The 121896-nt window shown below is 47.4% G+C and overlaps 1 protein-coding gene across 2 annotated transcripts; it reads left to right on the top strand.

The window, feature by feature from the left end:
• The first annotated feature begins 206 nt into the window (after nucleotides 1-206).
• CCDC186 (coiled-coil domain containing 186) lies at nucleotides 207-63455 on the top strand. 2 transcript variants are annotated; one of them, XM_088456087.1, is made up of 16 exons: nucleotides 207-399; nucleotides 9685-10314; nucleotides 16880-17006; nucleotides 24123-24251; nucleotides 24850-25062; nucleotides 26002-26121; nucleotides 28250-28354; nucleotides 35673-35771; nucleotides 36378-36464; nucleotides 38417-38559; nucleotides 41174-41429; nucleotides 41771-41960; nucleotides 44958-45038; nucleotides 46611-46821; nucleotides 52268-52487; nucleotides 56720-63455. In XM_088456087.1, the coding sequence occupies exons 1-16, from the start codon at nucleotides 368-370 to the stop codon at nucleotides 56798-56800; spliced, it is 2724 nt and encodes a 907-aa protein (XP_088312213.1). In that variant the 5' UTR covers nucleotides 207-367; the 3' UTR covers nucleotides 56801-63455. The 2 variants fall into 2 exon arrangements, with proteins under 2 accessions (XP_088312213.1, XP_088312211.1); XM_088456085.1 differs by having other exon boundaries at nucleotides 207-411.
• Nucleotides 63456-121896: the final 58441 nt, after the last annotated feature.

The following is a 121896-nucleotide window of genomic DNA, read 5'->3' as shown; positions in this document are numbered from 1 at the left end:
CTTTAGATGGTAATGAGTTGAATGTCATCACATGCATAATAACAAATAATAAATTATTGCTCCTCTATGATGATCTGAGCTCCTCCCACACTGGCAACGCGCAGAGGCTCCGCCCCCTTGGGAAGATTAGAGCCGAGTGCCGGCTCTGCCCAGCAGCAACAGGGCTCACCCGCAGTGACAGCGCCCCGGCCCCGCCCACATTTAGTCACCTTGCTCTGTAGCCGGAGGTGCGCTCTCCGACGTCAGTCACAGGCGCGGCGCTGATTGGTGGGATAACCTGTAGGTGCTGACGACACGGCGGCCATCTTTGTTGATGTGTCAGTGAGACGGACGTACAGATGGATGTACAGTAACGGGGAGACCCCGAATGCAGACCCCTGGGGGTGACCGCCGGCTGATGTGCGTCTCTCGGTAACATGGATGTCTGTGACCGGCGCAGCCAGTGTGTGACGGGGGAGATTAGGTGGCAGCCCTTGAGTGTAGATTCAGGACGTGGAAGTGGGGCAGCCTGTGACTGGGCAACAGAAGGTGCGATGTAACGGGGTGGCAGAGGGTTATGGGGTGATAGGCTGTGACCGGGAGGTAGATGGTGTGGGATGACAGGCTGTGAAGTGGTTAGATCCCCTTCAGTTTTGCTGTGACCCGGGGAGGGTGGATGATATGGGGTGATGATCTGTGACCAGGGGGATAGATTTGTGGGGTGACTGGCTGTGACCCAGGGTGCTAGATGGTGTGGGGTACTGGGCTGGGACTTGGGTAGATGGTATGGGCTGACGGCTTGGGGGATAGATGGTGTGGGGTGCTGGACTGGGGTAGATGGTATGGGGGATAGATGTGACGGGCTGGAACCTGGGGCTAGAAGGTGTGGGGTGACGGGCTGGGACTGGGGGTAGAAGGTGTGGGGTGACGGGCTAGGAATTAGGGGGTAGATGGTGTGGGGTTATGGACTGGGGGTAGATGGTGTGGGGTGACGGATTGGGGGTAGATGGTGTGGGGTGACGGACTGTGACCAGGGGAACAAGGGTTTGAAGTGATTGGCTATTCCCGGGGGCAGTAGATGTGTAGTGATGGGCTGTGACTGGGGACAGAGGGTATGCCGTGACAGCTGTGATTGGGAATAATGGGTGTGGGGTGACTGGCTGTGACTGGGGGACAAAGAATTGGGGGGGGGATGCAGGATGTAAGTCAGGGACAGAAGTTGGGGGAGGATGGACAGTTGCTTGTAAGGGGCGGCGGACAGAGGACAATTGAAGGAGGTGAGGCAGATGGAGGGACAGGCTGTGAGTGGAAGTCAGCGGATGGAGGGATTGGAGGTGAGGCAGATGGAGGGACAGGCTGTGAATGGAGGTCAGCGGATGGAGGGACTGGATGTGAGCGGAGGTCAGCGGATGGAGGGACTGGATGTGAGCGGAGGTCAGCGGATGGAGGGACTGGATGTGAGCGGAGGTCAGCGGATGGAGGGACTGGATGTGAGCGGAGGTCAGCGGATGGAGGGACTGGATGTGAGCGGAGGTCAGCGGATGGAGGGACTGGATGTGAGCGGAGGTCAGCGGATGGAGGGACTGGATGTGAGCGGAGGTCAGCGGATGGAGGGACTGGATGTGAGTGGAGGTCAGTAGATTTGGGGCAGGCTGTGCATAAATGAGTAATAGGTAACAGTGACATGCCTTTAGGAGAGGGGGAGTGACAGTTTCTGAGTGTAAAGAAGATGAGCCTGTGAGTGATATGTGAAGGGGGCTGATGGAGACAGTCTGCGTGGGTTTGGGGCACAAGATGGGTGTTAGCAGGTGGGAGTGTCTCCGGGATAGACAGAGTCTCAGGTTTCTGAAACAGCATTTATAATGCAGTGTGTTAAGTGTGTTTTTTGTACTTGCCTGTACCTAGTACTGTATAAATATACTGAGGAAATCTCAGCGGTTTTATTCGGTAGCAGCCCCCCAAATCTTATGCGGCCTCACATAGCATTATTGACGCGGCGTCTTTGTACAATTGACAGAAATTCGGTTTAAATCTGGGGAACCAAATCTGCTGATTATTTCTATATCATGAACTGACTTATGACCTGCGTAATAACTGCATAGTGTTCTGTCAATGTCTACAGAAGTGTCAGACAGTAAACCATATGAGCTTACGATCTAAGGGAAGTGTGTGTGACGAGACCGGTAAAGCGTGTACTAGCTGAAAGCAACAGTCGGCAATAAAGTCAGTGAAAAAGTGGAAATACAGTTGTTGTGAATAAAAGGACTGATCTGTGATAATATAATAATTGCAGATTATTGGAGATGTATGTCCCGTGTTTATGTACATTATGTGCTATGTCTTGTGTGTAAATGGCTCCATTCTATAATCTTGGATACCCTCATTGTCCCATGGATGAAGCACAGGTCCCCCAAGGCTTTATGAAACCACATAGTGCTGGCCTCTCCAGTCCTAGCATGCTGGGTTCACGTCTGCTCCTAATACAAGTCCTCTTTTGTATGGAGAGAATGGGAACTACTTGCTGTCTTAGCATATTTCCACAGGGCAGTTTTGTAGGACATTCGGACGCTTTTCACAAATTCTACAATGGCATATTGTTTTCTGTTTGGATAATTATATGGAAGTGGTTATTGTTATTTGTACTTATTACAGCGTTCCGGTCTATAGCTATGTCTATGGCTGGAGACAATCATGTAGAAAAGGTAGAATATCGAATGATGTAGCCAGGGGGTCATTATCCAGGGGAGTTGGGTGAACATTTCTAGATTTGTTGAATTGACACGGGTGTCCAAAGCACCCCTCGCAGTTTACGTTTTTCGCACCACTTAGCTGGTGCACAGGTGTATTCTTAAGTCACATTTTAAACAATCCACAGGTGGTCTGGAAACATGAACTTTTTGGGGTCTATGAGGATTGAATCGTCCACCCCTGCTCCTAGAGCTGAATACACGAGTGTGATTAGATATATCTAGAACAGTGTTGGCTAACCTTGACACTCCAGCTGTTGTGGAACTATATATCCCAGCATGCCCTGCCACAGTTTTAGCATGCCCTAATAGCAAAACTGTAGCAGTGCATGCTGGGTTATGTAGTTCCATAACAGCTGGAGTGTCAAGGTTAGCCGACACTGATCTAGAAGGATAGTCAGTAGATAGACACCCGAAGGTAGACAGTTAATAGGTCTATAGGGTTAACAGGTAAATAGTTGACAGGGGCAAAAGGTCGCAAATAGTTGACACAGAATAGGTTGACATTGGGTTTTTTGTTATTGTAACCCTAACCGTCCCCTTCCACAGCCTAACCCTCCACCAAGTTCCTAACCAAAAGCTTCCATCCAATACCTAACACTAACCGTCCGCTTCCACTGCCTAACTCTAACCCTCCGCCAAGTGCCTAACCCTAACCTTCCATGTAATACCTAACAGTAACCGTCCCCTTCCGCTGCCTAACTCTAAAAATCATGAAAAGCATGAGTCGACCTTTTGACCCTGTTGACCTATTCACTGACGACCTTCTGGTGTCTATCTGTTGACTGTCTATCTAGTTCAGGGATGGGGAGCCTCAGGCCCTGGGGCTGTATAAGACCCTCGGAATCATTTGGTCTGGCCCTCTGAGCTTTTTTCTGCTAGCGTCATCTGGCTAGCAGCGTGCCCAGAATGGCACCCTGCAGCCAGTATCTATGCAGCAGTGCCGCCTATAGCGTTCTTAGAATGCTTCAGATGGTCACACCGCTGCCCTTACAGCTTCCCGGGTGATCACCAAGATGCTCCGGGCATTGCTGTAATCAACGGTGATTGTGGACCCGCCCCTTGTGACATCATACGGAGAGGGGGCGTGGTCTGCACCAGGCCCGCAAATAATGTTTAATATATCTAAATGGACCTCGGCAGAAAAAAGGTTCCGCACCCCTGATCTAGTTACTGTCTATCTTCCATCCAGATAGTGAAAGCACCTAGTAAATGTGAGATCCCTTTAACACAAGCCATAAATGTAATGTACAGACTGCATACACAGAGGATCTTCTCTTCCTCAAATGTATATTACCTGCTCCAGTTTGTACAAGGCCGACATAGGTCACCTAGTGTCCCGATATAGGGACGTGCCCGTAAACGACAATACTCATGTGGATTGTGCCCAGTAAAGAAGGCAATATTGTTTCCTTGTGAAATACAGAAGATTTGGAGTCTCAGGGAATTGGAGTTAGCGTTTGCAGCAATGAGAGACTGTTTCTAATCCCTCAAGCATTGGTATTGCTGCATTCATTTACCCTACCACACCCCTACATTAAAGTGAGTTTTTCCTGCACCTGTTGTTCAGCACTTGTGAAGTTATGGCCAATTTTTTGTTTTTGTTTTGCCAAAACTGCTTAAACTTTTGTCATCATTGTAAAGTGTAATATTCCCTCTGCTGTAGAGGTACACGTGTGCTTGGGATCATTGTTACCTTGCGTAACTATTATTAAGCTTCAGCTTATGGACAGAGGGCCTGATTCAGACCCGCTCGCGAGCGCTGAGCGCTCGCAAGCGGGTCGACGGTGCCCTAGTGCGCATGCGCACGACGGAGGGAGCTCCGTCGTGCACATGCGCGAGACCCGGGGAGCGATGGGGAAGCCGTCGCTCCAGGTCTCGCACCAAAGGGGGCATGCTGTCGATGTTGATTGACAGCACGCCCCCTTTGGTGGGCGTGCGGGGGGCGTGGCTGCCAGACGGAGGCGTTCCCATGGGAACGCCTACCGTCTGGGTCCGGCCCCACTGACATCACTAGATGTCAGTGGGAGTGATTTTGGCTCTGATAGAGCCAAAATCACTCCAGGGTTTGCGGTCACCGAGACCTTACCGCAGGGTCTCGTCGCAAGCCCGATGGTCATCATGGACGCTCACATAAGCTGTGGGTGGTAACCCACAGCTATGCGAGCGTCCAAGAGGCCGCTCCAAGTTTAGATAGGAGGGCCCTGATTCAGAGCGAGCGCTCTGGTCAGAGCGTCCGGCTTTGAATCAGGCCCAGAGATCCAGACATGTCCTGTTCATGTTATCGGTTACTGTGTAATGTCCGGTTTGCGAGGCCTCGGGTTGGAGCTGATACTCCCGCCAACGTGCTGCACAGCATCAGCTCCCATTGTGTATGCAGACAGCCTGTAATTACCCGTTGTACGCAAATACCAGCTACATCCATGGAGAGATTCCAAAAATGACAGCCACAAGTTCAACACGCCCCCCCCCCACCCCCACCCCCAGCAATTTACTGTCCTCTTATACTGACTCCTCCACAGGCCTTTCTAGCTGCTATAGAGTCACCTAGGGCTGTGAGTGAGCACTCTCTTGTGTTTATACTAGCACCCTGCACCTGTCACACCCCGTGCAGTTCCTCTTTCCTGCCTGGGGTGTCGCTCTCTGCTCTGGTGCTTCTAGCACACTCTGGTCTGTATCTCAGCAGTTTGCATCAGCTAAGCGATATTACAGGCAGGAAAAAGAAACTGCAGGAGTTGTGATCCTAGATGTTCTCAGCAGCAATGACAGCATCAGGAAGTAGTACCTCTGTTGGGCTAGTCAGGGCCATCTTCTAAATGGGATGCGGTCATAATACCAAACGCAGGGATTCCGGCGCTTAGAATGCCAGTGCTGGAATTTCTGACACCTATCAGAATCCCTGTGCCGGTATCCTGTCGGTAAGTATTAGGGTTAAGGGGAGGTTTAGGGTTTGGACTAGGCACTAGGGGGAAGATTAGAGGTAGGCACTAAGGCGGGAGGATTACTACAGGGGAGGTTATATTTAGGCTCGGGTTAGGGGTAGGGGGAGGCTTAGAATACTGACCGACAAGTCTCCCGTACCCAACCCCTTCTAAATATATTGACACAGAATATCTCTTCAATGTTTCCACGTCACAGTAAAAGCACTTACAGCTGACAGGGGCAGCTCCAGCAGGACAGGAACCTGATGCAGTGACTTGTGGGTAAGGTGGCATTTTATGGCAGTGTCGCGTCAACTCTCCAGTACGACCCATTCTGCTGCTAATGGGAGACTATGGAGGTTGCAGGCCTGTACGCTTGATGTTATGCACCTGTAGGCATTGGGTGTGGCTGAAATGGCCAAACACACTTATCAGAAAGGTTATTATCCACATACTTTTGGCGACGTATTGTATACGTGTGACAGTGACATCTTTTGATACAAGTTATCATCTGTTAAACAGGGATTGAATCCCCAGGTCAGTTGGTTTTATACAATCCTGTCTGTGCTTGTTCTAGATCTGGAAGTGGCCGGTGTGACAAGCTAGATTTCACTATATTAATAATTTGCACGTGGAACATACAATGATATATTTTTGCTTTTCAATTTAGGTTTTTTTTAGGTTATTTTAAGAAGTATTTCCCCGATTCGGTCTCTGTACAGAGGGCTCTTGGGTGTATTTATTTTCATATCAGCATCGTTGGAGATTATCATATTTCCGAGCAGTTAACACTGAAGACTATACAGCAAGTTTAAGGTCTTAAGCATAATTGTTTTTGCACTTGTATCCAGGTCACAGCAGAGATCTTTTGGGAGCTTCTCTGATCCCTGGCAGCAGTTGATAATTTGCACTCTCGCTCCTCCCTCCAGCTCTGCATTGAGGTCAGGGAGAGCCAGCGGCCTCAGTAACGAGCGGTAGATCTGAGCTAGGGGCACTGTGTGCGTACACTGTATGTATAATGTACAGCAGCACACTAGGCTTAGGGGAAGCAGTGAGGAGTGGTAGGTCTGAGCTAGGGGCGCTGTGTGCGTACACTGTATGTATAATGTACAGCAGCACACTAGGCTTAGGGGAAGCAGTGAGGAGTGGTAGGTCTGAGCTAGGGGCGCTGTGTGCGTACACTGTATGTATAATGTACAGCAGCACACTAGGCTTAGGGGAAGCAGTGAGGAGTGGTAGGTCTGAGCTAGGGGCACTGTGTGCGTACACTGTATGTATAATGTACAGCAGCACACTAGGCTTAGGGGAAGCAGTGAGGAGTGGTAGATCTGAGCTAGGGGCACTGTGTGCGTACACTGTATGTATAATGTACAGCAGCACACTAGGCTTAGGGGAAGCAGTGAGGAGTGGTAGGTCTGAGCTAGGGGCGCTGTGTGCGTACACTGTATGTATAATGTACAGCAGCACACTAGGCTTAGGGGAAGCAGTGAGGAGTGGTAGGTCTGAGCTAGGGGCACTGTGTGCGTACACTGTATGTATAATGTACAGCAGCACACTAGGCTTAGGGGAAGCAGTGAGGAGTGGTAGGTCTGAGCTAGGGGCACTGTGTGCGTACACTGTATGTATAATGTACAGCAGCACACTAGGCTTAGGGGAAGCAGTGAGGAGTGGTAGATCTGAGCTAGGGGCACTGTGTGCGTACACTGTATGTATAATGTACAGCAGCACACTAGGCTTAGGGGAAGCAGTGAGGAGTGGTAGGTCTGAGCTAGGGGCGCTGTGTGCGTACACTGTATGTATAATGTACAGCAGCACACTAGGCTTAGGGGAAGCAGTGAGGAGTGGTAGGTCTGAGCTAGGGGCGCTGTGTGCGTACACTGTATGTATAATGTACAGCAGCACACTAGTCTTAGGGGAAGCAGTGAGGAGTGGTAGGTCTGAGCTAGGGGCGCTGTGTGCGTACACTGTATGTATAATGTACAGCAGCACACTAGGCTTAGGGGAAGCAGTGAGGAGTGGTAGATCTGAGCTAGGGGCGCTGTGTGCGTACACTGTATGTATAATGTACAGCACCACACTAGGCTTAGGGGAAGCAGCGAGGCCCCAGTCTTGTAACTGTTGTTATAACCCTTTACCAGGGCCATGAGCAACAACCGTTCTTATGTCAAAAATACTGTGTAATTGTGCAATTACTCGCTTCCAAGAGCCTGTAATCCTTGTGGTTTTCTGGGAACGGTCGCACATACATGACAGTCGTTTCATTGATACTAGCATCAGATGCCCCCTTATAGTCTGGACACAGATACTTTTTGACAAATTGGGTATTAATCTGCCTGCGTGTAGCTGCCTTTAATGAAATCTTATCCTCTGAACCCTTAGATCAGGGGTCTTCAACCTTGGCCCTCCAGCTGCTGTGGAACTACACATCCCAGCATGCACTGCCACCTTTTTTGATATAACAGCATGCTAAAACTATGGCAGTGCATGCTGGGATGTGTAGTTCCACAGCAGCTGGAGGGCCAAGGTTGAAGACCCCTGCCTTAGATAGTATGTCAGCTGAGACCTGACTGCTGCGCAAGGATCCTGCGGAGACGCAGTGAGACCAGCGAGAGAAAACATTAACCTGGCATGTCAGCCGTGTAACGCCGGTTACAGGACACTTCCATTATATTTAAAGACCAATGAGTTTTCCTTCCAGCGTCGCGCCTTGTCGTCTTCCAAATGTGCTGCGATCAGTAGGGTGGTTTGACTGGTTTTCATTATTTACCAGAGAAAATACAAAGGGTAATTATCGTTACATGAAACCAGGCGCACTTCTTTAGGACATGTTATTTATAAAAACAAAAATGAAACAAAAACACCACTCGTTAATGTCCCTATGGTTACAAAATGGATGACCATGTATTTAAAATAACAGTACATGCATTTTATTGAAAGGTTTTCTAAGTGTACGTCCTAATAGTCCCATATCCCATACCTCCTGCACCCACCAAAATAATTGGTAGCAATATATTTTTATTTAATTCCATTTGACTATCCAGCACTGATTGGGGGGTGCACAGACCAGCACATGTTGTCAGTGGCTGTGATCTATCACGGCTACAAATAGGATATTACAGTGTATTAAACAGGCAGGCGCTTCATAGACACCCAGGTGTGTAGCCCCCTTACACTGCCCGGCACTTAGGGTCTGGTATATCAGCGCTGTGATTGACATTTAACATTATAATCAAAATAAAAGGAAGTTTTTTTACTAACTGGCGCTATTAGGATCCGGTAATTCAGCAAATCGCCCCCCTGATGGGTACAACAGAACAGATTGATGAGCCTACTTTCTGTGGGCATTGCTTGGGGTTGTCAAAGCCCCCCCCTCAATCCACACCTTCCTCCATGAACTACTCACTCGGCTATCCCTGCCCTAACCCCAATCTCGTTTCCCCCAGAGATCTTCAGGGACCCCACCAAATTAACGTATCTACCAAATGACAATTACAAATTTGTTGAACCTCCCTCATAGACCTCTTCTTGGCGGTTTCTTTGTATTTGGGATGACCTGTGTATATTCCCATATTATTAGATGTCACCAATGATGTCAGACAGATGGTAATCTTGTGTCCTATGAAAACCTCCGACCGTCTCTGTGGGGGTCTCCCCGATTCCCCGGTGTGCTGCTGTCTGTACACTTCACCTTTTGCATCTACCACTATTCCTGCGGGGAGCTGTCGTTGATGATGATGCTCTGTTTATATTTTGTCCCTCAAAAATTACTGTGACTGCGATTTATATTATGTCACTGTAGTCAAAGCATCTTTATTTAGCTGCTGTCTGCAGAGCCGGATGTGCTCTGATTGTCTTTGTGTTCAATGTCCCATAGATGTATCCCTCTGATCAGAGTAATTACCCCATAACATGACTATAGAGCCTGCATGGGGCCGGCTGTAGGAATCTGGGGCAGGGCTGATTACTCAGTGCTTCCATTGTGGCTGTGAGATGATCCGTGCTCTCCCTTGATTAACAGTTTTTCTTTTTCCCCATAGAGCTGCCTATTCTTCAGGTATGGAAGATCCTGGTGACCATTCTCAGGACAGCTCGCCCCATCCAGATGACCAGCCCGTCGCCCCAGCTTGTGATGGACATAACACTGAAACGCAGGAAGAATCTGGACTTGTCTCTGAAAGTACAGAGAAACACCAAGAACATCAATCCCCTCCGGTGTCAGTCTTGGTCGATGGAAACCCGTTACCGGAGGAGACCTGTGAAATTCAGGAGCCACCCCAGCTTGGTCCACAGGTCGACAGTGAGACCGGTGACTTGGGAGGTCCAGATTCGGCGCATATAGCGGCTACGTCTCAGGCATCAGACCCTGATAAATGTGATACTGTGACCCCTGAAGACTCCCCCACCCAGGATACTCCAGATGTGGAGGACAATCTGTATGAAGACCTGGACTCCAGGAGCCACTTTGACACAATAGGCACCAAAGATCTTCTCTCTAAGATTCACATTACGCTGTCGCAGGAGACTTTACTGGAGGAGATAGAGACGGAACTGAGCTCGGCAGAAACGGACTACAAGCTGCAGAATGGGATGAGTAAGGGGCTGGCTCTTAGTGTGCTGGAGCAGTGTGTCCAGGACAAGTATCTCAAACAGGAAAACACCATTAGAAGGTAAATCTGATGCATCTGTACCTATATATTGTTGCAGTCTCTCTGTTCCTTGTCTCGTTTCTGTACGTGGGATGGAGGAAGAAATATACAGTATTTATTCTATCTTTCTGCTATTATAGCTCTGAAAGAAATAAAAGTAGAGACTGCGTGAAGCTAATAAGTAATTTGCTGCTGTTTCCTATTACTGTCAGATTGTATAGTGCCCAGCCTACTTGCCATAATGTAAGCCTATACATTTCATACATTAGTTCTAAATCATTTACACAGATATACCCATCAGCCACCGTCTTCTGCCTCCTCAATGCTCTGTACATTGGCTGATTTCCATGCATTTACCTATGTGATGGCCAGGCTACTGAAACAAGCCGCATTACCCTGGTAATATGCAAAATGCTTACTGTAATATGTTGCTGGAGTCACTGCACCCCCTTCCCCAAACCCCCATAAGTTGAGGTCACTTTTATTTACTATAATACAAAATACAAATTGTGGTTAATAGCAGACGCAGCTTCGTATTTCTGGTTGCTGGTACGGGCAGAATAAGAATAATGCAGAGCACAGGAGCCCCTCTGGAGTGACGTTATATATATCTTTCTCCTATTAGAACCTGTTTCCTGTACTTTCCTCAGTCTTATTCAACCAGCACACAACCTGCGTTGTCCTCGGGGGCCGTGTTGTGCACTAATCAGAGTGGGGACAATTAGCAGTGTGCTCATAATATACTGGTTTATTCTGTCCTAGTAGGAAATAAATGGCACCAGTTTTGATTTTAGTGTATGATTGTCTGTCTTGTATTTTTGTCGGGGTATAGAATTGTTTCTCTTTTATTGAGACATTACTAAACTGTTCATAGTAAATGACTACATGCCCGACTCAAAAGTGACTTTTAGCAAGCCTGGCTACACACTTGGCCGATATCGGCACTGCAAATCGTGCATATCGGCTAGTGTGTACGCACTATTTTGCATTCCCGCGAGTCGTATGCGTCTTCCAGACAGTCGTGCTGCACGGACGATTGGAAGATATCGCATGCGTTTAGGTGCCAATCGTGTTATGTGTACGGCCAACCAGACGACCAGACGATACGTCTGTCTGATTTGGCCAATTTTGACGTCATATGTTGCCGGTGATCGTCATAGTGCGTTCCTGGAGCAGCAATAAATTGTATACGATCAAACAATATAATATATAATTCGGTCGTATGCGATAATGAACAGTGTCAATATCGTATGTTCTGGCCTCAAGGGAAACTGGAAGTAAAATCGTTCCAATTACAAGTCGCTCAGGTGTGTACCCACCCTAAGTGTAATGTTGGGTCATAAATTGCAGCGTTGAGCAGGAAAATGTGAAGCCGGTCTGGTTGTGTGTTTTTGTATCAAGAACAAGGTCAGTCACTCTGGAGCGGTGGAATGTGTCTCGGGGAAAGACCTCATACATCTACAATAGAGATATTTCCAGTTGCACCTGTAACAGTAAAGGGAAAAGGCAATCTGTGCAAACCTTCAATGCTGAACATTAATATGCAGCGTCTTTTATTGAAGACCACATGTGGACAGCGTACGTGGTGCACTGTAGGGTAGTGTTCATTCTAGCACCCTGCACCTGTCACTAGTTCCTCTTTCCTGTCTGGGGTGTCACTCTCTGCATCTGGTGCTTCTAGCACACTCAGCTGATGCAACAAACTATGGACAGGTGTGTGATAGAAGCACCAGCAGCAGAGAGCGGCAGGAAAGCGGTACTGCACGGGGTGTGACAGGTGCAGGGTGCTAGAATGAACACTACTGTAGGGATTATCTCATCCCTTGCTGACTGTAATCGCCCAGGAGGATATTTGTGCCGTGTTCCCTTTGGTGCATTTTGCTAATTCCAGGGAATCCTAATGTACACTAATGGTGCGTACACACTGGGTGATTAAAGTGGACGACTGAACGATAACGATATCGTTATCGTTCAGTCGTCCACTTTATCGTCCATTTTTAACACAAAAAAGATGAACGATGACGACGACGCGCGTTCCCGCGGGTCGTTCGTCATCATCGTTCATCGCGCTGACATGCAGGCCAACCTGACGACCTCGTCAGGTTGCTGCATGTCAGGGAATGGGTGAGAGAGCCCGGCGCTGAACGATATCGTTAATGATATCGTTCAGCGGCTGTGCTCAATGTCATGATCGACATTGAGCACAGCCTGCCGAGGACACACTACACGATATCGCTCAGGGAGCATATCGTCTAGTGTGTATGCACCTTTAGCCTGGTTCAGAGATTGACGCTGTAGTAATGTTGACATCAGTGATCGCGCTGAGCGGAAAAAAAAATGTGGGTCCCATGGACCCCCCCTCACTTTAAAAAAATTGGGGTCTTCACAGTTTCCGGGTCCCATCACATATTTTGGGGGATGAGGGCAGGCAACAGTTGGGACAGTGCTGCTGGCAGGTTGGTGTAGAGGGGGTTAAGGGCAAAAAGCAGTTGAGGTAGAGCTGTAGGTATAGACAGGGTAAAGGCAGGCAGTGCCACGGATAGGGAGGGGTAAGCGCAGACCACCATTGTGACAGTGCAAGTGTAGAAAGCAGCTTGCGCAGAACTGGTGGGCGAGGAGGGGGTAAGGGTAGATGGCAGTTAGGGCAGTATAGGGCGTGTTTTGCGATCACGGATTACACTATGTAGTTACATTTTACTTTTTGTTTTCACACTTCTGCCAAATTATATAAGTTTACTTGTATGGCGCATGATGAGGTATTATGATTTTAAACACCAACATATTCTAGCACTGTACTATCAAGCTGTATACTAAAGACCCTCTTCTCATGGAGCACTCTATACATAAACATTGCATAGACTACAAGCTGCATGCTAAAGACCCTCTACTCATGGAGCACTCTATACATAAACATTGCACAGGATACAAGCTGCATGCTAAAGACCCTCTACTCATGGAGCACTCTATACATAAACATTGCACAGGCTACAAGCTGCATGCTAAACATCCTCTACTCATGGAGCACTCTATACATAAACATTGCACAGGCTACAAGCTGCATGCTAAAGGCCCTCTACTCATGGAGCACTCTATACATAAACATTGCACAGGCTACAAGCTGCGTGCTAAATACCCTCTACTCATGGAGCACTCTATACATAAACATTGCACAGGCTACAAGCTGCATGCTAAACACCCTCTACTCATGGAGCACTCTATACATAAACATTGCACAGGCTACAAGCTGCATGCTAAAGACCTTCTACTCATGGAGCACTCTATACATAAACATTGCACAGGCTACAAGCTGCATGCTAAACATCCTCTACTCATGGAGCACTATATACATAAACATTGCACAGGCTACAAGCTGCATGCTGAAGACCTTCTACTCATGGAGCACTCTATACATAAACATTGCACAGGCTACAAGCTGCATGCTAAACACCCTCTACTCATGGAGCACTCTATACATAAACATTGCACAGGCTACAAGCTGCGTGCTAAATACCCTCTACTCATGGAGCACTCTATACATAAACATTGCACAGGCTACAAGCTGCATGCTAAACACCCTCTACTCATGGAGCACTCTATACATAAACATTGCACAGGCTACAAGCTGCATGCTAAAGACCTCCTACTCATGGAGCACTCTATACATAAACATTGCACAGGCTACAAGCTGCATGCTAAACACCCTCTACTCATGGAGCACTCTATACATAAACATTGCACAGGCTACAAGCTGCATGCTAAACATCCTCTACTCATGGAGCACTCTATACATAAACATTGCACAGGCTACAAGCTGCATGCTAAAGACCCTTTACTCATGGAGCACTCTATACATAAACATTGCACAGGCTACAAGCTGCATGCTAAAGACCCTCTACTCATGGAGCACTCTATACATAAACATTGCACAGGCTACAAGCTGCATGCTAAACACCATCTACTCATGGAGCACTCTATACATAAACATTGCACAGGCTACAAGCTGCATGCTAAACACCCTCTACTCATGGAGCACTCTATACATAAACATTGCACAGGCTACAAGCTGCATGCTAAAGACCCTCTACTCATGGAGCACCCTATACATAAACATTGCACAGGCTACAAGCTGTGTGCTAAAGGCCCTCTACTCATGGAGCACTCTATACATAAACATTGCACAGGCTACAAGCTGCATGCTAAACATCCTCTACTCATGGAGCACTCTATACATAAACATTGCACAGGCTACAAGCTGCATGCTAAAGACCCTTTACTCATGGAGCACTCTATACATAAACATTGCACAGGCTACAAGCTGCATGCTAAACACCCTCTACTCATGGAGCACTCTATACATAAACATTGCACAGGCTACAAGCTGCATGCTAAAGACCCTCTACTCATGGAGCACCCTATGCATAAACATTGCACAGGCTACAAGCTGCATGCTAAACACCCTCTACTCATGGAGCACTCTATACATAAACATTGCACAGGCTACAAGCTGCATGCTAAAGACCCTCTACTCATGGAGCACCCTATGCATAAACATTGCACAGGCTACAAGCTGTGTGCTAAAGGCCCTCTACTCATGGAGCACTCTATACATAAACATTGCACAGGCTACAAGCTGCATGCTAAACATCCTCTACTCATGGAGCACTCTATACATAAACATTGCACAGGCTACAAGCTGCATGCTAAAGACCCTTTACTCATGGAGCACTCTATACATAAACATTGCACAGGCTACAAGCTGCATGCTAAAGACCCTCTACTCATGGAGCACTCTATACATAAACATTACACAGGCTACAAGCTGCATGCTAAATACCTTCTACTCATGGAGCACTCTATACATAAACATTGCACAGGCTACAAGCTGCATGCTAAATACCTTCTACTCATGGAGCACCCTATACATGAACATTGCACAGGCAACAAGCTGCGTGCTAAAGACTCTCTTCTCATGGAGCACCCTATACATGAACATTGCACAGGCTACAAGCTGCATGCTAAAGACCCTCTATCTCATGGAGCACTCTATACATAAACATTGCACAGGTTACAAGCTAACGGGCGGGGCCTCAGACAGACCAATTAAAAATGACACCTGTCTCCAACCCCGTAACTCCTTCAGCAGCACCTGGAGGGAGCCTCCACTAGATCCGTCCGACCCTGATTCTACTCCCTGGCCACGAATGGCACCACCAGACAGTGCTCCCTCCCCCCAACCCCCCCCCACCACTTGACTGAAGCCCCTGATTCTACTCCCTGGCCACGAATGGTACCACCAGGCAGTGCTCCAAATCCCCCTCCCCCCCCCCCCCTCGACTGCAGCCCCATGCTGGCCAAGGGGTAGATACACTCCTGGCAGGACACATACCTGCTGAGCCATCGCTTTGTAATGCTGCGGTGTATGAGCCGGGCTCCCTGTAGTCACTGCGCTGCCGGCTGTCCAGCAATGAGTGGCTGCTTGCAGACGCCACTCTGAGTCTGACCTGGGACGGGGAACGCGGGGTGGAGACGCTGCCTCGCTGCTGTTCCCGGGCAGTGGGCGATGCTTGACAGTCCCAGGTTGGAGCGTGGTGGGCTGACCGGTGTTGACAGGTCAGACTTAACTGCTGTAACCAGAGATTGGAAGAGGAGACGCTGCGATGATTGGCTGCTGCACACAGCACAGCCCAACGCAGCGCATCCTGCAGGACCCGCTCAGTTGTCCGCAGCTGCCTGTAGCGCGTATTGTGCGATCACTGGACATAGGCTAATGCAGTAGGAGGGGTCTGAGGAGAAAACACGCCTCCTGCCAGCATCGCAGATCCGAGCGCTGGGTCCTAAGGAGCAGCATCAGACCACCTGCGACACCATCGGCCATCTGAGTAACCCTGAGGTCACAACGATTGGCCCTCGCACCTTAGTAGCTGAGGACAGGAAGTCTGTGTATGAAGATGCTGACCTCTTCATACACAGACTTCCTCGGCACTCCTAAAAAGTGGGGGCGACATGACTCCGTTTTCTGGAAGGGAGGCCGGCACTGCTACGACGCAGGACCCGCTCTGCACATCGGATTTGAGTACATCTCTGGATGAGGCCCCCCTCTCTCTCTGCACCACAACAATGTATAATATTAAATACAATCTGGTGGTAACGGGTAGGAGTCATCCCCTCAGTTGGGGGCTGCCCGCTCAATGAACCCTAGTAGAAGAGGGAGACAGTGAGATCTTCATTCTAGCACCCTGCACCTGTCACTGTCCGTGCAGTTCCTCTTTCCTACCTGGGGTGTCTCTAATCTGTTCTGGTGCTTCTAGCACACTCAGCTGATGTAACAAACTGCTGAGATACAAACCAAAGCGTGCAAGAGGCACCTGAGCATAGAGCGACACCCCAGGCAGGAAAGTGGAACTGCAAGGGTACTAGAATGAAGACTACTATTTTCTGTCCTGTAGCTGTTTGGTCTCCCATCAGCTCTTTGTCGTAAACCGTTCAGAATATTTCCCCCGTTTCCTAGCCGTGTTTCGAGACCCGTAATCGTGAACGCGGCGCTCGCACTATTGAGTTGTAACATGAGTTTGTTTTTTTTGTCCAGGTTGCTCGAGGAGAATAAGAAACATCAGCAACTGATCCTGGATATCTGCTCAGAGAAAGACCAAATAAGGGAAGAGGTGAAGAAACGAGGGGAGACGGAGATCCTGCACCTTAACTCCATCAAACAGGTGGGGATCACAGCCGGCCTGCAGAGCGGGGTCTAGTGAGATGCAGGTGCTCCTGCTTAAGCTGTATAACCGCATGCTCATTGCTATATGTGGCCACCTACCACGGGACTCAGTAATATTACAGGAGGAAAGGGTCCAGAGTTCATGTACCTGCAATCATATGATAGGAGCAGGTGATAAAGATTAGACTTATATTTCTATGTTTCCTTCTGAGGCTTATCATGCACGTTAGACCGTATCACTAATGTATGACATCCACTATCAGTTGTTCTCCAGTCATGTAAATGGGTTAAACTCTAATTACTGTATCCTATCAGAGCTTTTTTTTATTTTGTTTGTTTTTTATAACATCAAATGGCAATTCAGTGCTACCTCCCATATACTAATAGCAATTCTGATGTTAAGTATCGATTAGAATTCCCTGACGTCTTCCAGGATAAATGTTGCCGCCGAAGCGAAAGTTTGTAACGGTCAGCGCAAATAGCGACTGACACTGCAAGTTTATATTGCCTGATGTTGAGAAGGCAGCACTAATAGTTTAGTCCATGACCACCAGTAATATAGGTTACATTTATTATAGGCTTGTTTAAAAGAAGCAGATGTAGGAGATTTGCATCTTGGTAAATTATTTATTTAAAGTGCAGAAACAAATGGGGGCACACAATATGTTGGTGTAGCCAGTATTCATGAGAATGCAGCCTATCCATTCACTAGGAGCCAGGGACATCACTGAGAATGCAGCCTATCCATTCACTAGGAGCCAGGGACATCACTGAGAATGCAGCCTATACATCCACTAGGAGCCAGGGACATCACTGAGAATGCAGCCTATCCATTCACTAGGAGCCAGAGACATCACTGACAATTCAGCCTATCCATCTACTAGGAGCCAGTGACATCTCTGAGAATGCAGCCTATCCATCTACTAGGAGCCAGTGACATCACTGAGAATGCAGCCTATCCATTCACTAGGAGCCAGTGACAACATCACTGAGAATGCAGCCTATCCATTCACTAGGAGCCAGTGACATCACTGAGAATGCAGCCTATCCATTCACTAGGAGCCAGTGACAACATCACTGAGAATGCAGCCTATCCATTCACTAGGAGCCAGTGACATCACTGAGAATGCAACCTATCCATCCACTAGAAGCCAGTGACATCACTGAGAATGCAGCCTATACATCCACTAGGAGCCAGGGACATCACTGAGAATGCAGCCTATACATCCACTAGGAGCCAGTGACAACATCACTGAGAATGCAGCCTATCCATCTACTAGGAGCCAGTGACAACACTGACAATTCAGCCTATACATCCACTAGGAGCCAGTGACATCACTGAGAATGGAGCCTATCCATCCACTAGGAGCCAGTGACATCACTGAGAATGCAGCCTATCCATTCACTAGGAGCCAGTGAGATCACTGAGAATGCAGCCTATCCATCCACTAGGAGCCAGTGACATCACTGAGAATGCAGCCTATCCATCCACTAGGAGCCAGTGACATCACTGAGAATGCAGCTTATCCATTCACTAGGAGCCAGTGACATCACAGAGAATGCAGCTTATCCATTCACTAGGAGCCAGTGACATCACTGAGAATGCAGCCTATACATCCACTAGGAGCCAGTGACATCACTGAGAATGCAGCCTATCCATCCACTAGGAGCCAGTGACATCACTGAGTACAAATTATCCATTCACTGGGAACCATTGAGAATGAACCTATCTGTTCACTAGGAACCAGTCGCCTTACAGAATGGATAGCACTGCTCCCAATAAATTCATAATCGTAACAGCAGAATTTATTTCTCCTCATTCACCTGGGGGATACTTCTTGACCATGGGGTTTAGTGAGAGTTAAGAAGCTAGCATTTAATAGGCACTTTTTAGAGTATATTGGGGGGGGGGGGGTATTCAGTTAGCTGAGTCAGAGATATTCAATTAGGGGGGATTATCCTGTGTGCGAGTCCCCGCAGTTTGACTGAACAGCTGCGAGGTGAAGTCAGCGTAAAAAAAACACAAAATCTGGATCACACGCAGGGGAAAAAAAAACGATTGACTCTACAGATTACACAAAATTCGGACGGTTTCCGCACCTGTATCCCGATTTTTCAGCGTAGGAAAAATTCTATTTAATTTAATAGCCTTTCACCACGCCGCAGGGATTTTTGCCGGTTAAACTCCGTGGCTAATTGAATACCCCCTGATTAAGATACTTCTTGCCATTATCTGTTTACACATTACCCTTTTATAGAAGCACACCATCTGAGCAAGATAAGGTTCTCTTCTATGTAAAACAGGGGCCGCCTATTCCCAGACAGTGGTCACTTAGGATGGTTGGCATTCATTTAGTGGAGTATTACCCTGGAGCATCAGCACCAGAACTTGTCTCTGGCACTGTAATGGCTTATATCCCAATGAAGAGTTAAGGCGCATATCCACTACACAATAATTGGACGATTTGAACGATATCGTTATAATCGTCCACAATATCGCGCAGTGAATATGCCGTCAACAACCAACGATGCTTGCTCCCACTGGTCATTAATGCCGACGCTCATCGCCCAAACCCGCTGTCCGACCTGACGATATATGTCTGGTTTTGCAGGTTCAGGGATGAGGGAGGGTGAGCCCGCACTGAACGATATATTGTTCAGTGTGGGCAATGTCCACTGCTCAATATAATGAACGATATCGTAATCGTTAATTTCTCGTGTAGTGGATATGCGCCTTTACACAAGCTACATACATGTGTACACTCGCACATACAGAGTTGCAGCACTTGAGGTGCAATAAAATTCTCCATACGGTGCCAGCAGTGAATGGATTTGACACATTGGACCTGTTTTTGTCACCTGTTAATCTGTGTGGAATGATACCAGTCACTGCCCTGGGCACACCTGTGCCCAGGGCAGTGGTGTGCCTGTCACCTGTCCTCACTGGCTTAATAAATATGTAATAACCATTATTATGATACTTCTCAGTATAATATCCTGAGTAGCTACAGCTCTGCTAACGGCAAAAAGAATGTTTGGTATAGGTAACAGTGTAGGTCCGGGGAAGGAGGGGGGGATGCTTGGTTCTGGTAACAGTGTAGGTCCGGGAAGGAGGGGAGGATGCTTGGTTCTGGTAACAGTGTAGGTCCGGGAAGGAGGGGAGGATGCTTGGTTCTGGTAACAGTGTAGGTCTGGGGAAGGAGGGGGGGATGCTTGGATCGGGTAACAGTGTAGGTCAGGGGAAGGAGGGGAGGATGCTTGGTTCGGGTAACAGTGTAGGTCTGGGGAAGGAGGGGAGGATGCTTGGTTCGGGTAACAGTGTAGGTCTGGGGAAGGAGGGGAGGATGCTTGGTTCGGGTAACAGTGTAGGTCTGGGGAAGTAGGGGAGGATGCTTGGTTCGGGTAACAGTGTAGGTCTGGGGAAGGAGGGGAGGATGCTTGGTTCTGGTAACAGTGTAGGTCCGGGGAAGGAGGGGAGAATGCTTGGATCCGGGTAACAGTGTAGGTCCGGGGAAGGAGGGGGGGATGCTTGGTTCTGGTAACAGTGTAGGTCCGGGGAAGGAGGGGGGGATGCTTGGTTCTGGTAACAGTGTAGGTCCGGGAAGGAGGGGAGGATGCTTGGTTCTGGTAACAGTGTAGGTCTGGGGAAGGAGGGGAGGATGCTTGGTTCGGGTAACAGTGTAGGTCTGGGGAAGTAGGGGAGGATGCTTGGTTCGGGTAACAGTGTAGGTCCGGGGAAGGAGGGGAGAATGCTTGGTTCTGGTAACAGTGTAGGTCTGGGGAAGTAGGGGAGGATGCTTGGTTCGGGTAACAGTGTAGGTCCGGGGAAGGAGGGGAGAATGCTTGGTTCTGGTAACAGTGTAGGTCTGGGGAAGTAGGGGAGGATGCTTGGTTCGGGTAACAGTGTACGTCTGGTGAAGGAGGGGAGAATGCTTGCATCGGGTAACAGTGTACGTCTGGTGAAGGAGGGGAGGATGCTTGGATCGGGTAACAGTGTACGTCTGGTGAAGGAGGGAAGAATGCTTGGTATCTCCATGTAGGGTATGGATGCTATCTCTCCTTATTGGACTTTCACACCGACCTCATGAAGAACTATTTTGTAGCTGTACAATTGTAATGATTGTGTACATTGAGCTCGGGGCTCTTTCGGCTTGATGATTTCAGCCTGTAGTAAAAACGTGTTTCTAAAAATAAACGTATCCTACAATTATATGATGACGGCTTCCCAATGTGTAATCGCTTCCTGATATGTTCTTAGATGTACAGTGTCTGCTAAGCAGTGCTACAGACTATTGTGCAGATTGTTACCTTAGTTCCTTACACTGCCCTTCAATAGATAAGTTGTGATCTATATATTTGTTTCCCACGTATGCGATTATAAATAATATAGGCTGGTTTATTCTGCCCTCCTGGCTACACACTGTACACAAGATGATACAGCAATGATGGTGATTGCACCTGCACAGTAAGGTAGGAATTTCCTGGCCTGTTAGTTACTCCTGCACGCGTCATCAGTCCCTTATATAGGTCAGGCATTCATGCTGTCAGGGACACACCTTCTACAGAAACTTCACAGCTGAATTCCTCAGAGCAGAGATCAAAGTCACAATTGTCCTGTAATTCTGTCCAGTAGCTAACAGGATACAGGGACCTGCGCTGCGTTCACCGGCCCTCAGAGTATAGGCCGATAGGAAGGACGCCTCGGGCCTAAACCTGCGCTGTCTTTTCTTGCCTTCATGGGCCGCTAGGAAGGAAACTTTGAGCGCCGATGAATGCAGTGTATATTTAGGCCTAGAGTATGGGCCGCTGGGAAGGACGCCTCAGGCCTGAGCTGTGTTCGCCGGTCCCCTGGGAAGGACGCCTCAGGCCTGAGCTGTGTTCACCGGGCCCCTGGGAAGGACGCCTCAGGCCTGAGCTGTGTTCACTGGGCCCCTGGGAAGGACGCTTCGGGCCTGAGCTGTGTTCACTGGGCCCCTGGGAAGGACGCCTCGGGTCTGATTCTGAGTGACATACAAGTCCTAATCTCGTCACTCTTCAGAATGCAAATGGATTTCAAAGCAATGCTGAGCTGACTATACATGGCTTAATGCGTACACATGACACCGCCCCATTTGTTCTGTGCGCAAGAGCGATCGTCCTATTAAGTAACGGCTCTTACCTGCTCCATTCTGGGTGCAGGAGATTCATATGACGTAGGCGTCCCCTTGGCATACAAATACAAAATGGAGTGGTTCACAAGCGCTGTTTAGGATCGGGTTTATGTATAGGACCCTCGATTTCCTCTGTGATAGATTTCCTATATACTTCAAAAGATCAGAGAGAAGTAGTGATCTAATAACATATGCGGTTCCTTTTTCTTAAAAATCTGTCTGTATTTCCCAACTCACCGCAAAGCAATGGGATATGGACATCAAAAGCTATCTTTACTTTTCTCTATGTGTACCCATTGTGCCATAGCACCCCCAATGGTAAATAACTCACCGATTATTACTCTGCTACATGCACATAAACGCTTTCTTTTTCCATCTGGATACAACGGTCACTATTAAGTACTTTCTACTATTTTCCAGAGAAAACCAGTACTGAATCGTGTTCAAATGGAAATGGAAAGGAGTTCCTTGGTATTCCAAAAATATTTATTTACATATAAAAAAAGATATATAAAAAATGAAACTACAAAAGCATCCCCCATAAAACTTATGGTTTGTTCTCCTCTACTCCACTATGACTGAGAACACATTCCTCTCACCACTCACATCCCGGACATAGGAATGGGACATGGAACTCTTCATAAGCTGGATATTCAGCCAAATTTAGAGAGACGAGTAGATTCCAAACCAAGGGGGATCCTCCAGCTCACCAACGCGTTTCAGAATATGTTATCCTTCCTCAGGGTGGGAGTTTTATGGGGGATGCTTTTATTGTTTCATTTTTTATATATCTTTTTTTATATGTAAATAAATATTTTTGGAATACCAAGGAACTCCTTTCCATTTCCATTTGAACACGATTCAGTACTGGTTTTCTCTGGAAAATAGTAGAAAGTAGTTAATAGTGACCGTTGTATCCAGATGGAAGAAGAAAGCGTTTATGTGCATGTAGCAGCGTAATAATCGGTGAGTTATTTACCATTGGGGGTACTATGGCACATTGAGTACACGTAGAGAAAAGTAAAGATACCGTTTGATGTCCATATCCCATTGCTTTGCGGTGAGTTGGGAAATAGACAGATTTTTAAGAAAAAGGAACCGCATATGTTATTACATCACTACTTCTCTCTGATCTTTTGAAGTATATAGGAAATGTATCACAGAGGAAATCGAGGGTCCTATACATAAACCCGATCCTAAACCGCGCTTGTGAACCACTCCATTTTGTATTTGTATGTTGATGAGGTTTGGCGTCCTTTTTGAGTTGGCATTGAGCTGCCGTTAAGGGGCGCGTGTTATTTTCACCCTATCACTGTTTTGTAGTCCCCGTGGCACACGCGTGACTCCATGTGTACGCCCAGTGAACACACAGAAACGTCCATCTCACGTATGGAGTGAATAGTCTGAGATGTTTCCAATTCAGAATCACCCGGAGATACACAAAGATGTGTGTGTTCGCTACGGTGGATGCGCAGATTGCTGCCCTTACTGTCAGGACCCTGAGCGCAGGGTTCCTAATGACTATAGACATAGCGTCCCTCTTACTATATGTAGGGTAGCCTCTCCCTCTGTGTGTGTAAAGTATAATTAAAAAAAAATAAAAAATGTGTATGTATATATATATATATATATATACATATATACACACACACACAGTGTATTTATGTATTCTACCTTTTTTGTTTATTTTTCTACTCTCTAGATCAATGATGTGAAACTTGTGGCCCTCCAGCTGCAGTGGAAATACACCTCCCAGCATGCACTGCCACAGTTTTGATATTGGGGCATGCTAAAACTGTGGCAGGGCATGCTGGGATATGTAGTCCTGTGCAAGTCACTCAGACAAAGGCACAGGTTCCTCCATGCAGGTGGCTGCTGTTCCCAAGAGCACGTTGCTCCGTCCTTGTCAGCTGATGGGGGTCGTGTCTCTGATCGGTGTAACCTTTTCCCTCTCATTGTTCCAGCTGGAGGGAAGAATTGAAGAATTCCATCGAGAGATCAAAGCTTTAAAAGAGAGACTGAACGCCCAAGATGCAGCCTCCAAATACACCATCCAGCAGCTCCACAAGGAATTGTCCAGCAGGACGGAGCAGGTAATGGGATTGTGTGTCACAGTATATAGTGCCGTATTGCCGGAATATCGGTGTTTGCAGGGGTGGTTGGTGAGGGTTGGGGTGTTTGGAGTAGATGCGTGCCCATTGATTAGGGTTTGGGGTCTCTGTTGTCCCTCAATTGTATTTGACATTGCTAGATTACTGCAATGAGATACGTGGGTGGAGGGAGAGGGTGTATTCTCAGTGGCGTGTTTTGCCATGCGCAGTCATATACCCCCTCTGCAGAGATCGTATAACATCGTCTTTTGATGAGACAAAGCTGTTCCTGTACATGGTGCGTCATGCAAAAAAATAAGGGGTATATTTACTGAAGTGCAGGTTTATAGAAGTGGCGATGTTTCCCATAGCAACCAATCAGATTCTAGCTATTCTAGAATGTACTAGATAAATGTTAAGTAGAATCTGGTTGCTATGGGCAACATCTCCACTTCTAAAAAACCCTCCCTTTAGTAAATATATAACCAAAATATATAACCAAAATAGTATTAAAGATGCCGCGGTCTATAGTGTGACAGAGTATTTACTGTACGGAGACCAGATCTAGTACGTTGCTGATACAGTGTTACACTCATTACAGGCAAATAGAAAATGCGAGGAGGCGCGCCAGGAGAAGGAGACGATGGTCATGAAGTACGTGAGAGGGGAGAAGGAGTCTCTGGATCTGCGGAAGGAGAAGGAGGTTCTGGAGAGGAAGCTGAGAGAAGCCAACAAGGAGATTGAGAAGAACAGCACAAGGATCAAACTCCTAGCTCAGGAAAAGGGGCGATTACATCAGCTGTATGAGGCCAAGGTGAGCACCAAATACACTGACCTACCGACTGGTGTCTGCACTGATCTCCTTACAATGAGCCTTTTATTAGGCGCTATGTTCCGTAACTGTATTACAGGCTGAGTACTCTTCTGTGTTTGACCATATATTGCATTACTCAACCTCATCTACGTGTAATTTGAATATGGGGCCTGATTCAGACCCGCTCGCAAGGGCCGGCCGCTCGCAGGTAATGTGGGCGTTTTTTTTTTTTCTCCTGCCACTTGCAAAGCTGTGGGAGACCACCTACAGCTTGTGCGAGTGGCCTGGAGCCTGTCGCGATAATCGCGACCATCGGCCATGCGACGAGACCCTGTTGAAGGGTCTCTGCTGCCGCAAGGCCGAGTGGACTTCCTACTCTAATAGAGCAGGAAGTCCACTACTAACAGCAGTTGTGATGTCAGTAGGTCCTCCCTCAAACACCAGGCGTCCCTAAGGGAACGCCTGCGTTTGGCCAACCCCCCCCACACGCGCCTACAAAACAGGGCTAGCTGTCACTCACCATTAACAGCCGCCCCGTCTTGTAAGTACGTTTTTAGAAGTGTTTTTGACTCGAAAACAAAAACAGTATTTTTTGTATTTATTTTTTTAATTTAAATAAATAAAATAAAAATTAAATAGTCCCGTTAAAGTTAAGTAGATCCGTCACCTACGCGGAAAAGAGGAGCGAGATGTTTTGTGAGTCGAACCCATAGTCACACAAAGCCCTTGTATTACTGGCACACGTCCGTCTCAATGTGTCAACCTCTAATAAATAAATATATATATATATATGTGTGTGTGTATGTATGTATGTATATGTGTGTGTGTATATGTGTGTATGTGTATATATATATATATATATATAATTTAAATAAAAAATGGAGGCATAGATCTGTAACATATACTGAAAAATGATCTATCTTCTCTTGTTTCGTACAGGAAAATGAAACCAGCCGGCAAAACCGTGAAATCGAGAGACTTAGAGAAGCTGTCAACTCCGTCGCCATAAAGGAAAAGTGGGCCCAAAACAAGCTGAAAACAGAGCTAGAGTCACACAAGGTCAGTGGGAGGATTGGAATATGTATGTATGTATGTACGTACGTACGTGTGTGTGTGTATATGTGTGTATATGTGTGTGTGTGTTAACGATACTGAATTAGAACCTCTATATACTCCTGCCTATACCTTCTAATATCCTGCCTATAAACCTCTAAAGATGACACTATTTTGCGTACGCAGTTATACAGTAAATAAAGACTCCAGACCTTGAACCTGTGGTTCCAAAGCAGAAAGTGATATTTCAAGTAAAAGTACAGTCAGTTACACGCTATGATCTAAGTACAATTTAGCGCAAAGAATTATACAGACCCAAGTACAGTATACATACGCACGTGCTCTGGACCAGATATCGGCATCAGCAAGAAACCTCCGTCTAACAGCATTCAGCAAGAAGATCCACACTGGGGTCACAACACGCACATTTATACCTCACAGAAACAGACAACACAATAGAGAAGTTTGTTGCTAATACCATTGGTCCTAAAGGAGAGTGCATATGTTACAATGCTTTTAAAAGGTTAATTCAAATAGACACAGTTCAGCCTCTAACAACTGGGGGTCTCTGGTTTCCCGCCTCATGCAAATCCTAACAGTTGGTCATATAATGTACATTTCGGTGCTTGAAGCCTCTGCGGTCCATAAGTTGAGAATGCATGATGCGATCTCCACACCGATGATACCGGAATACTGTTGAAACAGTACAGATCAGTACAATACCAAACACGGCTCACTTATCACGTATAAAACCTTAGTTACCAAATAGTCTTTATTTCACATCAATTATAATAAATGGCCAAACTTGGACCTTGTACTTTAAATCTTCTGGAACCTTGTATGTGAATATGTAATGTGTGAGTATGCGGGGTTTGATGTAAAGACGCTAGTTAACTTGGGGCAGATGCGTGCGCATGGAGCTAATAAACAGCGTTTTCATACAGGATGTTATGCATTCGCTAATATGCGACTAGTTAACAGCGCAATTGTGCATATTTATGTGTATATGGGAAATGGTGAAAGATGCAGTCGCATGATGCTAATAGTAATATCTCCATATGTACTTAAGTGTGGGTTTATCTAAAATGGCGCTTGGGCGGCCATTCGCAAAATGGCGTCTTGCGATCTCATTTCCAAGATGGTGTCTTGCGGCCAGTCGCAAGATGGCGTCGCTGCGATTCAATTTTAAACTGATCTTGTCTCAGCCAATTATCCAGCTTCGACAGTGTGTGTGTGTGTGTGTGTGTGTGTGTGTATAATGTAATGTGCACAGTATTCATACATTTAGCTGCTGATCACACACATCGATCAGTCAGTGCAGGTGTATCGGTTGCCTCCCTGGCTGCCACTCTGCTCTTATATTAGTATTGTACGGTCCCTATTTTTGGACGCGTGGTCCGGTGCGTGTGCCGCTTGGTACATGAGCCGCCTCAGAAGAGGCTTCCACCCTGCTCTCTTGGCCCTGTGATCATCAGGGATAAAGTATAACGTATAATGATGCACTATAAAATGATGGGTATAGATTTCTGTATGTATCGTCAGTCTAGTTGTGAATGTGATATAATAATATGCCAATGTAATATCACACTGTAGCTGTCTCTTTATTCTGCCACTTTGTGAAACGAAAAAAATACAGGACTGCAAAATAGTCCAAGGCGACGCGCTAAGTACTCAGATATATAAATATTTATTATTATTATTATTATTGTCCTTTGTTTATATGGCACCACAAGCATTCCGCAGCGCCTTACATAGTACATAAACTAAAAAGTGAACAAGAAACCAGTGTCATACAGTACAGTGCAGGACAAGGACATGGTTTATATACATTGCTGCATCAGTGATCATAACACTTAAGTGTCTGATAGGGAGAAGAAGAGAGTTCCAGAGGTAGGGAGCAGCACTGGCAACGTTTTGGAGGCAGGAGTGGGAGGATATGACCCAAATGGGGTCTGAGATCAATCCGGATACAGGAGGCAGTGTGGTGGGGGGGCACATGGACACCAAACTTGACCTCATTGTGAGGGCTGCCATGGGGTACTTTGCAGAAAAGGGATGGTCAGGTGTATAATTCTATGTTTTTTTTTATTATTATTATTATTATTATTGTTACAGTTGTGTCTTTCATCCACAGGAAACCAAAGAGAAACTGCGAGACACCACAGCCAAACTAAACCAAGCTAAGGAAGAGGCTGACCAGATCCGCAGGAATTGTCAGGAGATGATAAAAACGTATCAGGTATAAACGTCACCGTGTCTTCCTTCTGTATGGCTGGTACCTTGTGTCCCTCCCACACTGCCCCTGGATCTATCTTTTGTATGGCTGGTACCTTGTGTCCCTCCCACACTGCCCCTGGATCTATCTTCTGTATGGCTGGTAACTTGTGTCCCTCCCACACTGCCCCTGAAACTATCTTCTGTATGGCTGGTACCTTGTGTCCCCACCACACTGCCCCTGGATCTATCTTCTGTATGGCTGGTACCTTGTGTCCCTCCCACACTGCCCCTGGATCTATCTTCTGTATGGCTGGTACCTTGTGTCCCCACCACACTGCCCCTGGATCTATCTTCTGTATGGCTGGTACCTTGTGTCCCTCCCACACTGCCCCTGGATCTATCTTCTGTATGGCTGGTACCTTGTGTCCCTCCCACACTGCTCCCCGTGTCTCTCCTTTTGTATGGCTGGTACCTTGTGTCTCCTACACTGCCCCTGGATCTATCTTCTGTATGGCTGGTACCTTGTGTCCCTCCCACACTGCCCCTGGATCTATCTTCTGTATGGCTGGTACCTTGTGTCCCCACCACACTGCCCCTGGATCTATCTTCTGTATGGCTGGTACCTTGTGTCCCTCCCACACTGCCCCTGTATCTTCCTTCTGTATGGCTGGTACCTTGTGTCCCTCCCACACTGCCCCTTGATCTATCTTCTGTATGGCTGGTACCTTGTGTCCCTCCCACACTGCCCCTGGATCTATCTTCTGTATGGCTGGTAACTTGTGTCCCTCCCACACTGCCCCTGAATCTATCTTCTGTATGGCTGGTACCTTGTGTCCCCACCACACTGCCCCTGGATCTATCTTCTGTATGGCTGGTACCTTGTGTCCCTCCCACACTGCCCCTGGATCTATCTTCTGTATGGCTGGTACCTTGTGTCCCCACCACACTGCCCCAGGATCTATCTTCTGTATGGCTGGTACCTTGTGTCCCTCCCACACTGCCCCTGGATCTATCTACTGTATGGCTGGTACCTTGTGTCCCTCCCACACTGCTCCCCGTGTCTCTCCTTTTGTATGGCTGGTACCTTGTGTCTCCTACACTGCCCCTGGATCTATCTTCTGTATGGCTGGTACCTTGTGTCCCCACCACACTGCCCCTGGATCTATCTTCTGTATGGCTGGTACCTTGTGTCCCTCCCACACTGCCCCTGGATCTATCTTCCGTATGGCTGGTACCTTGTGTCCCTCCCACACTGCCCCCTGGATCTTCCTTTTGTATGGCTGGTACCTTGTGTCTCTCCTACACTGCTCCCTGTATCTTCCTTCTGTATGGCTGGTACCTTGTGTCTCTCCTACACTGCCCCGTGTCTTCCTTCTGTATGGCTGGTACCTTGTGTCTCTCCTACACTGCTCCCTGTATCTTCCTTCTGTATGGCTGGTACCTTGTGTCCCCACCACACTGCCCCTGTATCTTCCTTCTGTATGGCTGGTACCTTGTGTCCCTCCCACACTGCTCCCTGTATCTTCCTTCTGTATGGCTGGTACCTTGTGTCCCTCCCCCACTGCCCCCTGTATCTTCCTTCTGTATGGCTGGTACCTTGTGTCTCCTACACTGCCCCTGGATCTATCTTCTGTATGGCTGGTACCTTGTGTCCCCACCACACTGCCCCCTGGATCTATCTTCTGTATGGCTGGTACCTTGTGTCCCCACCACACTGCCCCCTGGATCTTCCTTCTGTATGGCTGGTACCTTGTGTCCCCACCACACTGCCCCCTGGATCTTCCTTCTGTATGGCTGGTACCTTGTGTCCCTCCCACACTGCCCCCTGGATCTACAGTCCGGTGCATAAATATTGGGACATTGATATAATTTTCATATTTTGGCCTCTATTCACCACCACTATGGCTTTGAAATGAAACAAACAAGATGTGCTTTAACTGCAGACTTTCAGATTTAATTTGAGGGTAATTACATCCAAATCAGGTGAACGGTGTAGGAATTACAACGATTTCTATATGTGCCTCCCACTTTTTAAGGGGCCAAAAGTAATGGGACTATCAACCCAAAAGCTATTTCATGGACAGGTCTGGGCTATTCCCTCGTTATTTCATTATCAATTAAGCAGGTAAAAGGTCTGGAGTTGATTCTAGGTGTGACATTTGCATTTGGAATCAGTTACTGTCGACTCTCAATATGAGATCCAAAGAGCTGTCACTATCAGTGAAGAAAGCCATCATTAGGCTGAAAAATCAAAACAAACCCGTCAGAGAGTTTGAAAGAAAGAACGCACTGGAGAGCTCAGCAACACCAAAAGACCCGGAAGACCACGGAAAACAACTGTGGTGGATGACAGAAGAATTATTTCCTTGGTGAAGAAAAACCCCTTCACAACAGTTGGCCAAATCAACAACACTCTCCAGGAGGTAGATGTATATGTGTCAAAGTCAACAATCAAGAGAAGACTTCACAAGAGTGAATATAGAGGGTTCACCACAGGATGTAAACCATTGGTGAGCCTCAAAATCAGGAAGACCAGATTAAAGTTTGCCAAACAACATCTAAAATAGCCATTACAGTTCTGGAACAACATCCTATGGACAGATGAGACAAAGATCAACTTGTACCAGAGTGATGGGAAGAGAAGAGTATGGAGAAGGAAAGGAACTGCTCATGATCCAAAACATACCACCTCATCAGTGAAGCATGGTGGTGGTAGTGTCATGGCGTGGGCATGTATGGCTGCCAATGGAAGTGGTTCCCTTGTATTTATTGATGATGTGACTGCTGACAAAAGCAGCAGAATGAATTCTGAAGTGTTTCGGGCAATATATGCTCATATTCAGTCAAATGCTTCAGAACTCATTGGAGTTCTGAATGCTTCAGTTCTTCACAGTGCAGATGGGCAATGACCCGAAGCATACTGCAAAGCAACCAAAGAGTTTTTTAAGGCTAAAAAGTGGAATGTTATGCAATGGCCAAGTCAATCCCCTGACCTGAATCTGATTGAGCATGCATTTCACTTGATGAAGACAAAACTGAAGGGAAAAGGCCCCAAGAACAAGCAGGAACTGAAGACATTTCCAGTAGAGGCCTGGCAGAGCATCACCAGGGATGAAACCCAGCGTCTGGTGATGTCTATGCGTTCCAGACTTCAGGCTGTAATTGCCTGCAAAGGATTTGCAACAAAGGGTGGAATTCAATTCTTTCTAACCCCTATCGCGCCCGACGGAGCTATTCAATTCTTGCTCCTGTCGGGCACGATCAGCTGCCAGCGCTACATTTCAGCTCGCAGCCCCTGGGGGATGAGAGCTGAAATGTGCGAAAAGTGACATGTTTGGGCGCCCAAACATCACTTTTCACGATCGCGCCCAGCACTTTGGTCGGGTTTAGCTGCTTTATGCGGCTAAACCTGACCTCTATGAGCGTGATCAGCACGAAAATCTTGGACAATTGCATAGCGGCCCGCGATCTCCTGTCACTTTAGACGGGAGATGCGGGCCGCGAATACAATTGAATTCCGCCCAAAGTATTAAAAAGTGAAAGTTAGATTTAGGATTGTTTAGTTTGTCCGATTACTTTTGGCCCCTTTAAAAAGTGGGAGGCACATATAGAAACCTGATTTGGATGTAATTACCCTCAAATTAAATCTGAAAGTCTGCAGTTAAAGCACATCTTGTTTGTTTCATTTCAAAGCCATAGTGGTGGTGAATAGAGGCCAAAATATGAAAATTCTGTCAATGTCCCAATATTTATGCACCTGACTGTATCTTCTGTATGGCTGGTACCTTGTGTCCCTCCCACACTGCCCCCTGTATCTTCCTTCTGTATGGCTGGTACCTTGTGTCTCCTACACTGCCCCCTGTGTCTCTCCTTCTGTATGGCTGGTACCTTGTGTCCCTCCCACACTGCCCCTGGATCTTCCTTCTGTATGGCTGGTACCTTGTGTCTCTCCCACACTGCCCCCTGTATCTTCCTTCTGTATAGCTGGTACCTTGTGTCTCCTACACTGCTCCCTGTGTCTCTCCTTCTGTATGGCTAGTACCTTGTGTCTCCTACACTGCCCCCTGTGTCTCTCCTTCTGTATGGCTGGTACCTTGTGTCCCTCCCACACTGCCCCTGGATCTTCCTTCTGTATGGCTGGTACCTTGCGTCCCTCCCACACTGCCCCTTGATCTATTTTCTGTATGGCTGGTACCTTGTGTCCCCCCCACACTGCTCCCTGTATCTTCCTTCTGTATGGCTGGTACCTTGTGTCCCTCCCACACTGCCCCTGTATCTTCCTTCTGTATGACTGGTACCTTGTGTCCCTCCCACACTGCCCCCTGTATCTTCCTTCTGTATGGCTGGTACCTTGTGTCCCTCCCACACTGCCCCCTGTATCTTCCTTCTGTATGGCTGGTACCTTGTGTCCCTCCCACACTGCCCCCTGTATCTTCCTTCTGTATGGCTGGTACCTTGTGTCTCCTACACTGCCCCCTGTGTCTCTCCTTCTGTATGGCTGGTACCTTGTGTCTCTCCCACACTGCCCCCTGTATCTTCCTTCTGTATAGCTGGTACCTTGTGTCTCCTACACTGCTCCCTGTGTCTCTCCTTCTGTATGGCTGGTACCTTGTGTCTCCTACACTGCCCCCTGTGTCTCTCCTTCTGTATGGCTGGTACCTTGTGTCCCTCCCACACTGCCCCTGGATCTTCCTTCTGTATGGCTGGTACCTTGTGTCTCCTACACTGCCCCCTGTATCTTCCTTCTGTATGGCTGGTACCTTGCGTCCCTCCCACACTGCCCCTTGATCTATTTTCTGTATGGCTGGTACCTTGTGTCTCCTACACTGCCCCTGGATCTTCCTTCTGTATGGCTGGTACCTTGCGTCCCTCCCACACTGCCCCTTGATCTATTTTCTGTATGGCTGGTACCTTGTGTCCCCCCCACACTGCTCCCTGTATCTTCCTTCTGTATGGCTGGTACCTTGTGTCCCTCCCACACTGCCCCCTGTATCTTCCTTCTGTATGGCTGGTACCTTGTGTCCCCCCCACACTGCCCCTGTATCTTCCTTCTGTATGGCCGGTACCTTGTGTCCCTCCCACACTGCCCCCTGTATCTTCCTTCTGTATGGCTGGTACCTTGTGTCCCTCCCACACTGCCCCCTGTATCTTCCTTCTGTATGGCTGGTACCTTGTGTCCCTCCCACACTGCCCCCTGTATCTTCCTTCTGTATGGCTGGTACCTTGTGTCCCTCCCACACTGCCCCCTGTATCTTCCTTCTGTATGGCTGGTACCTTGTGTCCCTCCCACACTGCCCCTGTGTCTCTCCTTCTGTATGGCTGGTACCTTGTGTCCCTCCCACACTGCCCCTGGATCTTCCTTCTGTATGGCTGGTACCTTGCGTCCCTCCCACACTGCCCCTTGATCTATTTTCTGTATGGCTGGTACCTTGTGTCCCCCCCACACTGCTCCCTGTATCTTCCTTCTGTATGGCTGGTACCTTGTGTCCCTCCCACACTGCCCCTGTATCTTCCTTCTGTATGACTGGTACCTTGTGTCCCTCCCACACTGCCCCCTGTATCTTCCTTCTGTATGGCTGGTACCTTGTGTCCCTCCCACACTGCCCCCTGTATCTTCCTTCTGTATGGCTGGTACCTTGTGTCCCTCCCACACTGCCCCCTGTATCTTCCTTCTGTATGGCTGGTACCTTGTGTCCCTCCCACACTGCCCCCTGTATCTTCCTTCTGTATGGCTGGTACCTTGTGTCTCCTACACTGCCCCCTGTGTCTCTCCTTCTGTATGGCTGGTACCTTGTGTCCCTCCCACACTGCCCCTGGATCTTCCTTCTGTATGGCTGGTACCTTGTGTCTCTCCCACACTGCCCCCTGGATCTTCCTTCTGTATAGCTGGTACCTTGTGTCTCCTACACTGCTCCCTGTGTCTCTCCTTCTGTATGGCTGGTACCTTGTGTCTCCTACACTGCCCCCTGTGTCTCTCCTTCTGTATGGCTGGTACCTTGTGTCCCTCCCACACTGCCCCTGGATCTTCCTTCTGTATGGCTGGTACCTTGTGTCTCCTACACTGCCCCCTGTATCTTCCTTCTGTATGGCTGGTACCTTGCGTCCCTCCCACACTGCCCCTTGATCTATTTTCTGTATGGCTGGTACCTTGTGTCTCCTACACTGCCCCTGGATCTTCCTTCTGTATGGCTGGTACCTTGCGTCCCTCCCACACTGCCCCTTGATCTATTTTCTGTATGGCTGGTACCTTGTGTCCCCCCCACACTGCTCCCTGTATCTTCCTTCTGTATGGCTGGTACCTTGTGTCCCTCCCACACTGCCCCTGTATCTTCCTTCTGTATGACTGGTACCTTGTGTCCCTCCCACACTGCCCCCTGTATCTTCCTTCTGTATGGCTGGTACCTTGTGTCCCCCCCACACTGCCCCTGTATCTTCCTTCTGTATGGCCGGTACCTTGTGTCCCTCCCACACTGCCCCCTGTATCTTCCTTCTGTATGGCTGGTACCTTGTGTCCCTCCCACACTGCCCCCTGTATCTTCCTTCTGTATGGCTGGTACCTTGTGTCCCTCCCACACTGCCCCCTGTATCTTCCTTCTGTATGGCTGGTACCTTGTGTCCCTCCCACACTGCCCCTGGATCTATCTTCTGTATGGCTGGTACCTTGTGTCCCTCCCACACTGCCCCTGGATCTATCTTCTGTATGGCTGGTACCTTGTGTCCCTCCCACACTGCCCCTGGATATATCTTCTGTACGGCTGGTACCTTGTGTCTCTCCCACACTGCTCCCCGTGTCTCTCCTTTTGTATGGCTGGTACCTTGTGTCCCTCCCACACTGCCCCTGGATCTATCTTCTGTATGGCTGGTACCTTGTGTCCCTCCCACACTGCCCCTGGATATATCTTCTGTACGGCTGGTACCTTGTGTCTCTCCCACACTGCTCCCCGTGTCTCTCCTTTTGTATGGCTGGCTGAGATTTTTTAAAAACTGGTTACGACTTTACTCAATGTCACATAAATGATTGTGTATTATTGCATTTATACATTTAGTTTATGTTTGCGGTAGCATGGAGCTTTGTGTGTGGGATTGATTTTCTTTTATCACTAACTGGAAGTTATTGGTGCTTTTCAACTTTGTGATCTCTTTGTGATGAGCCCTGTTCCAGCCTCCATCCCTGAGCTCACCGTGTCCTGTTCTCTGTCATCAGTTCTCCAGTGATGTGTTCTGGGAAACGCTGTAAGCGTCCTTGATGACGCTAAATAATGGCAGAGCTAAAGGCTCCATAGATGGGTGGACGGCGTTGTTGGATGAGATGTCACACAACATATAACTTCTCTCAACAGGAGTCGGAGGAAATTAAATCAAATGAACTGGATGTAAAACTCCGCATCACCAAAGTGGAACTAGAGAAACAAAAGCAGGAGAAGACGGACCATCTAGAGGTAATAAGCTTATCTATGTAGTGCTTATGTTTTCTGTACTGCTCTAAAGAGAGCAGGTGGGGAGGATATGGGGGGCCCCCAAGTGGCTCTTCCCTTCAGAATGTCTCCCCAAAGGTTGGTAGTGTGTAGATCTGGCCGGGGGAGCTGCAGGCAGAACAAGGTGTTTGTCTCGGTGCTGTCTGTGATGCTGCTCCATGTCAGTAACCTCACATAGTGACACCACACTTCCAGCCTGTCATTGATATGGGGGAGCAGCAGTGTTCATCTGAATACATAGGGGTCTATTAAATGACTACAACCTGCGCTCACTCTCTAAGAAGGGGTCATAGGGGTCTATACACGAAGCCTTGGAGAGAGAGAGAAAGTGGAGAAAGATAAGTCCCAACCAATCAGCTCCTAACGGTCATGTTACAGGCTGTGTTTGGAAAAAATGACAGGAGCTGATTGGTTGGTACTTATATTTCTCCACTTTAGCTCTCTCCAAGGCTTGGTGAATAGACCCCAGTATGTCTTTCTCTAGTCTGATCTCTCAGGTGAGAGTCCTTCCATTTATTTTCTCTCCCGAAGTCACTAATTGTAGCCACATTTATTTTATTTCATCCCGAGGTTCATCAAGCTAAAATGAAGGAGCTGGGTGACCTTAAAAGAACATTTACAGAAGGCATGGATGAGCTCCGAACAGTACGCACCAAGGTAATCGTCTCCATGATTAATAGATCAGTGTCTGACATCACAGCAGTGTCCTCATAATCATGTGGGGCAAGTTCAGGCTTTGTCTTACTGGGCAAAAGATTATCCAAACCTGCATGATAGATGCAGAATGGAGGCAGCAGGAAGCCACAGACTGACTGTTATATAGGGGAAGGAGCGCTTTTCCTCAGCAGCACAGAGTGTATCAGGAGATGAGTTATATGTCAGTGAGGACAGGGCTGCATGTGACAGGGGCAGTGACATGATGTGAGGAGGGGAATGGAGGCAGCATGAAGCCACAGACTGAGAGTTATATAGTGGAAGGAGCATGGTCCCCCCCAGCAGCACAGAGTATATCAGGAGATGGGTGATGTGTCAGTGAGGACAGGGCTACATGTGACAGGGGCAGTGACATGATGCGAGAAGGGGAATGGAGGCAGCAGGAAGCCACAGACTGAGAGTTATATAGTGGAAGGAGCAAGTTCCCAGCAGCACAAAGTAGTGGTGTGAGTCTCCTGTCACCTTTATATTGGAAGATTGGGGTGTAAAATCCACCACTTTATTCAAAATGTGTTTTAAAATGTTCGCTATGAAATGTGTAATGAATTTTGTTGTTTTTTGTGACCTAGTACACAGAGGGCCTGAATGCCAATATTTACTCAGACTGAGCGATTGTTTGCCACTGCGCATGCGTTTAAGTCGCACTTTGCATGCACAGCGATTGTTTTGCGACTATGCTCACACAGATGAGTCAATTGCAAAGTGAGTGACAGGTCGTCAAGTATCTGGGGAGGTAAGGGGGAGTGGCTAGACAAACGCACGAGTGTGTGACTGTATCAATGCCGTTTTATGGGCGTGCATAAATTAGCCACTGAGGTCTCCTTCGCAGCACTAGAGCTCTGCGTGTCAGGAGAGACGCAGTGTTTGAGACAGGTCAGACTTGCTGCATGGCTGCCCGATCTGCGTCGATGTTGCCGATGTTTACGCTGGTGCGTGACGTCGGTCGGATACGAGAAAGCCGCAGTGGGCGTCCCTATGCTCGGGTAAGCATTTTGAAACCGCATATTTTCACCATTACGAACCGTTACGTATTGGCAGCTGCGATTCCATTAGCGTACATCTCTGAAACAGGCGCAGAGTGTGCAGCTGGGGGTATCACTGTGCAGTAATGGGGGATATTATTTGGGAGGATGGTGTAATACCTGGCTGCACTAGCTAAGGTGTAACATATTCTCTTTCACTTTGTAGCATAAATGAGGAAAATCCTGAAAAAATAAATAATAAAATGTCATCTCTGTAACCGGAGAGAATGATGTGCTTATACAAGGGTTCCACAGAATAACATCTACGCTGATACTGATTATGTGATGGCTATCAGTCCTTGTCTGACGTACACATGTGAGATAAAGAGTACAGGGAAGCTGGAAATACTTCAGTTGTAGGATGCAGTTTAATTAACATTTGATGGCATTTAGAATTGAATGTAAATATATCTCGGGCAGGAAGAAGTTCCAGGCACAGAATGTGCTGTTGTCCCATAGAGCCGCCCGTCCTGTGTGGTTCCACTAACGGGGTTATAGTTGCCCAGTAAAATAACTCCCATTTTCCATTGTTCTTCTCCATCACACACACAAAGTTAGAAATGGTCATGTGAGGGGCACGATAGGGATCAGTAATCCCCTTTACTAATGGAGCTGGCTCCTTTGCTCTGGTTAGGCTGCTGCATCCCTACACTGGTGTCTTTTGTGTTTTCAGGAAAGTTTGTAGCCGAGGATATGTCCCATGTAGTATTCTGTACAGCCGGTAGTAATAATTGTCCTCATTGCCATTCACTGACCTGTAATAATAATTTCACATGGCTGAGGAGACTTGAAGCAAAGCGTGTAATAGACCCCCCCCTCCACCCCCCCCGTACCTGTAACATGTCTCTCATCCGCTTGTCCTCTGTCACTCAGGTAAAATGCCTGGAAGCCGAGCGTCTGAGGACGGAGGAGGAATTATCCAAGTACAAAGAGCTGATTAACCGGCAGAAGACGGAGATCCAGAACCTGCAGGACAGGGTGAAGGTCATAGACCAGCAGGAGGAGCAGCATCAGAGGTACCCGGAGACCCCTTTTCCTGGATAGTTTATACTGTATTCTGTTTTTGGCTAAACCAAAATGGTGCATCGGGGACCCATACATTATTTTTATTTTTTTGAGGGGGACAGATCAGATTTTGCCGAGGGTGCAGGAAATGGGTATTTAAAAGATTTACCTTCTCCCTCTTTCTCTCCAGTTTAGTTTAATTGCCCAAGGAGTATGGCTGGTGACCACCATGTATGAAGCACTTAGGGGCCCATTTATCATTAACTAGTTGCGGCATATTCCCAAAAAACACCCGTTTACGGGGATAGCTGCAAATATTTAGAGCCGTATTCAATTTGAGCCGAGCCGCGTTAAGTTAACGCGACCCGGACTTAACGCCGACTTCGTGTGTTTTGTAGGTGTTAAAGTATCGCACGCGTGCATGCTTTACCCAGTATTCAATTTGAAAGTAGGCGTAAACGGCACCCGGCGATACCGTAACAAGCGGAAAGTACTGTCATTTTTGGGGAAATCAGCCTGACACCCCCCAAATGATGCTCTGTCATGGGGGTTCCCTATGGTACCCCTCGATTTCGCTTTCTGAAGGTATTTGGTGTTCAATAGCTGCTAAATAGCGTTTTTCTATACGTGGGGCAGAATAGTATTTAGGAGTCTTTTTTTCCAGAAAATAACTTATCCCAGCAAATTTGGGGTGCTTGAAAATGGGGGTCAGCATATTTAAAGTTGAAAAAATCTTGAAAAATCCACCTGCCGCAAACACCTGCAATGAAAAAAACACTTGGGGCATACTTTGGGACCCCCCTGGAGTCAAGTTCGCTAGGTTTTAACTTTGTACCCCAACTTTTTTTTTTTTTTTTGCCCGTTTTTTCAAAGTCAATTTTTGGGGTGTTTTTAAGTTTTTTTTTTTATGTCACCCACAGCTATACGAGCGGTCAGGAGACCGTCCTAAAAATTAAGAAGGACGGCCCTGATTCAGAGCGAGCGCTTGTCAGAGCGCTCTGAATCAGGGCCTCTGTCCGCTGTGGCCAGTGTCGTCTGTTGTAGTGCGCCTTGGTGTCCCTGCTGTCCCAAAGGTAAAGAAAGCAGGGAAGCTTGGTTGGGATGCGGCTGAATGCTCCGTCCTGGATAGCGGCTGTGACATACACCCAGTTGATCCCCGGTGAGTGTACCGTTCCCGCAGACTCCCAGCATTATGTAACAGCATTTGGAGGTACAGTCCATGTGTTATTGGGCTCTGTAACCCCAGCACTGCGACTGCACTAAAGTATTAGAAATGTCCTGGAAAATTAGAACATTTCTAAATATCTGACCTGACCACAAATGCATAGTTTATGGGAAATAATTGGCATTTTCTATAGGCAATTAGGAAAGAAAACTTAAAACACAAAGACAGACAAAATAAAGTTACATAGTGATATATATTACTTTGAGATCTGTGCTCATAACATACAGTAGTATTGTCCCAGCTCAAAGCATTCCTGAGTAACCCTGTCTTACCGTACTATTAAGTCTTCGACCACCCCAGTGTGTGATAGTACCGGTAGGTAACCCAGTCTTACCGTACTATTAAGTCTGTGACCACCCCAGTGTGTGATAGTACCGGTAGGTAACCCAGTCTTACTGCACTATTATGTCTCTGGCCACCCCAGTGTGTGGTAGTACCGGTAGGTAACCCAGTCTTACTGCACTATTATGTCTATGGCCACCCCAGTGTGTGATAGTACCGGTAGGTAACCCAGTCTTATCACACTAGTATGTCTATGGCCTCCCCAGTGTGTGATAGTACCGGTAGGTAACCCAGTCTTACCGCACTATTATGTATGTGTCCACCCCAGTGTGTGATAATACCGGTAGGTAACCCAGTCTTACCGTACTATTAAGTCTGCGACCACCCCAGTGTGTGATAGTACTGGTAGGTAACCCAGTCTTACTGCACTATTATGTCTCTGGCCACCCCAGTGTGTGATAGTACCGGTAGGTAACCCAGTCTTATCACACTAGTATGTCTATGGCCACCCCAGTGTGTGATAGTACCGGTAGGTAACCCAGTCTTGCCGCACTTTTATGTCTGTGGCCACCCCAGTGTGTGATAGTACCGATAGGTAACCCAGTCTTACTGCACTATTATGTCTCTGGCCACCCCAGTGTGTGATAGTACCGGTAGGTAACCCAGTCTTACCGCACTATTATGTCTGTGGATACCCCAGTGTGTGATAGTACCGGTAGGTAACCCAGTCTTACCGCACTATTATGTCTGTGGATACCCCAGTGTGTGATAGTACCGGTAGGTAACCCAGTCTTACCGCACTATTATGTCTGTGGATACCCCAGTGTGTGATAGTACCGGTAGGTAACCCAGTCTTACCGCACTATTATGTCTGTGGCCACCCCAGTGTGTGATAGTACCGATAGGTAACCCAGTCTTACCGCACTATTATGTCTGTGGCCAGCAAACTTTGCTTACCAGATGGAGATGTGGGAATCTAATGCTGTATGAGGTCTGGTTTGCACATTAGATGCGCCTCTGTTCTCAGTATGTTTAGGTTACTGATTATTGGCCGGAGCCCAGGTTGTCCCGTGTAATGTGTTCCTCTGACCATGTGCTCTCTCTCTCTCTCTCTCCAGGGACAGACAAGAAATTCAGAGCTTGCAGGATGAAGCGAGCGGTCTGAACGCCGTCATCTCTGACCTGCAGAGGGATATAGAGGGCAGCAGGACGCGGGAGTCCGAGCTGCTGGGATTTACAGAGAAGCTCACCAGTAAGAACGCCCAGATCCAGTCTGAGAACAACTCCTTGCAGGCTCAGCTGGACAAGGTGACCTACAGCGAGAGCGAGCTCCGCAGCCAGCAGGAACAGCTCCAACACACCAACAAAGAGCTGGTAGGGGCAGACCGGATCTCTAGTACTCTATACTCCTACCAACCTGTCTCTTAGGTCTTGGGGACATCTTAGGGTCGTTGCTGCTGTATTTCAGCTCTCCCAATATCGGGTGTCCACAAGTAAGTCGGTTTTAAGTAGTCAACCCAAGCTCCTAAAAGTCACAGTGTAGGAATTTCCGGCTCCTCTCAGTCTGATGTAGGGTATGGTGCTGACCACACCTCCGCATGAACCAATGTGTATGAGTGGAAGCTGCATGGTGTCCTGACGTTAGATGAAAACTCCATTAATGAATAACATACAACAGCTTATTGGTCACTTAGACCACGTTCTATGTGTTACAGGAGGAGAGACTGTCTGTGGAGCTGGCAAAGAGGCAGCAGGAGGTCCAGTGTCTGCAGACGGAATTAGACGGTCAGCGTGTCCTTATGGCCTCGTTAGATACACGGATAGAGGAGCTGAATGATGATCTGGTCACACAAAAAAGGAAACATGCCGTCAATCTGAAGGATCTCACCAAACAACTCCAGCAAGGTAAAAGAAATGATCTTGTCCAGGATTTATTTTCTATAGTGAAGTTATTAAACTCCCCTTACATTGCTGTGCTGGGCTCCCCCGTACATTGCTGTGCTGGGCTCCCCCTTACATTGACGTGCTGGGCTCCCCCTTACATTGACATGCTGGGCTCCCCCTTACATTGATGTGCTGAGCTTCCCCTTACATTGACGTGCTGGGCTTCCCCTTACATTGCCGTGCTGGGCTCCCCCTTACATTGCCGTACTGGGCTCCCCCTTACATTGCCGTGCTGGGCTCCCCCTTACATTGCCGTGCTGGGCTCCCCCTGTACATTGCCGTGCTGGGCTCCCCCTGTACATTGCCGTGCTGGGCTCCCCCTGTACATTGCCGTGCTGGGCTCCCCCTGTACATTGCCGTGCTGGGCTCCCCCTGTACATTGCCGTGCTGGGCTCCCCCTGTACATTGCCGTGCTGGGCTCCCCCTGTACATTGCCGTGCTGGGCTCCCCCTGTACATTGCCGTGCTGGGCTCCCCCTGTACATTGCCGTGCTGGGCTCCCCCTGTACATTGCCGTGCTGGGCTCCCCCTGTACATTGCCGTGCTGGGCTCCCCCTGTACATTGCCGTGCTGGGCTCCCCCTGTACATTGATAGGTTCCTTACTGACATTACTGAACTCTTACGAAGCTAGGTTCCGTACTGGACGACTTACGGGTTGGGTATACGATGCCGGCCGTCAAGATCCCGACGCCAGCATCCCGACAGGGTTTGGATACTGACACATGTCGGTCGGAATCCTAACCCTTCTCCTACCCTTAACCCTCCCTCCCTGTTGCCTAAACCTAACCTTCCTCCCCCCGCACCCTAAACCCAGCCCTACCCCGACGGTTAGGCACAGGAGTGAGGGTTAGTCATCAAGGGGAGGGTGAAGATTAGGGGGAAACATTTTTTGACTTTTTGACCCTGTCGACCATTTTTACCTGTCGACCTATTGACTGTCTAACATCTGGGGCCAAATGTAATGGGGTGAGAGTTTAGAAAATGTGAGTGTTTAACAGTAATATCTCACATTGGTCCTTTTATCTTCAGTATGGGAAAACATCTGGATGAGAGTTTGCATCGTGACTTTGCCTGTTCTCAGACTCTATTACAGTGGTTGAGTTTAAAAAGTGTGAGAGCTTCTAAACTCTCACCCTATTACATGTGACCCCAGGTGTCTATCTAGACCCTGTTGACCTTTTTACTGTCTATCCGTTAATCCATACCCACTTACCTTCGGGATGCTGGCACCAGGATTCTGGAAGGTGTTGGGATTCCAGCGCTGGTATTCTAAGCGCCGGCAAATCCCTTGCCGGGATAATGACTGCATTTAGACTTACATCAGCTAGGTTCCGTACTGGACACCTCTTGCATTGATAGGTTCTGTACTGGACACCTCTTGCATTGATAGGTTCTGTACTGGACATTTCCTTGCATGGATAGGTTCTGTACTGGACACCTCTTGCATTGATAGGTTCCGTACTGGACACCTCTTGCATGGATAGGTTCTGTACTGGACATTTCCTTGCATGGATAGGTTCTGTACTGGACATTTCCTTGCATGGATAGGTTCCGTACTGGACACCTCTTGCATGGATAGGTTCCGTACTGGACACCTCTTGCATGGATAGGTTCCGTACTGGACACCTCTTGCATGGATAGGTTCCGTACTGGACACCTCTTGCATGGATAGGTTCCGTACTGGACCCCTCTTGCATGGAAAGGTTCCGTACTGGATATCTCCTTGCATGGATAGGTTCCGTACTGGATATCTCCTTGCATGGATAGGTTCCGTACTGGATATCTCCTTGCATGGATAGGTTCCGTACTGGATATCTCCTTGCATGGATAGGTTCCGTACTGGATATCTCCTTGCATGGATAGGTTCCGTACTGGATATCTCCTTGCATGGATAGGTTCCGTACTGGATATCTCCTTGCATGGATAGGTTCCGTACTGGATATCTCCTTGCATGGATAGGTTCCGTACTGGATATCTCCTTGCATGGATAGGTTCCGTACTGGATATCTCCTTGCATGGATAGGTTCCGTACTGGATATCTCCTTGCATGGATAGGTTCCGTACTGGACCCCTCTTGCATGGAAAGGTTCCGTACTGGACATCTCCTTGCATGGATAGGTTCCGTACTGGACATCTCCTTGCATGGATAGGTTCCGTACTGGACACCTCTTGCATGGATAGGTTCTGTACTGGACATTTCCTTGCATGGATAGGTTCCGTACTGGACACCTCTTGCATGGATAGGTTCCGTACTGGACACCTCTTGCATGGATAGGTTCCGTACTGGACCCCTCTTGCATGGAAAGGTTCCGTACTGGATATCTCCTTGCATGGATAGGTTCCGTACTGGATATCTCCTTGCATGGATAGGTTCCGTACTGGATATCTCCTTGCATGGATAGGTTCCGTACTGGATATCTCCTTGCATGGATAGGTTCCGTACTGGATATCTCCTTGCATGGATAGGTTCCGTACTGGACATCTCCTTGCATGGATAGGTTCCGTACTGGACATCTCCTTGCATGGATAGGTTCCGTACTGGACATCTCCTTGCATGGATAGGTTCCGTACTGGACATCTCCTTGCATGGATAGGTTCCGTACTGGACACCTCTTGCATGGATAGGTTCCGTACTGGACATTTCCTTGCATGGATAGGTTCCGTACTGGACATTTCCTTGCATGGATAGGTTCCGTACTGGACATTTCCTTGCATGGATAGGTTCCGTACTGGACATCTCCTTGCATGGATAGGTTCCGTAACTGGACTTCCCTTGTGTTGATAGGTTCCATACTGGACATCTCTTGCGTTGATAGGGTCTGTACAGGACGTCTCTTACTTTGATAGGTTCCCTAATGAACGTAACGTCTTTACGCTAGGAAGCGCGCTATTCAACTTTGTATGAAAGTTAAAACCACGGAGAGAGCAATTGATCATTTTCATTTCTCATTTCTGCAGCACGGAAGAAAATGGAACAGATGGAGAATGGGAACTATGAGAAAGACGTTGGCAGTATTGGGAGCAGATCCAGTTCTTCCGGTAAGAAAGGGGTGTTATCCGTTTCTACTGCAAATGTGACCCAGTTATTGTCCATTTGGTACTGTCCCTAGATTGCAACTCTCTATATACAGATGGGATCGGTTTACAATGTTTTGCCCGTAGTTCATGTATCATGAGACAATCGAGGGTTTTGAAGCGCAATACATTACATCACTTACGTATTCGTGGTGTAAGCATTGAGGGAGGGGTATTGACAACCACAGCCGCCTGTGTGAATCAAGCACGTGGTATCCTTCATCTTAAGCAACTTATCGAGGTTGGGAGCTAGCTGGCATGAAGTGGATGGTGGAATCGACTTAGGAAAAGACATTTTAGGTACACTACAGTACTAAAGTATATAAAATAAACCTTTTATGCTGGAATACTTAAATGAGTATTTTCTGGTGGCTTTTCAATCAGCCACATTTATTTAACGTTGGGAACAGACTGGATGTAGTTGTGAGACTGCAGTCTCAATCCCGACATTGTAATCCCGGCAATGGATTTAACATAGGCGTCGAAATACCGACGCCTATGTTAATACCAACGCCAGATCGATTGTCCTCTGGCAGGGGTGAGTATACACTTAGCCGGGGATGGAGGATTAGGTTTAGGGATCCTGGGGGGACTTAGGGTAAGGCACCCCCACGGGGAAGGTTAGGGTTAGGCTAGGGGAAGGGGGGGGGTTAGGTTTAGGCACTAGAGGGGAGGTTTAGGGTTAGGTACCCCCACCGAGGGGGTTAGATCTAGGGTGCGGGGAGAGGGCGTTAGGTTTAGGCACTAACGGGGGGAGGTTAGGGTTAGGCACTAGGAGGGGAGGTTAGGGTTAGGCACCCCTAAGGGAGGGTTAGGGGTAGAGGTTGTATACTTACCTGCGCTGTCGGGGTTTACGCCCATCGGGCTGCCGGCGTCAGGATTTGAACTGCTGGGCTGGCGAGTTACACAAACCCATAACCCCAAATACAGTGTTGATCATGAAGTCATGGCGCTGTTACACATCTCTTTTATATTTCCCGCTGTGTGATCCCTACAGTGATAACATAATGACTCCCTACGTGATCAGTGATTTACCAACATTTCATTTGTGAAGGTATCAGTGGCGGCTGCAGAGCATTCAAATAGGGGATCCACACCAACTGCCAGTGAGTCCCGGCCGGCCATGTTTGGCAGGGTTTGGGGTGGCAGTTGGTGTGATTCCCCTAATTGAATGCGCTGCATCCCGACCTCTGGAGCCGCCACTGAGTGGCTCGTAAAATTCTAAAATATTTTAAGAAGCTGTAATTTAGGATCATGAAAGTAGGGACTGTTATTAGGGAGAATGTAATAAGTGTATGTGTATAGTTAGGCCACATACTGTTATTGTATTTATTCCATCTTTTATGTATGTATAATATAGGTACCTAACATTCCTACTTGTGAGCTGTGTGGGAGTTTACTGTATTTAATGGATCTTCTTTCTCATGTATGTATGTATGTATGTATGTACGTGAGGTGTGCCTGGTAAAATGTTTCTGGCGGAGTGGGGAGCGTGCGATTCACATGTCTGCTCCTGTCCGTGTGTCCTCTGTGCAGGGTCTCTTAACCAGCGTAATGGCAGCGATGACCGATCTCCGGAGAACCTGGGACCCGCCGTGGTGGTGGACAGTTTCCCTGAAGTAGACAAGTCCGTCCTGATCGAGCGGATTGTTCGACTCCAGAAAGCGCACGCCCGGAAAAACGAAAAAATAGAATTCATGGAGGACCACATTAAGCAACTGGTGGAGGAAATTAGAAAAAAAACAAAGTATGTATGATGCTGCCCCCCCCCCCGGCGTTCACATAGGAAGGTTTGTGTCTGTGCTACTAACGCCTGCCTACAGCCTGTGCAACTACTAAAACACAATCTCCTATTCCGCTAATCACTGTGCTCAGCGGGGCCCCCTAGTGGGCATCTCTGCTCTGTGCAAATTCATTTTATAGACATTGCTTGCTGTCTGCTCTTGAGGCCTGATTTGGGTTAACACGCAAATGCCGATGTTTGCACACATTGATTGTTAGCCATTGCGCACGCACAGCAATTTACTTGAGATTTGGTTCGTACATGCAGATCTGAATCAGGCCCTTGATCTGTAACAATTCTTGCATCACTATACTAACATCACTGTGATCCACCTGGCTTTTCTCCACCAGTTGCCTTTGGGTCTCGTCCTGTACATTATCTGTCTGTTGCTTCTCATTGTCTTGTTTCCAAAAAAAATATAAAATTTTCACATTTTCTTTCAATTCTGGAATGAAATGTCCCGTGTGCTGCAATAATATGTTGTCTGGTACTTTACGTCTCTTTCACAGGTGTTTGTTCCTATGTATTATATACATATCTCATCCTGCCAATGTACGTACGACGACCACTGACCTATATTTAATACATAGCGCTCATGAAGACTGCTTACGTAGATGAATCCATTAATACATTGCACTAGCTTGAAGACCACTTAGAATAATGTGTACAATCAATGTAATTACATGATGACTACGGGGTAGAATAATCAGTGCATAAGCTGCATTCACATGACGACCACTGACGCAGTATTTACACTGTGACCACATGACGGCCACTGACCCTGTATAATCAGCACATACACTGTGACCACATGACGGCCACTGACACTGTATAATCAGTACTTACACTGTGACCATATGACAGCCACTGACGCAGTATGTACACTGTGACCACATGACGGCCACTGACGCAGTATAATCAGTACTTACACTGTGACCACATGACGGCCACTGACGCCGTATAATCAGTACATACACTGTGACCACATGACAGCCACTGACGCAGTATAATCAGTACTTACACTGTGACCACATGACGGCCACTGACACTGTATAATCAGTACTTACACTGTGACCACATGACGGCCACTGACGCAGTATAATCAGTACTTACACTGTGACCACATGACGGCCACTGACACTGTATAATCAGCACATACACTGTGACCACATGACAGCCACTGACGCAGTATAATCAGTACTTACACTGTGACCACATGACGGCCACTGACGCAGTATAATCAGCACTTACACTGTGACCACATGACGGCCACTGACGCAGTATAATCAGTACATACACTGTGACCACATGACGGCCACTGACGCAGTATAATCAGTACTTACACTGTGACCACATGACGGCCATTGACACTGTATAATCAGTATTTACACTGTGACCACATGACGGCCACTGACACTGTATAATCAGCACATACACTGTGACCACATGACGGCCACTGACACTGTATAATCAGCACATACACTGTGACCACATGACGGCCACTGACACTGTATAATCAGCACATACACTGTGACCACATGACGGCCACTGACGCAGTATAATCAGTACTTACACTGTGACCACATGACGGCCACTGACGAAGTATAATCAGTACATACACTGTGACCACATGACGGCCACTGACGCAGTATTTACACTGTGACCACATGACAGCCACTTACACTGTGACCACATGACAGCCACTGACGTAGTATAATCAGTACTTACACTGTGACCACATGACGGCCACTGACGCAGTATAATCAGTACTTACACTGTGACCACATGACTGCCACTGACACTGTGTAATCAGCACACACACTGTGGCCACTGACGCAGTATAATCAGTACTTACACTGTGACCACATGACAGCCACTGACGCAGTATAATCAGTACTTACACTGTGACCACATGACGGCCACTGACGAAGTATAATCAGTATTTACACTGTGACCACATGACGGCCACTGACACTGTATAATCAGTATTTACACTGTGACCACATGACGGCCACTGACACTGTATAATCAGTACTTACACTGTGACCACATGACGGCCACTGACGCAGTATAATCAGCACATACACTGTGACCACATGACGGCCACTGACGCCGTATAATCAGTACTTACACTGTGACCACATGACAGCCACTGACGCAGTATTTACACTGTGACCACATGACGGCCACTGACGCCGTATAATCAGTACTTACACTGTGACCACATGACGGCCACTGACACTGTATAATCAGCACATACACTGTGACCACATGACGGCCACTGACACTGTATAATCAGTACTTACACTGTGACCACATGACGGCCACTGACGCCGTATAATCAGTACTTACACTGTGACCACATGACGGCCACTGACGCTATATAACATAATTATGATTGGAAAGTCTAGGTTGTTAATATTTCTTCAAACATTATATTATTTATGTAATTTAGACTAAATGGAAATGAACAGGGGATACTTCAAATAAGATAAAAGACCAATCAAATTCTTACAAAATCTATTGTTAGTAGTAAAATTCTGTAATAAAATAAAATAATAATCAATTAATCTAATGTCCCATCTTACCCTTCCTCCAGCTGGCGTTGTATTGTGTTTCTGAACTCTGGGGGCGATTCAGACCCGGACGCTAAGCTGCGCTCTCTCGCAGCCGTCAAGGGGCGGAGATGCAAATGCCGCGATCGCACGGCCAGGCTAAGGGACACCATCTATGTCTTATAGAGCGACGGCAGAGTGAACGCTCGCCGGTGTAATAACGTCCACTTTTCTTTATTAGCACACGTCATCTCCAGGAAGTGTATGATTAATCAGTAACATCAAGAGCCATCGGAGCTGCTCGCAGCCCTTAAGGTAGACCCTACCCCACCGCAAGCGCTGCGATCACTGCAGGCTGAAATACAACCAGCTGACGTGTACGATGACACCTGCATGGTAATTATGCACCCCCAAAGAACGCCGTTTTTTGACGCTCGGACACGCCTGCGTTCACACATCCACGCCCCCGTTTTCCAGGACCTTCCCCTGTTACCACCCAGAAACTGCGATATCTGTCACTCAAAGTAGCGTTCAGTCTTTGTGCTACGGGCGCACAATTCCCGATCGCAGTGACTGGTTCACGCACGCTCACTGCGATACATACGCATGTGCAGACTAGTGACAATCGCCCATAGCGAGCGATCGCAGCTTAGCGTCCGGGTCTGAATGGGGCCATCTGCTTGTTACTATTGGGATTGGCAGCTTTTAAGCTTGTCTGTTTCAGCTTATTCACTTCTCGTCCTTACATTAGGTCCTTACATTAGGTCAGATAATATAACCGTTGACTACGTTTCAAGCTCTTTTTACTACTACCCAGCAATCTCTTACATATTGAGCATTCGCTTACATATTTGTCTTTATGTATAATTTACTACCTGGAATTGTGTTGTGTTTTTTTTTTTTTTTTTTGCTATTTATATCCTTTAGAGCTTGTTTCTATATAAGCTCTGTGTTATACAGGTGCTGGAAGATGTATTATTTATTCATTTGCATAGACTGCAAAGAAATTCAGCAAATCCGGGCTGCCGTAAAGTGCAGCCATTGCCACGATGACTCGCGCTGGCGAGATTATCGTGGCTAATGGGATTGGACCCCTTTTGTGTCTGTGAGGATGCACCCGGCCTGTACAATGTAGCTGTATCAGCAGTCTGGCAGCGGTTTGTCATAGTTGTTTAATGACTTGTTTCTTAGTGGGGAAATAAGTCCCTCGCAGGTTGCCGCAATGTGTGAAGACACTCCGCGACCAGTACCTTCACTAATTTGTGCTCACACCCTATATAGGCGCCCAAGAAACTTTGTGTATCGTAACAGGTGGTAATCTGCGCAGCCGGACATTGCAGTGAAGGCTGGTGGAACATCTCTCCATTGAAACCTCATCTCCTTTAGAGTCTAGACTTGTGTAGTAACATTTGTTGTGAGACTGAGATAGTGCTCTCACCTCCCAGAAGCCACACAGCATAAATTCCCCTGCAGTGTCTTCCAAACCTGTGTGTTTAAGGTGGGCCTGGAGCCCAGCCACCTTTCCCTGCACATGATGCTGGTAGCAGACACTCCAGTTCTCGCACTATCATGCAACTACAACTCCCAGAATGCCACATCCACTAGAGGCACAATCGTCCCACAGCAGCTGCTGAGTACCTGCCTTATAGTCCATAGACGCTTGGGCACACATGGAACTACAATTCCCAGAATGCCACATCCACTAGAGGCACAATCATCCCACATCAGCTGCTGAGTACCTGCCTTATAGTCCATAGACGCTTGGGCACACATGGAACTACAATTCCCAGAATGCCACATCCACTAGAGGCACAATCATCCCACATCAGCTGCTGAGTACCTGCCTTATAGTCCATAGATGCTTGGGCACACATGGAACTACAATTCCCAGAATGCCATATCCACTAGAGGCACAATCATCCCACAGCAGCTGCTGAGTACCTGCCTTATAGTCCATAGACGCTTGGGCACACATGGAACTACAATTCCCAGAATGCCACATCCACTAGAGGCACAATCATCCCACATCAGCTGCTGAGTACCTGCCTTATAGTCCATAGACGCTTGGGCACACATGGAACTACAATTCCCAGAGTGCCGCATCCACTAAATTCTACTAAGCACGGTTTACAGACCTTGTTGCATTGCGCAGATTCAGGGGACGTTTGTCTGTAATCGCACCAATATGATAAGAGTATATGTCAGTATTCTATAACTGGTTATTGCATGTGTTCCATTGCCCACCCTAATCTTCTGAGCTGCTGTGCCGCCTGGCACCTTTATAGGTCTTCCTTGGTGATGGGTCAATCCAGAGCTCTGCTGCAAACTGTCTTTTACCAATACCAAAGAACAGATTGTAAGCTCTCTGGGGCAGGGCTTAGCTATGCTTTTACCAATCCTGTCTGTTGTAACCAGATTTGTAAATAAACTTTATCTTATTGATTGATCATTTTGTTTGAGTTTTATCCTTCTCACAGTTGAGTGTTTAGTACATGGAGTCGCTTTATCATTAGCCCAGCCAGAACATCTGATAATGGATTAGGACAGACAATACTTTTCGTTATAGTGATGCTTTAGTGCCTGAATACAATAAATAATTATATAGAAAAATAATGCTGAAGTTACCGGTCTCGTACAGCAGAAGATCCGGGGTTAGGAGAAGACCTTTTGGGTGTCTTTGTAGAGCATTTGATTTGCTCTGTTTCTGTAGTACAGGGGAATGAGGAGGCTCCATGTATTAGAGACCTTGTGGGTTACAGACCTGCAGAACCTCCGCTATGTACTGAGCTGTCCACTGCCGCCTGTAGTTCCGCTAATGTCCGGGTGCTTCCTACTTACTGCTGTTGTTCTTGCAGAATTATACAGAGCTATGTGTTACGCGAGGAGGCCGGGACTCTCTCATCTGAAGCCTCAGACTTCATCAAAGCTCATTTGAGCAAACGTGGCGGCATCATGGCTTCCCTGTACACCTCCCATCCGGCGGACAGTGCTCTCACGCTGGACCTGTCCCTGAAGATTAACAGGAAGCTGCAGGAGGTCCTGGAAGACACTTTGCTGAAAAATATAACTCTCAAGGTGAGAATCTGCAGTAAGGGTTACACCAGCTCATACAGCGATTGTGAGACCTTAAATATAAATAACCCAGAGCGCTAATAACTAAAGAATAACGGGCTGTCTATAATAAAAGCTACACCAAAAAGGACAGCCAGCCCTCCAACGTATGGGGAAAACTGGATGATCCCCAAAAAACAGGTATATAACAATCAGAAAGGTATGAAGGGCGCTAGTCAAATAAAAGTGTACATTTAATGTAATAAACAATTATAACACATGTAATAAAATCAGGAGACGTCAAAATACGGACAGTTATGAAAATAAAAAAAGAAAATAATGAGAAAAATAAATAAATAGACAATAAAATCATCATGCACCACACCAAAGACATGGTGTTACATAGACAAAATCGCTAGACTCCTATTAAGTACCAAACACTGCTGCTCGGCGATATAAACAGAAAGGAGTTGGTTTGTAATATTGTATCTTAAAAAATGTTACATTTGTAACTCCATTTGGGAAAGATAATATGTATCCTTTTGAAGCAACCTGGTACTGTAAAAAAAAGTTTTGTAAGACCGAGTTCCCAGGAGAAAGAAATCGGTATGTATAGTAACCTGTTTACTACTTGTGTATAGCAATCCCAATTAGGAGGAGAAAAAAAAAGAAACTGTAGATAAATCCAGGTAAATCACTAATAATAGTGAGGCTGTGAAGTTTCAACAATGGTTGCCAAGGGAGATTTACACAACATGCATGTGTGGTGAGTGGTCGTCTCATTCAGATTTTAACCCCAATGGTATCCGTTATATCAGTCACGGTGCTGCATGGCAGATACAACAAAGCCAGCAGTGGTATTTACCGGTCTCCGTGTAACTCTCAGATGTAGCAGGGAACCAAGGGCCTGATTCAGAGCCGAACGCTCTGACCAGAGCGCTCGCTCTGAATCAGGGCCCTCCTCCATGAAAATGGAGCGGCCTCCTGGCCGTTCGCATAGCTGTGGGTGACCACCCACAGCATATGCGAGTGTCCATGATGATGGTCGCGATGGTCTTGACCATCGCGACCATCGGGCTTGCGACGGAGACCCTGCGGTAGGGTCTCGCTGCCGCAAGCCCTGGAGTGATTTTGGCTCTATCAGTGGGGCCGGCTTCAGACGGTAGGCGTTCCCATGGGAACGCCTCCGTCTGGCAGGCACGCCCACCAAAGGGGGCGTGCTGTCAATCAACATCGACAGCACGCCCCCTTTGGTGCGAGACCCGGAGCGATGGAGAGTCCGTTGCTCGCCGGGTCTCGCGCATGCGCACGACGGAGCTCCCTCCATCGTGCACATGCGCAGTGGGGGAACATCGACCCGCTTGCGAGCGTCCTGCACTCGCGAGCGGGTCTGAATGACCCCCCAAGATCGTAGGGAGCGGCAGCCCATAAAATCTTTAGCCTGTTCCACAAGTGGGCACTTTTTATGGGCTGGCTTTGTTGTATCTGCCATGCAGCACCGTGTCTGATATAACGGATACCATTGGGGTTAAAATCTGAGTGAGACGACCACTCACCACGCATGCATGTTGTGTAAATCTCCCTTGGCAACCCTTGTTGAAACTTCACAGCCTCACTATTATTAGTGATTTACCTGGATTTAGCTACAGTTTCTTTTTTTTTCTCTTCCTAATTGGGATTGCTATACACAAGTAGTAAACAGGTTACTATACATACCGATTTCTTTCTCCTGGGAACTCTGGAACCCATTCAGACCCGCTCACAAGCGCTGAGCGCTTGCAACTGGGTTGATGTTTAGTAGGCCCTGCGCACGAGCAGCGGCCGCACTGCACTTGCGCACGCCCTGGAGCGAGAGAGAAATTCTCTGGCTCCGGAGCTCACTACAAAAGGGGCGGCTGTCAATGTTGATCGACAGCTCGCCCCGTTTTGTAGGCGGGGCAGGGGGGTGGTTTCACAAACTGAGGTGTTCCGTAAGGAACGCCTGCCGTTTTGTGGGCGGCCGCACTGACAACAGCAGTGATGTCAGTGGGGAGCTTCCTGCTCGATCAGAGCAGGAAGCTCCCTGGGGCTTGCGGTTGCCGAGACCCAACCTTAGGGTCTCGTCGCAAGCCCCAATGGTTGCGAAGGTCTTGACCATCGCGACCATCAACCTGGTCGGTCGCTAAAGCTGTGGGTGGTAACCCACAGCTTGGCTAGAGACCAGGAGGCCGCACTGGAAAAGTCAAGCGCCCGCCCTCATTCTGAGCGAGCACTCGCTTCTTGCAACCGCCTCTGAATGAGGGCCTCGGTCTTGCAAAACTTTTTTTTACAATACCAGGTTGCTTCAAAAGGATACATATTATCTTTCCCAAGTTGCCAAGCAGCAGGTGTTTGGTAGTTTATAGGAGTCTATGTAACACCATATCTTTGGTGTGGTGCATGATGATTTTATTGTCTATTTATTTATTTTTCTCATTATTTTCATATCTGTCCGTATTTTGATGTCTCCTGATTTTTAAGCTATGATTATTTATTGTTTATTGCATGTGTTATGAATGTGTTGCTTCATTAAATTAACACTTTTATTTGATTAGCGCCCTTCATACCTTTCTGATTGTGAGACATGCACCACACACACACCATCTGGGAAACCTAGAATAAAGTGCCACGGTGGGATTTGGCATAGTTCTCCTGTAATGCCTTGGGAAATACTTGTTTTATAAATTACTACGTGGTCATAAGGCATGCCCGCTCCGCCCCGATCATCCAAAACAGTCCTACATATAGGGATCACTGATCCCTATGCAAAATAAATTATTCCTGTCCAATGCCAAAGGAATTTTAAACTCTGTACAGGACGGATGCGGGAATTGTTTTATCCTTTCTCTAGACCCATTCTCCGATCTGCGCTCCCTATAAACCCTTTTAGCAGAGTACTGATCAATCTCTATGTCCATCCTCACCCTGCTATATCCAGGAAAGAGCTAACGCCCAGGAAAGGAAGAATTATTGGGTGGTATTTTGCCGTGTCATTTGCCTATAATCGCTGTACACTGTGGGCCTGATTCAGACCCGTTCGCTAGCAAGCGGCCGCTCGTTGCAGACGATGTTCGCTAATGTGCGCATGCGTGTAGTTCGCAGTGCACGTGCGCAAACTAGTACGAGCGATCTGATTTTATTCGCTCGCCCTGCAAAGACAGCCCAGTGGAATAAGTGACAGGAGAGGGCATTTGTGGGTGGTAACGGGCAGGGCAGTAGTGACGGGGGAGTTACGGACGCAGGCGTGCCAGAGTGTTTTCACGCTGTTTCTGGGGCATACATAATTAACAGGCAGCGTCATAGAACACGTCACCTGGCTGGTTTCTACACTGAAGTTCTCGCAGTGCTTGTGGTAGGGTAAAGTCAACTGTAAGCGTTGCAGTCACATCTGATGTAACCTGAAGCTCCGATGGTTGTATATACTTCCTGGAGATGACGTACGCTAGTGGGCGGCTATAGACAGGCTGGTGGGCGTCTATAAACACAAAGTGGTCGCTCGCCAAGACATAGTGGGCGTGCTTATGCCTTGCCGAGCGAGCGGCTGCCTTGACGTCAATTTGCAAAATTTACATACGCTGGGAGCGAGCGGCCGCATCTAGTGAGCGGGTCTGAATCAGGCCCTGTATCCAATAAATCAGATGCATCATGAAAATGTTAATTTCTTTGGTTATGACTGGGCTATGGGTCTTCCATAAAGACCTGAAACCTCTGAGCCTAAAATTATGTACATAAGCAGGTTTTGTAATCTAATTCCTCCTCCCACCATTGGCAGAGAGTGACAGACCATTTACATAAATAATGCCAATAATGTAAACCTTAATCGGGTGCAGGGAGTAAAGCTGGCCACACACTAGACCAACTTACATCCAACCAGCCAAATTGTTGATTGGTTGGAATGAAAATCTGGTAAGGTATGAAAGCAAATGACAATCAGCAATTTTCTCCCAAACGCCAGAAAATTAACAAAAACTGTTGTTTGAACAAATTGTTTAGAGCAAACATTTAACAAACTTGTCTGACGACCATTTTCATCTGTTTTCTGGCATTTAGGAGCAAATTTCTGATCATCATTTACTCCCATTCCTTACCAGATTTTCATTCCAACCAATCAACAAGTTGGCTGGTTGGATGTAAGTTGGTCTAGTGTGTGGCCAGCTTAAGCCTATAAATGATTGCTGTATGATTCCCACCCTCATTTTTACGGTCTGTGATGAGATATAAATCTGTTTGCTCTACAGGAAAATCTGCAGACCCTCGGATCGGAAATCGACCGACTGACCAAACCAGAACGTAGGTTGCCGCCTGGAACGTACTCCTAACGCCATCTAGTCGCGCCCAGAAATAACGCAGCACTTTCCCTAAAAAAACATTTGCCTGAAATCAGGAATCTGAGATCACAGAAATGTATCTGGGCACCTTGTATCAGACTGTCTGATACTCCTGAATTATTACATTACAAGCTATTGCACTAACTAGTAAGGGAACCGGTGACTGGGGTCCCTTGCTGACGCCTCCGCAATCATTGTTGAGGTTCTCCGAACTGTTTTATTGTATTCTGTCATTTTTCTCCAATCACTAGAAAAGTGATATTTTACTCCAGAAGTCACTCTCCTGTTCTTGTGGAACTACAACCCCCAGCAAACCAGAGAGAGAGGTTGTCAAAGCTTGCATTAAATTATAGAATATCCTTGTAATCCTGTGGTTTACCCTGTATATCATGCTTATCAAATGTAATCTGTACAGGGACTAACAGGTTGATCCGTCAGATCCTTGATTTTAAAATAATGAAGATTTTGTATTTATTGAGAAATTGTCTTTATATTCTGTCCCTTGGCGCTTTCACTGTCTATATCTCTGGGCAAAGGAATATTAATGTGAAAACTGGGGTCTGTGTGAGTACTTGGCACTGGTCGGGGAGGACACTAGTCCAATACCAGGTTGTACAATCACCTGGAAATTAGAGCAAATTGCGTAAAAGTGTAAGGCCAGTTACCCAGTGGCGTTCTAAACACTCCAGCAGCGTTACACTTCTGGGGGACGGGCTACATGTGTAAATGGAACGCGCGGCGGCCAAAATAACCATTACAGTGCTGCGACTGCTCCTGACTGCATGTGGGAATGGGGTTACTAGTATCAATAAATCCCCCCCCTTCCTCATTACCTGCTTTGATAGGTATGAACCGCCAGCGGCTGACAGTCGTCAGTAGGATTCTCTGATGCTCTCTGCGCTGCAGATTTGACGTCCAGCGTCCTCGATAAGGGATTACGAGGGCTGACTATAACTTCTACACCAGGGGTCTTCAACCTTGGCCCTCCAGCTGCTGTGGAACTACACAACCCAGCATGCACTGCCACCTTTTTGATATAACAGCATGCTGAAACTATATGGCAGTGCATGCTGGGATGTGTAGTTCCACAGCAGCTGGAGGACCAAGGTTGGAGACCCCTGTTCTACGCAGTGATATATACTGAAGGTCTGCTTGTCTGTCCCTATGACAGCGAACGCCATCTGCGCTTTTCACACACTGGTCTTCCAGTCTACATTAGGGGTAATTAGAGTGTCCTGGCTGTTGCGATTAATAGGTTGCTTTCAGGCTGTAGTGTGTAATGTATTGGGCAGATGCTCACTGCTACGTGAGGTTCGACCTGTACCACCATCCTCAAGGCCTAGCCTAACCCTATTATGGGGAAAAAAAAAGACGTCTGCCGAGAGACTACCAGACACCATTTACTGATTCAGAAATGGTCTTGAAACCTCTAAAGAGAATCAAAGGATTATTTTATTCCATCATCTGCCTTCATTTAATTAATGAGCTTGAGAAATGTGAATATGCTCGGTGAACGCCTGGTCTGGGCGCTTCATTCAATACTTGGGAATCTGAGTGAGTGTTGTGCGCCCCCGCCTGGAGACTGCTGGAAATGTCAGTGTGGGGGAGTCACACAAGTTACATTTGTCACGTTCATTAGAGTCTTCCTGTTGTTGTGTTGGGCAGGAAAGCCGTTTGTACATCATTGACGTTTTTATGTGTTTTATGTTGTTTTAGCAGAAGTCTCTAGCGCACTCTGTTTTTGGTTTAAAACGTGGAATTATTATTTGGTACTGGGCACAAATGACCATGTTGGTGAACATTGGGTGGGCTTCTGTGCCATCCTGTAGGTTGGATCTGACGTTGCATTAAATTTGGAATCTAGCTGGTACAATTATTATTTTTACAAAGCGGTCGGCCATTTTTATAACCGCCAAATGTGCCAGTATCTCTGGCTTTATTTCGAGAGAAATCCACAGATCATAAAGATAATAAGATTATATAATTCACCTTTTTCTGGAGGATGGGCGGTGTCACAGGGGCGGTGTCTTCAGCTAAGAAATTGCTGGCGTTCATCCCACTGAATCGCGGCGGAGACGGGCACATTTGCTTGTTGCGCACTTGTCCTTCACATGGAGAGCAGATGAAATGGGTGTAAGAACTGGACACGACTGATGTAGGGGTCTGGCATGAGTTCCCGGCGGTCGGGACGCCGCAGGTCAGAATAGCGACAGCGGTATCCTGCTATTGGGATTCTGGTCCCGGTCTTTAGAGCGTCAGCATGCCGCACGCCGAGATGCTGACTACATCCCCTGATATAGTCCTGGCAGCCTCTGTACTCCTGTTTAATGCTCAGAAATAATGCATAGCTTTACAGCCGGCCAGATCAGTATTGTCATCCCCCTTCCATATGAAGGGCATGCTGAATGTTGTAGTGCTGCTGTAGCTGAAGGCGTCCTGACGCTGACGATCGCACAGAAGAGGCCATCTCTTCCAGAGATTATTAGACCCATGTGTGACTTGATAGAGGAAATGAGAAGGAAATATCAGCTCCAGGCCATTAGCTGTCGGTGATGTAATATTCTCAGATCTTTTCTGGCATTGGGGCCTATTCTGTGCCATTTCCATTCTGGATGGAGAACGGAGCTTGTGGTGTTTTTTTTGCTTATGTCATCACAGCGTTATAGATATAATCTAGATCATTTATAACCTTATGTGTATTTTTATATATAAATGAATGTGTGTGTGTATATGTATGTATATGTGTATGTATGTATATATGTATATATGTATATATATATATATATATATATATATATATATATATATATATATATACAAAATCACTGTTCTAGCACTGCACACCAAAACTGTCTGTATTAATGTCTTTTTACGATAACGCCTTCCAATATCTATAAATACACCTCCCGTATCTCAGGGGGCTGCTGATATTGTCCTCGGAGACTGTTGTGACGTCTTGAAAAGTAGTATGTCTAGGAAAGGGTGAGAACCAAGCGTTCTCTAGCGTAGTCATTCAGATAATCTGGTAACGGAGATAAGTATTGTGCGTACCGCAGTTAGATGGTTTACAAGCACTTCAGGGGGGGTCTTTATGGAACCGGTGTGATCTTCCCTCGCAGCCTTATTTTCAATCGTGACGGGATTGGAGAGCGCTCGATTCTCACCCTTTCCTAGATATATAATTTGCCTTTTCTATTCAGTGCTTTGAGATGCATGGTAAAGGCGTGGATTACGGGTAACTATATCATTATTTATTACTCACTGAGGCAAGCGGTGACACTTGAGCTGCTGTGGAACTAGAAATCCCAGCCGATCTGCTATTGGCCTCTTTTGAAGAGAGCCATTACCCGCTCCTGCATAAGCCAATAGTCTGACATCTCCGATGTTTACCATCTCGCTGGGTAATCTGAGAGCAGACACACTTCTCAGTGTTATCGCAGGATTCAATATACTGACACCAGGAGGGATCTAGCAATGACAAATCCATGTAATAATCAGCTCTGGGTTATTACATGGGGGGGGGGTCTGTGTCTTGTATGTGTGTGAGGCTGTTATCTGTGATGGACCCGAGGTTACACCAAGCGGGTTATTCTTATATTCTTACTCAGTTTGTGTGTATTTCTGTGTGACGCACGGCCAGGGAAGAGGGAACATGCAGAATAGGCCCCCAAATCCCACCCTCCATTGTTGCTGGCCCCCTGAGTATTGCGGAGCACAAATTCTAGCAGCAGTTCTAATATCTTGTAACTGAGGTCATGAAGGCACTTCTGTTTATTGATGGAATATATGGTTATATCGTTTATTGTGGTGACTGTATTGTATAGTATCTTGTCACAAGAGACTGAATCATTTAGTAAATCTGCTTAAAGTTGTTCTACTCCACGTGTGGCAGCAGTAGGAGATATGGATATAGGGGTGTATTTTATGAGGCTCTACATTTCATGGGATGGTGCCTCATACCTCATTAATTAAACACTCCTGTGGGGATCCTTCAGATCATTCTCCACCTGCTGCTATATTGAAACCTTATTTATATCACTGACACAAACTGATTTCACCATTCAGTCTGCAGTTCTGTTCGTGTGGCGGCCATCTTTGTGTTCGCATGGAGGTGTGTGGCGGCCATTTTGTATTCCCGTGGATGTGTCCGGCGGCCATATTGTGTGTAGTTTAAACCCAAAATTTGTGGGGAAATAGCTGGGTTTCTTGCAATAATTTGCAGTGTTTTGTATGGGGAACCTGCTGACAGAATTACTGGGTCACTGCGTTGAGCTAATGATGATGATTATAGTGTCTCTCTGGCTGTATTTAAAATATTGAAGTATTTGATGCTGCTGATTTTAGTCGTCTTTCTATATGTTTTTTGTGTTAATGAGCGGGACTCGCATGTTTTTCTTATCATTTACTTCACAGTGCTTTTATTTAGGTAATGTGCTCCCATCGGCTACATTCCGCGGAAGCAGGCATTTTGTGGCGTTACCCAACAAACCTCTGTGATATCCACGTTTAATGGGTTTCATTCCCATGAGTCAGCTAACAAAATGGCTACCTGTACTGCCACCGTGCGCTCTGCAGGGACTTATATGTGGCACTTGTCACCCACCAGATTACACTCCATGCACCCGTTAGAATATGAAACACAATTATTTAACACATTGACCCTGTAGAGCGCCCAGTAGTAGATAGTGTAGTTTATAGTACAGACTTTTCATATAGTGGGCATAAATACACTGCCCCCTAAAACGCAGAGTTCCAAATACAGATTAATGATACCTGTGATGACACTGAGATTGTCATTGGTTTATTATGGGCTATTCCTTGAATGAAGAGCTTGTTTCCTTGATGCATTCAGCCTGGAGACGCCACAGGTTGCACTTCTGGTAGCATTAAGACCCCTGGCCCTCTCCCTTTTGTACCCAGCATTGCACAGATACCCACCAGGTTTCTGTAACCATTTACAGGCTAGCTGGCGCCATTTTGTCCTCCCTCTGAAACCAGACGTCGGTATTCTCAGGCCTGTGCTGTGCGCTGGGGCAGGTTTAAAGCAAATCCTCCTTTCATATCTCGCTGCTAAGTACAATATAAATATCTTGTTGTATTCTTTCTCCTCCTGAGGGACAATCCTCTGTTTCTGATAAGTCTGTGTCATTCTCTCAGAAATGCAGGTGTAGAGAAATAAATTGTGGTTCTGCCACATTAGCACGTTATACACATCCATTGGAAATTAGGGGAGGGGTCCATTAATTATTCACTTTATGCAGAGGAGACCAGTTTTGCCCTCAGTATATGATGGATTGTTCTGTCATTTCTGCTGCTATTGGTTAGTATTGGGAAGAGACAGACAATGGGGGGATTGTTTCCTGTTAAATTAACATAAGAAAACCATTGTTGCACTTCCTGGAAATGGAGTCCATCTTGTTTTACACAAGAGCGTGTGAAGGCCATCTTGTTTTGTTATGGAAGCATACGGCAGCGATCTTGTCTTTGCTAGGCAGCTTGTGGCGACCATCATGTGTTTTACGTGTAGCGCTTGACGTTCATCTTTTGGTTGGGTAGAAGCGTGTACCGGCCATCTTGTGTTTGCATGGTAGCATGTGGCAGACATCATGGAAGTGTGTGTTAGCCATCTTGTGTTTGCAGGAAAGCAATATTGATATTGAATTATAACTGATACTGTATTTAACCATCAAATGTAAGACGACCCCCGATTGTCACGCCAAGGCTTGGTGACGCTGGTGGTGAGCGGGAAGTCTGATTATCGCTGGTAACCTATGTCTATTGCGTCATAATATTGTGCTTGCATGGAGCCTGTGGCAGCCATCTTGTGTGTGCTTGGTAGCATGTTGCAGCCATCATGGAAGCGTGTGTGTTAGCCATCTTGTATTTGCAGGAAAGCGTGTAGCGGCCATCTTGTGACTCTGAAAGCCTAGTGACTCCCTTTCCTCCTAGAATATTAGATTTCCTTGCCCGACGTCTCTTTAATTTCACAAAAATCACCTATTGTCTTGTGCCAAGAGTAATTGGGGAAACCACAAATTAAATTAAATATAGGATATACACATAATTTCTGATGAAATGATTTGGGCTTCAGTTAAAACATAGATAGTTGACTTTGTGTATCATAATGTCGTAGTTTGTCCTGATTTTTTTTTTTTTTTGAGGGAAAATCAAATAATTTTAATAACCTTATGTATAAAATTGTATATTAAAGATTTATTTTTCAAGTATGACGTGTGTTTTATGTGTATACTGAATTAATAATGGAGTTTATGTCGGGATATTCTGCGCATAGCGAGACCTGTGTGACCGATGCCGGCTCAGGGCTTTTCTTGTTGTACGTAAATCTGGATAAGTAATTTAAATTCTTGATGCCAAAAGCTGTTGTATTTGCATAACGTAAAATGTACATGTTTAATTGATGGAGAATTCCATAACTGATCTCCATTTTACCTAGCGGTAATTTAAGTATCCAATTAAAGTTTCTAGTGTTCATACCAGCACCCTGCCCCTGTCACAACCTGTGCAGTTCCTCTTTCCTGCCTGGGGTGTCACTCTCTGCTCTGGTGCTTCTAGCACACTATGGTCTGTACTGTATCTCAGCAGTTTGTTGCATCAGCTGAGTGTGCTAGAAGCATCAGAGCAGAGAGCGACACCCCGGGCAGGAAAGGGGAATTGCTCGGGTTGTGACAAGTGCAGGGTGCTAGAATAAACACGAAGGGCCTGATTCAGCTTAGGACGGAATTGCAAAGCTGCTCGCAAGCAGCTTTACAATTCCGACTTCGCAGATCTGGTAATACAGCAGGAGGCATCGCGCCTCATCACGCCTCCTCCATGCATTACTTATCCGAGCTGCGTTTTCCAACGCAGCATCGGATAGTCTGCGGGAACATGGGCTGGCTAAGTAGTTCATGGGGTCACGCAAGCCGGCGACCGCAGATGAGAGATGGAGGCCGGGAAATGTCTGTCGACGGAGTTCCTGGCCTCTTCCCTCCCCCAATGGCAGCGACTTACCTCCGTTTCGAAAAACTGAGACTGTCGTCTCCAACGGCAGCAGACTCCCAATCACTGACCGGCTGCTGCCCAACTGCGTGCGAACACGCATGACCCGTAATGCACATGCGCAGTAAGGGACGGACGCCTGTGCAGATTTCCGGCCATCGGAAATCCGCGTTCAGCAGTGCTTTAGCGTGCGCTGCTGAATCAGGCTCTAAGTCTCTGAATCATGTCCTGTCCAGGGCCTAAAATGCAGCGGTAATGCGGTACATTACGTAATGTACTGGCTTTATCCTCGACATCACATTAAATTGAACCCGCATATCGGAGGCAGCCATTTTGTGGGATGATGTAGCGGTTTTCTAGGATCATGTGACATGGCTGAGTCGCAAACACCCATAGAAAATAGCAGTTTTAGGGAACCCCGATTAGTCACCTTGTTTTCCACAAAGATACATGAATAATAATATTGATATCGAATTATAACTGATACTGTATTTAACCATCAAATGTAAGACGACCCCCGATTTGTCACGCCAAGGCTTGGTGACGCTGGCGGTGAGCGGGCGGTCTGATTATCGTTGGTAACCTATGTCTATTGTGTCATAATATTGGTGCTAAACAGTCTCTGTACAGGAGTATACCGTCACACACCAAGTCACCAACCAATCTTTGCTGTGTGATAACACAAATGTTATTTCTCTGTGTTTATCGGGTGCCTTTCCCAGGGAATAGTCTGACAGTCTGTCCTATGGAAGCCACACGCTAATAAACCACTTATAGGCACTCAGACATATTGTAATGTTCTTAATAATTAAGAATCGTAGCACTCCGTTAACAACTTCTACCGACGAATGAAGTTTAGTAAACTGAATTTATTTTTATGTACACGGTAAAGTACTTTGTATCATATTGATTTGTAGATATACTGTGTAAATTATTACATTGAATGACCTGATTATATATTATGTACATGTTGTAATTTCAAGTAAATGATGTACAGATCAACCCGAGACTTTGTATTGGTCTTTTTCTGGTCCGGCGGCGGTAATGGCGATGATAAGCCAATGGAAGACGGTGTATTATTTCCGTTGTATAGCCCTTAATACGCCAGATACTCTGCACTTTGTATCTTTCACTGAATTAAAACTGTGTTTTAATAGTAACAATAAAGATTATTTTAAATGTACTTAGGGGGAGACATCTCAAACATAGGAGCTGATTGGTTAGTAGAACTTTATCGCTCTCCAAACTGTCACTTTACAGGCTGCGCTAGAAAACTGACAATTAGGAGCTGCTTGGTTGGTACTTTATCTCTCGCCACTTTATCTCTCCAAAATTTGATAAATCTCTTCTTATTCGTCCTTAGTGCGCTGCCCAACTGAGCTGCACCCTGATTTTGTTTTCCGTGTATTGATGTAAAGATGGGTAGCACCCGTTAATGATAACTATAAGAAAAAAAAAAGGTAATTGAAATATTAAAATGTTAAGATCCCTGATTCAGAGCGGTATTTTTGGACAGCACCTCCTCATTCAATAGTAACCCACATTAAGGGTTTCAAGGGGGACCCACCACATCCCCCTCGGACCACCACCAGTACCGGTTTTCAGTCGTCAGCGCGTGGATGTGGTTCATTGGCTTGTATATACCCCCCCCCTATAACCTATTCCTATTACATTTATTTATGGCTTTGTTACGTGGTATCAGCCATGTATTTATATCCTCGTGAAGACTGCTATGAGCCATAAGAAGGGTAATCTGGAGGCACAACGAAGCATTAGTTGGGGGACCCTCGGTTACGTTAGGACCCCTGCCGTTTGTATGCCCAGACTTATCAAGTTGAGTTTTACTTTTCCCTTTGTTTTGTTTTAGAGGAAATAAATGAAACGTTCCCAGCTGCTGATTTTTCCTTTCATTGTATCTTCTTGCTGACACGCCAGCATCAGAGGCAGAGACTATTCCTATTGGTGTGTGTGTGTCTGCATACTGTGTGTATTTCCTTCACTGTCTTGTTTCATGAATGAACTGTCCTGTAAATGGGGACTCTCTTATCTGCTTGTCATTCTATCACAATGATGGATGTTACCCTGAGGACCTGATGCAGCTGATTCACTCCCAAATGCTGCAATTAGTAACCTACTTAGCAATTATCCCTGTCAGCCTGAGAGGTAAGCGGTTGTCTATTTATGGAGTAACTAAACTACAAGCACCTGGCCTTGAATTACCTTTTTAGGACCCTCTGGGCCAATGTGTGATTTCTAGTGTTTCTGGCAGAGACCTCAGAGCAGGGGGCTAGTGTGAGGGGCAGAGCAGGGGGGGCTAATGTGAGGGGCAGACCAGGAGGGGCTAGTGTGAGGGGCAGACCAGGGGGGGCTAGTGTGAGGGGCAGACCAGGTGGGCTAGAGGGGGCTAGTGTGAGGGGCAGACCCCAGAACAGGTTGCTACACACCATCCGTGTAGCCGGATATAAGTATAGCGGACATGTTGGGTCTTAGCCACGGGGGAGGGTTAGGTTTAGCTGTCACGGGAGGGGGAGGGTGGGGGGTTAGGCACTAATGGGGAGGGTTAGTGTTGGGATGTAGGAACAAAGGGTTAGGGGGAGGGTTACTATGCTTACTGGACCCTTGACGGGATCCTGAGCATCGGGATGCCGATGTCGGTATAGTCAGTCACAGCTGGGATTGCGTACCTATCTCCTAAGGGAGATGACCAGTGTAACAAGCAGAACCCCAGAGCTAGTGACTAATGTAACAGACCACACAGCAGGTGGCTAGTGTAGCAATGAGACACCAGGGCAGGTGGCTAGTGTAGCAATGAGACACCAGGGCAGGTGGCTAGTGTAGCAATGAGACACCAGGGCAGGTGGCTAGTGTAGCAATGAGACACCAGGGCAGGTGGCTAGTGTAGCAATGAGACACCAGGGCAGGTGGCTAGTGTAGCAATGAGACACCAGGGCAGGTGGCTAGTGTAGCAATGAGACACCAGGGCAGGTGGCTAGTGTAGCAATGAGACACCAGGGCAGGTGGCTAGTGTAGCAATGAGACACCAGGGCAGGTGGCTAGTGTAGCAATGAGACACCAGGGCAGGTGGCTAGTGTAGCAATGAGACACCAGGGCAGGTGGCTAGTGTAGCAATGAGACACCAGGGCAGGTGGCTAGTGTAGCAATGAGACACCAGGGCAGGTGGCTAGTGTAGCAATGAGACACCAGGGCAGGTGGCTAGTGTAGCAAGCATAGCCCAGAGCAGGTAGCTATAATACCAAGCAGGCCGAGGACCCATGGGTAGTGTATTATTATTAATGACTGTTAATAAACTTACATATACATATTTAGTACAAACAGAATGGGTGTAAAGTACATTACGATAAAAATAAAGCCAGAAGCAAATTAAAGTGAACATGTTAGGCAATATACAAACAATTATCCATATAGAGACTCCATAGTAACAAAATCGGCAACTTAGTTTATGCTGGCAGCAGATGGGTTCAGGGTTTGCCCTTCTGCTCCATGGGAGATTTCTGTCCTCCCTGAGCTCGCCTTAGGGCATCTGCGTTACGGTTTGACAGTTGTAGCACCCAAGGGAGAGGAGGAGATGGTGAGGAAAGGAAGAGTACATGAGGGAAGAGGGCCCTGCTCTTATGAGTTTACAGTCTGTGGCGGTGGGAAATGCAATGGGTGACACAGAGGGGTAAGTCAGTGTGCTATAGTACAACTAAGGGGTGGCTCAGTAACTAAATTAGGGTGTGTGAGCCTTCTTACAGCTTTGCAGATGGGGAGAGTCTAAGGGAGCGAGTTCCAGAGGTGAGGAGCAGCACGACGAGGCTGAAGTTAGCTTCTTATTCAAGCTCCAGCTTCTTATTCATGTTCTATGTTATATTAAAACATTTTTATCAAATAGAATCAATAAGCTTACGTTGAATAAACAAAATATGGCATCCATTACACAAATATCAATTGTATTTTGCTTGGCCCACATTGGGTGGTAAAGTGGGCACAGGGACCAGATTTTCTATATTTGAATAAGTAGCTGTAGTTGTGCAAGGGTTACCTAGCCTTGGGCAACAAATTTGACACTTGGAATCCACACAGGGAGGTCACTTACATATGACCCACTTGCAATTGGCCTTGCCCAACAAGGTTTTGGGCATGAAATAGGGCATTAAAGTGGGCACAGGCACCAATTAGTACATTTGCCCACTTTACCACCCAATTTCATGCCCAAAAGCCTGTTGGGCAAGGCCAATTGGAAGTGGTTGATATGTAAGTGACCTATGTGGATTCCAAGTGTCAAATTTCTTTGGAGGATTGGGTGAGGGCTGAGGAGTTTGAATTGGACTCTAGGGGATGGGGAGCTGGTGTAGTGTCTGGCGGAGAAGGGGGGCAGATGTTGAGCAGTTGGTGTGAAAGAAAAAGCTGCGCAGCAACGTTAAGGATGGATTGGAGTGAAGAGAGGCGTGAGCCAGGGAGGCCAGATAATAGGAGATGTGATAGTCCAGGGGAGAGATGACCACTGAGTGAATAAGGGTCATTGTTGCCTCCAGGGTGAGTGTAACAAGTAGACCCCGGAGCAGTTAACTACTGTACCGCGCAGACTCTAGGACATGTGGTTTGCCGAATCTGGTGACAACTGGACTCTAGCACCAGCCCATGACAAAGGATGTGGCTAGGGGTTCTTCAAGCAGACCCCGTTTGCTACGCTGCTCTGCTTTTTATACTTGCCCACCCGCTGTAGAGTGCGGAGGATTTGTCCCTGCCAGTATCGTTAGTGTTACTGTAGGTTTCTTGCTGTTTCTGTCCAGAGCTGCCACTGGCACCTCAAGTTCACACTAATCATCTCCTAGAGTTGGCGCACCGAGCCTGACCAGATCTCAGCTGGCACAATGCTGGGTAAAGGTTTTCCTCCATTGGTCTGGTCTGTAAACAATAACTATAAAAATGACCGGATGTCATAAGACCGGATGGAAATACTCAGCTTTTTAAATCATTTTTAATAGAAAATGTTTGAGTGTTTTTTCCCATAATGGACATTATTAGGAATGTTCCCAAAAACACACCTTGAGGTATATGTAATAGGCTATGATGTGCTGGAGTGGGACTGATTTAGGATATGTAGCTGCTAAATTTAAAGCTGCAATTTGTTTTAAGGTAAGACCAACGTGTTTGTTCCTTCAAATAAAGGAAGTCATGCTGGTTCCAACATTTCGGAGACTATTACATTCACCCCTTATGTCTTATAGAGGACATAGAATTCCCACCATGGCAAAACACTTGGATAGAAGTTACTGCAGACTCCATGTACAGCTCCTGAGAACAAATCTGGGCGATAAGAGGAAGTAACAGCTTCCTAAAATATCTGGGGGCAGTGTCAGATGACCCATATGGAGTAGCACATTCCTAGCATAGCGCAATGTACAGTACATTAGTATGAAACACGTATTACCCTTACTGACCATGAGATGGCGAACTCTATATTCCTAACTGCACTCATGATGCTGAGTCACTCACTGAGCTTGTACACAATTGTCACCATGTATGATCATGCATGTCATTTTCCAGAACCCTCTACACACATCCATGGCAAAGGTGTCACTAGGTGTGGTAACACTGGGTGCGGCACCTCCAGACCCCTCTAGTGTCACCAGGGGCGTTTCTAGAGAGGAGGGGGCCCGTGTACAGTCTCCGACACAGGCCCCCTCCTCTCTGTTCCGCGGCCGGCAGCGCACTAAGCTGTGCGTGGCCAGTGCCGGAGTTATAGACTCTGGGCACTAGAGTGTGCCCAGAGTCTATAGAGTATGCGCTCGTCACCGGGAAAATGGCCGCGGCGGCCATTTTCCCTGTACTGCGCATGCGTAAACGACGACGGCCATTTTCCAGTTGTTTTTACAGCGCCGGACCCCCGCACCGACGTGAGACTCCGGGGAGCTAAGTAATACTATATGGGTACAGGGTGTGTGGTGCACCCATTATAGATACTCCCCTGAGTGTCACCCAGGCTTGCCTACTCTCCCGATTTGGTCGGGAGCCTCCCGAATATCAGGTGCCGCTCCCGACCCCCCGGGAAGGTAGGCAATCCTCCCGGCTGCCACCTGCCCCCCCGGACTAGTACTAGAAACCCCTGCAGCGGGGGGGCGCACTGAATCGCGTCATCGTAGCTCTGCCCCCTGCTTCACAATGCCTTTATTTTCTGCATTGTGAAGAGGGCCCCGCCCCCAAAATGGCATCATAGCCCAGCCACACACCCCACTGTATGCAGGCATACAGCTCCCTCCCGAAAAGAGGGAGCTGAATGTCGGCAAGTATGGTGTCACCCCTCTTTTGTCGTCTTGCTGGGGGCTTGTCCAGCGCTCCAGAAACTGCTGGGAAGCCCCCAACCACTCTGTACACAGGGGATGTGGGATGGATAATGTGTGCATCATCCATCACTGCTACTCACCACTGGCTGACACCATCCAAGGGGTAACAGCAAAATAGCAGAGCAGCTCTGCGATTTTGGTGTCACCCAGTGCAGCCCGCACCCCCCTCGTTGTGGCACTGGCAGGAGCCTGTGCGGAACGAGCGGTTCCAGGTTCCGGTAGTAGGAGTCTGGTGCTGGCAGCAAATTACCTGGGAGGAGTCAGTAACAGGCTGTAATATGGTAATGAGTCATTTTGTCACCCAGTGCTTAGAAACGCCCACTGACAGTATCTCACATCCACCGCTCACGCACAAAATCGGAAACATGGAACGCAGATCAGGCGGCCGTCAGCCAGCTGAGTAAGTCTAAGCTGCCACAGGCATTGCGGTCTCCATCCACGCAGAGGACTCTCCTGCTGCCAGCAAGGACGCAGCGGCTGATCTATGCAAGCCCAGAAAACAGTGTTTAAACTGCCCTGACGCGCCTGTGTTTTTCTGACCACAGACGCGTCAGGGCAGACGCAGAACCTGTATAACGAGAACCCACCTGAGATGTTAATCAGATGCAAATCAAAGATATTTCTGATCACGTCACTATTTTCCCCCTATTTATACAAATTCGGCATTGATCTTGCACAAAGTGGAAAAATCGATGAGCCTATGTCACAGAGTTACAGAGGGCAATAGTTTACAGACTTAGATAACGTAGACCTGCGGTTGCCTGTCCTCCGGTGCATCACAGTCACCATCTGGGCACTGACGTCTATGTGGTCGTCCATCTCTCTTAAATCTAGTCTATCATCTAGTCGTGGCTTTAGTACATCTCATGTTCCCTCTTCCTTTTACACTGTCACCAAAAATCTTAATCAGTGTTTCAGTTTTGTTGCACCTAAAGCTATATTCAACAATATAGGGGTTTATTTGTCAATATAAACCCGGAAAGTCCAGAAGAACTCAGGAGGGTGGAGAATTTTGACCAGTGAACCCTGAAAAGGACAAAATGGCCTTGTTTGGAAAACCTAACCACGACTACATTGCTGCTGATACTGTGATTGGAAGAGAGAGGATCTCCTAAAGTCCTGGTATAAGTCATAACTGTTGTAAAATCCTTCTAGGCTTTTGCAGGACCTAATGGTGCATACACATGGTCAAATTTGACAGATGAACGATTGAACGATTTTACAAACGATTTGAACGATTTTTGACTGTATTAAAATGACTGAAATCGTCCAAAACTGACTGCAAACACATCAGATGTCGGATATCGTTATCTGACCATCGGGAACGCGCATCGTTCATCGTTCAAGGCTCACAGGTCAGATTTTCCTTCAGATATGAACGATTTTTTAAATAGTTATCGTTCAGATCTGAAGAAAAATCTGACCGTGTGCGTGCACCATTAGTGCTGGAGCAGACAGAACAGGCCGTATCGTACCATTTGGGTTGTTTGTTGCATCGTTGGCCACCGAAAATTTAGACTCCGTAAATCCAGTATTTTACAGACCTCCAAGTTTGTAGCAGTTAAGGCCTTTTATTGAAGTCTTTTAGTAAGTACAAAATGTCTAGTCTTGCAGATCAGATACCCATATTCTTGTATTACAACTGATGGGTATTTTTTTTCTCATATTGAGGGATAAACAATTCTTCCTGGCAGTGATTGCCGTGCTGGCATTCTGTGGTCAGTCCACAAGAGGTGCTGCTGATGCTCTGTGCTGGTTCTTCGGCCGCTAGGTTCTCTGTGTTGCCGTATTGTCCGCTAACAGTGAGCGTCCGGGATTACAGGCTGTTTTATTCCCTCTGATTAACTGACCTTGACTTATGTCAGTGATGGCACCAAATCTGAATTGTCCACCCTATATAAACTCACCATACCCGTGCAATGCTAAAATATCAGGTCTCTTGCTTGTTCTCCAGCATTACCTCTGTTACTGTGTGAATGTCTCCTGTTCCCCGGGTAGTTTCTCATTTTGCACCTCGTCCTTTGTCCCCGACCATCCAAATTGTTTTCACGGTTTTTTTGCATCTTCGCCAATGACCACAAACTCTGCATATCTGTCATCCCCTCTGCAAGTCTGAACATCCCTCTATCGGCTTATATTGTACCTTACCTGTACTCCCACACAGTCACCTCTGGGGGCAGTGAGAGGGTTGCAACCTGCGGATACCTGGCAGTGAAGTTCATCCCGCCTTGCAGTAGTAGTTATTGGAAAACAGAGGGGTCCATTAGACTCCAAGCTTCGACTCTCCCAGAGATAACCCTGGTCTGACTTCATCCTCTATCTTCGAAGTGTGACAAAAGTCTGTAGTTTCTGTTCTGATAAAGCATTATTCTGACCAAATGGAATTTGAGCCCCAGGTAAGAGTAAATACGAACTGTCATACGGCTTGTGGTCCTTATATACCGCTGGAGACTTCCTGAGAGCTGGCACGATGGCAGCAGAAAAAGGACAGGCAGGACTTCATAAAGAATGCATTCTCAGTACTGAGAAGGGAAGTTATTGTCTCCGGTAAGAAGAACCAGCCATGGTATTCCAAGAACGGCAGGGAAATGTGGGCCAGCAAGCTGAGAACCAGGACTTCCTGGTGGTTGCCAGCAGTGATGACTGGTAAAGGCCAGGTCTCTCCAGTAAGGTTGTGGTATAAAAGATAGACAGTTTAAAGGTCAACAAGGTCTAATTAGACACCAGATGTTAGACAGGCAATAGGTCGACAGTGACAGGTGGTATCCGGTCATTAGATCTACATTGTCTAGATAGACAATGGAAGACAGACAGGCAATAGATAGACAGGGACTGAAGGTTTTGGGTTTTTGTTTTTTTCCCTAATCTTTAATCCTAACCCTCCTCTTGGTGCCTAACCCTAAGTCCCTAACGGTCAGAGCAAGTGCCTAACCCTAATGATCCACACCCGGACAAGTTACTCTCATTAAATGGTTCGTTAAATATAGAGAAATTAATATAACAACATTAATGGAGAAAATCAGGATGTAAAGTCACTTTTTGAGACCTTTAAAGATTAAAGAGAAAAAAAAACAGACTTTCAAGAGGATTCTGATAATAAAACAAAATTTATTACAGATTGTGATGACTTTAAAAATGGTCAACAAAACGAATGCATAAAACAAAGAAGCACATAATGGATTTTGTTCAAATAGCTCATTATAACAATGAGATCTCGGACCCTATAAGGTTCAGGAAAGGAGAGGAAATCATAAAATATCTGTCTCATGTCATTATAGATAGAGATACCTTTTTGTTAAAATGGGAAAAGGATCAAGAACCAATCACACAGACTCATCATTGGGATTAGGACCAAGAACCAATCACACAGACTCGTCATTGGGATTAAGACCAAGAACCAATCACACAGACTCGTCATTGGGATTAGGACCAAGAACCAATCACACAGACTCGTCATTGGGATTAGGACCAAGAACCAATCACACAGACTCGTCATTGGGATTAGGACCAAGAACCAATCACACAGACTCGTCATTGGGATTAGGACCAAGAACCAATCACACAGACTCGTCATTGGGATTAGGACCAAGAACCAATCACACAGACTCGTCATTTTCAGGAATAAACAGGCCAAAGTGCGAATATCCCTTAATCCATGTCAAGCCCTACGAAAGTCCTCCTGAACTCTGGAACGATGAAGATAATTAGATGCAGAGGTATTAGAGGAGGAGGAAAATGCAGCTTCTCTAAATAAAGGTTATTTATATAAAGTTTACTTAATTTGTCCTCTTACCTCTAACAAGCCTCACTTCTCAGCACAGGTCCCTGCTGTCCACCAAACGTCCCATTCATATTGGGTTATTGATAGGCTATAGATCCATTTATTGGGAAATTTATAAATGAAAATATGTTTTATACCAAATCAAAAGCTGAAAATTGAGCATTGAAGTCATTTTAAATTATTCTAGATAAAACAGAGAATGACATGTTGGGCGCATTAGAGATAACCTGGAAAGAAGGAATTATTTTGGATATTGATTCAATATCCAATATTTATTTCTAATATGCTGTGTAATCTCTGACAGTGTTATATATGATTATATATTGCTTTGCAGCATACCACCATCTAATATTGTGCAGTGGAGATGGAACTTTTGCTGTCTGCAAGTTGTTTCTTAAGGTGCCTACACACATAGCGATGTGCTCACGATCCGACCTGAGGCACGATTTCGCCTGGCAGCCCCCAAGCAGCCCCCAGGCAGTCGTGGTCACGATTTGGAGTAAAAAATGTCCCATCTGATTTAAGATCTATCGTGCATCCAGTGCATTGTGTCCCAGATTGGCAAATCTGCCCTACAGCGAGGCAGATCTGAAGATGCGATATACGACGAGCGGGGACGCGCATCGGCATCGTGATCGCGAGGAGAGACTCACGATTTGGGCATGTTTTAAACGATTTGTCGTCACGATTTGTCCAAATCGGCGAAATCGTGTAAAAAATCGCCATGTGTGTGGGCACCTTTACAGTTGGTAATTAATAAAAAGATATTCTACAAATATCCAATATGACAATAAATATCTATAGATATTAATGGAGGAAATATTCTGATCCCAGCTGACGCTCCCAACCTACCAGAGATCACAGCATCTGATTTAAAGGATTGGAAACCGCATCAACTAGATTCAGTTCTACATTTAATTTCTATCCTTGTAAATTCACCAGTGTAAGAAGTTCTTATATTATACTTTAGTAATATAAAAATGAAGAAAACTATGTCCCATTGTGAATTCTGGGACTGTCAAGAAAGTTTACAGTTCAACTCTAAAGCAATGTTCTTAATGTCGTATGAGAGATTCATTTCTAAAACAACAGGTTAAAGGGGAGATTATGTTGCAAAGTAAGGGTGATTATTTGGAGGAAGTAAACACCTTTTGGGGATTAAAATTGGTCTTTTAGGGGACCCCGCATTATAATATCAACAACAATGACGTATTTGAATAGAAGATATATTGGCACACACAATCCAATCACTACCACCCATTACATGTCTATGTTAGATTCACTAAAACACAAGAGATAACCGGTTACTCCCAGTACTGGATCCCTCAATTAAAAGGTATCTCAGTTTAATGGAGTTTTCTATCTTAAGCCTCAAATATCTCTCTCAGATCTCCTACTAAGGGGCAAATTTAATAATGTTAAATTGTGGGAGATCCCCCCAAAACAGCTGTATTTGGGGGATCCCCATAAAATCTAAGCATCCTTAGGATGTAACAAGGAGGGAGCTCATAAAATATCCATTTCTGACCACAAAAGCAGACCCCATCCTTTGCATTCACCTGTTTTTGCCTATGGAGTTTTTGTGTAGGCGAAAACGTGCTGGAATTGAATTGGGCGAAAAGCGGAAAACAGGCGAAAACGTTTCTCCGATCGAGGTTATTTACCTCTGATTGAATTCGGCCCTCAGTCGAAAACACAAATGTACAAATGTCACACATAAAATTGATCAGTATAGCATAGTCATTTTGTTTCTACCAGTTGTTTTATTTATGCTGGTAAGAGCAAGAAAGACACTCGGCACAGACGAGATCCCCCAGGACCTGCCATGGCAAGAGGGGCTATTTGGCGTGACTTGAGTAACAGTGTATGATGACACACTTCTGTGCTGGTGAATGTGAAATTTTTTTTGCCGTTCACACTTCTTTTAAGGACTATATGCCGGATATGTTTATAACGCATCAGGCACCAGGCCTTATGTGTCTATTACGTATATATAATCCTACTAATCCGTATGTCAACAATTACTTGAATTATAACACTAATACTATAAGCTTTAACTTGCTCTTCGTAAGATGATTTTGGGGCAATCAACATTAAGGGGTCTATTTATTAAGCAGTGTTAGGAGACAGAGTGAAAAGTGATAAGAAAGTGATAAGGTGCCAGCCAATCAGCTCCCAACTGTCATTTTTCAAACACAGCCTGTGAGATGGCAGTTGGGAGCTGATTGGCTGGCACCTTATCACTTTTCACTCTGTCTCCTTCCTAACACTGCTTAGTAAATAGACCCCTAAGGCATAATTTGTTTCTCCAGTGAGGACACCCAAAGTCACTGCAATACCAAGCGCTTCTGGATACTAAACCCTTACCTAGAGGTTAATTATTACCAAAAAGGATATAGGCACTCCCAAATTACAGGGAGTTCCGGACAAAATGCGGGCGTGTCGGGGCCGTTTCCTGGAGGTGTACTAGCCAGGGCCTGCGATCGCGCGCGCAGAGAACAAAGCTCCAGCGTCTCAGTTACCAGGGCCATTCTGAGTGACCATAGACTCACACAAGGAGTCGATGTTTTCAGATCTACGTCCTGTGCTGCACTTGTGTATGCTGTTGCGGGCAGCTGCGGGGCTCCGGTGGGCGTCTCAGTACAAATCTCTGATGCATTAGTATATTTTAGTAATTGCTAAACAGCAAAATTGGCCAATGCGTTTGCATCAGTGTACGGCTCCGAGCCAGGCCATATTGGCATTATGAAAATACATTCAAGGGGACAATGACATACCAGGGACAATGGGCCTGATTCACAACGGATCGTAACTGAAATTACGCACGCACATTTTACAGCGATGATATGCTAATCCACTGCGATCGCTATGCCGTTGCAGCACTACATAGGGACGCTCACCTTACCTTACCTTACATACATACGTAATGTTTAGCAAGACTGTGAAGCCATCACCAGGGCTGTCTTACCAGCAGTGCAGGCCCCTGGGCAAAGCAATGCACTGTGGCCCCTATCAAACAATCCTCTGCCGGGGATGGGATGCTATCGGTGGAGGCTGTTGGCTATTGGCATAAAAAACAGAAGTCACAGTCTGAACATGTACAGTAGAACAAACAGCCCTCCACCACTATATAGAGCACCGGCTACCTGATTCGCCCGCCCATCCATATGGCACAGCATGTAGGGGCAGTGGGTATGGAAAAAGAGGGGGGGGGGGAGAGAGAGACTGACTGACTCTCTTACCTCTCACCTAGATTTTCTGCAGAGGACGCTGAACGGAACTTCTCCTGCCAGACGCAGTAGGGCGCATAATGCCTGGCTCAGGGGCGTTTCTAGAGAGGAGGGGGCCCGTGTGCAGTCTCCAACACGGTCCCCCTCCTCTCCGCCTGGCAGCCGACAGTACGCTGAGCTGTGCGTGGCCAGCCCCGGAGTTATAGACTCTGGGCACTAGAGTGTGCCCAGAGTCTATAGTGTATGCACAGGTCACAGCAGCGGCCACCGACGTGGGACTCCGGAGAGGTAAGTAATATTATGGGTACAGGGTGTGCGGTGCGGGGCCCCCCTGGACCCAGGGTTGGGGGGCCCCTTGAGGCTTCGGGCCCTTGGGCAGTTGCCCAACAAGCCCCCTGAAAGAGACGGCCCTGACCATCGGTAACATGGAGTACTATAGCAGCCTCACGCATACTTGCACAAGCTCTGACCTTACTCTGGAATTGTACTCGTGCTGCGTATAGCATCGCAGTGGATAGTTTATGCACGCCCCTACAATGGCGTTCAAATGCATTGGCACGCCTGCGTTTCACCGACCCCCCCCTCCACCCATCACCACCTCCAAACGGCACTTCCTGTCTATCACTCTGCGATGGGTCTGCGTAGTCACTGCAATCGCAGTGACCGGTTTGCGCAAGCGCACTGTGATGCATACTCATGCGCAGATCGCAACTATCGGCCCATTGCGTGCGTAATCACAGTTGCGATCCTTGCTGAATCAGGCCCATAGGTTGTAAGCTCCACTGGGGCAGGGACTGATGTGAACGGCCAAATACTCTCTTTAAAGCGCTGGGGAATATGTGTGCAGTGGCCTAACTAGGGTATTTGGAGCCCAGGGCAAATTTGAAAAGGGAGCGCTCTGGAAAAAACGGGCGTGGTCACTTAAAAATGGGGCGTGTCAACATGACACACCCCTTTATTTTCACGCTGAACATTCCTATCCATATGCACCTTAACCCCAGTAGTACCCCTTATGCAGTACCCCCAGTATGCAGTTGTGGTCCCTCTTATGCAGGCCCATAGTAGTGCCCCTTATACAGTATCCCCAGTAGTGGTCCCCTTATACAGCCCCCAATATGTTCCCCTTACTCAGTGCCCCCAGTAGTGGTCCCCCCAAATGCAGTGCCCTATGTAGTGTTCCCAATATGCAGTGCCCCCAGTAGCAGTCCCCACAATGCAGTGCACCCAGTAGTGGTATCCCCTTATGCAGTGCCCTTTATATAGTGCCCCCAGTAGTAGTCCCCCCCTATGCAGTGCCCTTTATATAGTGCCCCCAGCAGTAGTCTCCCCCCCATGCAGGTTTCCCAGTAGTGATCCCCCCTATCCAGTGCCCCCTGTAGTGGTCCCCGCAGTGCCCCTAGCAGTAAGCCCCTTATATAGTGCCCCCAGCAGTAGTCCCCCCCCCTCCCATGCAGTGCCCCCAGTAGTGGTCCCCCTGATGCAGGCTCCCAGTAGTGACCCCCCCCCGTCCAGTGGTCCCTGTAGTGGTCCTTCCTGTTATTGCCCCCAGTTGTGGTCCCCCCAGTGCAGTGCCCCTAGTAGTAGGCCCCTTTTATAATGCCCCCAGTAGTAGTTCCCCCCCCAAGTAGTGGTCCCCAATTGAGGTACCCCCTCCCGATTAAGTGCCCCCTGTAATAGCCCCCCCCAGCAGAGGTTTTCCAAATAATGGTGCCCCCAGTAATATCCCCCCCAGTAGAGGTCTTCCTAATAATGGTGCCCCCAGTAATAGCTCCCCCCAGTAGAGGTCCTCCTAATAATGGTGCCCCCAGTAATAGCCCCCCCAGTAGAGGTTCTCCTAATAATGGTGCCCCCAGTAGTAGCCCCTCCCCAGTAGAGGTCCTCCTAATAATGGTGCCCCAGTAATAGCCCCCCCAGTAGAGGTCCTCCTAATAATGGTGCCCCCAGTAATAGCCCCCCCAGTATAGGTCCTTCTAATAATGGTGCCCCCAGTATAGCCCCCCCAGTAGAGGTCCTCCTAATAATGGTGCCCCCAGTAGTAGCCCCCCCTGTTGTGCCCCCACCCATTGTGCCCCCACCCCAGTAGAGGTCCCCCCAGTGGTAGCCACCCCTGTTGTGCCCCAAGTAGTGCTGACAGGTTTTTAAAAATATATATATAAAAACATACTTACCTGAATCCACGCTGCTGCTGCTCCTCCAGTCCGCGACGCCGCTCCCGCCGCCGCCCGCCAGTCCTCCCGGGCTGGCGCGCTCATGCATAATGGGACAGACGTCGTGATGTCTGTCCCATTACCCACTGCAGGAGCTGGACGGAAGCCCGGCTCTTGCAGTGGGTGCTGCAGCAGTCAATGAGAGTCTATCTGACTCTCATTGGCTGCTGTTTAACACACGCATCGCCGCCAGAGCTGGTGGCGATGCGTGTGTTATGCACAGCCTGAGCCCGCCTCCTGGCGCTATTGGGCAAGTGCTCAGGGGGAGGGAACGGGCTCAGACGTGCAGCACAGGACCGGCGCTGGAAGCCTAGCGCCAGTCCTGTGTAAATGTGTAACGCTGACCGCACTCATTGCGGTCGGCGCTACACTGGTGGCTAACTATGGCGGGCCGGACCGTGGCCGGCGGCGCCCCCCGCGCCGCCGGTCCCACGGCGCTCAGGGCACGCACCCTGCCCGACCCCCCTAGTTACGCCACTGTATGTGTGCGCTATATAAATAACTGGTAATAAATAATAATGTCAGAAAAATGAAAAGCAATCATGTTGCAGTAAAAAGCCGGCCTTATGCTACGGCCAACTCTGTCCATGGGGACCTGTCTTTGTGATGGCATCAAGTTGTGGATGATTAATTTTTAAAAGGCTGTATCCAACTGTGTCGCTCCAATGGAAACATTATATATTGTATGGGAAGAAGATTATTAGTTGCTGCAGACAGAAATAGCCTAAACACTGTGCATTACTATGGGGGTCGGACTGTGGAATGCGGCTCTTGGTCACAGATACATGTGCACGTTTACGGGTGTTGAAATAACTCTATGGCAGAATACACAGGTTGGGGCAGAAGAATCTGGAAACAGGGCCCCGACTGTTGACTTGCTATCAGTGGTTAATAAGTGCTGTCTGCAGATCATTCCGTTCCCAAAATACCTTCTACTTATTAGGGAATGTCATATGTGTGGCTCAGTCTCACATGGCCAGTGTTACAGCGCAGGAAGCGCAGGACAGGATCATCATCTGAGAGCTCCAATCTCTTCTCCTCAGACCTCCTCTGTAGGTAGCCGTCAGTCTCTCTCAGTGCCTCCTCCAGGTTGGGGAGCTCCAATCTCCTCTCCTCAGACCTCCCCTGTAGGTGGCTGTCAGTCTCTCTCAGTGCCTCCTCCAGGCTGGGGAGCTCCAATCTCCTCTCCTCAGACCTTCACTGTAGGTAGCTGTCAGTCTCTCTCAGTGCCTCCTCCAGGCTGGGGAGCTCAAATCTCCTCTCCTCAGACCTCCACTGTAGGTAGCTGTCAGTCTCTTTCAGTGCCTCCTCCAGGCTGGGGAGCTCCAATCTCCTCTCTTCAGACCTCCCCTGTAGGTGGCTGTCAGTTTCTCTGAGTGCCTCCTCCAGGCTGGGGAGCTCCAATCTCCTCTTCTCAGACCTCCCCTGTAGGCCGCTGTCACTCTCTCTCTGTGCTTGCTCCAGGTTGGCGTGTTCCAATCTCCTCTGTAGGTGGCTGTCACTCTCAGTGTCTGCTCCAGGCTGGGGAGCTCCAATCTCCTCTCCTCAGACCTTCTCTGTAGGTGGTTGTCACTCTCTCTTAGTGCCTCCTCCAGGCTGGGGAGCTCCAATCTCTTCCAGACCTCCCCTGTAGGCAGCTGTCACTCTCTCAGTGTCTTCTCCAGACTGGGGAGCTCCAATTTCCTCTCCTCAGACCTTTCCTGTAGGTAGCTGTCACTCTCTCTCAGTGCCTGCCTTCTGGAGTTCTCCTCCTGCTCCAAGAGGAGCTTACACAGACTGAACAGGCTCAGCTGGGCGGACAAGAATGGAGGAAGTCACCAGTCCCAGTCATGCTCTCAGCTGCCAGCGGCCATCTCTTGTCAAACTGAGCAGCTGCCTCCTATCAGCCAGCGTGGTCCTTCTTTACTCCAGATATCTTCACATAGTTCTGGCTCTCTGGCTCTCCTGCTACCTAAGGCTGCTGCGCTCCCCCCCCCTTTTATTTTTAACAAATCGCTATACTCCACCAGAATCTTTGCCTAGTTGCATCATCTCCTGCCGTAGCTTATTCAGCAGCCACTGTTCTACCCATATCTCCTCTGTAAACACATTAATAAATTAATAAAATTACCTTTCCGTAGCGGGGATCGTCATGCATCCCGCCCCAGATGTACATTCATAATTAAATATATAGCTTCAGAGGGATAACAATAATGTTTTGTAAGGGACTAGTTTATTATATTATTAACCCTCAGTGGCGGATTTTACCTAGGGGCTGCAGCCCCCCCAGTAAAAAAACAGGTGTGGTCTAAAAGATTGACCATGTAAAGGTCGGCAGTGAATAAGTTGATACCAAATGGTCGAGATGCAATAGGTCAACAGGGACAAAAGGTCGACAGGGCTAAAAGCTCAACACCCAGATGGTTGAAATAAAAAATGGTCTACATGGTTTTTTTTGTAATTGAACCCTAACCCACATCCTAGTGCCTAACCTTAACCCACCCCTTAGAGCCTAACCCTAACCCCAGTTTAACCCTAACCCTCCCAAAGTGCTTAAACCTAACCCTACCCCTAGTGCCTAACCCTAACCCTTAACTTACTGCCAACCCTCCACCTTGTTCCCAGACTAACCCTTGCCTAACCCTACCCCTAATGCCTAACCCTTCACCTAGTGCCTAACCCCAACCCTACACCTTGTGCATAAACTAACCCTAGCCTAACCCTAACCCTAGTGCCTAACCCTAACCCGTCACCAAATGCTTAAAGCTAACCCTACCCCTAGTGCATAACCCTAACTCTCCACCTAGCACCTAATCCTAACCCTCCACCTTGTTCCTAAACTAACCCTAGCCTAACTCTGATACTAGTGAATACCCTAACCCTCCACCTAGTGCCTAACCCCAACCCTCCACCTTGTGCCAAAAACTAACCCTAGCCTATCCCTACCCCTAGTGCCTAACCCTAACCCTCCATAAGTGCCTAATCCTAACCCTAGCCTAACCCTAACCCTACCCCTAGTGCCTAACCCTAACCCTCCACCTAGTGCCTAACCCTAACCCTCCACCTTGTGATTAAAACTAACCCTAGTTTAACTACCCCTAGTGCCTAACCCTAACCAACCCCTCTGACAGCCTAACCCTAACCCTCATCCAAGTGCCTAACCCTCACCCTAATCCCTAACCTTATAAAATGTTAAAAACAAAACATAAAACGTTGATCATTTTTGTGTCGACCATTTGTCTGTTAACCTTTTTAACATGTCGACCTTTTGGTCCTGTCAACCTATTGCATGTCGACCATTTGGTGTTTACCCATTGACTGTTCACCATTACATTGTCAATCTTCTATCCGAATACCCAGCACTCGAAGTGTGCCGGTATGAAACGATATGTCATACTGGCACTTCACTTCGGCACCCGAACAGCGCTGGCACTGTCACAGTCCCAGCTCTGGTCAACAGGCTGTATAAATTTTGCGGCAGCCACGGGCCAATCATGGTTCGTGGACCGGCAGCCAATCGAGTCGGCTGCTGGCAGCATCTTGAATTTGGTTCCGGCTGCAAGCCAATCACAGCTCATGGCCACCTCGAATTGACTGGGCTGCATGTCCGCAAGCTGTCATTGGCTCGCGGCCAGCACTGAATTAAAAATGCCGCCGAGGAGTCGGGGGAAGCGCCGCAGTCACCAGAGCAGAACGCAGCACAGCGAGGTGAGGTGTGGTGCTGTGCTGGGCAGTGTGGTGTGAGATGTGGATTGCTGTGCTTTGAGGTGTGGTGTGTGTACTGTGAGGGGAGGAAGTGGGGGTATGGAAGTATCAGGGGGGGGTAAGGATTTGGGCCTGCCTAAGTAAAGCCCCCCTGATTTTCCATACCCCCACTGTAAAATTTCCACTTTGACCACTACGGACACCATAAAATCCGCCACCTCATACTGTGACTGACAGTGACGTCCCATTGGAAGCGCTTTCTGCCAGTCACACAGAGGATAGGCAGTCCCAGAGGGAATCGGTATGTAATGCCTCCTGTCTTAATACCGACAGCGGCATCCCAATGGTTGGTATACTTACCCTCTCCCCTTCTTCCCCTAACCCTCCCTTCTTGTAGCCTAACCCTAACCTTCCCCACCCTGCGCCCTAACCCTCCCCATTAGTGCCTAAACCTAACCCTCCCCGTTAGTGCCTAAACCTAACCCTCCCCCCTTAGTGCCTAACCCCTCCCCAGTGGTGCCTTACCCTAACCCTCCCCTCTAGGCATCCCTAACCCCCCCAAAACCTAACACTAACCCCTCTATGCTATCTATACCTAACCCTCCTCCCCCCGTGGCTAACACAGGGCGCTCCGGACTTCGGGTTGGCATCCATCTGTGTTCCGATGTCGGGATTAAGATAGGCGTTGGTATGTCGACGCCTATCTTAAATTCTGTGTTGACTTTCAGCATCAGGATTGAGACCGGCGGCATCACAGCCACCGGTCTCATAACTACATCCCATCCCAGAGGGAGGTGTTTTCCCCCCGTGGGTCTGCCGGTCCGGGCTGCGATTGGTAGACAGCGTGATTACAGTAGGAAGTTGCTCCTCTTTCTATCGGGCAGCCCTTCCCAATTCTAGGGCTGCAGCTGGTGCAGTCCCTAGAAGCCGGTGTTTTGCACATACGTGGTCCCACCGCCATATGTGCCAAACCCGGCGCCTGCCAGAGCCATTGTGCAGGCACCAGGACACGGATGACACAGGTCCAGGCCTGTCTCCACTCCTCCTCCTCTCCGTGCAGCACAGGCAGCGGCAGCCGCCTCATCCAAGGAGGTAGGAGCCGCCAATGTGAACAAAGCTGCAGCGGTTGGTGAAATTAGCGTACGTCTCTGAATTAGGTCCTATGGGCCTGATTCAGAGCTGAATGCTCTGACCAGAGCGCTCGCTCTGAATCAGGGCCCTCCTACCTGTTTTAGGAGCGTCCTCATGGACGCTCGCATAGCTGTGGGTTACCACCCACAGCTTATGCGAGCGTCCATGACGGACCCTCGCTGCCGCAAGCCCTGGAGTGATTTTGGCTCTATCAGAGCCAAAATCACTCCCACTGACATCACTAGTGATGTCAGTGGGGCCGGCTTCAGACGGTAGGCGTTCCCATGGGAACGCCTCAGTCTGGAAGCCACGCCCCCGGCACGCCCACCAAAGGGGGCGTGCTGTCAATCAACATCGACAGCACGCCCCCTTTGGTGCGAGACCCGGAGCGACAGCTTGGCTGTCGCAGTCCGGGTCTCGCGCATGCGCACGACGGAGCTCCCTCCGTCGTGCGCATGCGCAGTGGGGCAACATCGACCCATTTGCGAGCGTCCTTTGCTCGCGAACGGGTCTGAATGAATCCCTATGTCCAGATAGTTGCTGAGTCTCGTATGTCTGCAACACCTGATAATTGCCGTAATTCCCCATAAGGGTAATAACCTCTGGCAACGCAACTGGAGACAGCGTGCACTGAAAGACGGCCGCAGCGAACCGCGGGGCTGCGGTGGAAAGGTTCCTGTTGAGTCAGCTGCTAGATGTTATGTGCAGTTGAATTCCGACACCTTAAAGATTCAGCAAGTGGATTCACAGGATAATAGAGGAGGTCAAAGCGTTTCATTCGAAAAACATTATTAGGCATAAAAAAGTACTGAAGAAACAGGGAACTGTGGAAATGTGTGTTACTTCGCTGAACACTGAAAGGTTGCAGCTAGATCCCCCTCAGGTACAAGCACTCTGGCATCATCAGTTACTATCCACGTGGATATAGAGTGGGAACAGTAACATCAGTGGCGTCCCTCCCCGTGGTGACACCCGGTGTGGGGAGGGAGCAGATGAAAAGGAGGTGTGGCATCAGGAAGAGGAGTGGCCTCGGGGAAGGGGGCGTGGCCTCGTGGCCCATGTTTATCAATGGGGAGGTGAGGACTGCCAGAGGTGCGGTCGGCAGTGCCGGCTCTCTCACTTAATGCTACAGTGCAACACCCGGCTCCTGTCACTGAGGGGGAGCCTGCACCTTGATGTCACCCCTTGGTGGGTGATACCCAGGTGCGGCCCGCACCCCCCTTGTGACACCACTGAGTAACATGTGGCAAGTTCATGAGGGTACAAATTTGTATTTGTACTATTGGTGGCTAGGTACTACAGCTGAGACAAAATAGCAGCGCTGTTAGAGTTATGTAGCCGCACTTCCGCCCTCACTCCACATCACGTCCGGGTCCTTTACCTGAAGAGGAGCTAGGATCAACCAACACACACAATTACCTCAGCTGTAAGTAGTGCTGCGCATGCGCTGGGTTTACGAATGTAACGGCCCATGCACAGCACTGTTTCCAGCTGCGGTAAGTTAGAGCAGGCAGGGAAAACTATCTATTTCCCGAAAGGCTGTCATCGCAAAAATGACAGCTTTTCGGAATAGATACTGATGGAGAGGAAGAATGATGAATCCCTCCGGTAATTAGGTAGAACTCCATGCCAGTTCTAAACCTAATTACCTCCTGAGATATTTTAGGTATGATGAATAGGCCCCCCCAGGGGGGTAATCTTCCATGACTTCTAGCTGTGTAATTCTATCCAGGGGCGCCGAGAGGGGGGGGGGAGCGGGTACAGATTACCCGGGCCCGGGCTTCCTAAGGAGCCCGGCGGGGGCCCAGCGGTGGCCCGGGTCCGGCGCTCCCCCCCTTACAGCAGCCCAGCAGCAGTTGGAGCAGCAGCCACAGCAGTCTCCTATGCCTGTGTGGGGGAGCGACAGGGCTGCCATCAGAAATTACGGGGCCCGGGACTGACAAAGCAGGCAGGGCCCCTTCCCTTGTGTGGCAGGGGGCAGTTTGTCAGTGGTGGGCGTTGCGGTGGATAATGTGGGTGGAGCTACAGCAGAGGTGAGGCATCAAACGGTGCAAAAAAAACAGTTTAAAAAAAATTGTCAAAGTTTGGGCTTGTGGGTGGGTGTTCAAACATGTCAATCTATCATATAAAGGGGATGGTAACAGAGCAGGGAGAGGGTGTGAGAGCAAGGTGAGGGTGTGAGTGAGGTGTGGATGTGAGAGGAGGCTGAGGGAGCAAGGTGAGGTTGTGGGAATGAGAGTGGGGTGAGGTTGTGGGTGTAAGAGCAAGGTGTAGGTGTGAGGAGGGTCAGGGTGTGAGAGCAGGGTGAGGTTGTGGGGATGAGAGCGAGGTGTGTGTGAGAGCAGAGTGAGGTGTGGGTGTGAGAGCAGGGTGAGGTTGTTGGGGTGAGAGCGAGGTGTGGGTATGAGGTGAGGGTGATAGAGCAGAGTGACGGTGTGGGGGTGAGAGCAAGGTGTGGGTGTGAGTGCAGAGTGACTGTGTGGGGGTGAGAGCAGAGTGAGGATGTGGGGGTGAGAGAGCGAGGTGTGGGTGAGAGAACGAGGTGTGGGTGTGAGTGCAGAGTGACGTGTGGGTGTGAGTGCAGAGTGACGTGTGGGTGTGAGTGCAGAGTGACTGTGTGGGGGTGAGAGCAGAGTGAGGATGTGGGGGTGAGAGAGCGAGGTGTGGGTGAGAGAACGAGGTGTGGGTGTGAGTGCAGAGTGACGTGTGGGTGTGAGTGCAGAGTGACTGTGTGGGGGTGAGAGCAGAGCGAGGATGTTGGGGTGAGAGAGCGAGGTGTGGGTGAGAGCGAGGTGTGGGTGAGAGAGCAGAGTGATGGTGTGGGGGTGAGAGCGATGTGTGGGGGTGAGAGCGAGGAGTGGGGGTGAGAGCGAGGAGTGGGGGTAAGTGCAGCGTGAGGATGTGGGGGTGAGGTTGTGAGAGCAGGGCAAGAGCGCAGGGTGAGGGAGTAACTGTGCAGGGTGAGGGAGTGACTATGCATGGTGAGGGAGTGAGAGCGCAGGGTGAGGGAGTGAGAGCGAAGGGTGAGGGAGTGAGAGCGCAGGGTGAGGGAGTGAGAGCGCAGGGTGACGGAGTGACTGTGCAGGGTGAGGTAATCAGAGCGCAGGGTGAGGGAGTGACTGTGCAGGGTGAGGGAGTTAGAGCGCAGGGTGAGGGAGTGACTGTGCAGGGTGATGGAGTCAGAGCGCAGGGTGAGGGAGTGACTGTGCAGGGTGAGGTAGTCAGAGCGCAGGGTGAGGGAGTGACTGTGCAGGGTGAGGGAGTTAGAGCGCAGGGTGAGGGAGTCAGAGCGCAGGGTGAGGGAGTGACTGTGCAGGGTGAGGGAGTGACTGTGCAGGGTGAGGTAGTCAGAGCGCAGGATGAGGGAGTGACTGTGCAGGGTGAGGGAGTTAGAGCGCAGGGTGACGGAGTGACTGTGCAGGGTGATGGAGTCAGAGCGCAGGGTGAGGGAGTCAGAGCGCAGGGTGAGGGAGTGACTGTGCAGGGTGAGGGAGTCCGAGCGCAGGGTGAGGGAGTCAGAGCGCAGGGTGAGGGAGTGACTGTGCAGGGTGAGGGAGTCAGAGCGTAGGGTGAGGGAGTGACTGTGCAGGGTGAGGTAGTCAGAGCGCAGGGTGAGGGAGTGACTGTGCAGGGTGAGGTAGTCAGAGGGCAGGGTGAGGGAGTGACTGCAGGGTGAGGTAGTCAGAGTGTAGGGTGAGGGAGTGACTATGCAGGGTGATGGATTCAGAGCGTATGGTGAGGGAGTGACTGTGCAGGGTGAGGGAGTCAGAGCGCAGGGTGAGGGAGTGACTGTGCAGGGTGAGGGAGTCCGAGCGCAGGGTGAGGGAGTGACTGTGCAGGGTGAGGGAGTCCGAGCGCAGGGTGAGGGAGTGACTGTGCAGGGTGATGGATTCAGAGCGTATGGTGAGGGAGTGACTGTGCAGGGTGATGGATTCAGAGCGTATGGTGAGGGAGTGACTGTGCAGGGTGAGGGAGTCAGAGTGTAGGGTGAGGGAGTGACTATGCAGGGTGAGGTAGTCAGAGTGTAGGGTGAGGGAGTGACTGTGCAGGGTGATGGATTCAGAGCGTATGGTGAGGGAGTGACTGTGCAGGGTGAGGGAGTCAGAGCGCAGGGTGAGGGAGTGACTGTGCAGGGTGAGGGAGTCCGAGCGCAGGGTGAGGGAGTGACTGTGCAGGGTGAGGGAGTCCGAGCGCAGGGTGAGGGAGTGACTGTGCAGGGTGATGGATTCAGAGCGTATGGTGAGGGAGTGACTGTGCAGGGTGATGGATTCAGAGTGTAGGGTGAGGGAGTGACTGCAGGGTGAGGTAGTCAGAGTGTAGGGTGAGGGAGTGACTATGCAGGGTGAGGTAGTCAGAGTGTAGGGTGAGGGAGTGACTGTGCAGGGTGATGGAGTCAGAGCGTATGGTGAGGGAGTGACTGTGCAGGGTGAAGGAGTCAGAGGGCAGGGTGAGGTAGTCAGAGCGCAGGGTGAGGAAGTAACTGTGCAGGGTGAGGGAGTCAGGGCGCAGGGTGAGGGAGTGACTGTGCAGGGTGAGGGAGTCAGAGCGCAGGGTGATGGAGTGACTGTGCAGGGTGAGGGAGTCAGAGAGCAGGGTGAGAGCACAGGGTGAGGGTGCAAGGTCAGAGTGCAGGGTGAGGGGGTGAGAGCGCACAGCGAGGGGGTGAGAGCTGAGTGAGGGGGTGAAAGCGCACAGCGAGAGGGTGATAGCTGAGTGAGGGGGTGAGAGCGGGAGTCTCTGTACCTTGTGTTTTTCCATCACAGTGAGGTGGGATCCCCTGCAGCCTCCTGCCCCTGCCTGTCCGAGCAGTACTTCACTAACGAGCGGCAGCAGCTGTAGGCAGCTTCTCCCCTGCCGCTGCTGCTTCCGCCCTCCCTGGCTGCTCTCTTCCCAGCAGTCTCTCCCGCAGGCAGGTGGTTGACTTGCCACTGCTGCTCCTGCTCCAGCCAACTGCTCACCCGGAGATGTGGAAGTTTGAACTATGCACCGGGCGCGAGCCAATCGGAGCTCGCAAACCGGCAGCCAATCAGGAGTCGCCTCCGCTGCGGCGGCTCCTGATTAGCTCAGCTGCCGGTCTGCAAGCTATGGGTGGCTCGCGGTCGACCATCCACAGCTTGAAAAGCTGGCGATGCTTATGCTCTTCGCTGTCACCCGGGCCCCCTTTCTGTTCGGGCCCGGGACTAAACTCCCGGCAGTCCCCCCCTGATGGCGGCCCTGGGGAGCGATCACACTGATCGCGCCCCCCCTGACTTTGCACCACTTAGCGGCGCTGCAAATCTTTTTTTCCTGTTACCAAGGGGGCGTGGTCACACCTCCCGCGATTAGGCCACGCCCCCTATTACTGGGGCCCGCCACGGCTCTTGGCGGGCCTGATTCTATCATCAGCAAATGCTGCCCTTGGATATTCTTCTTCTTATTATTATTATTATTATCCTTTATTTATATGGCGCCACAAAGGTTCCACAGCGCCTTACACAGTACATAAAGGAGCACACAAGAAATAACAGTAATAGTAATACAAAACAATGCAGGACAAGGACATGGTTTAAAACATAGCTGCATAACACAAGCAGCAGGGTCTCAGCAACCAAAAGTTAGGTGCCAATTTAGGAGTTAGAAGTAAATGATAATATAAGTAGGCTGAGGAGAAGCATGTAAGGGACAAGGACCCTGCTCGTGAGAGCTTATATCCTAAAGGGGAGGGGTAGACAGACAGGGGCGACACAGATGGGGTAGATAGTGAGGAAAGAGCATGGAGCAGTGGGTTAGGATATGTGCTGCGGAATGTGTGTGTATATAAGATGACCTGATGTTATGTAAAAATTAAGTCCTTCATACATCTATCTCTGTGACAGAAAATAGATTTTGTTTATGTTATATACAGTCAGGTGCATAAATATTGGGACATTGACAGAATTTTCAGATTTTGGCCTCTATTCACCACCACAATGGTTTTGAAATGAAACAAACAAGATGTGCTTTAACTGCAGACTTTCAGATTTAATTTGAGGGTAATTACATCCAAATCGGGTGAACGGTGTAGGAATTACAACGGTTTCTATATGTGCCTCCCACTTTTTAAGGGGCCCAAAGTAATGGGACTATCAACTCAAAAGCTATTTCATGGACAGGTGTGGGCTATTCCCTCGTTATTTCATTATCAATTAAGCAGGTAAAAGGTCTGGAGTTGATTCTAGGTGTGACATTTGCATTTGGAATCAGTTGCTGTCGACTCTCAATATGAGATCCATAGAGCTGTCACTATCAGTGAAGCAAGCCATCATTAGGCTGAAAAATCAAAACAAACCCATCAGAGAGATAGCAAAAACATTAGGTGTGGCCAAATCAACTGCTTGGAACATTCTTAAAAAGAAAGAACGCACCGGAGAGCTCAGCAACACCAAAAGACCCGGAAGATCACGGAAAACAACTGTGGTGGATGACAGAAGAATTATTTCCCTGGTGAAGAAAAACCCCTTCACAACAGTTGGCCAAATCAAGAACACTCTCCAGGAGGTAGATGTATATGTGTCAAAGTCAACAATGAAGAGAAGAGTTCACAAGAGTGAATATAGAGGGTTCACCACAAGATGCAAACCATTGGTGAGCCACAAAAACAGGAAGACCAGATTAGAGTTTGCCAAACAAAATCTAAAAAAAGCCATTACAGTTCTGGAACAACATCCTATGGACAGATGAGACAAAGATCAACTTGTACCAGAGTGATGGGAAGAGAAGAGTATGGAGAAGGAAAGGAACTGCTCATGATCCAAAACATACCACCTCATCAGTGAAGCATGGTGGTGGTAGTGTCATGGCGTGGGCATGTTTGGCTGCCAATGGAACTGGTTCCCTTGTATTTTTTGATGATGTGACTGCTGACAAAAGCAGCAGAATGAATTCTGAAGTGTTTCGGGCAATATTATATGCTCATATTCAGTCAAATGCTTCAGAACTCATTGGACGGCGCTTCACAGTGCAGATGGAGAATGACCCAAAGCATACTGCAGAAGCAACCAAAGAGTTTTTTAAGGCTAAAAAGTGCAATGTTATGCAATGGCCAAGTCAATCACCTGACCTGAATCCGATTGAGCATGCATTTCACTTGATGAAGACAAAACTGAAGGGAAAATGCCCCAAGAACAAGTAGGAACTGAAGACATTTGCAGTAGAGGCCTGGCAGAGCATCACCACGGATGAAACCCAGCGTCTGGTGATGTCTATGGGTTCCAGACTTCAGGCTGTAATTGCCTGCAAAGGATTTGCAACAAAGTATTAAAAAGTGAAAGTTAGATTTAGGATTGTTTAGTTTGTCCCATTACTTTTGGCCCCTTAAAAAGTGGGAGGCACATATAGAAACCGTTGTAATTCCTACACCGTTCACCTGATTTGGATGTAATTACCCTCAAATTAAATCTGAAAGTCTGCAGTTAAATCACATCTTGTTTGTTTCATTTCAAAGCCATTGTGGTGGTGAATAGAGGCCAAAATATGAAAATTATGTCAATGTCCCAATATTTATGCACCTGACTGTACATGAGAGATGTACAAAATAAAGTTGTAGCGCTTTAATTATTGTCAGTTACATTGTAGCATCTAAATACATCCAACTAAAATTGGACTGTCCCGCCATCCTAATAGTGAACACTTTAGTCCCAGCTGCTGGGTGCCTTTTATTTATTATTATTTATTACCAGTTGTTAATATAGCGCACACATATTCCGCAGCGCTTTACAGAGAGAATATTTGGCCATTCACATCAGTCCCTACCCCAGTGGAGCTTACACTCTATGTTCCCTACCACATGCGCACAAACACAGGTTAATTTTTGTGGTTGAACCAATTAACCTACCAGTATATTTTTGGAGTGTGGGAGGAAACCGAAGTACCCGGAGGAAACCCACGTAAGCACAGGGAGAATATACAAACTCCACACAGTTAGGGCCATGGTGGGAATTGAACCCATGACCTCATTGCTGTGAGACAGTAACGCTAACCATTACACCGTCTGTGCTGCCGTGCTCCTGTGAGTGGGTGCTTCTCACATGCTAGACCCACCCACAAACGGATGCAGCCGTGCCCAACATACTGTGGTCCCAAAGGATGTTGCTGTATCCGGGCCCAGAATTTCTTTTGGCAGTCCTGGAGGTGACAGGCATAACCAGGAGGGAATGGGGCTTTGTGGTGGGGTCAGGGCCCGCCGGCCCTTTACGCCAGGTATGCAGCTGAGTACGGTGCCAAGCTACAAGGGTTCCGTCATCTTGTGAATCCCGCCACTGTGCTGTCCCCCAAAGCCGCCAGCATTACAATCAGTCACACTGACTAATTGTATGCCGGTGCGCACTGCGAAAGCAGCCGCCAGTGTCGCTGGTGCTGAACTGCCTGAACACCCCTGACCTCACCCAATTATAGTCCGGGGCTGAGCACGGCCAGAGTGGGAGGAGTATGCCCTCTCTCTTCTCCTCAGCTCCTCCCCCTAGTGTGACCCTTCTTACAAGAGTCTGTGTCCGGCTGGAGGGGGAGGAGGGCGCAATCTCCCCTCTCCTCAGCTCCTCCCCTTTCCACTTTCAAACCCCAGCTGCCTCTCTCTGAGACTGTGCTTGGACGCCGGGGATCTGATGTCACAATCTCGTGACCATTCGCGGCGTTAAGTCCAAGGAGGAGCCATCCACGCCCTGCAGTGGTAACAGGTAAGAAAATTTAAAACTCTGTATTTGTCATGCACTGGCTGTCATTCTCTCCATGTCATCACCCTGTCCCTGTCACCCTCTCCCTGTCACCCAGTGCTGTCACCCTCTCCCTGTCATCACCCTGTCCCTATCACCCTCTCCCTGTCACCCAGTGCTGTCACCCTCTCCTTGTCACCCATTAGTCATTCTCTCCCTGTCACCCTCTCCTGGTGTCACCCTCTCCCGATCACCCAGTGCTGTCACACTCTCCCAGTCACCCTCTCCCTGTCGTCACTCCTAGCATCACCCTCTCCCTGTCACCCACTGATGTCAACCTCTCCCTGTCATCACCCTCTCCCTGTCACCCAGTGCTGTCACCCTCTCCTTGTCACCCATTAGTCATTCTCTCCCTGTCACCCTCTCCTGGCGTCACCCTCTCCCGATCACCCAGTGCTGTCACCCTCTCCCGGTCACCCTCTCCCTGTCGTCCCTCCATGTCACCCAGTGCTGTCACCTCTCCTGGCATCACCCTCTCCCTGTCACCCACTGATGTCAACCTCTCCCTGTCATCACCCTCTCCCTGTCACCCTCTCCTTGTCACCCATTAGTCATTTTCTCCCTGTCACCCTCTCCTGGCGTCACCCTCTCCTGATCACCCAATGCTGTCACCCTCTCCCTGTAACCCAGTGCTATCACCCTCTCCCTGTCATCACTCTCTCCTTGTCACCCTCTCCTTGTCACCCATTAGTCATTTTCTCCCTGTCACCCTCTCCTGGCGTCACCCTCTCCTGATCATCCAATGCTGTCACCCTCTCCCTGTAACCCAGTGCTATCACCCTCTCCCTGTCATCACTCTCTCCCTGTCACCCTCTCCTTGTCACCCATTAGTCATTTTCTCCCTGTCACCCTCTCCTGGCGTCACCCTCTCCTGATCACCCAATGCTGTCACCCTCTCCCTGTAACCCAGTGCTATCACCCTCTCCCTGTCATCACTCTCTCCCTGTCATCACTCTCTCCCTGTCACCTATTACTGTCTCCCTCTTCCTGTCACCTAGTGCCGTCGCCCTCTCTCTGTTGTCACCCTCTCACTGTCACCCAGTGCTGTCAGCCTCTCCATGTCGTCACCCTCTCCCTGTCACCTAGTGCTGTCACTCTCTTCCTGTTGTCACCCTCTCCCTGTCACCTAGTGCTGTCACCCTCTCTCTGTTGTCACCCTCTCCCTGTCACCCAGTGCTGTCACCCTCTCCCTGTTGTCACCCTCTTTGTCGCTTAGTGCTGCCAACCTCTCCCTCTCACCCGTGCTGTTACCCTCTCCGCCATCACCTTTTTCCTGTCACCTAGTGCTTTCATCCTCTCTGTGTTGTCAACCTCTACCTGTCACCCAGTGCTGTCATCCTCTCCGCCATCACCCTCTCCCTGTCACCCACTACCTGTCACCCAGTGCTGTCACCCTCTCTCTGTTGTCACCCTCTCCCTGTCACCCAGTGCTGTCACCCTCTCCCTGTCGTCACCCTCTTTGTCACTTAGTGCTGCCAACCTCTCCCTCTCACCCGTGCTGTTACCCTCTCTGCCATCACCTTTTTCCTGTCACCTAGTGCTTTCATCCTCTCTGTGTTGTCAACCTCTACCTGTCACCCAGTGCTGTCATCCTCTCCGCCATCACCCTCTCCCTGTCACCCACTACCTGTCACCCAGTGCTGTCATCCTCTCCCTGTTGTCACTCTCTCCCTGTCACACACTGGCCTCTCCCTGAATATGTAACTTAGGGTATAATTGTAGCTTAGCACCCAGGGTGGTACTGCTGCATAGGGGCACTATAACACTACATACATTTTCATGTGGCGGTCTATGTGTGTGTTTAATTATTTTCATGCGGGGGTCTATGTGTGTGTTTAATTATTTTCATGTGGTGGCCTATGTGTGTATTTTTTTCATGCCAATCCTATGTGTTTTATAACTTTTTTGTGGGTGCTCATGTGTGTGTTTTTTTCTCATGTAGGGGTCTATGTGTGTTATATATTCTGCAAAGCACTATGTGTTTTATTTTCACATGGGGGCTAATGTATTTTGTTTGTTTTTTCATGTGAAGCCTATGTGCTTTATTATTTTCATGTGAAGCCTATGTGCTTTATTATTTTCATGTGGGGCCTATGTCATTTTTGGTTTTTTTTCCATGTTGTGGCCTATATATATATATATATATATATATATATATATATATATATATATATATATATATATATATATATATATATATTGCAAATATGTTGGGTGACCAGTGACTTACGTATATAATAATAGTGAAAGTGTGTTCACATAAACCAGTGAATATACCATACACATTGTAAAATATATAATCACAATTTATTATTTTAAATTTTAAAAAGGTATATATCTCTAAATCCTGTGCATGCAAGCACAGATGATTCAAAACAATAGGTTTCCACAATGTGCAAAAAGTGCTAATAAATATTTAAGATGACATTATAAAGTGCATTTCATACATTTAAACACATCTAAAAAACAATTGGAGTATATATATTTAAATATTTAAAAAAGCCAATAAACACAAAGGGATCAGTGGATAAAGGCAGCTATCCCTTGACTGAATGAACTATACAGATAAGCACTTTTTGCAGAAACTTCCTATTTATATTCTTAAAATAAGCTTTGCACTTTTTTAAAGAATTTTTTAAATATTTTCTTTTACTTGGTTTTATCCACTGATCCCTTTGTGTTTATTGGCTTCTTTAAATATTTAAATATATATACTCCAATTGTTTTTAAGATGTATCTAAATGTATGAAATGCATTTTATAATGTCATCTTAAATATTTATTAGCACTTTTTGCACATTGTGGAAACCTATTGTTTTGAATCATATGTGCTTGCATGCACAGGATTTAGAGATATATACCTTTTTAAAATTTAAAATAATAAATTGTGATTATATATTTTACACTGTGTATGGTATATTCACTGGTTTATGTTTACACACTTTCACTATTATTATATACGTAAGTCGCTGGTCACCTAACATATTTGCAACATTTCACAAATAGGGCTCATCCAAAAGTCCTTTTACGTTTGGTTTTAGCTGACACCTTTTACACTAAGGGAGTACGTATTTTATATAGTTCTTTTGCATTTGATCTTCTAGAAAACTTAAAGGTGGCGCCGACACATTCTTGGTGTATCTATATATTGTGACACAGTTAGGTTAGGGGGTCCCTCTCCTGGGTAGAGGACTCCTTCCTTTCACACACAGCAGCTGGGAAACAGTACGCCAGACTGGATGCAAGTACAAGCTGGTCGGCGCCAGTCTTTATTGTGCAATGTAAAAAATAACACAAAGAAAACATAAACGTAAATCCTAGCCCTGTCGGGGCACTAACTTCACAGGTAGTTCCCTCACTACCAGAACCTGGCAGGGCCTAATGCCCTCACCAGCAACAAAAGCACAGCACAACACTTACAGTTAGGTTTTCAAGTGTCTCTGAGCAAACTCCCTGTCTACTCTCCCAGGTGAGACAATCAGCCCTCAACACACTAGGCTTATATTGGCCACTCTCAGGTGGGAACCCAATCAAGCCTGTTACCAGGCTGCGAGAACCAAAACCTGGAGTGGCCGTGGGTGGAGCCCTCCCTCTCCTCTCACCCACAACCCCCAGGTCCCAAACCGGCTTTTCAAAAAAGCCGAAACTCAAGCCTGCTACACTGCAGACTTTCTGCTGGGGATTTTATACACATAGGACAGGAATCTGGGATAAATGTCCCTGCCACAGACCACTTTACCAGTGATCCTATCACATATCCCCCCCCTATGTTTCGACCTATGGGGCGGAACAACTGAAGCCCCCAAACAATGAACGCGTGACAACGCGTCTGCTTTAAACAACAGGCCTCCTGGCCTGTGTTCCACCGAAAATTTAAAAGTTTGTAACGCCCACTTTATGGCCAATGCCTCTTTCTCCACTGTGGCACCGGGTAGGCATCGAATTTTGAGACACTGTTCAACTTTCGGAAGTCATTGCAGAAACGCACACTCCCGTCGGGCTTTGGAATCAACACAATGGGACTTGACCATTCACTATGTGATACTTCAATAACCCCTAACTCTAGCATATTTTTAATTTCTTTCGACACCGATGCTCTTGGTGTTTCTGGTAACCTATAGGGCTTTAGATTAACTTTAACCCCTGGGTCAGTGATGATGTCATGTTTAACGACCAAGGTTTTCCCAGGTACGTCAGAGAACAGCACCCTATTTCTAACCAGAAACTCCTTGACCTCTCGTTGTTGAATTGCCGACAGGGTTTTTGCCACTGTCACTTCGGGAACTATGGGCCCTGGACTTACTGGAGGGGCTTGGACGGCCGACAGTACCGTTCTATCTTTCCAGGGCTTTAACAGATTTATATGGTATATCTGTTCCGGCTTTCTTTTCCCCGGCTGGTAAACTTTGTAATTGACCTGTCCCACTCTTTCTAAGATTTCAAAGGGCCCTTGCCATTTAGCCAAAAAGTTTATTTTCCACAGTGGGAACCAACACTAACACTCTGTCCCCAGGAGCAAAGCTGCGTAACCGAGCATTGCGGTTGTATACCCTCTGCTGTGCCTGTTGAGCCTGTTCCAGGTGCTCTCTCACTATCGGCACCTCTACAATAGGCAATGGAACTAGTGGACCCTTAAAACGTGGTCTGGGAGCATGATACTGACACTCAGGGCAGGATAAATCCTGACACATTGCCATGTGGGGATGGGACAAAGGACTATCAGGGTCTACGGGTTTACCATCAACTACCTTTACATTCTTCCTGGCTTTTACCAAAGTAGGGTCTTTCAACTGCTCCACGGCAAAGACCTCTCTTCTGACCTCTAAATCAGGCAGACGATCAACTGGCCCAACAACACTTCCCACCTCAATGGGAGGCACATCAGTTGGCGGGCCACCGTCACGCTCCGCATTCTCTAGTTCGCCAATCATAGTAGAAAAAGGGAATAACTCTGACTCAGAAGAAACTCCCTCCTCCACTACATCGACAACCTTCTCAAATGGATCGGGGTTGTTCACTTCTGGAACAAAACGGCTTTCCCACAACTTCCAGAAGTGAGCAAAGTCTCTCCCCAATATTGCATCGCACATCAGACCAGGCACCAAACCCACAGAAACTATAGCAGAGCCACAGGGTGTCTCGATGTTCACCTCGGCCGTAACATAATATCGAGTATCCCCATGTATGCAGGTCACACCAACAGTTTTCCCTGTATGCCTCAAGGGGTTCACCAGCTCAGCTTTTATAAGTGTCACCAAGCTACCAGAGTCTAACAGTGCCTCTACTCGGTTGCTATCTACAGTGAGTACACACATGTGCCTATCAGACTCAGCCTGCCGGTCAGCCGTACAGGCTGTCTGTGCAAAGAAAGACCCCCTGCGGTAGACATGAGCAGTATCACATTGCATAGGTTCAGTTGTAAGTGAACAATTAGCGGAAATATGGCCGAAGTCACCACACCGGAAACACTGAATCATATTAATGTCTAGTCATTTACGGGGCAAGCACCTTCCTGGCCTGGCAGGCCTGTCTCCAGGTTCTACACCCTCAGTCTTAGGTTCATCCCACTGCCCAGCATCCTTCTCCCCTGGAACAGTCTTACCGGTGTCTGTGGGAGTTCGCCGGTGCGCCATCGGGGCTCAATGGGGCATACTCCTCAGCTCCTCAGCCGCCACGTACCTCTCCACCAGCTCGACCAACTGGTCCGCGGACTTAGGGTCTGCATGGCTCACCCACTTGCGCAGAGTCGCAGGTAACGATCGCAGGTACCGGTCCATCACGACCCTTTCCACGATCTGTGGTCCCGTCAGCGTCTCGGGCTGTAGCCATTTTGAGGACAGATGGACGAGGTCATGCATCTGTGAACGTGGAGGCTTGTCCATATGGAACTCCCAGCGGTGGACCCGTTGGGCACGAACAAAGGTGGTGACTCCCAAGCGAGTTAGGATCTCCTGTTTTAGTTTTTTATAGTCCTTGGCATCAGCCAGGCATAAGTCAAAATAGGCCTTTTGTGGCTCCCCAGACAAAAAAGGTGCCACCAGACTTGCCCACTGCTCCTGGGGCCAACTCTCCCTTTCGGCCATTCTTTCAAATGCGGCGAGATAGGCCTCCACATCATCGCCCGAAGTCATCTTTTGGAGGAAGTGACTGGCTCGTACGGAGTGAGTGGTGGTGGGAGGACCCGTATTAACATCTCTGGGCCGGGCGACCAGGTGCTGTACCACCTCTTTTATGGCCTGGCTGTTTTCCGTGATGGCGACCTGTTGTTGCCTCTGGGCTGTCTCCAAGGCCAACAGTTGCACCCTGGTGGATTCCTGCTGAGCCCTGGTAGATTCCTGCTGAGCCCAGGTAGCTTCCTGCTGAAGTTTGTTCGTCTCCTGCTGAGCTGCTGTAGCTTGGAGCAAGGCCTTAATAAGGTCCTCCATTTTGTCCTGGGGTGTAGGTTGGAAGCTGAACCTTGCCTCTCTGAGCATTGGCTGACGCCTCCTCTAAGGACACAGTGTTATTTCCACACTCACCAATTGGGTGTCTGTCCCTTTAATTTTTAAACGGAAAGTTTTCCTCTTGCTGCAACTTCAGTGTGTGTGGTTGCCCGCATTCTCCACCATATTGTGACACAGTTAGGTTAGGGGGTCCCTCTCCTGGGTAGAGGACTCCTTCCTTTCACACACAGCAGCTGGGAAACAGTACGCCAGACTGGATGCAAGTACAAGCTGGTCGGCGCCAGTCTTTATTGTGCAATGTAAAAAATAACACAAAGAAAACATAAACGTAAATCCTAGCCCTGTCGGGGCACTAACTTCACAGGTAGTTCCCTCACTACCAGAACCTGGCAGGGCCTAATGCCCTCACCAGCAACAAAAGCACAGCACAACACTTACAGTTAGGTTTTCAAGTGTCTCTGAGCAAACTCCCTGTCTACTCTCCCAGGTGAGACAATCAGCCCTCAACACACTAGGCTTATATTGGCCACTCTCAGGTGGGAACCCAATCAAGCCTGTTACCAGGCTGCGAGAACCAAAACCAAAAAAGCCGAAACTCAAGCCTGCTACACTGCAGACTTTCTGCTGGGGATTTTAAACACATAGGACAGGAATCTGGGATAAATGTCCCTGCCACAGACCACTTTACCAGTGATCCTATCACAATATATAGTTATTGCACTCGGTTAGACCAACCCTAGTGCCGCCACTGAGTATAGTATTAAATTATAACCAAGTGCATATAAAGCTGGTCTTTTGATCTACAGATTATCTTTTGTCATTGTTACAATATTACATGTACTCCCGATATTTCACACACCGAAATATGAGGACTTTTTTTCAACAGGGGGCGCCAAAATTTATATCCGCTTACCAAATAAATTAGGCTTGGGCCGGCCCTGGGTGGGGTAATAAGGCCATGAAGGAAGGGAGGTGTTTGAGAGTGGAAGAACAGGAAAGACAGGGGAATGAAACAGAGGGTTGGAAGGGAGACTGATGAGAGAAAAAAGCGATAACAGCAAGTGGAGGAGACAAGAGGGGGAGGTTAGGGATGGATAAAGTAGATGATTATGCGGACACTGAATAAGGGGCACATAACTGCTTAAAATTACTTTACTGTAGAAGCCCCATTACTCCTTGAAAAAGGCTTAACAACACTCGGTGACTGTCAGTGGCGGGCTGGGCTGGGGGGCAGGGTGCCATGTGCCCCCCGGGCCGCAGCGTCATGCGGGCTGTGGGCCGCGGGCCGCGGTGCAGACTGTGTCACTGTGACACAGACTGCACCGCGTGTGTAGTGCTGACCAGACGGAGTTCAGCCAGCGCTACACAAGTGACAAACACACAGCCACCGGCTCCGGCAGCTGTGTGTTTGTTGTAAGCAGCAGCCAATGAGAGTTTGTCAGACTCTCATTAGCTGCTGCTGCGCCCACTGCAGGAGCCGCTCCATCTTCTGGCTCCCGCAGTGGGTAATGGTAGAGACGTCATAACGTCATATGACGTCTCTCCCATAATGCACCGCGGCGCGGCCCGGGAAGGACAGACAGAGAAGCGGATGGCGACGGCAGGAGTGGGGATTCAGGTAAGTGTTTTTTTTTTTTTTACTATGCGTGTCTACTAGGGGGGGGTGCTGGCACTACAAGGGGGGAGACCACTACTGGGGGCACCACAAGGGGGGAACCACTACTGGAGGCACTGCAAGGGGGGGACTACTACTAATGGGGGCAATACAAGGGGGGGACTACTACTACTGGGGGCACTACAAGGGGGGGACTACTACTGGGGGCACTACAAAGGCGAACCACTACTGGGGGCACTACAAGAGGGAGGGACTACTACTGGGGGCACTGCAAGAGGGAGACCACTACTGGGGGTACTACGAGGGGGAGATCACTACTGGGGGCACTACAGGGGGGGGCATACAAAGGGGGACCACTACTGTGGATTATAACTGGGGGCACTACAAGGGGGGGATTACTACTACAAGGGGGGACTACTACTGGGGCACTACAAGGGGGGGACTACTAGTACAAGGGGGGACTACTACTGGGGCACTACAAGGGGGGGGGACTAATACTACTATGGGCACTACAAGGGGAGGGGACAACTACTAGGGCACTGCATAGGGGGGAGGGGACTACTACTAGGGGCACTACATAGGGGGGAGGGGACTACCACTGGGGGCACTGCATCAAGGGACCACTGCTTGGGGCTCTATAAAAAGGGCAATACTGGGGGTACTGCATAGGGGGGAGATTACAGCTGGGGTCACTATTTAAGGGGCACTGCATAAGGGTTACCACTATTGGGGGCACTGCATGGGGTGTGGACTGCTACTGGGGGCACTATATAAGGAGCACTGCATAAGGGGTACCACTACTGGGGGCACTATATAAGGGGCTTACTACTGGGGGCACAAGGGTCACTGCACAGGGGGACCACTACTGGGGGCACTACTGGAGGCCTGCATAAGGGGGTCTTGGGGCACAGGGGGGCACTGCATATGGGCACCAAGATGGGGCTGTCCCTAATCTTTATTTTTACTTTACATTAATCCCATATGGACCCGCCTCCTCCCTGGAACACTTGAGGGGGGGGGCGCCGTAGCACGCACGTTCTTCGGGCACCCTGGCTACACGCTACTCCTCTGCCAGGGCCGTCTGCATGCTTTTGCCCCCCAGGCTATAAGTTGCCAGCCAGCCCCTGGTGACTGTGACGGCATTACTCGCCGTGTCAGTACATGTACTGTACAAGTGTCACACATTGCCTCACTAACTACAGCTACTGCAATTCATATGTGTAGAAAACACGGACAACAGGGGCAGCCCGAACGGCCTTTTTGCTTATTTAAATTAAAATGAAAGTCATGCTAACTCCTCTCTCACATGTTTGGAGGAGACCCAGTTGTGTGATAAGGACCCGGCCTGGTTTATTAACACATCTGCTCGGGGTTATAGGGAAACGTGATCTGGCATTAGCTGCTGGAAATAAAAACAAGATGCTTTTCAGCCATTTTATAAATAATATTTGCAGCAAAAGCCAAGTAGCATAGTTGGGATTATCTATCAGAAACACAGACTTTAAGAAGTGTCATTTGTTTGTGTGTAAACCGCCACAAATCGATGACTTCTAAGCCCAGCTTTGCAGACTGGGGTGTAACATGGTGGGTGGTGACATGTGGACAGTAAATGAGTGGGGGGGTTTATAATGAGAAATCCGTTGTCAGGGGAGATTCCTGTCTTGGTGTGTAACAAGATGGAATGGATATGTAATGCCGGCTGTCAAAATACCAACAGCGGCATCCTGCTGGTTAGTATCCCGACAGGGGTCAGGTAAGTATACTTACCCTCCCCCCCTAATCCTAACCCACCCCATTCCGCACCTTAACCCTCACCGTTAGTGCCTAAACCTAAGTTTCCCCCCTTCGTGCCTAAACCCAACCCTCCCCCCTTAGTGCCTAACCCTAACCCACCCCATTCCGCACCTTAACCCTCCGCAGTGGTGCTTAACTCTAACCCTCCCCCCCTAGGGGTGCCTAACCCTAACCTCCCCCCCTCCCAAAACCTAATGCTAACCCCGCTATGCTATCTAAACCTAACCCCCCCCCCCCTGCGGCTCAAACTTAGGGCACCCAGACTTACCTTGTTCGGGCTGGCGTCCTTCTGGATTCAGGCATCAGGATTAAGATAGGCGTCTGTATTTCGATGCCTATCTTAAGTCCCTTGTCGGGCTTCCCCCGTTGGGATTTACACCGTTGGGATTTACACCGTCGGCATCGCGGCCACCGGTCTCGTAACTACATTCCAGCAAAAAATTATGTCCCAGCCTCCGCTCTCTTGGGCCCCCATAACGCGTTTCAGTTGAAAATGATCCTTTTGAAACAGGCACCCCGCCTCCGTCCGCACGCTGCAAGTGAGCACGGATGTCGCACCACCACAACCTTCCGCAAGTCAAATCAATTCCATGCGATCACATGGTCACCGCAGTGAAACGCCCATTTCTCAGCAGGAGCGGTCCTTCAATGGACAGATCAATCTGTCCACACTATCAGGGGCATATGCACAGTACGGCACACACGCAGTTTGCAGATCTCTGTGCGATCCGTCTGCAGACTCAGAATCAGGCCTAATGTCTTATTTTTCCTGTATTTTAGGCACTCTCAATATGATTGCTCTCTGTGAGACCCCTTTTGTCTGCCTGGTCTAGTAGAGGGTCAGTTATCACTGACAATAGTTCTGTGCACTGCGCATTTCTGTTTTTATTTTTTCTTTTATAATTTTTTGTCTGTTTTACTTGCAAATAAATCAATAGCAGTGAAATGAGAGCGAGACGCGCGTGGGTCATGTCTCATAGTTACGTAAGTGGTAACACGGGCGTCCTGCTGACCTGCGAATTGTCTGTACTGTGGGGGGGGGGCCGTGGTTCTCCGGCTGTGAGCTGATGTCACTGCTGTGCTGTACGGATTACACATTATTATCTGTACAGTTCCCTGTGCGTGAGACCAGTCACAAGAATCTGCCATTAACACTCACCCCAGATAATCTGCCAGTTGCCTCTATCTCCCTGAGCCAGACCCTCAGATAAACCTACACTGGCCCCTTCTCCTATAACCTGTGCAGCTTGTGTCCCATTCTTCTGTTACTACCACGTGTCTGAGAGTTAGTTAAAAAAAAAACAAAAAAACAAATAAACAACAGTTGGAAATTAGCAATGTATTCCCCATTGCGGGTAGCACTAAGGGTAATTTATAAACTGCAGAAAGTGTAAGACTCTAGGTGCACATGCCAAATGCAATTACCTATCACTAGAGCATTTCAGGGTGCTCGCCATGTTTACTGGTAATGACATGTGCGTGGTTCATTACACTGCTATTGGGCATCGTAATCACCGGGCTTGTGCCGTCTATTTGCTCCTAATTACAATTAAGATCTGAGCTGGTCATATGTAATAAATATTCTTCATCTCCAGTCACGTCCTAATCTCTGCGCTGGATGATTATCGTCCTCGTTTTATAATTTATTTATTGAATTCTCTAAATTCTATTCTAAAGTGAAAGTAGTGAATTACAGAACCCAGAAGTCCTAAATTTTTTGACACCAAAATAAATACATGTATCGGACCCAAAACAAGGGGTAAATTTACTAAGAATCGTGCCTGGCAGAGACTGCATTCCCTTAAGAGTTTCCCCTGATTTTCAAATACAGAAATGTACTAAAAGCCAAACACGGTATTAAAAACATGAATCGTATTTCCAAACACCGAAAAATACAGACAGAAATCAATACAAGGTCGACCAAACTCACAAGTACTTCCCATAGGAAACAGTACAGCGCCAAAAGTTACTAAGAATAGTTTTTACAAACACAATAGTACATGGTGCAAATCCGGGACAAAATAGAACTTTAAAATAGAACCTCTCTCCTCAGCATTGTGACACTGCTTCACATGCAGGTCTATTACTACAAGTCCATATACGACTGATCTCGCACGCTTGCTTACACCATCGGAAAACACGATTCAGTCAAACACGATTCTTAGTAAATTTGAGAGTTTGTTTGAGAAAAACTCACTCATGTCCCTGCGATGCCTAGCATGTGTAATACTCTGATATACACGGTTCTTAGTAAATTTCCCCCCCAAAAGTCTCAGGGGTCTATTATTAAAAGCTGGCGCTAACTAACAACCTGTATCACCGCTTTACTGTAGAAAATCAGATTTTGGCAGCGCCAGAATTTTTTGGGATCTCTCGTAAAAGCCCACCACCCCTGTCAGGGTTCTCTCTCTCCCCTTCACTGGTAAACGAACACAGGGCCTGATTCAGAGCCGGACGCTATTTGCGAACGGTCGTTCAGAAAAAGGGGCCGGCTATTTAAATTGAGCGCTCGCTCTTTGCGGTCTGTTGACGCCTCTATGTCTGAGCGAGCGAACGAAACATGCGCTCGCTATTTTGTAAAGACGCCCCCTGGCCGCTCACATCATACGTCATCTCCGCTATTTATTAGATTAATCGAGTACATCGAAAGGCGTCTGAACTGCTCGCAGTGCTTGTGGTTGGATTTTCCTACCGCAATCATGCAAGCAGTTCAGGCTAAGAGACATCCAAGTGACGTGGTCGATGACGCTGCTTTGTTAATTATGCACACCCTTAAAACGCCCGTTTTGACCGTTTGGCACGCCTGCGTTCGGATCTCCACTCCCCGTTTTCAAGCACCTTCCCCTGTTACCACCCACAAACGCCTCATCCTGTCACTCAAATTAGCAGGCACTCGTTATTTTGCGAGCGCACAATTTCCAACCACAATGACTGGTTGGCGCATGCACATTACGACCCATATGCATGCGCAGATGTGCGAACATCGCTCTGAGCGAACGAGCGGCCGCTTACGAGAGGCTCAGAATCAGGCCCACAGTTGGGGAAGGGTCACAGAACAGTGGGCCTGTTTCAGAGTTGTACGTAAACCAGATGGTTTACACACTACTCCAATGTTCAATGATCGGCGCATGCGCAGGATCTGTACTGCGTATGTGCCGGTCACTGACTGCGATGGAGGTCGCAGTCCCCACTAACTGCAGCTTGATTGACATCAATCTAGCTGCAGCCATTTGGGGGCATGGAAGGGGTGGTCATGGGCAATCTTCTTGAAAAAAATGGGTGATTTGGTGGCCCTCTTTTCCAGGCATGCCAAGACCAATGGCCGCGCCCACGATGCAGCTTCATGAACACACCGGTCATTCTGCGTTCGCTGAGGGTTACTCAGATGGCCGATGTTCTTGTAGATTATCCCAAGCTTCAGCAGCAGCAGATGACATAGGCCAGCAGGAGGCATCTAATTTGCGCAAGAGGCACAGCTGCTGTGTGTTCTGCGCACAACTCTGCAACAAGCCCAATGACCGTCACCACCGCTAATGCGCAGAGTCATTTGACCAGGTGGGATGAATGGTAATCTGGTATTTTACCACCATAAACCTCTAATGCGTTATGTAGTCCTTTGACAAAGAGTAAACAAGACGCATCTGGTGAACAGTATAATAATTTACCAGGTGTCCAGAATTTATGGCTTCAGTGTGGACTCTTGGATGCCGGACAACATGGAATGGAGACCAAGCACCTGATTTATATGATTGGGATGCAGATGTAAGTACTATATTGCCAGGGGAAAAATGTGCACAACACAGAGAGAGAACATGCGGATCACATTAACATATCAGTGGATTCAGGGCCTGATTCAGACCCGCTTGCAAGCGCTGAGTGCTCGCAAACGGGTCGATGGTGGCCCAGTGCGCATGCTCACGACGGACCTGGCTCCGTTGTGCGCATGCGCGAGACCCGGATAGCGACAGGCAAACCGTCGCTCCGGGTCTCGTACCAAAGGGGGCGTGCTGTCGATTTGAGTGACAGCATGCCCCCTTTGGTGGGCGTGCCGGGAGCGTGGCTGCCCAGATGGAGGCGTTCCCATGTGAACGCCTACCGTCTGGGGCCGGCCCCTCTGACATCACTAGTGATGTCAGTGGGAGTGCTTTTCCGCTCTGATTGAGCCGAAAGCACTCTAGGGCTTGCGGCAACGAGACCCTACCACAAAGGTCTCGTCGCAAACCCGATGGTCGCGATGGTCTTGACCATAGCGACCATCATCATGGCCGCTCGCTATAGCTGTGGGTGGTCACCCACAGCTATGCGAGCGGCCAGGAGGCCGCTCTAAAAAACCAGAGGGCTGGCCCTGATTCAGAGCGAGCGCTCTGTCAGAGCGTCCGGATCTGAATCAGGGCCTCAGTCCACTCAGATTATTATCACTGTGGACAGCAGCCGTGAAAAACACCGGCCTCCATCTAGCCTTATTGTGACAGCAGTTATGAGGCTCAGAATTGTGTCGCCTAATCTGCTCACTTCCAATGTCTGCCCGGTTCACAGATCTGTCTTTTCCGTATCACATAAACCGTAAGCGTTGTAATGCAACAACGATGGTCATTTACAACAAACGTGGATATTTTTTATTACCTGCATTCCAGTTAAATTCCCACTCAACTGGGTGCGAGAATAGCAAAACACCTGCACCTGCGAGGTTTTTCATGCAGGTGCGTTTTTTTTGCTATTCAATTAGGTGCGTGTTTTTTTTTTCATGCAGGGAGGTTTTTCTTCACGCACCTCCTGAGCAAGCGTAATTTGTCCTAAAATCTTTATTTTTAGGAAAAATCAGTGGGACTTGCTCTGGCACCCCGGCGGCACCGGAAGTTTCCAATTAGCTTAATCAGTCCTTAATTACTCGCCTTCCGAAGTGCCGTCTTCATCCAACGTCGGGAGCCGGCTCTTCTGCAGCAGCGGTGAGTATGTCAGTGTGTGTGGTGCTTGTAAGTGTGTATAAGTGACTGTATGTGTGCATGAGTGTGTGTGTGAACCCCAGTGTTTGTGTGGCCCCCTCCAAATGGGCGCTAGGAGAACTACATCTCCCAGCAGCCCTTGCCCCTCCCACTACCCCATGGAGCCTCCCAGCAGCCCCCTCTCCAGTAAGAAGGGGGAGGCCACCGGGAGCCGCGGAGACCACCGGAGACCCCCGGGCAGGTAAGTGAAGAAATTTTTTCAAAAATTTACTCGGCGCAGGGTTTTCAGAGCTGAAAACCCCGCGACCACTATTTTTAAAATTGAATATCGCGGGTAGCGGTAGCGTCCATACCCTCGGTATTTCTAAATTGAGTGCGAGGGGCGCAAGATTTTTGCCTCGATAAACCTTGTGCCCAATTGTATATACCCCTAAATATATGAGCTGTTTGAGTAGACAGGACCAGCGTACAAAAGCTCACAGAAAAAAAGAGGAAAGAATAAGAATAAGCGCTGGACTACCGTGGTCGCCTAAAATTAATCACAAAAATTAATTGTGAAACATGATAGTGATGTATATTAATAATATCCTAATTACTGAGAGCAGCCCTAAGTTCGGGAGGAAACTGGACCCTCCACCTATTACAAATCACAACTACAAAAAACTAATAGGCGCTAAATCAGTAATACAGTTTTAATCCATATGAAAAATTTAAAATTATGACATATAGAGAAAGTGAACAGAAAATAACAATAAAGAAAATAAATAAAAAACAAAAAAATGAATAAAAATACACACATAAAGCATATGTAGTACCTTATACGGAAAAAATACCAATTTACTTATTACAGAATAAAAACCGCTAAATAGGTGTACACATTTAAGAACTCCCACAGTTGTGTATATGTTCACAGGGCTGGCTCCAGGGTTCTGAGCACCCTGTGTCCGCTCTTGAGAGAGTGCCCTAACCTCACGCGCGGCTTAGAATTTGGGGGCGTGACCTAATTACCATAGCATGGCACGCCTCCAAATAATGTCAGGGTGGGGGTAAAGCCCAGCACTCTGCCACTGGCTGGGTTTCCTCTACCCCAGCCCTCTACCGCATGCGCGAGGCATCCATTCACTCTCTTGGGGTCCGGCACCACCGCACAGCTGCGGCGGTGGGGGTCCCCAGCCTCCTGATTTGACCACCCGCGGGCCATTTCGGCCCGCGGTTCGAACAGCGGGACAGTACTGTCCTGCTGAAATCGGAATGCTGGGGAGGGGGGCCCCTGTGCGACCACACTGGTTGAACACCCCTAGAGCCAGCCCTGGCTCACATCCAGCGTATGCAAATTTGGCAAAGTGACCCCATGGCAGGCGCTCGCTCGGAAAGGCATTAGCACGCCCACTTTGGCTGTGCGAGCATTCGCTCTTTGTATGCAGACACCCATTAGTGTATGTTGAGACGCCCACTAGCGCACGTCATCTCTAGGAAGTGTTTTAAAACATTGGTACATCGAGGACCATCGGAAGCTAACGCAGCACTTGTGGTTGCCTAACCCTACCGCAAGCACTGCGAGCAGGGGCGTTTCTAGAGAGGAGGGGGCCCGTGTGCAGTCTCCGACACAGGGCCCCTCCTCTCCGCCCAGCGGCTGTGCACGGCCAGCGCCGGAGTTATAGACTCTGGGCACTAGAGTGTGTCCAGAGTCTATAGTGTATGCACAGGTCACCGGGAAAATGGCCACGGCGGACATTTTCCCTGTATTGCGCATACGCAAATGATGGGAAAATGGCCGCCACAGCCATTATCCAGTCGTTTTACACCGCCAGACACCCGCACCGACGTGGGACTCCGGAGAGGTAAGTATTATTATGGGTGCAGGCTGTGCGGTGCAGGGCCCCCCTGGACCCAGGGGCCCGTGTTCCCCGCACACCCTGCACCCATTATAGATATGCCCCTGACTGCGAGAACTTCAGTGTAAAAAACAGGCATATGACGTGTACTCTGACACTGCCTGTTAATTATGCACGCCTTTGAAACGGTGTTGGATCACTCAGGCACGCCTGCGTTTGCACCTCCACTCCCCCGTTATTAGTGTCCTGCCCCTGTTACCACCCACAAATGGCCTCTCCTGTCACTCATTTCACTGGGCTGTCTTTGTTTGGCGAGCGAGTAGTTCACGCACAGAGTAGTTCACGCATGCGCAGAATGAAGCGTGCGTATGCGCGTTCGCATACCATCGGGCCGCTTGCGATCGGCTCTGAATCAGGTCCATAGTCAGGTTGAATTGAAAAAAAGAAACAATGTTAATATATCAATCAATTGATCCTTCCACTGGGTAGATGTAGCCCAATACTTAAAGTGAAAAATTACTTGTATTTCCAACAATCCAATCCTGTTTGGAATAGCCGGTGTTTTTTTAGGCAGCCTAAATTAAGTTCCTTGTTATCCACAGGATATTTAGAGCCGTATTCAATTTGAGCCGAGAAGCGATACTTTTTCACCTCCCGGACTTTTCGCCTACTTCGCCTGTTTTGTAGGCGGAAAAGTATTGCGAGCATGTCCGCTTTACCCCGTATTCAATTTGAAAGTACGCGAAAACGGGACCCGGCGAAACTTGAACAGGAGGAAAGTACTGTCAGATTTGGGGAAATCAGCCTGACACCCCCCAAAAGATGCTCTGACATGGGGGCTCCCTATGATACCCCCCCGATTTGGCTTGGTGAAGGCATTTGGTGTTTTTAAACGGGCTCAATAGTTGCTAAATAGCGATTTTCTATACGTGGTGCAGAATTGTATTCAGGAGTATTTTTTGCAGAAAATAACTTATCCCAGCAAATTTGAGGTACTTGAAAATGGGGGTCAGCATATTTAAAAGTTGCTAAAGTTACGTTGAAAAAATCATGAAAAATCCACCTGCCGCAAACACCTGCAATCAAAACAACACTTGGGGAATACTTGGGGACCCCTCAGAGTCAGGTTAGCTAGTTTTTAACTTTGTACCCCAACATTTTTTTTTCCGCCCCCTATTTCAAAGTCATTTTTTGGGGTGTCCTTAAGTGTTTTTTTTATTTATTTTTTTGCACGGTTTACCTTTGGAGGACTGTCTGAAGGCTGCAGGGGGATTCCCACAATGTTGTTTTCACGCAAATGCATATTATTCAGACCGTTCCGTAAGCAAATACATAACTAGGGGGTTTAGGTGACAGGGTCCATGTTCTGTGAAGCAGCTCGATTTCGGGCTTTCGGCAATCTCAACTGCAGATTTAAAGTGGCAATTATTTAAAAGGCAAAACCGGGTTGGTTTTGCCTTGTGAATGATTGCCGCTTTAAATCCACAGCAGAGATGGCCAAAGTTTTGCTGCTTTACAGAGGGCCTGAATCAGGGCGGCCGCTTTTTTTTTTTTTTTACCCGGCCTCCTGGCCGCTCGCTAAGCTGTGGGTGACCACAGGTGACCTTCAGGAACGCCTCCGTTTGTCCAGCCACCCTCCCTCCCCACCTACAAAACGGGGCAAGCTGTCGATCAACATCGACAGCCGCCCCGTTTGTAGCGAGCCCTGGAGCGAGTGAATTTCTCACTCGCTAAGGGGCTTGCGAACGCGCGCGGCACGTGCGCAGTGCCCCACCATCGACCCGCTTGCGAGTGGGTCTGAATCAGGCCCAGAGTTCGGAGCCTGTTATCTAAATATGGAGCAGGTGCGAGTTCTCACTGATGAATGATGACCTGTAGAAAACCGGTGCATTCGCTACGCGTAGAGGATGGAGCGTCTGTATACAGCTCTGCTTATATGTGAAAGTTACGCTATTTCCGTGCACATTTACTTCACGCAATGTGCGCCTGATTTACTAACAACCCTATATCAGGCCTGAAATGTATACCAGGGTGGAGGGCAATGGGAGGGACACATTAGGGGTGAAATAAGGAGCGCTGTTTAAGAATATGTGCTAATTATTGTTGATATCCAACATGGGCATATAATGTGACACTGCATACCCTGCACCCATAAATAATACTTACCTCTACGTCGCCGCTTCTGATATCACTGTGAACATGGTGTAACTATAAACGCCATGTTTCTGAGGACCTGTGTCCCAGATATGGTGCAGGTAACATGTTCCCAAAGATCCGCGTATGTGCACTACAGACATCACTGCGTCCGCGCCATTTTCTCGGAGTTTGGTGCATATGCAGTAGACTCTGGGGAATAGATATGAAGTCGCAGAGGCTGAATATCCCAAAATCGGCAGCCCGAAGGGAGAAGATCCCGACAGGGCAAGTAACTACCCTATTCTTACCCCTCTCCCCCCCCCTAACCCTTCCTTAGTGGTATCTAACCCTTCCCCCTAGTGCCTAACCTACCCCCCTGGGGTGCCTAACCCTAACCCCGCTATGCTCCCTAAACCTAACCCTCTAACCCTCGTGGCTAACGCCAAGGGGCGCCCCGGACATACCTAGTTCTGGCTGGCATTCTTCGGCATTCCGGCGTCGGGGTTAAGATAGGCGTTGGTATTTCGACGGGATTCCGATGTCGGTGTCATAACTACATCCCGACTCTGGCACAGAGCGAGGGCAGAGACCAAACAGAGGCTGCACATGCCTCCACCCCTCTTAATCCGCCCCTGATATCCAACATTGATGATAATAAAAAATTATTTTGCTCATGCAGTTAAATGTTTACTGATTTTTTTTGGGGGGGGTCTCTTTTGCGAATCATACAATAGTTGATGCCTTTCTTCTTTAACAGAATAATGTTCCCGTTTGGAGTATACGAGACATAAAATGGTTTAAAATAGTCCTATTCAGAATTTAATAGGAAAGAGCATCGGGGTGCCAAGCTGTAAGGTGGGCTTTCCCATGGCTGGCTAAGGATGGAAATAGACGATTTCTGCACCGTTTTCATGTGACAAAGTCGCGGCTGATGGTTCTTTATTTAGACGAATCATAAAATCTGTGATAAGTGATATTGAGTAAACATTTGGGCTATAAATAATATTTATGAAGACAACGCTGGTTACCAGCTGACAAAATAGCTTCACAATTCCCAGCGACGCCCCAGTGCCAGCCTGTGTTTCGTAACTTCCTCCTGGACTCTGTGCTATGCCAACGTGAGGCCTTACCGCCAGCAATCTGCGAGATGGGGTGGGATGGCCCTTTTAGCCCAGGGGAAAGTAATAGTTGGTAGGCCGTGGTAGTGAGAACACCCATTTGTTTATATGAAATGCCTTTACAGGGAGGGGCACAGATTTACCACTGACCATTTACAGACATGACCACTGCATTGGGCCTGATTCAGAGACGCGCGCCAACGCTGCTGCAAATTTGTACGCAGCGGCTGTGCGAAAATAGGCAAATGTCGCGGCCGCCTGGATTTGCACTGAGGCACTCACTGGCGACTTCGCAAAAATGGCTGGGCACAAAGACGCAGCACCATTCGCAGATCAGTTATTTATCGGCCTTCTGAGTAACCCCTGGTCGCGCAGAATAGGTGCGGGAACTGACAGGCCGAAGCCATTTTCGCAGGCTGAGACACGCCACGAAAAGGTCACGGCACATACCTGGTTCCGCCCACAAATGGACCCTTTCTGTCAATCACTTTAAAATAAAACCTCACTGCGAGCGACAACGAAAACATGGCGCGTGCGGAGTGTGACACAGAATCATGCACAGATTACCAGTAATCGCTCAAATACGTCATATCGGCGCTGCCTCCATCGCTCAACCAGGTCCATGGCCCAGTTACTTGAAATTTTGGTACCATGTCACATGATTTTCTTTAAGTGTTAATAGGGCTCCATTATGCGGTGGGGGCCCAGGGTCTACTCCTGCATTCAGTGCACTGCTGCCGGCCGACAGGTGCCGGTCCCGGGTGAAGGGGCGTGGCCTAATCGCGGCGGCATGGCCACGCCCCCTAGAGGAAAAAGATCATATTTTTGGAGGCGCGATCAATGTGATCGCTCCACCCACAGGCATAAGAGACTGCTGCTGCTTTGAGCAGTCTCCCAGTGCAGCCCAGCACACAGCAGTGTGCATATTTACCAAGAATCGAGAGGACAATCTTGGGTGAGATGACAGCAAACTCTATGCCAAATTGAAGTTTTAAACACTCACCTCTGGAGCTGCGAGTTTGCCAGAAACATACACAGATCAGTGTGATGTGTGTATGTTTCTGCCTGTAAATAATAAAAATAGTGGTTTTTTTTTTTATAAAAAAAAAATAGGTATGGTCCCCCCCAAAAGCCATAACCAGCCCCGGACTTGTCAGCCAGTCCTGGTTCCACAAATTCCGGTGAACAAAACGAGTAGGGTTCCACCATAATTTAGGAACCAGCACCAGGCTGCAGGTCCAGTCCTGGTTTTAAATATAAGTGGGAAAAATGCAAAGGGGTTCCCCTAGATTTAAAACCAGCACCGGACCCAAACTGGCCTGCTCTGCAGCCAGGTGCTGGTTCCTAAATTACGGTGGAACCCTACTCTAATCTTTGTTCCCTGTAATTCCCCGTAAGTTATGGAAACAGGACTGGCTGAGCAGTCCGGGGCTGGTGATGGTTTTGGGGGGGACCCTACGTAATTTTTAATAAAAATTAACCCTTCTTTTACAGGTCTAACACACAAGCAGCTTTCACATATCTCACTGATATGTTCAGGCTGCTAGCCCGGGAGAGATCTGCAGAGAGTAAACACTGCAATCTTGGGTGAGTAATCTCATCTTCACTTGCTACTCGCGGGAGACATCTCGATCTGCTTCACCATCGGCCAACTCACTTTCAGCTAAACTTACTTCTTAGCAAATTGCGAGATGAAAAATGGGAAAATCACCAGAGATTCGGCGATGCAAATCGAGATTAAAAAAAAAAAAAATCTCGACCAAACTCGAAACTTAGTAAATTTACCCCTTAGTGCAGTGGTTCCCAAACTTTTTTGAGTCACGGCGCCCTAGAGTATCAGCATTGTTTTCACTGCACCCCTAAGTTTAAGTTTGTCAGAAAGTAGTAAAGTGAAGTAAATTGTGCTAATCTGTCATCCATAGGCTCAGTTACTGTATGTGCTGGTGGACAGATCTGCACTTCTGTTTGCCCACATATTTACATTACATTGGCCATAAATAATTTGTTTGGTGCTGGATCACCAACCTGAGGCACCCCTACAAGTGTCCCAAGGCACCCCAGGGAGCCACGGCGCACAGTTTTGGGAACCACTGCCTTAGGCCCGAGCCTAAGCCGATACTTTATCGCCTCCCGGACTTTTCGCCTACTTCACCTGTTTTGCAGGCGGAAAAGTATCGCGCGCGTGCCCGCGTATCGCCGTATTCAATTTGAAAGTAGGCGAGAACGGGACCCAGCGATACTTAAACAAGCGGAAAGTACTGTCAGATTTGGGGAAATCAGCCTGACGCCCCCCAAAAGATGCTCTGACATGGGGGTTCACTATGGTACCCCCCGATTTGGCTTGCTGAAGGTATTTGGTGTTTTTAAACTGGCTCAATAGCTGCTAAATAGCGTTTTTCTATATGTGGTTTTTTTGGCAGAAAATAACTTATCCCAGTAAATTTGGGGTACGTGAAAATGGGGGTCAGCATATTAAAAAGTTGTTAAAATTAAGTTGAAAAAAACGTGAAAAATCCACCTGCTGCAAGCCCCTGCAATGATAAAAACACCTGGGACATACTTGGGGACCCCCCCAGAGTCAAGTTCGCTAAGTTTTTTACTTCCCACAACTATTTTTTTTTTTGCCCCCAAAATCAAAGTGATTTTTGGGGTGTCCTTAAGTGTTTTTTATTTTTATTTTTTGACACAGATTACCTTTGGGGGACTGTCTGAAGGCTGCATGGGGGTTCCCGCAACATTGCACCCCAAAACCCCAATTCTGCACTTTTTTCCACCTGCTATTCATAGGCAAAACTTTTCCGCCTATTACATTGCATTGACCTTCTACCTAGGCGGAAAGTCTTTCAAAATGAATACGGAGTAAAGTCAAAACAGGCGAAAATGACGTCATCGGTGAAAAGTTTTCGCCAAAAACACGCAAAAGCGGCTTTTTGCTTCAAATTGGATACGGGCCTGAGTGTGTTTTCATCTCCAAATAGATCTTAGTAACTTCTTTGGGGCTCATTTACATTAGGTGCTGCCTTCACAATCTCCCTGAAATACTTTTTCAACAGTAGGAAAGTATGCCTAAAGTTTTTACTGGTATTTTTATATTTTGGCTGTGACAAGAAGTCGGTGGCCTAATGGCATTCTCAGGCTACAGACACGTGAGGGATGTTTTTAGAAATACCGGAGGCTTCTGCTTCTCTCACTTCACTGACACAGATAAGACATTCCAAGAACTGGTTCACAACCTATGCGATATGAATGCATGACTAAGCGCATGGGAAGAGCTGTCACCCCACTCAGGAATAAGGGCCCCACTCCTCCACCAATGATGGTTCCCTACAGTGCAAAGCTGTGATCTTCTATAACCACTCAACCAAAGGGTCAGGGCAAATTGTATATAGGCCCTCATTCAGACCCACTCGCAAGCGGGCGCACGTACGTTAGGCGTACGTACAAAAATATTTAAATTCAATGGCTCGCTCGTATTTTCGTTCGCATCTAAAATTCCTCCCTAAACTCTGACGACCCCTCCTCTAACTAACGAGCGTACGAAATAGCGAGCGTACATCCCCGAAATGGCTTGAAAGGAACGCACGCACACGTATAAACAGGAAGTGGCCTTGTCAGATGTCGATTACCTGCTCCTTTATTCTGCCTACCTCCATCAATCGTATCATGCCAATCAATGTATCAATTAGCTTAATTGTTTGTTTTTTTTCAACACAATGCAAGAAACTTTACTCTTGTCCGTGTTTGTGTTTACCCGCAGAATACGTACGGATGAAACATTCGCTTTTATTGTTAAAAAAACATGTGAACCACAATTAAACAATTGTACTATTGCTGTGGATCCCCGCATATTTCCCTGGGTTCATTTCTTTATTTAAATTTGCTTACGCATGTCACTGCATCAAGCCTATCATAACTCTCCAGAGATTTCTGGCCCTGTCGAACACATGACTCATACACTAACCAATAAAATTGCTCCTGTTAATTTCCAAAATACATTAGCCAATCAGAAAATTTTTACACACTTTATCAAAAATGATTTTTAAGAAAAACACCATTGCCATCATGAGAGCCTCCGCATTCACCAGGCGTGAGCTGCTGGTGCTTACGGAGGTCATGGATCGCCGGATCACCAGCCAGCCTCAACCCATGACCAACCGGCAGAAGCGCTCCGCGTATGCGGAGGTACGGTCCCGCCTGCGGTCCTTCGGCTCACGCCGAAACATCGGGCAGCTGGAGCGCAGGTGGTCCGACCTGCAACGGCGAACGCCCCGCTTGCTGGCATGCTTTCGCATGCAGATCCTGGCAAGTAAGTGTTATGTATTGTGGTTTTCATGTTTGTGTTTGTGGGGCAAACTGCGTGTGCATGTTTTCCTGTCTGTTCTATTTATTATTTGTACTCATATCTGCGTGTGCATGTTTTCCTGTCTGTTCTATTTATTATTTGTACTCATATCTGCGTCTGCATGTTTTCCTGTCTGTTCTATTTATTATTTGTACTCATATCTGCGTGTGCATGTTTTCCTGTCTGTTCTATTTATTATTTGTACTCATATCTGCGTGTGCATGTTTTCCTGTCTGTTCTATTTATTATTTGTACTCATATCTGCGTGTGCATGTTTTCCTGTCTGTTCTATTTATTATTTGTACTCATATCTGCGTGTGCATGTTTTCCTGTCTGTTCTATTTATTATTTGTACTCATATCTGCGTGTGCATGTTTTCCTGTCTGTTCTATTTATTATTTGTACTCATATCTGCGTGTGCATGTTTTCCTGTCTGTTCTATTTATTATTTGTACTCATATCTGCGTCTGCATGTTTTCCTGTCTGTTCTATTTATTATTTGTACTCATATCTGCGTCTGCATGTTTTCCTGTCTGTTCTATTTATTATTTGTACTCATATCTGCGTCTGCATGTTTTCCTGTCTGTTCTATTTATTATTTGTACTCATATCTGCGTCTGCATGTTTTCCTGTCTGTTCTATTTATTATTTGTACTCATATCTGCGTCTGCATGTTTTCCTGTCTGTTCTATTTATTATTTGTACTCATATCTGCGTCTGCATGTTTTCCTGTCTGTTCTATTTATTATTTGTACTCATATCTGCGTCTGCATGTTTTCCTGTCTGTTCTATTTATTATTTGTACTCATATCTGCGTCTGCATGTTTTCCTGTCTGTTCTATTTATTATTTGTACTCATATCTGCGTCTGCATGTTTTCCTGTCTGTTCTATTTATTATTTGTACTCATATCTGCGTCTGCATGTTTTCCTGTCTGTTCTATTTATTATTTGTACTCATATCTGCGTCTGCATGTTTTCCTGTCTGTTCTATTTATTATTTGTACTCATATCTGCGTCTGCATGTTTTCCTGTCTGTTCTATTTATTATTTGTACTCATATCTGCGTCTGCATGTTTTCCTGTCTGTTCTATTTATTATTTGTACTCATATCTGCGTCTGCATGTTTTCCTGTCTGTTCTATTTATTATTTGTACTCATATCTGCGTCTGCATGTTTTCCTGTCTGTTCTATTTATTATTTGTACTCATATCTGCGTCTGCATGTTTTCCTGTCTGTTCTATTTATTATTTGTACTCATATCTGCGTCTGCATGTTTTCCTGTCTGTTCTATTTATTATTTGTACTCATATCTGCGTCTGCATGTTTTCCTGTCTGTTCTATTTATTATTTGTACTCATATCTGCGTCTGCATGTTTTCCTGTCTGTTCTATTTATTATTGGTACTCATATCTGCGTCTGCATGTTTTCCTGTCTGTTCTATTTATTATTGGTACTCATATCTGCGTCTGCATGTTTTCCTGTCTGTTCTATTTATTATTTGTACTCATATCTGCGTCTGCATGTTTTCCTGTCTGTTCTATTTATTATTTGTACTCATATCTGCGTCTGCATGTTTTCCTGTCTGTTCTATTTATTATTTGTACTCATATCTGCGTCTGCATGTTTTCCTGTCTGTTCTATTTATTATTTGTACTCATATCTGCGTCTGCATGTTTTCCTGTCTGTTCTATTTATTATTTGTACTCATATCTGCGTCTGCATGTTTTCCTGTCTGTTCTATTTATTATTGGTACTCATATCTGCGTGTGCATGTTTTCCTGTCTGTTCTATTTATTATTTGTACTCATATCTGCGTCTGCATGTTTTCCTGTCTGTTCTATTTATTATTTGTACTCATATCTGCGTCTGCATGTTTTCCTGTCTGTTCTATTTATTATTTGTACTCATATCTGCGTCTGCATGTTTTCCTGTCTGTTCTATTTATTATTTGTACTCATATCTGCGTGTGCATGTTTTCCTGTCTGTTCTATTTATTATTTGTACTCATATCTGCGTGTGCATGTTTTCCTGTCTGTTCTATTTATTATTTGTACTCATATCTGCGTGTGCATGTTTTCCTGTCTGTTCTATTTATTATTTGTACTCATATCTGCGTCTGCATGTTTTCCTGTCTGTTCTATTTATTATTTGTACTCATATCTGCGTCTGCATGTTTTCCTGTCTGTTCTATTTATTATTTGTACTCATATCTGCGTGTGCATGTTTTCCTGTCTGTTCTATTTATTATTGGTACTCATATCTGCGTGTGCATGTTTTCCTGTCTGTTCTATTTATTATTTGTACTCATATCTGCGTGTGCATGTTTTCCTGTCTGTTCTATTTATTATTTGTACTCATATCTGCGTGTGCATGTTTTCCTGTCTGTTCTATTTATTATTTGTACTCATATCTGCGTGTGCATGTTTTCCTGTCTGTTCTATTTATTATTTGTACTCATATCTGCGTCTGCATGTTTTCCTGTCTGTTCTATTTATTATTTGTACTCATATCTGCGTCTGCATGTTTTCCTGTCTGTTCTATTTATTATTTGTACTCATATCTGCGTCTGCATGTTTTCCTGTCTGTTCTATTTATTATTTGTACTCATATCTGCGTCTGCATGTTTTCCTGTCTGTTCTATTTATTATTGGTACTCATATCTGCGTCTGCATGTTTTCCTGTCTGTTCTATTTATTATTTGTACTCATATCTGCGTCTGCATGTTTTCCTGTCTGTTCTATTTATTATTTGTACTCATATCTGCGTCTGCATGTTTTCCTGTCTGTTCTATTTATTATTTGTACTCATATCTGCGTCTGCATGTTTTCCTGTCTGTTCTATTTATTATTTGTACTCATATCTGCGTCTGCATGTTTTCCTGTCTGTTCTATTTATTATTTGTACTCATATCTGCGTCTGCATGTTTTCCTGTCTGTTCTATTTATTATTGGTACTCATATCTGCGTCTGCATGTTTTCCTGTCTGTTCTATTTATTATTTGTACTCATATCTGCGTCTGCATGTTTTCCTGTCTGTTCTATTTATTATTTGTACTCATATCTGCGTCTGCATGTTTTCCTGTCTGTTCTATTTATTATTTGTACTCATATCTGCGTCTGCATGTTTTCCTGTCTGTTCTATTTATTATTTGTACTCATATCTGCGTCTGCATGTTTTCCTGTCTGTTCTATTTATTATTTGTACTCATATCTGCGTCTGCATGTTTTCCTGTCTGTTCTATTTATTATTGGTACTCATATCTGCGTCTGCATGTTTTCCTGTCTGTTCTATTTATTATTGGTACTCATATCTGCGTCTGCATGTTTTCCTGTCTGTTCTATTTATTATTGGTACTCATATCTGCGTCTGCATGTTTTCCTGTCTGTTCTATTTATTATTTGTACTCATATCTGCGTCTGCATGTTTTCCTGTCTGTTCTATTTATTATTTGTACTCATATCTGCGTCTGCATGTTTTCCTGTCTGTTCTATTTATTATTTGTACTCATATCTGCGTCTGCATGTTTTCCTGTCTGTTCTATTTATTATTTGTACTCATATCTGCGTCTGCATGTTTTCCTGTCTGTTCTATTTATTATTTGTACTCATATCTGCGTCTGCATGTTTTCCTGTCTGTTCTATTTATTATTTGTACTCATATCTGCGTCTGCATGTTTTCCTGTCTGTTCTATTTATTATTTGTACTCATATCTGCGTCTGCATGTTTTCCTGTCTGTTCTATTTATTATTTGTACTCATATCTGCGTCTGCATGTTTTCCTGTCTGTTCTATTTATTATTTGTACTCATATCTGCGTCTGCATGTTTTCCTGTCTGTTCTATTTATTATTTGTACTCATATCTGCGTCTGCATGTTTTCCTGTCTGTTCTATTTATTATTTGTACTCATATCTGCGTCTGCATGTTTTCCTGTCTGTTCTATTTATTATTTGTACTCATATCTGCGTCTGCATGTTTTCCTGTCTGTTCTATTTATTATTTGTACTCATATCTGCGTCTGCATGTTTTCCTGTCTGTTCTATTTATTATTGGTACTCATATCTGCGTCTGCATGTTTTCCTGTCTGTTCTATTTATTATTGGTACTCATATCTGCGTCTGCATGTTTTCCTGTCTGTTCTATTTATTATTTGTACTCATATCTGCGTCTGCATGTTTTCCTGTCTGTTCTATTTATTATTTGTACTCATATCTGCGTCTGCATGTTTTCCTGTCTGTTCTATTTATTATTTGTACTCATATCTGCGTCTGCATGTTTTCCTGTCTGTTCTATTTATTATTGGTACTCATATCTGCGTCTGCATGTTTTCCTGTCTGTTCTATTTATTATTTGTACTCATATCTGCGTCTGCATGTTTTCCTGTCTGTTCTATTTATTATTTGTACTCATATCTGCGTCTGCATGTTTTCCTGTCTGTTCTATTTATTATTTGTACTCATATCTGCGTCTGCATGTTTTCCTGTCTGTTCTATTTATTATTGGTACTCATATCTGCGTCTGCATGTTTTCCTGTCTGTTCTATTTATTATTTGTACTCATATCTGCGTCTGCATGTTTTCCTGTCTGTTCTATTTATTATTTGTACTCATATCTGCGTCTGCATGTTTTCCTGTCTGTTCTATTTATTATTGGTACTCATATCTGCGTCTGCATGTTTTCCTGTCTGTTCTATTTATTATTTGTACTCATATCTGCGTCTGCATGTTTTCCTGTCTGTTCTATTTATTATTTGTACTC

The sequence above is a fragment of the Taudactylus pleione genome, unplaced genomic scaffold, assembly GCF_031769625.1.
Source record: "Taudactylus pleione unplaced genomic scaffold, aTauple2 ptg000685l, whole genome shotgun sequence".
Classification (NCBI taxonomy): Eukaryota; Metazoa; Chordata; class Amphibia; order Anura; family Myobatrachidae; genus Taudactylus; species Taudactylus pleione.
This window is presented reverse-complemented; position numbering and strand designations above follow the sequence as displayed.

What these genes read in the sequence shown, in the direction of transcription:
- CCDC186 (XM_088456085.1), top strand. Translation starts at nt 368, where the DNA reads ATGCAGACCCCTGGGGGTGACCGCCGGCTGATGTGCGTCTCTCG. An exon ending in GAGCAGATCCAGTTCTTCCG is followed by an intron (nt 45,039 to 46,610) that starts GTAAGAAAGGGG and finishes TCCTCTGTGCAG; the next exon opens with GGTCTCTTAACCAGCGTAAT. An exon ending in TGAAAAATATAACTCTCAAG is followed by an intron (nt 52,488 to 56,719) that starts GTGAGAATCTGC and finishes TTTGCTCTACAG; the next exon opens with GAAAATCTGCAGACCCTCGG.